Below are 144,179 nucleotides of genomic sequence, written 5' to 3'. Positions count from 1 at the left end.
CAAAGGGTTAATTAACTAGGGTCCCAGTGCACGAATTCATGCACTTTGAAAGGAACTGTGGGCTGCGAGGCTGCAGTGGGCACAGGGGCGGGTCTCGGCCCACCCTCCGCACCCCTTCCCGGCCCCTCCCACCACGGCCCCTGGTCCCCTGTCTACTGGCAGCCCTGCTCCCGCTGCTGCTCCCACACACTGATGGCGTGGGCCCCGCTCACACCCACTGATGGTGCAGAATGATTGGGGCCGGTGCTGTCAGCAGGTGCGAGTGGGGCCAGCGCCAGCAGCAGATGCGAACACCAGGTGGAACCGTGGTGTGTGGGAGCAAAGAATTTTCAGTAATCACCAGTGGCTCGCCCTGATGACATTGACCAGTGCCCTGCCTTGGTCTGGAGCCCCCGCTCACCTGCTCCACCATCCCACCACAGCCAATGCCCGCCATGTTCTGCACACAGTCCCTGGTGGTCAGTGCACATCATAGTGACCGGTTGTTCAGTTGTTCGATTGTTCGGGTTGTTCCACCGTTCAGTCTATTTGCATATTAGTCTTTTATTATATAGGATGAGAACAATATGAATATGTTTCTGAGACATTACAGCCCAGCTTCAGTCTCTAAAGGAATGTCTATGAGGCCCTCCCATCACCACTGCAAATTCCTTTCCCCATGCTCCAACTCCCACCTTCCCCCAATCAAGTATTCTACGTCAGCCTCCTTGGCTACAGGACAGGGAGATATAGCAATATCCAGTGTGGTTAATGTTTCGATCCTTAACTTTTCATTAATCTATGTATTGGTCACAAACACGTTGTTTAGAGATCTTGCAATTTGCATTTTAAAACCTATGTCTGCATATAAACCAGTTTAACTTAATGGAGAGTATTATTATTGCTTTTATTATTGTTGTTATTATTATTATCATATTTTTTTATGGAGAAAAGAGGAATACAGTTTTGAGTGGCTTTAATATAAGGGCACTGATAGAAATATTTGTGGATTGATTGCTTGTCAAATTAGAGATCTGACTAAATGTTTCACGTGGCATCCAACAGGACATGCTATAGACCAGGAGACTTCAGATAAAGGACATTATTGTGTAAAAGGTCAGAATAGTGAAGAAAAAAATAGTGGTGGTGAAGAAAATGTTCATGAAGGAAACAATTCTGTGTGAGGTAGAGAGACATAAATAGGACACTAAGGGAGTTCCATAAACATAGAAGCCTGCCTTTCATAATGGAAAGGTAATAGAATGGGATCCATGACAGCTACTCAAGGGTCACTGACAGGACAGGAGGAAGGCCACTTCCCTTGGCCCATCCCTGGTCTGAGGGAAATAGATTTGGATAGGCAGAGAAATGGAGTCAAGATAGTAGTAGAGTTAGAGATAGAGATAGAGATGTGAGAGGAGAGAGAGAGAGAGAGAGAATGGTAGATGAAGCTTTCTAGAGAGAGATCGCTAAATTCACTGAGCTCTTGCTATGGGCACTGTCAGTTACACGATGCAGGCTACTTGCACTTTAAGATAAGGCACAAAAAGGTTATGTAATTTGGCCAAAACCCTACTGAGCTGAAATTCTGAAATTCTAATAAGCTAGGCAATCTGGCTCCAGAGACTGCATACTTAACTGCTCTAGTTTAGAGCTAAAGCTAAAAAAAAAAAAAAAAAAAAAAAAAAAAAAAAAAAAGATGGCTCACAAAGTAGAATGCCCTATTTTATATGCATCTTATTGTACCGCAGCCATCAAATTCATAATCATACCTAGGGAACAAATAAATGGAGACAGTTTAAAAGTAGAGATAGCCCTGGCTGATGTGGCTCAGTTGTGCATTGTCCTGTGCACCAAAAGGTTGCCAGTTCAATTTCTAGTCAGGGCACAAGCCCGGGTTTCTGGCTCGATCCCCAGTAGGGGGTGTGCAGGAGGCAGCTGATGGATGTTCCACTCTCATATTGATGTTCTCTCTCTCTCTCTCTCTCTCTCTCTCTCTCTCTCTCTCTCTCTCTCTCTCTCTCCTTCTCTCTAAAATATAAAAATCACTATGAAAGTCTTTAAAATAATTTTTTAAAATAGAGATAGACTAGTTTGTAAATGTGCAGATTGGAGGAATCTGGCAGCTATTAATTCAACAAAACAAAATAAAACATGACCAAAAGGCTGCTTACCACATCCTAATAAATTGATCATGAGGGAACAGATATCAAAACCTGAAGTGACAATGCTTTGTTTACCCAGCCATCTACAAGAGAGTTAAAACTGGCACTGATCTATTTATGAGTGTTTGCTAATTAATTTTACAATAAATGGATGCTAACAGAACTTGCTCTTTCACTCTAAATAAGTTATTCACGGGTGTTGATTTATGTTATTTTTTTCCCTTAACATTTCATTATAGAAGTTTTCAAACAGACAGCAAATCTGAAGGAATTTTCCAGTGAAACTTCGGTATACTCAGCACCTAGATTTTTCATGCCCTTTACAGCATATTCTTTAGGAACAGCTTTCTTGATTGATCTCAGCTTCGTCTCTGAGTCATCTCACAGTGCCCAGCATGATGTTTGCTATTAGTTGAGTCATTTGGATGAGTACTGATCATTCACTGTGCCTCAGGCAGGAATAAGTGATGAACAACTAATCAAGAGCAGAATCCAAAGAAGCAAAACAAAGAGGCCTTTCATGTTGTGCGTGTTATTACTGGTAAACTCTCTGTGCAAACTTATGATCAACAGTCACCTGGTGATAAAAGTTTTGAAAAAATATCAAAGCTATAACATTTGCATTTTAAGCTAAAATTTCTGAGAGTTCTTTTTGTCCCTTATTTTCACTCTTTCTCTTGCTTTTCACCCATAGTGGATAATGAAATGATATGGAACTCACATGGTGCATAAAGGGACATTTACTCTCACATGCACTGGCCAAATAATACTAAGTGCACTTGAACTTCTTTTCCAACAATACTCAACCCTGCAGCAGCCATTTGAACATGAAGGCCACACTTACAGACATCTTAACCTTTCTCTCTTTAGAAAACAAGTATCATCAACTGAGATCACTGGAAATACTGCAAGGACGACACACACTTAAATAAATCACAGCTGTGAGAGCCATTGTCTACCTTTCAATGTGATTATTGGCTGGGTATAGCTAAGGGTAGTTATGAGTTGAATTGTTTCCCACTGAAAAGATGTGTTGAAATCCTCACCCTCAGAATCTCAGAATGTGTCTTATTTGGAAATAGGGTCTCTGCGAATTTAAACACATTATGATGAGGGCATTAGAGTGAGCCTTATAAATTCGATGTGACGTGTCCTTATTTAAAAAAAAAAAAGGAAAATTTGTACATAAAGACAGACACACACACAGGGAGAACAGCATGTGGAGATGAAGGTAGAAGCTAGGAGAGAGGCATGGAACAAATTCTCTCTCACAGTCCTCAGATAGAACCAACCCTTTAATCTCATACTTTTAACCTCCAGAACTCTGAGACAATAAATTTCTCTTTTTTAAACCACCCAATTTGTAGTATTTTTTTTATTGCAGCCCTAGCAAATTAATACAAGGGTGTTGGCAGGAGCTCAGAGACCATGGCTTTGAAAATACAACAAACAAATAAATAAATAAAATGAAAATGAAAATGTATGCAAGGCTGAAAGCAGTGATGAGGAAACTCCATACAATTTCCCACAGTGGCTGCACCAAAATGCATTTCTACAAACAGTGCATGAGGGTTCCCTTTTCTTCACATCCTCCCCAACACTTGTTTTTTGTTGATTTATTGATGATAGCCATTTTGACAGGTATGAGGTGATATTTCATTGTGTTTTAATTTGCATTTCTCTGATGACTAGTGACACTCAGCATCTTTTCATATGTCCATTGGCCATTTGTATGTCCTCTAAGGAGAAGTGTCTATTCAGGTCTTTTGTCTATTTTTTTAATTGGATTGTTTGGTGGGTTGTTTTTGTTTTTTGTGGGGAGGGTTTGGTATAGTCACATTATTGCAAAACTTCCTGGTGTAGGACTGGCTTTGAGGCATGTACTCGCCAATCCCCTTCTCTCTCTCTGTCTCTCTCTCTCTCTCTCTCTCTCTCTCTCCTCTCTCTCTCTCTCACACACACACACACACACACACACACACACACACACACACGCACACACACAATCTGTGACAACAACTCTGGCTTCTATGCAAAGGCTACAGGTTATCCTGCACTGGAGTTGTATGGGTGTGAGTAGTGGGAGAGAAACAAGTTTCACATATAAAGACTGGATTATCATCCCATTCTTTATAGAAAATATTATAAAATCGTTATCTTTTGTAGAAGCGATTGAAGACTATGCAGCCAACAATTATTGGGAAAAGAATATTATAGAAGTGTGTCAAGCTAATAAAAACACTGTGTTGTTCTTATGGATTTTGTAATACATATGACATTTGCCAGCTTTTTAAGATTTATAATTCTTATTATTTTTTTCTCATTATAGATATTCACCTTTATACCTAGCTTGGTATTTCTTATTTGTATATTTTTCTTAAATAAGACCTATGCCAGTTGTATAAGCACTCAAAATTCTTGCAAAGAAACTAAGTATTTTAACTCCTAGTCTGACAATCCTTGCAGCCTCTCAGATCTACCCAGCCCATTGATGTCGTGTCAGAATCAAAAGTTACCATGGAGAATCTGACCAGTAGTAATTTCCACTAAGAGTAGGTCTTTTTTGTCTAATGACTTATCCATGTTGAGCGTTTTGATGCCAAGAAAAAAATTGAGCAATTCACCTTTCCCCACCCCAAACCTCTACCCCAGTAGTTTTCCTTTACACATGCACCTCTTCATTTCCTGATTCTGGTCTGGGCTTGAAGCAAAGGTGTCTGAATCCTGGCAGAAAAGCTGTTATTACAATAGTTTTGATTTAACAGGAGCAGGAAATACCAACAACCTTATGTGAGCTATTCCCCAATGAAGATCCAACCTGAATGCATAAATGTGGGGCCCTTGCATAATTCAGGTGAGGCTCAGATGAGACAGGAACATCTGGAAACACCTTTCCTCCTAATCTTTAGAGGCCACTGCGTAGATATGGATTCTGCAACATGAAATGCTGAAATAAGGAACTGGAATAACAGTTTTTAATGCAAGCCCCTGATAAATAACAAATAACATTTCTATTGGGAATATTATTTCAAATACTAACTTTAATTGTCAAACAGAGAAAAAAATATGTAAGATTACCAACAAAAACAGAAGATTTAGTCTGTTGAGAAAAAGGATTATTAGATTCACTGCCCAGTCCTTGCAAAATTAAGCATTTTTATTTTAATACTCCAGGGTAAAACAAAATAAGAGTTCCTTTCCCCAGGACATTATATGGAAGAAATAAAGAAGAGAGAGAGAGAGAGAGAGAGAGAGAGAGAGAGAGAGAGAGAGATGCAAACTGCCCGATCCTCCCACAAAGCCCATAAGCCAATTCAGAAAACCCATAAAGCACATATGTTTCAAAACATTATGCATCTTTCTTTCAATGAAACTTGTTACTAACAAAGGGATGTTATCAATATCTACACTGTAAAGTTTGAAACTTCATCCTACTCTTCAATATTACCTTAAATCCTTGTCTTGGGTGTTTATGATAATTTTCTCTTCCTTCACCTTGGACACTTTTGCCATTTTCTTTTAGTTTGCAGTATTTACATAATTGTTTTGTAGTCTTGTTTACTATGCTAGTAATAGCATTCAAATGGAACACACATTTTAGAATTGGGTTGGCCTTGTTGTGACCTGCCTGATGAATCACTCTTGGTCTACCGGCCTGTGGTTTCCCAGCACTGACACAACACTATTTTTCCCCATTAATTGGAGAAGCCTGTTTATGCAGATTCAAATACATGTCTGGGCTGGGCTGTTTGAACTACTTTGGGAAAGAGCACTAACAAAAGGCATCTGGGTAGCTAGCTAGCTCTCTCCGTGAAGTCTAGATGGGAGGGAAGCATGTGGCATGAGATTTTCAAAACAATTCCCTCTGCAGGAGGGTTGAGTTTTTTTTCTTGTATGGTTGGTTCTAAGCATAATTCCATGACTTTTATTTGCTTAGCTCCCCAATATTTTGTTGTGGATGCATCTACTATGAGGATGGTCACAAAACAGAAACAGCGCACTGGGCAGAAGGATGCTTGGAGGCTCTAAGAGACCACGCTATTTTACATCTCCCACAAAGTCCTTCACTCAGAGTAAGAACTCGGTTCTGTGTCTGTCCACAGACGGTTAAATGAATGCACACACGAAGAAAGGAGCAGAAATAGGACATGTAGCTAAACTTTATGGGGAATGAGGCCCTGCCAATCTCAGAGACTTACTTAGACAAGAACCTGCTAATCTTAGTGGCATCTTGGCTTGTTGTGTGTCCTGGCACTGATGGAGCCCCACCAAGCAACCCAGGTCATGCTCATTCTTCATTGTATTACTGCTAAATTAATATGGATATTTCTGACCATTTATTCTCCTGAAATCTCTATTATCTATTTTATAGATGATTCTTGTACCTGGCCACTGTTGCTCCCCCTCACCCACTACCTACCTTTTATCCTAAATTAAAAGGATTAGGGAGGAGCCTTAAAACCAGTTTTTCTCTTCATGAGAAATGATTATGAAAATGAGACCAGGAAATGAGGGCAGGGAAATGGGAAAGAGAAGAGGTTGAAAAGCAAATATGATGTGGCTGTGGCTTTCAGGTTGTCATAGAGCGACTTCTCTCTAGAAGCCAGGTTAATGGAAAATACAAGAGATAAAGTATATACAAGTCATTTACCTTCTTCACTAAACCTAAAATTTACCTATCAGTCCAGCTCAACTTCACCATAATCCCAATCCTACTATAACTAACACTCCAAAGCTAGTGATAGAGGATAGGGGGAAAATGGAATACAAGCAATAACAAATGAACCTCTGTATTATAAATGAATAACAAAATCACACTGCAAGTGGTGGAAAAGAAATTAGTTAACTCAAATAACTTTTAAAAATAGTATTTGCTCTATATACCAAAATGCAATAGACAATAAGAACTGTACACAAATATATACTCAAATAAACCGTGTCTCTCATGGGTATGGGTTAACAATTCTGAAACTATTATATGTGTACTAGAAGCCCGGTGCACGAAATTCGTGCACGGCGGGGGGTTGTCCCTCAGCCCAGCCTGTACCCTCTCCAATCTGGGACTCCTGGAGGGATGTCCGACTGCCCGTTTAGGCCCGATTCTGGTGGGATCGGGCCTAAACGGGCAGTCGGACACCCCTCTAACAATCCAGGACTGCTGGCTCCCAACTGCTTGCCTACCTGCCTTCCTGATTGCCCCTAACCACTTCTGCCTGCCAGCCTGATCACCCCCTAACCACTCCGTTGCCAGCCTGGTTGATGCTTAACTGCTCCCCTGCCAGCCTGTTTGCCCCCAACTTCCCTCCTCTGCCAGCCTGGTCACCCCTAACTGCCCTCTTCTGCAGGGTTGATCACCTCCAACTGCCCTCCCTTGCAAGCCTGGTACCTCTCAACTGCCCTCCTTTGCAGGGCTGGTCCCTCACAACTGCCCTCCCTTGCAGGCCGGGTGCCTCCCAACTGCCCTCTCCTGCTGGCCATCTTGTAGTGGCCATCTTGTGTCCACATGGGGGCAGGATCTTTGACCACATAGGGGCAGACATATTGTGTGTTGCAGTGATGATCAATCTGTATATTACTCTTTTATTAGATAGGATAGAGGCCTGGTGCACGGGTGGGGGCCAGCTGGTTTGCCCTGAAGGGTGTCCCGGATCAGGTTGGGGTTCCCTTAGGGTGTGGGGCAGCCTGAGCGAGGGGCCTGTGGTGGTTTGCAGGCCGGCCACGCCCCCTGGCAACCCAAGCAGAGGACCTGGTATCTGGAATTTATTTTCCTTCTACAATTGAAACTTTGTAGCCTGGAGCGGAGCCAAGCCTGCTGCTCCCTCCGGGGCGGCAGCCATTTCTGTGGCAGTTAATTCACCTTCTACAATTGAAACTTTGTAGCCTTAAGCGGGTGAGCCCAGCCAGGGTGTGCGGAAAGCTTTGTTTCCCCTGTTGCCGCCGGCAACCCTGGCCTGCTCTCTCAAGCTCCATTCTGCCACCATTTGTTTGAATTTTTTTACCTTCTATAATTGAAACTTTGTAGCTTGACTGGAGGCTTAGGCCTGCAACGGCTATGGAAAGCTTGGCTTTCTCTGTTACCTGGGAAACCTTGCTCTCTGTGGCTGTAGCCATCTTGGATGGGGTTAATTTGCATACTCACCCTGATTGGCTGGTGGGCGTGGCTTGTCTGGTAGGTGTGGCTTATGTGGCAGAGTGATGGTTAATTTGCATATTACCATTTTATTAGAGAAGATATTAGGATTGAGCAAGAAATAAATCTACTATGGATAATGAAAGCAAGATTTCTCAGTACCAAAAAGAAAAAAAAGGAGTTACACACTAGGAAAGGGAAAGGCTAGGTAAAATGTATCGTATGGTATTGGCCCAGAAACAGAGGTATCAGTATGAACTCATGGATTTGAATATGTGTGTGTGTGTGTGTGTGTGTGTGTGTGCGTGCGCGCACTACTTTTAGAAGTGATGACCTAGAGCCTGCCCCCCTCTCACCCCCTCTGTTTTGAAGTGCTGATCTGGGGTCCTTAGAGAAAGAGGGAAGATATATTTTGTCAGTGTTTGTAAGGGAAGTAGATATTAGACTTACACTGAGATACCAGGTTCACTATGTTATTCCAAATGGGGCCAGTGAGGACATTACTGACCCAAAGCACAGAATTGGAGCTGAGCTGCATAATGGGGGAGGGAAGTAAGAAAATGCCAGTTATACCTACGGACCTCTGTTTCCAAGATGTCTCAATACAGGAACCATGTTCTAGGTACTGCAAACTCCATTTCCTCCATTTCAACTCTCATAAAATAGTCACAAATCCAGAGACTACTGTTTAATTTTGGAATATACTCTTGATCTATTAAATTTGTTTAAAGGCAGAAGTTCTGTTTAAAATTTGTGGAAGAGCAAACCTAAACTTGTAGATCATTTTTAAGCCATTTTTTAATTAACAACGTATGATCAAAATGGAAAGCACAACAATTCAAAAGCAGCTCTGAGGGATTCTTCACACAGACTCAAGAAACTGACAAACAACCAAGTTACTTTCTCCAGAGAACTTTCCCATCGATTAGTCACTTGCACGACTTCTACTAGACATTAGTCAAAGAGAGTGGATGCCACATAGAATGAATCACTCCCCACTGAGGGAAGTCTCTGAGGGGTACTGACAAGCAATCCACTTCTGTTTCCAAGGAAGGATTTCTTTATGCTTGAGTTTAAGGAGAGAGGATGACCATAACACTTCACTTCAAAACAAGACTTGAATCAGATCAGCAGGTACCCGAAGGCTTGTGTTGATAGAGAGTGGGAAAGCAGCTGCTGTCTATCATGTGAGCCCTGTGATGTTTCTGACATAGGATTTTCCTGTTTCTCTTTTACCACTGACTGTGTTGTCTTACCACTGTCTGTGAAAATCTCATGCCCTACGGAATCTCCCTGTCCTATAACCTCTCTTTATCTGACCACCAGTCCCAAGAGATCAAAAAGGTTTAAATCAGACTTCAGTGTGTTTGCTTCCTTTGCCTGATTAAGCTGAAAAGTTTACAAGAGCAAAATAATGGAAATTCAAAACATGTAATTATCCATAAACTATAGAGTCAAAGGCCTAGCCAGGAGCTAAAATGATTGTGCATAGCCCTGCTTTCCATCTCAAAGGTATGGGCCTAGGAAGGGCATCACTACTACTGTCCCTTCAGTGCAGATGGGAATTCAGGTTTTTAAAATGTATTGAATAATTTATCTTAATTTAATAAACTGACATTAACTGAATATTGGATAATTGCTAAACCTAAACTCTAGGATTTATTTATCCAACAAATCATCCACAGTGATTGTTTAATATGCATGAGGGAAATCGAGACAAGTAATAAGGTACATAACCTTAAGAATGGAAAGAGAACATGTAAACAAAATGAACAAATAATCTCACATCACAAAGTGTGAGAAGGGTGCGGAAATAGCTTAAAGAAGAGAGCTTTTAACCCTGGGGGTGTCAGATTCCTAAAGAGAAGGTCTTGCAGAAACTGACATCTGAGGGGATTCTGAAGGAGAAATCGGAGGTCACCAGACAGCCTTTCGAGTAAGGGAAAGTGGAGGGGGTTGAGGGGACTAGGGCTTTCTTGGAAGCAAAGGATACAGCTGGTACAAATGGAGGCACGAAATAGTATGTTATCCTATAAAACGTAGTCAGTATTATCAGAGAAGTAGATGGGCAAGATGATAGGAGGCAAGCAGGTGCCTGGCACAACGGGAACAGATACCACTGGAGGTCATCAGCTGCCCAGGCCACCTGTATTATACCTACTGTCACAAAAGCCATGGTCAAAATTGCATTTTTGGGTAGATGTCTCTGGGTGCAAACAAAATGAGAGAAACTATAGTGACAGCATGAAGTTTATACAGTCTGGTTAGAAATGTTTCTCCCCGATATTGTTTTAATCAATTAAATCATATTTAAGAGCACTAACCTTTCTTTTCTTCTGATCCTTCAATCCCCATGCCAACTGTCAATAATGTCAGCAGCAATGGCATGGAATATGTGTGGGGGGAGGGGTGGGGGAGGTGGTTAAGACTGTCACCACCATCCTTTTTCACCTGCTCCTTCAGCTAGTCCATTGCATCTAAGGCATTGTGTTTGCTCTAAATGGCAGCTTCAAGACAAGACGAAGTGCCCCATTCCAGCTTCCTGCAGCTCTTAGAAGCCCCTCCAATATGCAAATTCTATAGCACCCACTGAATATCAGCAAAGGATTCACAGATGATCCTTGGTGTTCTTTTCCAGGCTTTAGAGGTCTCCCAATGCCTTCTTGTGTAAGGCTCTAAGGGAAACCTCTGTCAGCGCCCCACTGGTGTACAAATGGTGGGGAGAGGCCTCTGCAGGTGAGGCCTGGGGAGAGTCTCCATTTCTCACTGATTAGTACCATTGCTCCTGGAATTGACAACAGATGGTTTGCCATTGGCTAAATCCTCAGCTGAATTTCCCAAGAGTCTTTTCAAGCCTGAGCTACCATAAATTATATTCTATCTGAAAAGGCAAAAGCCTGGAACTGCTCCATAAACATAAACAGTGTTGATGATCATCCACAAAACCAATGAATTTCCTATAGTACTTTCAAAACATAAAACTAATAGCTACTCATAAATACCTTCTGTTGTTTTATACATTTTAAATAACTTTGGTTAGGTGTAATATGATTACTTCAGTTAACATTTTTGATACTATAAATACCATGTGCCTATTTTTCTCTTCTTTCCTTTTTTTTTCACTTTTTTTTTTTCACTTAGCTGTTACCAAGTGGTAGATTATTCATAAGAAATTAAAACTAATGTTTTATTTTTGAAAAAATTATTATCAATTAGTCAGGGTAGACAGATCCTCTTCCTTTTTCTCACCATACTCATAGGGTTGCCAGATTTACCAAATAGAAATAACAAAGACCAAGTTAAATTAGAATTTTAGATAAACTACAAATAATATTCCAGTATAAATATATTCCATGTAATATTTGGGACATACTTATATTAAGAGTATTTTTGTTATTTATCTGAAATTCAAGTTTAACTGGGAATTCTGCATTTTATTTGGCAAGCCATTCAAGAAGACTTGTGTTTTATTTCATTATATTTGGGTTAGAATAGCTAGCCTGGAAAAACAAATAACTAAGACCAGAAAAAATATAATAAGCTGCCCTCCTCATTATTTTGGGGAATATGTGTGATTTCTAAAATCTTATCCTTGCATTTTCTGTATTTTACATAGGAATATACATTGCTTTTCAAATCAAACAATAATATAATTTAAATAGAAAAAATATATATTCAATTTGTTAGTGTCCTTGTTGCTTACTCACATGGCACATCGCAAAGCTAATTTTTGCTGGTTGTTACTCCAAGTTTTAACCCACCCAGGTCTTCACTGGGCTGATATCAGTCTCTCTCTTTTAAATTAAGGGCCCCTTTGTAACCAACTGACTAATTCAATCCCATGATCTAAGTGGTCACCACACATTACAAAGTTCTCTGAAATAAGACCTGCTGTAGAAGATGAAATAGGAAGTGTATCTGCCAATGAATGAATGAATTAATGAATTAATGAATGAAGTTCCATTGGTTTTTTGTAGGCATTCCTTTAGATGGAGCAATGTTGGCTTCATAGCCAGCAAGAAGAAGTACAAGCAACTTTTTAAAAATATATTTTTATTGATTTCAGAGAGGAAGAGAGAGGGAGAGAGAGAAATAGAAACATCAATGATGAGAAAGAATCATTGATCGGCTGCCTCCTGCAGGCCCCACACTGGGGATAGAGCCACAACCTGGGCATGTGCCCTGACCAGGAATGGAACCATGACCTCCTGGTTCAAAAGCTGACATTCAACCACTGAGCCATGCTGGCTGGGCAAAAAATACAAGCAACTTAAACATGCCTCTAAGTCATTCCTCAACATGCTCTGAAGAATCAGTCCCTTTTGAGAACTATGGACTCTTCCAAGGTGAGGTAACTATATTGGTGTTGGCACTCTGAGGGAGAGGTTTTGTCAGCCATATACATATCAGAAAGAGAGCCTCAGAAGGGTGTGGGGCAGGCTCCAACTGAACCATGAACTGAGATAGTTCCAATGGCTCTTATGTCATCACTAATAAGAAATTTGCTTTTACAGGAAACTGTCACTAGCACAACATAAGCTCTGGCTTTTACTTTAAAGAAAAGATGCCAGCTTCTAAGCTCATCCTTTAATTGCCTTGTACATAATAGAAGAGGTTATTAGTGTAGTGAACAAGCCAGAACAGGGATGTGGAAGCCAACGGTTCTCTATTCCGACCATGGAAAGTTCACTGAGAGCTGTGGTCTGAAGCCAAGCAGAGGGTAGGAGATTGGAGATTTTCCTTTTCCTTTGGCCCACAGCAAAGTATATTGCCTTCTTTCTTTTGCAAAGCAACCACCAGGTACTTCTCAGAGAAATGCTACCAAGATGCTTTAGCCTGGGACAAGAGTGAGTCATGGCTTGTACAACTCGATGGTGCTGCCAACCGCCTCTGCTCTCCCTCACAGTTTTTGTTTTCTTGGTATGATAATTAGTTGTTGGCATTATGAATGTGTCTTCTGAGGAAAAAGAAATGTGGGCACCTGTTATTTCTGGAATGAGTGTTCTATGCATCCCATTGAGGTAAACTATTCAGAGTGCAAGTACTGGCCAACATGAAGTTACCTAATCCAGAGCTTCACTGCCCTCATGCTGTTTTTACCTGGGAATGTAAATTCTAGCTACTATCTTCTGCCTTCTGCTGACTTACACAGGAAGCAAACTCTCTTCCGAGAAAGCATGAGTTCTACAGTTTCCAAAACCTTGAAAGTTATCATCTAGTGGTTCTCAATCTCAGCTGTTCATTTGAATCACCTTAGGAGCTTTAAAAGAAAAAGGAAAACAAAACAAACAAACAAGCAAACAAAAACAGTGCCAGGGCCCTACCCCAGAGCGGGTTAGATAGAATCTTTGAGAGTGGGGCCACCCAAGGCATTCGTGTTCTTTCAAAGCCCCCCAAAATGTTTCTAATGGATGGCCAAGGTTGAGAATCACTGATCTCATTTATCAAAACTCTTCTCAATGAAACTGAGACCCAGAGAGGATGACAGACTGTCCCAAGGTCCCATAGCTTTTTAGTTAGAGCGCCCTAATCTGTTTGTCTTCTTCTAGACTATGAAACCCTTGAGCACCTCAACCATGATGCTGACATTTAAATCCACATTTCCTACTACAATGAATAGTTGATAATGAGAGAAATCCAGGAAGAAAAGGGAAGACCAGAACCTGTTCTTCCCTTTGTCTCAGTCTCTTATTAAGAAAAATTGTCATTAAGATAAACAACTAAGAACTTTTTAGCTCTAAAAATTGAGTTATTAAATATCAGATTTCCAAATCTTATGACCCATTTATTGCTGGAAAAATTCTGAGTCATATTGCCCCCCAAATCCCAAACCGAATGACTTTACCCTAATTAACCCAGCTGTTTGAAGCTAAGTGTTTGACCTTGTTCAATACCCGTGCCTGACTAAATTCCAATTTTGTAGAGTCTCATTTATTTCCCCAGTTAAACTTGACATTCTTGAATTACTAGGCCCCTCAAAATAGCATGTTTTCCTTCAGTATCAAGACTCCAGAGTGAAGAAAAGAATTATGGGAAGTCTGTGCTGTGATTAAGGAGATATGGGCCTAGGGCCATAGGCCTAGGAGTTGCTGAGGCCTCAGCATAGAGTTCCAGAGTGATCTGTGGCTTTGCAGGTTCTATCCATTGCCAGCTATACATCCTCCACCTGCCAGCCAGGTGGAGATCCAATCAATGTGGTGTGGTGTAAGGGCTCAGAATTGGGGCACAGATGTTAGGGGCCCTAGAACAGTGCAGCAGATATTGTGGTGTGGGTCCAGGTCCTCACCCTCGAACTTCAGTGCACACTGACCAGCCTTCCAAATGCCCGCATCTCCACACGGCATTCCTTTACCTGGGGGCATTTTCTGAACCCAAAACCCACCTGCCCACCTGTGCAGCTGATTGAAAGTGCCAGAGAATGAACAACACCTCACTGTGGCCTTCAACCCAAAACTGACAGGAAGTGGGGTTTTCAGCTCCCATCCCCTCAGGTGCAGTGACTAAAGCATGTATTGAGCTTTTCTTAGGGACGGACTAAGGACTGGTTGCCCAACTGTTACCTGCCTTGCCAATGTACCTTTTAATAGTTACCTTCCCTTCTTGCACCTTTTCCCACTTCCTTGCTGGTGTTTCCTCAGCTTATCCCTCAAATAATGAAATCCTTGTGTCAAGGTCTGATTCTGGGGGAACCCAAAGAGGACACAGTGGCCTTGTCAATGTATTGTCATCTGCTTTTGGAAAACCATTCATCCTCCCTGTGGGTCACCCTCCTCAAATGTAAAATAATGAAAGGAATGTGAAGCCCCACTTGGTCACAGCAGCAGGCAACGAGCTGCTTCATGAAGCTGCCAAAGCCCTTGGATCCTGCCCCAGTCTCCTACCAGTCTCCTACCCACCTTACCCCCTCATCTCCAAGTGCTCTTCTGACCCATGCTCCTCTCTGGCCATAGGAATTTCCTTTGCAACTCTTACTCATTGCTGTCCCTCTGCCTGGAACACTCTTCTTCCTTCTGTTTGTTCAACTCACTCCTCTGCATCCTCAACCTCTCAGCTGAAATGTCACTTCCTATAGGGAAGCCTTTTCTGACACCCAGTCTAGGATCATGTTCTTGTTATGTGCTGCCAGATACAGTGCTTCGTAGTACTTCCTATGTACTTCCCCAAGTCCACCTCACTCCCCAACCACCAGCAGCACTGGCCGTTATGCTCCTTCAGGACAGAAACCCAATTTATCTTGCTCCCCATTGCATCCCTATTACCCAGCCCAATGCCTGAACATAGTAGGTACTTACTAAGTCATTGTTAAATACAATGCATACTTGTTTACTAAATACAGAGTTGAAGAATTAGAGGATTTTGGAATAGATGTGAAAATAAAGCCTTCCAACCAGACTCTTGGTTCCACCTCAAATGGTTTCCACCCAAGATATGGCTTTTCCCCTCCACCTTTGTCCTTGAAGCCTTCAGAGAAGAGTGTGTATAGGTTCAATTTCTCTTCAGCTGAGAGCAGCTTTATCTTTTCATCTTAGTGTGGGCTGCCATCCTTTTAGCATGAAAATTATAAAAAATCGTAAAGCACCGTGTTAAAAAAAAAAAAAAAAATCCAGCCCAGTACTTATAAAAACTTGGAGATGAAACTTGAAAAAAAAATGTTTGGTAGCAAGCATTGTACGTGAGCAATGTTTGGAAAGCACACTATTTATCAGCTGTTAAAATCAATGCATACTTCCTAGGTGTGGGCCTTTCCGACATTTCCTTTGCACTTGGTGGCCTTATGAGTTTTATCGCAAAAATTCCTAGATCCTCTAGGGATGGGGCCAAGCGAAGGAAGCCATTTCCAATCTTTCCAACCAACACCTGTCCTAAAGTAAAGCCCAAATTTCTTAGCTTGAGTTCCAACTTTGCCTACCTTTCTCTCCAGGCTCATCTTTCCCCATTTTCTGCCTCTTGCTTTCCTTGTACATTTATTTGCAGGCATAGTATTGTTTCACATCTCTTTGCTGTGACCCCTGCCACCACCCAACCACAGACTCCTCCCTCTCTCCCCCACCCTTCCGTCAATTTTGCTTGAGGCTCCCATTCATCTTCTGAGACTGGACTCAGGCCTCAGGGCAGTCTTCTCAGAACTTTCGGACTGGAAGTTCCACTTTTGGCTTCCGTGGCCCAGCTGAGTTTTCTCCCAGCACATTTACGTATTAAATATTGGTTTGCTGTGCCCCACCCACCTATTCCACCCCCAACCATTTCACAAGCTTTGTCTCCTCAATGCCAAGCACAGTGCCTGTTACTGAGCAGGCATTCAATAAATGTTTGCTTGAATATACTTGTTGAGGTAAGAAATGTGCAAGCCTGTAGAGAATCTGCCTGAGTTTACTTGAGCCAAAACTGATGACTACTGTTGGGAAGCAAGATCTCATGTGATCTGAAGACTAACAGTTTTGCAGTTTCTTTTATGAATTTGAGATTAAGGGGGGGAAGTAGGAAGAGAAAATGAAAATGGGAGGAAGCGTTAGATTACAGTATAGTTAACAAGACTGTGTGATCTCTTGGGGGTGATCATTCTTCCTTCAAAGCTGTGTTAACTAGATGCACAAGAAAAACAGACAGGACTTGCTTAAGGCAAAGATAAACCTTTTACTAAAAAGTTATATGCCTGGGGTATGACTACCATGACCTGCCCAGTTAGGAACTTATGAACAGATTGCCCTGTGAGGTTACTGTCTACAGAGCCCCTTTTTTGTCCACATGCTAAACATATGATGATTTTGTGTGCAATCTAGCCCTTGTCTGACCAATAATAAGTTAAATAAAATGCTGGTAACTGATTTACTACCAAATTATAATAAAAAAAGTTTTTTCCATGTGCAGTTATTTACATATTATTCAATAAATTTGCACAGATTGGAAAAAGGCAACGACTTGGCTTTAAAAAAAAAAAAGTTCCTATAATGTGCACAAGTCTCTCGTTTTTTAGCTCCATGATCACAGACAACAGTCCTGGTGTGGAACTTCAGGGGCAGGGCAAGTAGTCCAGGCACTGACTGCAAATAGTAACTCGCTAGTCCTCAGGCTTCTCCCATATGCGAATGTGTGGCACATATGACTGCACATTGATAATTGCTAGGAAGTCCGTTTTCTATTTTAATCAAACTGAATAGGAGTAGTCCTTTGTTAAAGATGAATGAAATCTGCGGTTAAGCATTGCAATTCATTTCCGAGGGCGGGGTTGTCCAAGAAGCCTTGCTCGGTTCCGCCCTGGCGCCTGCCGCCTAGGCCAGTGTCCTCGCCAGGCCAGGAAAGGGCGGAGTCCCCAGCACTGGAGCCAGCGCAGGATGCACAGCCCCTGGGGACAGGAGACTGCCACACCACTGCCCTTGTGCCAGACTTCCAGCACAGCTGAGGTCTCCCAAGGTTGGGTTCTTGGGGCTCAGGCTTGTTCGGATCTCTGGCACACTCCTCACATCGCCTACAAACCACAATAGTGCTATTTATTGAGCTGTTGTCCTGTAATGTGCTGCATATTTGCATAATACATGCCCTCCTCGCCCCGTGGAGTAACTGCTATAATTTTAATATGAATTCCCCATACCTGGTGAGTAGCAGTTTGGGGTTAACCCCTGAGGGTAGGGATGTTGAAGATTGTCTGCACTCATGATCATCAATCTATTAAAACTGTGATAATATTTAGAGAATCTACGTTTTTCATATATATTGGTTCATTTTATCTCCTTTTAAGAAAAAGATATCCTTTTACTGATGAGAAATTGAGACAGAGAGATTAAGTGAAGGATGAAGAAATGCACCTCCAGTAACTATGCAGTGGTGGTGGGGAAAAACCCATTTCCCGTCTTCTGAACTCTGCCCATTTACTTACACACACACACACACACACACAGAGAGAGAGAGAAACACTTTACTTTTGAAAAAAAAGATATATGAGGAAAGAGCTCGTGAGGAGTCAGATGTGTAATTTAATGACATCAGTTCTTTATAAACATTCCAGGCGCCGTGAGAAATAAATTATATGATCACTCACTGATAATTTAACTACAAACTAGGAGGTCTGGTAGGTCCCAAAATTGGCTCACAGGAAGGAAACTGAGTTCTGCCCTGGTGTCTAGCCTACATTGTTCTCATATATAGATTCCAATTATGAAAAGACAAATGTCTTTGCAATTTTTGCTCCACAAATAAAAGCATTCAAACAAAACTCTCTGCTAGTACCAGGAATGTTGCTTCAAATGAAGACGATTGTTTCTTGCTCTGAGGTATGATATGTTGTCTCTAGATATCTGAAGATCTCAAATGTCCACTTAGCCTGAAGGCCCGGCTATTATTGCATTCTATTAGCAGGAGTGAGGCTGAGAAAGGTTTTGAAGATAGCCCTTGCAAAAGGTCTCATGAGACTTGACAAGGGGGTAAAGTGCATAAGGATGAATAAACTCTGCAATCAAAAGTGTCACCTTAACAAGGCTAGTTCATACCACTTGCCCTAGGGTGATAGCTATTCTTCCTGGATTACTGTCACATTGATTAATGATGCCAGTTAAAAGCCAAACATACTGAGTATTGACCTCCATGAAAGATTGCAAAACTATGCAAATCTAATAGGGGGAATTGGGAAGAGGGCATGACACTGACAAGAGTTTCCTTGTTACTCTGGTAGTTAAGGGTTTGCATTAGAATGAGGTCAGGTCATGACAATTTCTGTTTTAATTTATCAATAGGCAATCACAAATGACTGCCATCATTACCAACTTCCTAGGAGCCAGTATTAGAGAAACTGCCAATCCTACTGGAATGATTTAGATTTTCCCCAAACAAGAATATAATATTATGTAGAAAAATTAGTCAATATTTAGCTTAAGCATTTTCTGACAGTAGATAATTTATATCCACATAGAGTGAAATATAAATTTGCTTTGACCAAAAGATTCATCATGTGTCATTTGCTGTTATAAATCTACTAGAGTCATTGAAAATCTGAAAATTTCAGTTTGTTGCCTACACAATAGCCTTCATGTACCATAAACTAGCTCAGGGCCTTTGCCTCTGATTCCCCTCTGGAATACTTCCCCAAGTTATCCCTTCACGGGCTCCTTCTGTCATTCACTCAGTCACCTTCTCAGAGAGGCCTTCCCTGACCACTTTTTTAAAATTGAAGCCTTGACAAAGTGATCCAAACCATGTACAAAGGGTACCCATGGTGGGTGATAAAATACTTCCCAGGAATTGGTCTCCTAATTGATGCTGCTTTCCAATATAAAGGATTCTTCTATTTTTTTTTTTTTTTTTTTTTGGAGATCAAAGCAATTTGAATATGATCCTAAGGCAAAGAACATTACCAGAGTGATGAAAACCAATACTTGGTTTCAATTTAAAGAACCATTAAGCTCATCATCTGATTTCAATACCAGTGAGGAAAAACTACATTCAGGAGGAGTGGAAATGTTTTATCATAAGAATTCAAATTTGCTTATTTTCAGTATTGTTCATGCTCTGAAAGAAATCTACAGTTATTAATAAATTCATAGAATTAAAGTTTTAAAAAAAATAAGCCTTCTCTCTACCAACCCTGGAATTCCCATGACCCTTTCTCATTTTTTTTTCCATAATTTATTTTATTTTACACCAATTTATTTTGTTTCTTGCCTATCTGCCCCCACTAAAATATAAGCACCATGAGATGGGGGAGTTTTCTTTTCCCCCCACTGCTAAAATCTTTGCTCTTAGATGAATCCCTAGTATATAGTAGTCATTTAGTAAATGTGTGGATGGATGAATGGATGGATGGATGGATGGATGGATGGATGGATGGATGGATGGATTGAATAGATAGATGAACAGATAGGTAGATGTATGGATAATCATTGAACTCATGAATTTTTTCAGTTGGCTGGAATCTGACCCAGAGAATACAGGTCCAGAAGTAAATAAAGGACAAGCTGACTTCTCAGCTCTTCTCTTTATGCTTGTGGCAGTTTTTAAATCTGCTTTACAAGCCAACACTACCATTTCAATCCTGAAATCCTGTGTTGATAATAACACTACCTGTTAATTTTCTTTACTTATTCAGGATAGCCATGTGGTATTAATCTTTAGAAGCAATCCTAAAAGAATGCTGTTTTATGATTTGGTTAAAAGAAGAGATTAAAGGAATTAGTAAAGATGTGTATCTAAGTGGGGGAGGAGGGTGTCTCAAGTCTTTATGTGTGGTTGAACATAGTATCTGCCTAATGGGGCAGACTCTGTATGTAGGTTAACAGCCCAATTGTCAGTGGCATTTTTTATGAACTTAAGAATTATCCAATTTACCTGTGCTAAATGGACTAGAGGCTAGTTCCTATATCTGTTCTTTTCTATATGTATCAGGGTCACTGTGGCCACCAATGTCCTCACTCAAAGGGGGATTCCTGATTGGTCCTGTTGGGTCCTACTTTGATCTCAGGGTCCTGCTTGATACTCTTCCTTCTCATAAGATGTCCATGCCCCCTCACCTCTGTTGGGGGTGAGGTATAAAATGGAGCTACAGGAGTTTAGCACCTGAAGATGGTAGGTAATTCACAGGCAATGAGCAGGAGGGAAAATATCAGGCCATCATTCAAAGGCTCTGTGGAGTCCTCATTAGATGATAACCTGCACCAAATCTGCTTCTTCTCAGCTCCCTGACTGTAGAGGTTGAAGGTTCTTCTTTTGCTCCCTGCCCCATTCCTTCTCTTCGCTCTCCAGTTTCAAAGATTCATCAGCGCTCTTCTCTCTTTTCTCCAGATCCAGTTTTATTAAAAGAGTGAGATAAAACTCTGTTCCATGTACCCTAAAAGACTCCGGCCTAGGATGAAGTGTTCTATTAGCCTTTGTTTTTGCTTCACTGTAGTTGGAAGAGAAAGAAATTACCACAGGGAAGAATACATCTAGAAAATTCACAAATTAATATTTCAAGATGTAACCCTTTAACGTGCTGAATGAAATCCTCCACATCTTTTACTCTAAGACCCACTTCTTCTTTGAGACCTTCTCACTCTACTATAATAGGTACAGGTAATTCTAACAGTGGTGATTCTAATAGGTGATTCCTCAGAATCACTCTGTCTACACCACTCATTTGTCTCTCTTGATCACACTCAGCCTTAGTATAATTTTTGTTTTGTTGTATTTTAATAAATTTTTAATTTAGTTTTGTTTAGTTTTTCTAACATATTATCAGCTCCTTCAAAGCAAGGAAAGTTTCTAAAGATATTTTACAAGCTACTGTGCCTTACACCAATATATATTCACCAATAATCTGCTGATGCATTGATTAAGTCCCAGTCTGGAAGCATCTATGAGGTACACATGGCTAAGAGAGGAGGGAAATTAGTGGTATTCCAAAGCTCTGAGATAGGGGAACCCTCCTATCCTGAGTATTGTCACTAGAGGTCATGACCCAAAATACAAGATAAGAATTACACTATCTAAAGGAACAAAGTGACAAAAGGGACATTTACATTGACAGTGGTGATGATGACAATGATAATGGTGGTAAATATTTGACTATTAACTATGCCCCAGATACTGTTCTATGTCCTTTACATGTATAAACTAACTTAATCCTTACAACAAATAGTCTACGTGTTCTATATTCCTGTAGAAAACATTTGTGTATGATACAAAAGAATGGGTTCCAAGTGAAAGAGCAAAATAGAAAGTGAAAAAGATAAAGTTTCCAGTTAGTGTCATTTCCCATTAAAAGTCTTAATACTCACCCCAGGGGAAACAGCACATTGTGTAATATTAAAAGGGCATTTGCATTTTGTAGTGCTCTAAAGCTCTCCGTTGCCAAGGAAGAGGATTTCCACTCAATTAGATGAAGCAGAGGATAATGCAGTTTGAGTCCCAAGATGTACAAGATTCGAAGAAACTGTGTGTAGGGAAAAACTAATTGAAGACAAGCAGGACTGTACTGTGATATATGTTAGCACTGGAATAGTGTCTGTTACAAGTAGTCAAGGTATTTCTCTTCCTTTGTTCCTTCATATGGCTGTCTTGAATGGTATAACTCATTTATAGTAGAAATGAATTACGCATCCTCAAATTGGAAGTGGCTAGCTAAGTCTAGAGGGTTTGATTATTGAGTCATGCATGGTCTACTGTCAGCACTGTGTTTACTTAGAATGTAAATTAAATTCCTGATCTGGGACAAGCCAGTGGAGAGGTAGTAGGATGAATTTGTTGTGGTAGGGGAAAATAAAACAGTGTATCCTCAAAAAACATATTAAAGATGTAAATTTGCACAGAAAAAATGCTATCATTATTGTTGACTAGGGGCCCAGTACATGAATTTGTGCACCTTGAAAGGAACTGTGAGCCACAAGGCTGAGGTAGGCACAGGGGCAGGTCTCAGCCCATCCTCCACATCCCCACCTGGCCCCTCCCACCACAGCCCCCTGTCCCCTGTCTGCCATCAGACCTGCTCCCGCCGCCACTGCTCCCACACGCTGATGGCCTGGCCCAGCTTGTACCCTCTGAAAATGCAGAGTGATTGGGGCAGGCGCCACCAGTGGGTATGAGCAGCAGCTGCTGCCCTGATTGCCCCTCAGGAGCAGGGAGAAGTGGAGAAGCCCTCAGGGTCAATCAGGGCCAGCAGCTGCTGCTCGTATCTGCTGATGGTGCTGAGCCATCGGGACCAGTGCCAGGTACTAGCAATGGGTGCGAGCTGTGGCTCCAGTGCCAGTAGTGGGTGAGAGCAGGGCCATTGCCGGCAGCAGGTGTGAGAGGCAGCTGCCAGCCCTGATCTCCCCTCAGGAGCAGGGGGAGGTAGAGAAGCCCTCAGGGGCGACAAGGGCCGGCAGACACCACTCACACCCGCTAAAGACGCCAAGTGATTGGGACCAACGCTGGGCGTCTGCAGTGGGTGCAATCAGTGGCTCCGGTGATGGCAGCGGGTGCAAGTGGGGCTGGCCTGGCAGCAGGTGCGAGCACTGGGCGGGACTGTTTTTGCACAGGAGAAAGAACTTTCAGTAACCACCAGAAGCTCGCCCCGATGACAGCGACCAGTGTCCCACCTTGGTCTGGCGCCCCACTTACCTACTTTACCATCCTATTGCTCCGACGCCCACCATGTTCTGCGCACGTCCCCTGGTGGTCAGTGCACATCATAGCAACCGGTTGTTTGGTTGTTACGCGGTTCGGTTTATTTGCATATTAGCCTTTTATTATATAAGATTACTAAATGTTTTTATTTAATCTGATTATTTTCATGGCAATTCTAATTTAAGGAGTTATAGGACTCAATCAAATGAGAAAAAACTAAAGGAAGTATTATAAAATTCTCAACCTGGTTTGGTTGTTGATTTCTTTTTAGAGCCAGGGTAAATATAATTACCTCTAGGTAGTTCATTTTATTCTCTACTTGAAACATAGTAATAAAATTATGGTCAGTTTTGGTGTTTAGTTTTCTGAAGAGGTCTTGCTAACTGGATCATTTGACAAAGCCATGGACTCAGTAGGAGAAAGTCAGTGTGCCCAAATCCACATGAGCCCCTGTGCCTTCACTGTCACTCATTATACCTTCACATAGTCACACTGCTTGTCATGGGAAAACCAGATGAAGGAGCATGAAGAGAGCAGCATGCAGTTGATGCTCAATAAATAGTTATAGAATGAATGTTGGTTGAAATTACAGACTTGAATGTTACTTTTGGCAGCAGTTATCATAAATGTCATCCCTTTTAAGCTAAATTTGGTTCTTCCATATTGCAAAATATATCTGAGGATGAAAAGATAGGAGTCTGAATGGTACTAAAACTAGTCATTTACACATGTAACATATGAATTGCTCCCTGACACTTAATTATAATAAATATCACCATCGTGGGACATTCAATAACATAACCAGCCACACACCCCCAACCCCCCCCCCCCACACACACACACACACACTCTGTTGGGGGTGAGGTAGAAAATGGACCTACAGGAGTAGGGTGCCAAATCCAGGGAGCACCCCAGCCTGCACTGCTCAGGGACCCAGACCTGAGAAAACCACAGCCTGTTTGAAATTGACTCCCCAGAGCCCAGCAACTTTTTTCTTCCTCCCTCTTTGTTGTGCAGAACTTGAAAGAAAATGCCATTATATATCCCCTGAGGCAACAGAGAACTTAAAAAGAGTCTCAAAAGGCTAAATCCAGCCTACGGACAACTTTTTTGACTCACAGAGAGTTTTGGTTTTGCAGCTTCTCTAAAATGTCAGAAGCTCTAGCATCACTGGACTGACATTTCCGTGTGGCAATAATTGGTTGGAGCTGAGTAGCAGCCGCCCTTTTCAGAAGGCCCCATTCAACTCAGTCCCTGGCAGTGCCCAACTCTCCAGTCATTTCCTTTACCCCCTTGGCCCTTAACAAGTTTTAAGTTTTGGCCCAAACACAGGAGGTGAGAGTGTGAAGCTTATAATAGTGAGAGAAACCTCAAAAATACCAATTAATGCATCAATATGATTGTAGCATCAGCTTCTTGCATATTTGCACTCATAACTTCCTTCTTTCTACTTTCCATAGCAACAAGCAAATAATTGCATAGAACTCAGGGGTCAGGCACTATTTCACAATTTATATATTACCTCATATCAATCCGCACAACAGCCCTATGAGGCAAGTATTATTTTGATTTCTGTTTCCAGATGGGGAAACTAAGGGTTGGAGGTTAAGTAAATTGCCCAAGATCACTTTGCTAGTAAGCAGTGGAGCGAGAAACTGAAACCAAGTAGTCTGACTCCAGTGTGCTTCCATGCTCTGCTTCTACTCAGTTAAAAATGTTATTCTTCACAACATCTGTCTATTAAAGGCACTTAGATTCCCAAAGTTGGACTGGTTTTGCTGATGGGTTTCCAGATACCCTATGCCTGTGGTCAGCAAACTGCGGCTCGCGAGCCACATGCGGCTCGCGAGCCACATGCGGCTCTTTGGCCCCTTGAGTGTGGCTCTTCCACAAAATACCACGGCCTGGGCGAGTCTATTTTGAAGAAGTGGCATTAGAAGAAGTTTAAGTTTAAAAAATTTGGCTCTCAAAAGAAATTTCAATCGTTGTACTGTTGATATTTGGCTCTGTTGACTAATGAGTTTGCCGACCACTGCCCTATGCTTCTTAACACTCATCCAACAGCCCTGAAATTGACTGTCAACCTTTCTGCAAAACAAGGAGAGTATCCTTTTCACCATTATGAGGTACATTAGCATTTAACCCGTGTTTGTTGAATAAGATAATAAAATATATGCTTTTTAAACTTTGTATTGTTACCCTCTTGAACTAAATTATCGTCAGTCAAAATCTGGCCAATTACCTCCTACTAAATGATCACAGTGCCTCTGGACTCCCATCTTTCCAATGCAATGTTCTCCTCTGCAAACGCAGAAAGAATCGTTTTTGCTCAGAGATATTGTGAGTAGTTAATGAGTTATTTATACAGTGCCTACCCCAGTGTCTGGCATGTAGAAAGCACTCACAACATAGTGCCTACTGTTGTAAATGGTACTAGAGTATTTCATTCAGCATCTTTTTTTAAAGTTACCTCCAGACACAAATCTGAAATTCCTACCTCCAACCTGCATGCGACTCCTTTCTCAGCTTTCCCTTGTGTTTCTCCATCTGGCATAAAGTACAGAGTGCCAGAAGCCACAGAATAAGTAGGTCTCAGCCCCAAGAGCAGAAACTGTATTTGAAGGCTTGGAGTGTGAGGTGAAGGGGGCACATTGCTCTTATATTAACAACTACCAGCATATATTATGGAATTTAACTCAAAATTTTCATGAATTTTTCAAAAAAGAAAACACAATTATTTAAGAAAATTGTTACATGCAGGTGGCTGTTTTGGGTTAATACCCTAAGACCCCTTTGGAAACTAGGTCCACTGCCCTCTGAAAGTACTAACACTGGGCAGGACATTCAAAACTCTTCCCGCCTTCCACACTCTGCGTGCTCTTTCACAGTCACTGGATTCCAGGAGAACCTTCTCTATGAATGTTTTCAGGTAGCAATAACAATAGCCAACCTTTACTTCTATCCTGGAGTGTGCCACGCACCCTGTTAAATAATTTAATTTACACATAGAATGATTTCTCATTATTCTAAGAACTCAGAGACATAGGTACAACTATTGTCACCTCTTTAAATATGGGAAACAAACTTGGCTTACATAATGTGTCTCAGGTCACATAGCCAGAAAGTGGTGGACACATTCAAACCCAGACATCATCATTCTTGACCTTTAGACCACACTGCTTCTAATGCAGTAACCCGCTGTTCTATTAGTACTCTGGTATTGGTTTAAATACGCATATTGAATCCTTGAGATGAAGAGGTGAAACTCATGTCCTTTATTTAGATTGTCTCTCCTTTTTCATCCAAACAGTAGTAATAAACACCTAGTCAATTAAATAAACACAGCTTAGCACATAGACTCTTACAAATAGAGGGGAAGTTTTACTTTAGATCCTTTCTTTTTCCTTAAGATTTCATGTTTGTTTATTATATAGTGTATCTTCAATAAGGCATTAATTTATATTACATTTTAAAAACCTTTCAATGGTCCACTTCATTATAAAAATAGCACATACTGGGTAAAAATAAGAGCATTCTACTTTAAGTACACCTTCAGCCCTTCCAGAAGAGCTAAAATACTGGTACTCTGTTAAACCAGAGCTGAGAAGGAATTCTAGGCAGAGCTATCTAGTAAAACCCTATATTAAAAATTAAAAATAGAAATAAAAAACGATAGGCTAGATAAGGACTAAGTATTTTTACATTTAAATAAACAGGAGAATTTTAGAAGAACATACTGGTCTTCCCCTATCGTGTTCAACAGCTTCCATCCAAAATGTCAAGTCTGTACTTCAGTGACAAGATAGTGTGCAAGGAAAAGCCAAATTGAATGAGAAACACATTCACTAAAATGTGTTTAATCACTTACAATGTCTGCCTTTTCACAATTCAAATCACTTTGGTTGCACATAACTTTCCAAAGTAGCCAGCTTCTCTTCAGAATGTTATTCTATTTTTAACTAAAAATTATGTTTTCCAACTCATCTGGAAATGCCTAAACTTTTCATCCAACTCCTTACAGATAGGTCTCTTTATTTTAGGAAATGATGGAAAGGTTAATGTAAATCTAATGACTCAAATTCAATCAAATTCTTCATCTCTACCAGAATCAGGTCTGGATGAGTTTATCTCTTTTGATTATGAAGCTTACTTATAAAGAGAGGCTATTTGACTGATTTTGTAACTAATAATGGGGACAATCATCAAAATGAGCAGCTGTAACTCCTCATGCAAATTTGTTACATAGGCGTTATAAAAATAAGCTTTTCATTTCATGGTGTACATAGAGATAAAGCCAAAGGTCATGCTTATAGAAAACAAGACTCTGGTACCTGCTACCAATTTCCCTCTAACGTCTTCTCAATCAATAGTAATCACAATAGCCTGTTCCAACATGTGCACAGCCTGGTGACATGGTGACAGGAGCAGCTCTCCCACACCACAGTTCATTTTGCTGTACATAGAAAAGTAGTTAATGAACATCTTATGGACAAGTCAAGTTAAAAATGTGATCTTCTGGCCCCACTTAAGGAATTATATTGAACCTGATCTGAAAGGTTGAGTGTTGAAAAAAAAAAGACAGAGAAATCAGTAAAAATACCAAAAAAATGCATTTTATAAAAAGACTATAAAATTCATTACCACCTAGTTTCTTCTTCATTTCTCAAATTCATTCAGAAGGCAATCCAGTTCATCCTATATAATAAAAGGCTAACATACAAATTGTCCCCTCGACCAGGCCCCACCCCCAATTGACCTCCCCCACCCTGATCAGGGGCAGGGTGGGCCAGCCAACCTCCCATCCTCCCCCCCCCACCCCCCTGGCCTGCCAGGCGCAATTTGTGCACAAATTCATGCACCAGGCCTCTAGTAAATAATAATGGCCTTTGTATCCCGGCCTGTGTGGCTCAATGGTTGAGCATCAACCTATAAACCTGGAGGTCATGGTTAAATTCCTGGTCAGGTCACACGCCTGTGTTGCAGGCTTGATCCCCAGTGTGAGGTGTGCAGGAGGCAACCAATCAATGATTCTTTCTCATCATTGATGTTTCTATCTCTCTCTCCTTCCTCTCTGTAATCAATAATAAAAAAATGACTTTTGTACAATGCTCTGCTGACCTGCTCTCTTCATTCCCAGTGACGGCGTACATGTGTGATTGTGTATGGAATTGTGTATCTCTATGTTTGTCAGGTCTCCATCAAGGAGATTATATAATGTCAAAATATTGCTACAACATTGGAAATACCCAGACTGAAGAGATAAAATATCGGTATAATAAGGACAGTCAGTTCAAAAAAGAGCTCAAAAGAATATATTTTCTTCAAAGTAACCTATCTTTGCAGCTTCTAAATCCTTTGTGTGATTTAAACAAGAGAATGGAAATGAATGCATAAGTATGAAATCTGGGAAAGCTGTAAAATTCACTGTTTATGTTGAATGGATTATCACTAATATTCAAATGAGCAATTACTAACAAATTGATTTGTCCCCTTGGGCTACATGTTGTCACATTGCCACAAGAAAGAGGATTTCTTTGTGTCTTTGTGTCAAAAGAGACCATGTCATAAATATGTTCTGTAACATTTTATAATATAGAACCAATGAGACAAAAGACAAAGAGAGAAAGGTATGTATGTGGGTTCCAGTGTGGGTAAGTAGGCCCAGGTAAAAAGCAAGTAGCAGAAATACAAGTAGGCAGGATGAATTTTTAATCAGCTGTTACAGCTTCTCTTGAACTGAGGAGCTAAATTTTGTAATTCTATATAAAACTAGAGGCCCAGTGCATGAATTTGTGCACCATTGGGGTCTGGCCAGCCTGCCCCTGGTCAAACTCCTGGTCGAGGAGACAATTTGCATATTAGCTTTTTATTATATAGGATATTTTAGGTAATAGAGATAAATAAAATTCCAGTTTATTTGGTAATCTGGCTAAAATCATAGCCTAGAATAAAGATGAATGTCTTAAATATGAATTAAATGCTACTATCAAATTGGATTTGCCAAGACAAATGCAGGGCTTTTAATTGGTTTGTTATCTTTCTTGTTAGTGTGATGACTAGCATATACTTGACATTCAATAAACAGTGTGAAGTCAGTTAACACTGGAAATATTTATTTTTTTTGCCTTTTGCCAGTTAGGAGATAATTGTTAAATACTGACTCTATAAGGAAGCTGTATATTTATAAAATGAAAGGTTATTTTTTAACATAGTGAGAATGAAAACAAATTACCAATGTGTAGCATTTACTTAGTCTAACCCACAAAAGGGAAGACATACCATTGCTACTTGCATCTTTTCTGAAAAATGTCATGAATCCATTCCGGTATTGATTCTTTTTATTTGTACATAATTCTTTCTTTGAAAAAAAATATGATGAATTGATATTTTAGGTTTGGTTTTTCTTTTGTAACTTTTCTTGATATATACATGAATTAAATCTAATTTGGTTAAACCAAAGGATTAAAACAAATTTTTTCAGATGTATAAAAAGAAACTCAACCCTGGCCTGCTCTCTCAAGCTCCAAAAAAAAAAAAAAAAAAAAAAAAAAAAAAGAAACTCAGGATCCCCAATGAGCTTTCCTAATTCCTAATTACATCCATCACTCCCACTGTGGCTGGGTTTTTTTAAGCATATGATCAAGTCACAGTCATCCAGGCTAAAGAGGAACATAAAACATTTCTTATGATGTGGTCTATTTGTGTCCCTTTTTCCTTAGGGACATTTGCCACTAGACAGATATTTTATTTTTTATTATCTCGAATGTTTTCCAGGTTGCAAGAAAAAAAAGCTTATATTCCACTCAACAACTAAATGTAAAAACACTTTAGTCTAAGGAAAGATAAACTTTCTATAAAAGTATTGTATATGTCTTGTTTTCATAAAACCAAAATGTAAAGTTATTCATTGCTTCACAAAGCTTTTTCATGTATAACCTGGTACTGACAATTGCCTTATGAGGTAGATGGGATGCATTTCATTATTATTTTACTGATGAAAAAACTGAGGCTCAGTAAACTGAAGGAACTTGTTCAAGGTCACATAATTAGAAAAGGGAGTTTCATGACCAGATCTTCTAAATCAATTTAGCACTCTCTCAGTCCTACCTAGCTACTTTATTTTTCTCTTTGTGTTAAAGTTTAAACAATATCGTTGGGAGATAAAGTGAATATACTACAAAAAAAATAAAATAAAAAATCAAGGGATTATTTTTAACAGAGTTTTCCATAAAAACAATGTATCCTCCCAGGGTAGCAATGTCATTGAAGACTAAAGAAGAAATGTTAAGGATTGAGGGTCAGTTGCTCTTACTAGAGCTCAGCACATTGGTTATGATGGAAGTTGACTTGACTGTTTAAAATTATCAAAGATATTTAATGATTTCTACCAATGGTCTGGTGCCAGGTCTATGTAGCTCTACATAGTTTTTTATTCAATTGATTTGAAAAGCATTCATTGAGCACCTAGCATGGCCCCGGCACTCCACTGCATGCTGGGGCTGCAAAAATGAGTAAGGGTGTTTAATGAGAAAAAAAAAGTAAGTCAATAAATTAATTAAATTAAAACAAGTTCAATGGGCAAATAGGATGTTGTCAGAGTCCAGGGGTAATTTTCTTTTTTGCCATCAGCAGTAGTCTGTGTTTCTTTGTAAGTATTAACAAACCTGGTAACGGAGGCACTGAGTGAATAGTAGTCACCCTGGGCCTATGTGCAGGCAGCTTTATTTATGAAAATGGAGGTAAGAGTGAGATGAGAGATGCCTGTTTTCCCTGAGTAGCCAACACACTGTACTTAACACATTTCTCTGTGAATGCAATGACCAAAATATAGTCCAAAATAAGAGGCTACCTGATTTGGTCAGAGCCCCTGCCCTATGCTTCTTCTTCATCTGCCAACCTCTGACCTCTACCTCCATGGGCCTCCCCATCCACTCTAAGCCACCTTGCCACCCCCCTGAACTAAGATAGGGTTAATGCTTATACATCTCTCTCTCTCTCTCTCTCTCTCTCTCTCTCTCTCTCTCTCTCTCACACACACACACACACACACACACACACACACACACACACACACACTTTATTCTTATTCCAGTATGTTTCTTCTCTAGACTGTGACTTTCTTAGTGACAAAAACTACCGATGTTTACATTCACAGGATCTTCCATAGGACTTAGCATAGAATAGGTGACAGTGGCAGCATTTCCAAGGAGTGGCATATAGTGAGGAGGAGGAATATAATTTAATTATAACCTCCTCCCTCATAGTTTCTATTAACCATCCCTTCCTCACCCCGAATGAACATGCAGTACTTAAAACCAGTATGCTTGCTAGGTCCATGTGGAATCAGGACAAGGCCCTAGCACCGGCTTCCTACCAGATGCTTAAAGAGCCACTCCTACCAATCATTCAAGCTCAATAAATCTTAAAGGCAACATGTGGAACTGGAAAGAATTTGAATGGCCCTGATTTTTTTTTAAAATCAGGTTTATTGAACTATAATTTACATACAAAAAAATTCTTTTTTTTGTATGAAGTTTGATGACTTCTGACAAATGGATAGTTTATATAACCTCCACCATATTTGTTATGGAGAACATTTCTATTATCCTCAAAAATTCTCAATTTAGCTATCAGAATTTTAAGTGAATTCTTTAGAAAAACCACAAAACCTTTCAATGTTGCAGATTAACAGACCCTTGCATCTTGGACAACTTAACATATTTCTCCAAAATGAATAGTTTCTCTTCCCTTAGTCATAATGCCATCATTTGGTTGTATTGTACTTTTCTTTTGGAAACCTCAAAGCATTTAGCAAATAAGAATTCACTGCTGTTTTTAAAAAAAAAAAAAAACTACATGAAATACCTGGTTCAACTATAGATATTTATATTCCAATTTAATGAAATCAATACATCTCTTCCCCAGTTAACCTGTAGGTTTCTCTTCTTACCAGAGACTGTTGTATAAATATTTTAACAATGTTAGGTAGCTTGTTTTTAATGAGCTGGCTGTTGTTTTTATCAAGTAGGCATTGTGCTTTCCCTTTATTTATTGATTATATTCCATTGTGGTGACTGTGAAAAGGCTGTACATCCTGGGAACACTTGCTACATTTGGATTGGATTGGATGGACAAATGGAATGACACAGCAAACGAGTGAATGACTAAATGAATGAATGAGTCAATGAAGGAATGAATGAGTGGTTGCCTCCATTTTATGGATGAGGCACTTCTGAGAGACAGTGAGGTCAGGTGACTGGCAGAAAGCCACACACTGATGTCCTGGGGGCAGTGCCAGATCAGATGCCAAGTTTGTTTTCTTTGCTCTCTCCATTTAGCTATCAACGTTAATTTTTAAATGTCCCCATAAAATATCAACATTAAAAAAGAAAAATGGAAAAATAGGATAGGCACAAATGAAGTAGCTTTTCAAAAAATGAATTTAGTGTGCAAATATAACACACGTAAGGATTTTAGGGGCAGATTTTCACGTGATAAGAAGAATGCTTTACTCTCTTATTCACCAGTCCTCCTTTAAATGGACTCAGTACACTTTGGGGTGATGCTCTTTGTGTTTCTTCATAAGACAGTTTTGTATATGTCTATCGTGTTCTTGTTTTAACTGGCTTCCTTAGTGAAAAGGACACAGTTGCCTTTACTGATGCTACTATTCTGACAAGTAGGGAGAGGGTGCTCGAAGAGGCTCCACATAGAGAGAGAGCGTCCATTGTCATGCCTGTGCTTGCACTTTCATTTTTCTCCATGTGCGGACAGGTCAGGAATAAATGGGATGAAATTTCCATCAAGAGGCTTTTCTCCAGGAGTAGGTATCAAAAGAATTTGAATGAGCACGAAATAAAAAGCGATCTGCATTTTATATGAAATTCTGATGTCAATGGTTCCTTACCACAACAAGAGAAAAAGCTATTAAAGTAGCCCTCCCGCCCGTGGGGAGTCAAGTGCTTTTCAGCGCGTCCTGAGCTGCTGCCCTCTCTCCATCCGCTCCTCAGACATTCATGAATCACTGTGTCTTCCAGCATCGCTTTCTCTCTCCCTGTGCCTTTCTGGCGCGGTTCTCCCTCCCTCCCTCCCTCTGGCATCTGCTTTTTCTTACTCCTTCTCTCAGCTGCTTAACTACAGCTCCCAGTGGAACTTGCACAATTAAAAAACAGCTCTCCTCCCGAGCAGCATCCAGAAGCGCATCACCTGGAGCAGGGCGACTGGCTCCCTGCACCCGCCCGCAGAGCCACCAGGTAGCTGGGGGCGCGGCAGGGGCGGGGGGTCCCTCTCCCGCTCTCTGCAGCAGCAACCGCATCCCCTCGGAATCCGCTGCCTGCCAGGGTCCCGCAGCAATGATGCGTGTGTTTCGTAACAATGATGGGAAGAGAGAAGCCTGGGCCGGTGGCCATTGAGAGCGGGGAGAGGGTGCTGCGGTCGCCGCTGCTGTAGAATGTGTGAGTGACAACCTGCGCCCCGCTGGAGTCTCCATCCCGCTCCGTCTCCATTCGCGGTCTCCAGGAGGGAACTCGGGAACCAGATGCACTAACCCGGCGAGTGCCACCCTGGATCTGGAACTGTGAACTTCCCACTGTGGAAAATGGTAAACAAAGACATGAATGGATTCCCGGTCAAGAAATGCTCAGCCTTCCAATTTTTTAAGAAGCGGGTAAGGACAGGTCTTGCTTGTTTCTTTTGTGTTCTGCTCTTCTCTCAAACGCCTTTGGTTGCTTGCCTGCGGTAAGCCTAAGGTTTTGGTGCCCGGCCCTGAAGGAAAGCCCCGCTTCTGGTGGCAGTGGTCCAGCGGGGACTTACACCTGCCTTGACGCAAATTTGGGGGAGTCAGGTGGGATGCCCTGAAAGAGTTGCTTTGGGGAGATGGGGTTGGACTGGGATGTCTTAAGGAAGATTCAAATTGGGAATGGGAATTTCTCAATCAGAGCCCCAAGATTACAGGCAGCTTCAAAGTGACTTGGCCTGGATACGGGTATGGCTAGTAATTTAGTCAGGCACTAATCCAGCAGCTCTCTCTCTCTTATCTTTGACGGGTTCAACTTTTTCCACCCCTTTCATTCACTCAGTCTCAAGTGCTGCAGTATCTTCATGGTCAGAAGCAGCAGCTTCTGGCTTCCCAAATCCATTCAGCCAGGAACTCGCTGAGGGTATCCACGGTAAAAATAACGGGACTGGAATGACCTTTTACAGAAAGGCTGGGATCCAGCATTTAAAAACCTCTACCTCAAGTTGCCTTAATGTTGTTTAGTATGACTGCCTAGCTCAGAGAGAGCAGTGGGCGGTCTGAATTGAAGGGGTGATATCAGGTTATGCTGCTGTATGCATTTATGTCTTAAATTCCTTGTTCGTCCATTCATAGCATTACTGTTACATTGGTTATACAGGAGAAAAGAAAGATTTTTCACAATAAACTCAGTTCATTGTCACGGTCCCACTGGCGCTCTGCATACATCTACCAATGTATACACTAGTGGGAGGTACGAGACGGATAACTGTTAATGGACTGATGAGTGACACTCTTATGGAGAGTTTCTTAAGCAACAGAAGCTTCCTTCAGCCCCCAGCTGCCCGGCCTCTTTGATACCCAGGGCAATTCCATCCAAATGACTCTCTCCATTCATTGGTACTTCATTCAGGTTCTTTCTAGGCTGCTCTGACACAGTCCTTCCCTTAACCCACCAGCAGAACCCAGTGCATTACGGACTGGGCTGGACTACCTCCCTGCACTCCATGGGCACAGGCTGGAAACAGCAGGTCAGGCCCGGCCAGAGGGCCAGCACAGGCTCCCACATGCCTTTGACTGAGCTCTGCTCAGTAAATCAAAATCTTCCTTCAGGTCCATGGCCAAAACGTATGTGTCAAAACCAAAGCAAACACCACCCTGTCCCGGCTGCTGTGCTCAGGGACGGGAGCCTGAGTGCCAGGAGAGGTCGGCCTCTCTGGTGCTGACAGCAAGCCGAATCAAAGCAAGGCAGTGCAACTTCGCAGAGCTCCGGTGCTTCTTGGTTTTCCCTGTAGCCCAAATAGTTCTTCCCAAGGAAAGGGCCCTTTGTGAAAAGCAAGTTCCAACGGCAAACAGATGTTTTGCTGATAAAAACTGTCATAGCCCATACTTCAGTACTTAAACTCTTTACTCGTTTAATTAATGAATGTATTTGGTGGTATTGGGGGAGAGGGGATGTGTGATAATTTAAAACTCCTCAGTAGGGATCTTTAATTGACCAAGTGTTTGTCAAGTAGATTTTCTTTAAATTTGATTTATGGATTTATTGGTTTCTTCTTCTATGTGCCCTGACTGGGCATTGAACCCACAACCTTGGCAAATCAAGACAATGCTTTTACCAACTGAGCTACCTGGCCAGGGCTGTCAAGTAGATTTTTAAAAGTTGTCTCTTTTTTTCCTATTAAAATGTTCTAATTGATATACTAATTTACCATTGCCCCCCTCCCCCTTAAAAGCATAATTTTACCAATAGCCTTCAGTTGGTGCCTCTGTAGACCTTGAATTTTGCTAAGAACTAGCCAGGGTACCGATGTCTTATCTGAGTACATGAGAAAGAAGTTTACAGCAAGATCTGACAGGCAGCTTCGTCTGCCTTGAACCTGTGTCTATCGTTTGCTAGAGATAGGATCAGGAATCCCTCCCCCTGCTTTTCTCACTCCTCAAGGATGGCAAACTAAGCAAAATATACTTTGTGTCCAGTCATGACAATCCCAGGGATAAATTCCTCGATTTTTGTCAGTTTGAGCCATTACTTTGTTTTTGGCTTTGCTATTTTGTTTGTTTGCTTTGGTTTTTAATTATGCAAATAATATGTAAATAGCTGTTAAGACAATACTAATCTTCCTCCCAATCTTTCTTCCTTCCCCAGAGGTAACTGCTGTTACCATGTTGGTGCCTTGCTTTCCAGACCTTGTCTGTGAACTTACATACTCACCTTCTAGGATGCCTTTGTTCTCAGCTTAGAAGAATCCATTTTTCCTACATTTTATTGTTAAAGTTACACACATGTCTGCATATTTTATTTTTAACCTAGCTGGACAGTCTTACAGAATGAACCCTTTGTTCAGTGCCCACATAAAACCGTGAATGGATCTTGGGGGTGGGGGAGGGGGAAACCATAGCTTTTTTAGGACTTGCTAAAAAGACTGAGGTTTGAACCTAAATTTTGATTACAGAAAGCTTAGGTAGTGCTTCCTATGCCTCTGAGACATTCCAGAGGGAACATCAGAAGCTCACCAAAAGAGAATATGGATTATCTGCCCCTGTCATTCATTTAGGAGAGTAAGTGAAGCTACCATTCATTTACTGAGTGGTTATTATGTTTTAGACATCATGGGCCAAGTGTTTTGCATGTATTATTTATTTAATCTTCACAGTAACCCTATGAAGTAGGAAAAAAAATATTAAATGTGAAGAGTGTGGCTTAGTAACTTTAAACAACCAGAGCAAGATCATGTAGCTAAAAAGTAGCAGAGCTAACATTTATTTTTTATATATAAATTATATTTATTTTTAATGTATTTTTAATTGTTATAGTATTGAAGATATCTCCCATTTATTCCCCCCTCCCCCCCTCCTCCCAGCCCTACCCAGCCTCAGGTCTTCACTACCCTATTGCCGTGTCCATGGGCTATGCATATAAGTATATAAGTTCTTTGGTTTATCTCTTCTCGTCCCCTCAACTCCACATCGAGGTTTGTCAGTCTGTTCCATGCCTCCCTGCTTTGGATCTTATTTTATTGGTCAATTCATTTTGTTCATTAGATTCCACAAATAAGTGAGATCATGTAAGGTGAGGATGTGGAGAAAAAGGAACACTAGTTCATTGCTGGTGGGAATGCAGATTGGTGCAGCCACTATGGAAAATAGTATGGAGTCTCCTCAAAAAATTAAAAATGGAACTTATAGAAATATATCTTTAAAAAAAACAAAACACCAATCAGAAAGAATATATGTACACCTATGTTCATAGCAGCATTATTTACAATAGCTAAGATTTGGAAACAGCCCAAGTGCCCATCAGTAGATGAATGGATAAAAAAAGCTATGGAATACTATGCAGCTGTAAAAAAAGAGAGATCTCTTACCCTTTGGGACAGCATGGATGGGCCTGGAAAATATTATGCTAAGTGAAATAAGACAAACTGAGAAAGAACTAACATTTAAACCTTGTTTAACATTTAAATCTTGTTTTTCCCCTAATTAAAATTCTTGTGCCACTACCTGGCTTATCAGACCTGTGAAGGCAGACAAGCCTCTGGACACTCCTTTGCAGCCCTAGTAGTGACAGAGACAATGACCATGGCCAGGCAGCTCTGGGGAACCTGGCATACAGGGACACAGTCTGAAGAAATGCAGTCCTGGTACTTGTTCCCCCAAAGCCTTGTGCTTTCCACCTTCCTGTCTTAAAAGCTCAACTAAATCATCTTGTTTTCATATAGTAAGAATTGCTAAACTAAAGTCAATAAGTTCTACTTTCATTCTCTAATGCATTAATAAGTTAGCACTGGATACCTATGGATTATGTTTTATTCCTAGAGTCTTTAAAAAATCATTTCAGATGAATGGGAAATGTCCTTAACAATTTTAGTCTCATAATCCAAGCACTTTAAAAGTTATCAGTTGTGCTACAAATAATTTATTTTCATGGGTTTAAAGATTTGTTTGTGATTCTGATTCTTGCATTGTGACTCAGAAAAGACAAACAAATGACATTATCTTCAACTTGATCATCCATTTTGTAAACACAGTAGGTAAAAAAGACTTCTATAGCCATAAATACATTAGCTTTTGTAAAATGTCAAAGGGCATCTAGCCACATAGAATTTTGGATTTGGAATGAACCTTAGAAATCCTCTCATTGGACCTCCCTTCCAGATCTGGTGTGCTTTGCTCTTCATTCTGCTCTCAAAAAACGCCTCATGCATTTTTTTTTTTAACAAAAAGAAGGAAGAAAGTACAGTTCTTGTTTTCATAGAGCTAATTGCATAGTGACCACAACTTTGGCAAGACAATTCTGTCTTGAGGTGGTATTTTATGATTTTGTGAACAATTCTTTGTATTATTCTTTAATAACAATAAATTTTATAATAATAACAATCACTTATATAGCACTAATATTCCTAGGCACTGTTCTAAGAGGCTTTAGTATATTATATATTTAAATTCTCACAAACAAAACAAAACAAAACCTACAAAGGTAGATATTATTGCTGTCCTGATTTCACAGATGTATCAGGTGGAGGAACTAGCCCTAATTCACACAGCTAGTTAGTGGCAGAGTTGGGGTTTGAATCAAAGCACCCAGCTCCAGAGTCCATGTTCTTAACCACTGTCTATCCTGCCTGTTGACGTTACACAATCCCGTCTGGTCAGGGGGAAGTGAAAAGGTATGACTGCCTCCCGCTTCCTCCTTCCTCTAAACATGATGGGGAAGCAAGCAAAGGTTTTCAGCCTGGTTATGACGTTCACTCTAACAGAGCTGAGAAATGAAATAAAGTTCTTTGAAGGGCTTATTTTCCATGACTGTTCCATGAACAGTAGCATGCCTTTGCATTTTATTTTTCCTTTCTGTTCTATCATCTCTGCTTAAAGCATCTATCTGAATTGGAATGATAACAAAGGTCCTTTACTTATGTGAAATCCTCCATGTCTTTTCAGAGGCTCTAGAATTTACTGAGTGTTTACTGAGGGTCAGTCACTGTTCAGAGCACTTTACTAGTGTAACCCTCATAATCGCTGCATTATGCCCATCTTACAGCCAAGGGAACTGAGGATCAGAGAGGTTAAGTAACTGATCCAAGATCATAGTGCTAGGGAGAGCCAGAATTCATAGAGCCAGAATTCAAGCTCAGGCGGTCAGCTTTGGCACCACCAACCTTCACATTTGCATTATGGGAGTGAACGTCTATGATGCTAACACAGGAGCAGGGTTGGCTCTCTCCACTGGAAACCACCTGTGAAGATGATCCAGAGGGGATTGAGGGTGGAGGTGACTGGTAGCTACAGCTATGGAGAGATACATTTCCCAAGGCACTCCTGAGGGCAGTAACAATGCTTCCCAACAAATCAGAAGTCTGTCTTGGAGTTCTCCAAGATATAGTTGATCATACTTTCTGGAACCATGGTGGCCACTTCAATAGCTTCTACTGTGCTTTCTTCAAAAGTAGCTAAAACCTGAGCTGAGTCCCTCCTGTATGTGCTCCAACAGCACAGCACACCTGTGGGAGCTACAGGTGAGTCAACAGTCCTGAGATTGCAGTGCAGTGTGACTGGGCCTTGTGCTTGCTGCTGGAGTCCTTAAGGACAGAGATCCCCTGTTCCCCTGTTCACTGTATCCCATACATGTCAAACCCCATTTGTTAAATGAAAGTATGAATTAAGTGAATGAATGAATTATTGTATTAATTTGTCCCTAAGTCATTGTCTTGTCTTCCTTCTTGAAACAAATAAATGGCTTAGGAATCTAATGCATTTTAGTTCTATGTTTGGATGTGGATTATATATAAAGAAAGACTTTGAAAAATAAAATAAATCTGGTTCAAAGACAAATGTCACTACCCTTAATAGCTGGCAGGTAGTTAGGGGACCTTGACCTTAGCTTGTTTGCTCATCCAACGCCCATACCACAACTTTACTATAATGTGTTTCCTGTTAGGCCAAACGAGACAGACATAATATTGATTCATTCATCTCTTTTTGTTTTATATTAATACAAATCATTGACTTCAATACTATACAGCTCTGCATTATGTATTCTAGCTAGAGTTCTAAAAACAACTTTCCAATGATTATTTTCCCTCATTTTCAACATGGTCTTAGGAGCCACCGAGTGTGAAGAGAGTTTGAACTCCAGATGCTTTTTCCACTTCCACCACTAAGCCTCGGAGGGTTTGGCTGGGCAGAGCAGGGTGACCTTGTCTGGCTAGGGTTGGCTTTGCTGGGGAACACTGGTGAGAAGCCATTCTCAGGTAGTAGATATTCTGTCACCTATGCAGTTCTCAAGAAAGCTCTCTGAGTTAGACTCTCATTCTGCTGTAGTACCTGGGAAATGTTTTGAATGAAAATTGTAGCAGAGTTCTTTGAAAGTCCTATGTTGTTGTTTTTTAAGAACTGGTGTTGAAGTATTGGTTCCATATATAACACAGGAGTAAGAAATAGCCTGAGCTCACCCATATTTGATGCTCTGTCAATGCTTACTAAAACAAAGCAAATCTAAAATGGAGGAAGGTGGGGAGAGCCATTGAAATACATGTCCCCAACTGGAGATTTCTGATTAGAAAAGCATAAGTGTTAGAATTGTAATTAGACATGGGTCAATAGAAAAGTTTAATTAGAAATTTAGGTCAAGCTACAGACAGATGTGAAGGCATATTTTAAAGTATGGTATTTTCTTTAAATGCAGACCAGTTACTTTTTTTAGAAGCAAGCTCAAAAAGTTAAATAGTAAATATCAGCATTCTTAACACCGGCAGATCAGGCCAGAACTCCAGACTTACCAGTGGAATGCTGTTTCCTGCCTGACTACAGACTCGGTTCCTAGCTTGTCAGCTTGTCTGAGTGTGGAATTGCTGGCTCCACACCAACACGGGGATGAGGACTATTATTCCTTCCATGGGGATTAAGAAAGTTAAGTTCACAGGGCAAAAGGAATAAGCACTTGGATCTCTCTAAGTCCTTCCTATTGGGAAGGCAAACTGCTCTGGCCCTTAGCCTTAGGGCACCCTCCTGGCCCCAAAATTAGAAGGGCATTTGTAGCTGCCTACTCTTGCCCTTGGTCTAAGAGCAGGCATACCCAGCAAGTGGCCAGGCTTCTTTGGCAGACTGACCACACAGTGCAGCGGGCAAAGTTTAGAAGATTATGTGTAGAAGGAAGAGGAGAAGGAGGCAGGAGGAGGACAAAAGCAAACAGCCAGTCACATTGGGGACCACGTTGGCTTCCTCGTGCAACTGCTCCAACATTTGGAGAAAGGATTACTGTTAGAGTTTGTTTGCTTTCACACCTATTTATTCACAACATTCTATAACAATTTCATAAGTATTTACAGTAGAAAAAAATAAAAATCAAGGCTGTAACTAGGGCAGTAGGAGAATCTTCCCCTTGGTAGTGCAGGATGCCAAAATTCCTCTGTTTGCTTTCCAGAGCCTGCTGTGACAGTTTCCTGGGAAGAGTCCACTTGGCTATTTTTAGAGCATTGGGGTCACCTTGGTTTCTTTTCCCTTCCTAGGTCAGGCCATTCACCCAAAATGCCATTTGCTTGGGGAATGACTGATCATATGGTCCTTTCCTTTTTCTCTTCCTCTCTTCTTTTTAATATCTCCCCTCCCCATTCTCTGTCTCTCTCTCTGTCTCTCTATCTCTCTCTCTCTCGACCCCCCACCCCCACCCCCACCCCATCTCTGGAGGATAAGCTCACATTAAGGCAAAGAGAGAAAATCCTGAAGTGAAATACTCCTAGACTCATACTCCTTAGAAAACAGAGAGCTTGTGTTTTTCTAACCCAGTGGCTTCAGGAACATCTTACCACCTGAGTCTGTTAGAGTGAAATCACCCAATATAGAACACCTTGGCCATTCAAAGATTTTTGTTTCTAGGAATAGCAAGGTGAAAAGGTTCCCAAAACTGTTAAAACATTTTAAGACTCAAGTCTTTATAGGAGCAACATTAAAATATGCCAAGAGGGAGGGGAGGATGTTCATTGGCTAAAAATATTTTTTCAATGTTTATTAGTCACAAATATAATCTTTCCTGAAAAAGACCATATTTCCTTTGAACCTGGAATCTTTTTGGACCAGTACTAATTTTGTTTATATATAGAAAAAAAAAATCATAGGAAAGAAAACTGTGAGTATTGCTCAGGCGATGTGGTTCAGTGGTTGTATGTTGACCTATGAACCGAGAGGTCAGGCTACATGCCTGGGTTGTGGGCTCGGTCTCCAATAGGGAGGATGAAGGAGGCAGCTGATCGATGGTTCTCTGTCATCATTGATGTTTCTTCCCACCCCACCCCCTTCCTCCTCTGAAATAAATAAAAAGATATTTTTTAAAAATAAAAATAATTTAAAAAATAAAGTTTGGGGGGAAGGGGTCAAAAGTTATACTCAGATTTTTTACCCTGCCTTCCTTGTTCAAGGGTCAAATGCATATAAATTTGGGGGTGGACACAATTTAACTATTAACAGAGGTTTATCCTTGCCATTGAAGCCTCTGAAATGGGGCATCCCCACGAGAATGGGCTCTAGGTAGTATTTTTTACTTTGTTAAAAATTTCAAAGTTCTGGGAAACATTATTGCAGAAAATCTGTAACACTGCAGAATATCAGGTAAGACAAGCAAGGAAATGTTAAAAATGGTAATGTGGTTCAAGTGGAAATGAATAGTAATTGGGGAAAAATTGCTGCTCAATGTTATATAATGAAGCTTTAGGAGCTACATTGATGAGATGTCTAATGTAGCACTTAAAAGCTTGCAACTAACTAATAACAATCTGTAAATGAAGTTCTTTAAAGAGCATCAATAGAGAACATCCAACAAAAATTTGCTTTATCCTTTAACTACTTGACCTCAAAGATTAACTGTTACATAGTAAGAAGTAGGAGCCGGCACTTATTGTATTCAGGCCTTAGTTATCAGTTTTGATGAAGTAGTCATATCTTATTTGTCTATTAGGCTGCTTTTACGGTAAAAGGGCCCACACCTTAAATCAGGCAGTCAAGAGTAACCCTTGAGACCTGACCTCATTCAGATGGAATTTCAGAATGTGTAATTTTTTTCATCTGATATCTTGACAGTTCTTGTGTGATACACTTTATTCTTTTCCAAAAGATAGAGCAATGAAAATTTATAACAGTGCCTTCCTTCCTCAAGTCATTAACTTTTAAATAGCAGGCTCAGAATTAGTGTTGAAACCCCACCCCTTCCCTTTTTTTTTTTTTTTTTGTAGCCTGAACAGCCAACATGAATTGAACACCTACATGTGACAGGCATTATGATAGGAATGGGGGTATGAGAAATTACATTTTTCTTTATTCTCCCCAGCTACCTCATCCCTAAGAACTTGGATCACATCTCCTTGTTATACACTCTTTATAGGTCCTTGTACTTTTTTTTTTTTTTATGGCACCAGTCAATCTATAATCACATATTGCTATAGGCCTTTAATTAATGTCTTTAACATTAATCAATACCCTTTTAAACTATAATCTCTTTGAGAACAGGAGCTTTTCTGTACATTTACACCCCAGGGTCAAGCTCCTGAAGGTCATCAATAAATTCTTGTTGAAACAAATAAAAAGAGGAAATTATGAAAATCTGATCTAAGAGGGAGAGTGAAAGGGAGTTGATCTAAAATCCCACATAAAAATTAAAAATCCTTTAAATTTTGTTCTGTTTTGTTTTAAACAGGGGCATCTGCTCAGACTCCCTGTAGGAAGAACCTTTGTATTCTAAATGAGAATGAGACCTCTATTGAAGCCATTGTTTTCTATCATTTACTGTCCCTCATGAAAAGATCCACATAATAAATTCCTCTTTTCTTTTCTGAAGGAAATTACATTTAGCGTGATATAATCCCACACATCTGTCTCAGGTGCCAGGAAACTCAAAGCTAAATTTAAAGGGACATTTAGTGAACGAATTAGACACATCATTAGAAATAACTCTCAGTTGCTGAATTTGGCTTTAATCTTGTGTTAGTAACTCTGTTGTTAATGTGTATCTCATTGTAAACTGCTTCTGATGTTTTTAAAAATAATGTAAAAGGCATTTAGTTAAAAAAGCAAAGAGCAACTATGAAGGTCTAGTTGCAAATATTAAAAGTAGTTCATCATTATACTAAGGCATTACTATGACTATGAACAGTACACATAAAGAAAAAAGTAATTCTAAAATACGAAGGGCTTCTCTACTAACTTTTCTTCTTGAAAATGCTTATTTCAGACCAAATGAAATTTACTGCAGCAGAGCTAACTTTTAAAGTATAGACTTATTATCTCAGATATACAACATAAGCCACTTGGACTCAAAGTAAAAAGTATAGGAATGCTTTCCATTTGTCCCACCAAAATCTAGTAGATTTTTCCAAATTGTATCAACTGTACTAAATTTATGTTATCTATTGTTTCATGACAAAATACTCAAAACTTAGTGGTGAAAAATCCACTCCCCCCCCCCCCCTCAGGATTCCCTTTTTTTGCGTGCCTCCCTGGGGGCCACTCCCATCATGGAAACTCAGTGTGGTTTCTGGGGCACAAGACTCCAGGCTCTCCCACCTCCGGGCTATTGGATAGTTTCCTTTCAGGCTTCTGCTCTATCCTGCCTCCAAAATGGGAGTGTCTGAGGCTCAACCCCTGGCTAATGAGCCCCATTCCCCCACCATCTCTTTCTCCCTTTTTCCTCTTACTCTGGCTCTCCACCTTTCTCACTTTCCCAGACACTCTGCCTCCTCTCCTGCAACACACAAGCTCATTCATTCCCACACTTTAAATACAATCCATACAACTTCCATAAATTCATCAGTTCTCTGGATGCCAGATGCCTATTCCCAGTTGTCTACTTAATTTTCCCTTTCTGATGTCTCACAGACACCTTGAACCCATCACGTCCAAAATTGAGCACTGTTCTTCCTCCCTACCTAGCATTGTTCTTTCTCCAGCTTCCTCCAGCTCAATAAATAAAATGGAGCCAGAAACCTACAAATATCTTTCTTTCTTTTCTTCCAACATCAATGCAATCCATTGACCCATCTTACTGAGTTTATCCCTAAAACAGTTTAAATATATATCCCCTTCTATTGATCTCCAGGGCCTTAGTGCAAGCCATCATTGTCTTTTTATTTATATTTTTTAATTGATTTTAGAGAGGAAGGGAGAGGGAGAGAGACAGAGAAACATCAATGCTGACAGAGAATCATTGGTCAGCTGCCTCCTGCACACCCCACACTGGGTATCAAGCCCGCAACCTGGGCATGTGCCCTGACCGGGAATTGAACTGGGACCTCTTGGTTCATAGGTCGATGCTCAACTATTGAGCCACACCAGCTGGGCCCATCATTGTCTTTTGACTGAACTTTTTATTATTGAGCCACACCAGCTGGGCCCCTCATTGTCTTTTGACTGAATTTTTTATTATAGAGCCTCTTTACTCTTCTCTGCACATCTACGCTTTCCTGCCTTTCACCTCCTTGACTTGCCCACGAAAAAATCACAGCACTTAGCCAGATGGACAAGTTCCCCACAGTAGGAGGGTTTCCTGTGAAAGCAGGCAGTGAGAGTGGAAGGGGCCTCATCGAGAGAAGTGGCAAACTTGACTCCGAGGCCAGGTTCCTTCTTTGTGGCAGTGAACTTGTTTACTGTCTCCAAGAGCTACTATTTTGTGGCTATCTGGCCTCCTTGGCCTTCTTTTTTTTTTTTTTTTTTTTTTTAATACATTTGATTGATTTTTTACAGAGAGGAAGGGAGAGGGATAGAGAGTTAGAAACATCGACGAGAGAGAAACATCGATCAGCTGCCTCCTGCACACCCCCTACCGGGGATGTGCCCGCAACCAAGGCACATGCCCTTGACCGGAATCGAACCCGGGACCCTTGAGTCCACAGGATGACGCTCTATCCAACGAGCCAAACCAGCCAGGGCTCCTTGACCTTCTTGATATATTTTCTTTTCCTGAATAAAAGAAACATTTGGTTTTGTGAAGAATTGAGATATTGAGACCTTCTTGAGAATAGCTAATATTATGCTTTCATTTAAATTATATTGTTCATCCCCACCTACCTCAGGGGAGGGGAAAAAAGAAAGTCACAGAGATTGGAAAAGCTACCAGAGGCTCTAAAACCCTGTCAGAAGGAAGTAGCCTATTTCTTTCTTTGCACCAAAGTAATCAGACATGTCCAAACATTGACTATTCCAGATTGAAAATCTTTTTTTCCATTGGGACATTTGCCTCCCTCGGTGGCTTCCTAAGCCAGAATATAATAATGTTAGGGACCATACTTTGTATACGTTTTACTTTATGCCAATTGACCACTTTGAATAGTTTTCAAAGCCTTCCCCATTCTGGACACATCCAGCATACTTTATCTTCTCCCCTACACTCTTTGGCACAACTCCCCACCTGGGCCTCCATCTCTTCACTCTACCCATCTTCTGCCTGAAAAGTCCTCCTTTTGTTCACCTCTCACCCTGACCCCACACTGACCCCACACTGAACTAAATTTTACATATTTTCCAGAGCCAGCTGTACTTCCATGTGATCCACGATGCTTACCCAGCTACTATGAATTGCTCAGACTGCTTTCTTCAAATACCTCTTCACCTTTTAGTAAATGCTGACTTACAGTAGTAATTACCCCTTATTTGATTATAATCTGCTAGCACAAGTGGCATTTTCATAGCACTTCATTTAGAAAATGTTTGATGATTTTTTTTTCTCCCTTGTGTCACAACTCAGGAATGCAAGTGTCCTTAACCTTACTTTACTAACAGGGGTACTGGGTATCAGAAAGATTAAGCCACTTCCCCATGGCCACACAGATAGAAAGGCCCACGTCAATTAATGACATGTGAGATTCTCTTTCCATTACATCACATCACTTCTCTGGCAACTATTGTGGTTTTCACCATGCATTCAATGCTCACAATATTGTAGGAACTTCAGAGACTTGAAATGGAGTTCTTCGGTTTCATGCTAGCATTGTCAGAGTCTCGGGTTTAAAAGTAGAAGGGAATCTGCTTTTAACTCTTACTTCCATTTACTTACTAACGGTCTGCATTGTCATTTCCTAGCTCAGTAGACCTTTATCCTTCCCTGGAGATGTGCCTCCACCTCCTAACTGGCCTCCTGATGCCAGTCTTGCCCCATGGAATCCTCCAAACTGCAGTGTAGAAGAGCTTCCTAAACTATAACTTGGAGCTTGGTAGGCACGGAACATAGAACAAAATAATACAGACAGAAATACCTGCCCTAGATGTTTATATTCTCAAGAAGTGAGCTAGTCAATAAACAAAATGTAAAGCACTCCTGCACTTATAACACTTCAATGGTGCATCACAATCTCAAAATAAAGTCCTAACTCCTTAGCATTGCATATAAAGCTTACTAATACGTAGTCCTTGCAGTCCTCCAATCCTCTCTCAGCCCCCTCATCCCTTTCCCTGCCTGCTTCTTCTCCTTCTTCACCCACTGAATTCCATTCTCCAGATGTGCTGAATAGTTTACCTTTCCCCATCTGTGCCATCCTGCCACCAGTTGAGGGGCTAAACCTGGGGTTTACAGACCCTTTACAGACTTGGATGAGAAAAATGGACCTGTGTTTTTTATCACTAATAGAAATAACAGATATTTTCATTCACATGACAGTTGTTGAAGGTATCACAATATATTGTGGATACTTGTCATTACTGAGATGTTTTTGTAGTTATTAGCTCTCATATAAACCTTGTTATCTGATGCATTAACAAAGAATCACTTATATTACTAAGAGTATTTATGTAATACTAAAAATATTTTTTTTTACATTTTTACTGCCTGGCTGGCATGGCTCAGTGGTTGAGCATCGAGCTATGGTTGAGCATCGACCTGTGAATCAGGAGGTCATAGTTCCATTCCCAGTCAAGGCACTTGCTCAGGTTGCAGGCTCCATCCCAGGTGTGGGGTATATAGGAGGCAGTAACCAATGATTCTCTCTCATCATTGATGTTTCTATCTCTCTCTCCTTCTCCCTTCCTCTCTGAAATCAATGAAAATATTTTTAAAAAATATTTTGCTAACTGTATTTTAATATAATTGATTGCCTTTATCACCCTATGATTTTACTTTATTTATTAAAAGCTTGTTCTAAGAAGAGATCCTTAAGTTTCACCAATCTGTCAGAAGGAGTCAAGGCTCCAAAACGTCCTTAAAATGTTCTTCTGACCTCAAATCCATACTCTTGACCTGGCCCATATCCACTCATTCTTCAGGGCTTGGTTAAGCACACCATTAAGAGTCCTATTGTTTGATCTTCCAAGACTGAAAACACTTTCTTTGTTTCTTTAGCAGTGAACTTTCCTCCAGTATGACACTGATATCACTATGGTATGGCTACCTTTCCTTCATTGGACTCTATTACAGACACAAGCTCCTTGAGGCCAGTCCTGTGGCTTATCCTTGCAGTATCCACAGTGCCCAACACATAGTGAGTGCTCTGCGAACCTCTGTTCAATGTGGACTGTTCTCACCCCATTGTAGTGTTGTGGCTCCTCCTGAACTATTCATCCATACAAATATTTATCGAGACTCTACTAAGTCCCATGGACTTTCTAGGCACGGAACATAGAACAAAATAATACAGACAGAAATACCTGCCCTAGATGTTTATATTCTCAAGAAGTGAGCTAGTCAATAAACAAAATGTAAAGCACTCCAATCACAAAAGAACAAGCACTGTATGATTCCACTTATATGAGGTACATAGAGTAGTCACATTCATGAAGACAAAAAGTAGAAAGGTGGTTGCCAGGGGCTGGAGGGAGTGGGAGATGAGGAGTTAGAGTTTAATGGGTACAAAGTTTCAGTTTGGGGAGATGAGAGTTCTGGAGATGGATGTTGGCATGGCTGACCAACAATGTGAATGTACAAAACTACCCACTTAAAAATGGTTAAAATGATAAATTTGATGTTGTATATTTCACCACAATTTCTTTTTTAAAAAAGCAAAACACATAGGTGGGAAATGTGCTGCAGAAAAATAAAGATGGGAAGGGAGGAGAGCAAGGGCTGAGAGGAAGGAGGCTAGGCTGGCCTCGGTGCTACAAAGATTTCTTGCTCAGGACCTGAGCTACATGCACAACCATGTGTATGGAAGAAGATTCAGAAAGACCCCAACCTTCCGTCTGATTATCAGTGGGTACAAAAGTACAGCTTTTGATATGTCCTGTGCATTGCTAAATCCCCGAGTACTGATGCCTTTCATTCTCCCTGGCACTTCCTTGAAAATCAGTCAATGAGTGAAATCCTCAAGAGAAACATTGCATCTCACACTGTTACTCAGACCTACCATTTATCTTTCCTTGTCCACATTTTGGTTTGACATAAGCACTTCTCTGCTGTGCGTCATCAAAGAATTATGAGACCATTTGAGGAGGTGAAGATGACGAGTTTTTGAAAATCAGATAATTATACCTGATTTATATCTCTAATGGCTCCATAAATCACCTTAATATCCATGCTTCCCTGAGCCTGGTTTTACACTATTTACTTTTCTTAACTCATAAAATGTAATCAATATGGATTCCAAGTCTAATTATAATCCTTTAGTAAGTGGCCTGACTTCTGTTTTGCCAACATTTTAAATACAAGTTTTTATTAAAGCAAATGTTATCAAATCTCAAGATTTAAAGTTTGATCTACATGATATCAAAACAACTGGTTATAAAGTAAAACTTCTATTCAATCAACGCTGTTTTGGATTTACATTGTCAACTGTACAGCCTAGCTGAATTTTTTTTTTAAGTGGAGTATGAGCAATAAGTAAACATAGATCTAATGCTCTTATTTGCCTCTTACCTAAGGTTCCACCATTTAGGGACACTATAACCAGCAAAGCCTCATGAAATATTAAGTCTAATGCTCCTTTGTAATCTTATCTTAGTTAACTGTCACTTTTTATATATATGTACATAGATAGATAGATAGATGACAGATATTGATTTCAGAGAAGAAGGGAGAAAGAGATAAAAACATCAATGATGAGAGAATCATTGATCAACTGGGGATCGAACCCGAAACCCAGGCATATGCCCTGACTGGGAATCAAACCATGACCTCCTGGTTCATAGGTCAATACTCAACCACTGAGCCACTCCGGCCGGGCATTCAATGTAACTTTTTAAGATTTTTTAAATTTACAAATACTTCTCAATTAAATTTTAAGGCTTTTATAACTTACTAAAAACCAGCAAATTATAAAACATCTTACATTGTCTAGATCTTAAAGTATAGATTTCTGCAGCCTAATTATTCAAAAATGAAAATATGCTCTTCTTCCCACCTTATTCTGAGACAGACAAAAAAACTGGAATTTACCTGAGATCACAGCCTAGAAACAAGGGAGTCACTAATTATGCAAACAACATATGACTAAGAAGCTTCTTAATCATGGTGCTACCATTCCATTTCCCTCTTTTGGTCCTTTTTAAAAAAATTCTGTCCGATGGGAACCCTTTGACATTTCTGTCATTGTAAAGATGTATTGGTATTTTAAAAAAAGGAAATATTTAAGTGGCTGCTAAATCAGAACCCTTGACCAAATACTAGGTGACGTGCTTCTGGTTTTAAGGTTGGTTATGTCTAGCATTGAACACTTTTTAAAGCCATTTATTTCATTTTGGATTCCTTTCATCTTTTTTCCCACTTGCATGTGTTTACTACTTAATATGTTTGTAAAATGATCCCTTTTTCTATAACATGGGACCTACTCCTGGGCTTCATTTTCATAATGAAATCCATTGTGCAGAGCAATGAACTCTTTAAGGTTTAATTTTTTTTAAGTAACTTAGTTTATCTGAGTCTCACTTTCCTCATCTGTAAAATGGCAGAAGTTATTTTCTAAGTACAATTTCTGTGAAATGATATGCTCCCCTGCTGTAATTTGTAAGCAATGCATATACCCACCACTCTCCTACAGTAAGGACCCGATACATTCTCATCAGCTCCAAAAAGCCCCTAACAGAGCAGGCACCACCTACCTCTCCTCACTCCAAACCATCTCCCACAGGCTGAGCCGCAGATAAACATTTAATATGCAGTGACAGATGTGCAACTGGCCTGTTCACAGAATTCATTACAAACCCTTAAGCTGGAGTCCGTGGCCATAGCAACAGGACCTCAGTCAGGACCTTTCCCACCTTCTCATCTTTTTTTTCCCTGCATGTTCCCTGCAACCATTCATGTGCCCATTCAAATATATTTACTGAGGACTGACCATATGCTGAGCACTGTGAGGTATGCTAGAAGCAATGATGCGCCAAACCCCATTAAGTCCCAGGGAAGGAACTTCTTGTGACTCAGGAGGGAAGAAGGTAGTTTATGAGAGGTGGCACATAAGACCACAGGACTCAAGAGAGACTGAACACAGGGGACAAGTTTAGAGAGTAAAGTAGAAAAATTCAACAGGAACTTATAGACCTCCTTAAAAAGTTCTGTCATTGGCTTAAGCACAATGAGAACACACATTTATTGAAAGAAACTGCAATACCGTTTACTGTATTAATTTTTCTCCCCCCAAGTTGTTGCTTCTACAGTTCCTTCAACGTGAGCTACACTCTTCATCTTTCCAACTTATAGCCAGTGTTTAGAACACCAACTTCAAATGCCTTCTCTGCCATGGAACATCTCCTCACCCTAAACCAAGTGAAGCTTTTACTGTAGTCATTTATATCCTCAGTTCTTTTAAGTACTAGATATAGAGGGCCCGATATGGAAGCCACTAGCTCTGTGTGGCTATGAGCACACAACATGTGTGAAATTATTGACTGAAGTGTGGCTAGTCTGAATTGAGATGTGCTATATGTGTACCAAAGTTTAAGGACTTAGTATAAAAAAAATAAATACAAAAAAACTCATTGATAATTTTATATTGATTACATTTTGAAATGAAAATGTTTTAGATACATTTGGGTTAAACAAATTGTATTATTAAAATTAATTTCCTCTTTATTTCATGTGCCTAGTAGAACATTTAAAATTACGAATGTGGTTCACATTATAATTCTATTGGAAACACTCTTTAGACTATACACTTCCTGAATAGTGAGTGTTTATTCAATTATGCATGTTTATCCCCCTAAGGAACACACTAACTTGTCCATAGTAAAGACTCAGTAAATAATGTTTAAATTTATTGCTGTTCTCTCGAGGTTTTTGAAAAAGTACTTTACAATTTTAGTACACTACTTTCTAACTGAAATGTGTAGCCAGAACGCCACAGTGAAGACAATGGGTGGGGGAGGGGCACACATTTTCCGTCGGCCCTAAGAAGGTTCATGTATGGAACATGTGGTGTGGCCACGGCAAACACAGGGGCTCTGACTGCTGATTCAGGGGGTTTCTCTGTTTCCAAAACATGAACTTTTACTGCAGTCTGTGGAAGGAACATTCGCACAGGAGGATCCTTGTGGTTTCTCGCTGTATCTGTGGAAAAAATCTGAGATTAGGTTTAAATTAAACTGACATTGAAAGAGCCTTTGTAGTTACTGTGTGTGTTTTAACATCTGTTGCTATAGCTAAACTGACACTGATTATTACAAATTATGGTTCATGAGTGATTGAATAAAATGTGGTTTCCCGCTAATGGACGTTTTCTAGTGTTGACTTGGTCCTCTTTAATGATGAGAGAGACATAGACCAAGGAAAAATTATTAAATGTACAGAAAGCATAACACAGAGGAAAAATTATGGGATACCAAGCATTTCTGGTATGAGAAAAAAAGCATTTAGGACTTCCCAGTATCACATCTGTAATTTTATGGATTATTTTGTTTTGGCTGACTTCTCTGTGGGGTTCATGGAGGCTCCCCCATGGTGACCCTTCATACACCTTCTCCTTTATGTTAAGGGGCCTCTGAGGATGAACAGACATGTTTCTAATCATGAGATGGTTGGGACAACTCATTGCCAATTAGCAAACCTTATTCTGAGGATAATACGTTTTATACCTAGAAAAGATGTTTAGTTTTAAACTTTTCTCCAGACTTATTTTCTGTTACTCTCACAGAAGAGCCTTTTGCTTCAAACAAACCTGTCTCCTCATTGACTATTGAAATGCCTGCTGCTTATCTATGTTCATCTGTACCTTCACCCTGCTACTGACCGAGAGTTCTCTCTGAAAGTCTCACAGTCAGACTCCCCACAAAATGTTGTCAGATTGCTACTGAAGATTAAGTATGGAAAGGATTCTCACACTAGTCCCTCTCAGAGGGCAACTAGTCCCTCTCAGACAGGAGGCTGCTCCCATGCTGGGCGCCTAGTTTTGGTACAATTGTTTGTGGCCAAAATGACATAGTCATGTTATTGTTTTTTCCTCACAAAGAGAAGATGGGGTGGCAGACACCCAGAACTAATAAGTTCCTCTCTATTATCCCAAGTGTCATACCTATTTATGTGAGTGCTGTTTCTGTTCATTCCTAAACTCAAAAAACTTTTTAAAATAAATGATTTATTTAATTACATCCATCACACTGTATATGATGGGAGCTAGGATTGAAATGGATTTGCCAATTTGTTGTTGAGATCCAGCACATTCTTTGGAGAGGCAACAGGAGGTAGTAGATAGGACTCTGAAGGGAGTCAGAGCTAGATTTTGCATCTCACTTGCTATGTAACTTTAGGCAAGTCAAGCAACTTCTCTGAGCATCAGTATTTTTCATCTATAAAATGGTGATGATGTTGGCTTTGTGGTGTATTCAGCATAGGAGGTGATAATTGCACAGTGTCCTGGTCACAGCAGACCTTCAAAAATAGAAAGCTGTTTTTAATGCATCGGGACGTTATTGTTGGCTACAATGGTAGAAATTTGATTTCATTTTTACTTAAATAAGAGTTCTTATTTTATTGAGTACTGAACATTTATGAATCTAGTATGGAGTAGAAACATCAAGCTCTGGTTCTATAAATCTCAGAAATTATATCATTCAGAAATGTATGACATTGTACATGGTCATTGATTATATATGGCATCAAGCAGCCAAAGAAAAAACAAAACAACTTCCTAGTCAATTATTTGGATTTTAGTGTATTTGGTAGCCAACAGGACAACCTTGTGGCAAATCAATGTAGCCTTTAATAATAATGTACATTTGTGTAAATCTTTACAGTTTACAAAGTGTTTCCACAAACATTATTTTAATTAATCCTCACAAGAACTTTCTGTTGGGAGATAGTTGTCTAATGATGATAATGATCATAATGACAATTATTAGGGGGAAAAATAGTAATATCACCTGGTAGAGGAGAGATTGCATATATAAGAACGCACAAACCAAGGAGGCCAGAGTTCTTGATTCTAATCCTCAATAGGGATAAAAGGAGGGAAGTAAGAAGCTAATATCAAGGTGCAAAGTAACTGTCACACATTTTATCTCATTCTTGCAATAGCCCTGTCAGTTACACAATATTTCCATTTAGTAAATAAGGACCTTGATGCTCACTCAGGAAGTTTAGTAACATGACTAAGGTTACAGCAAGTGTTCCAGCCAGAATTCAAATCCTATCCTTCCAAATGCCAACAATCATGTGTTTTGTTTTGTTTTGTTTTGTTTTCACTATAACCATATATTTTTTTATGCTTCTACAAACTCCTAACAAGTAATATGCTTTAAGAATGCATGAGCATATAAACAAAAGGATTTGCATTGATAATACAACACAGTGTCCCAGATAAACCCCAAATGGAAATCTTTATCTATGGAATTGGGAGAGGGTTGCTCAATAAGTATTCAAAATGACATGCATGTGCCCTTTTGATTTTTAATTGAAGGAAAAAGGAGGTACTGCAAAGGAATAAGAAGGGAATTGGGAGGAGGGGGTATAGGCCCTTGAGAATGGAGAGGGTGAAGAGATGGAAGAGAATTCCAGCATCTGTTTCCCTGTCCACACCAAGGGATTGACTGTGCAAAGGTGGAGGAGGGATGTCAGGACGAGACACTGAAGCGTAGTGCTCTCCACGGGCTTTGAAACTCTGCTCGCGAATTGTGCCACTTGGGTTCTGGTGATGACCAAATGAGACAGAGAGCTGGGCAGAGGGGTGTTTTCCACCCCCAACTATCTGACCACAGCATTGCCCCTTTATGCCAGCATTGACACTGAGCAGCGAAGACATCACAAGGATGCCAGATAGTCACCAGCAAAGGTGGCTGTGAGAAGCCAAGAACCATAAGCAGGGCTGGAGGCACGGATGAGGTTAAAGAACACACAGACACACACTGAATTTATGTCTGGGAACACTCTGAAGGGAGACTTGTGACTAAGAGACATAAATTGGCTGTTACCTTGAAACTGACCTTGTTTGCACCAACAGGCTCCTGAGAGCTGAGACATAGTCAAATGAATCAGATTAGTAAATAGTCACTTTGGAAAATACTGGCAACTTTGCCTGTGGGGTAGAAAGAGTATCTTTCATTGTGAGGAAAGAGAGGAAACCAGGGCTACAAAAACCCCTCCTTGACTTGAGGGAAGAGGAGGAGAGACGGTGAGCAGGAAAAGCAAGAACTCTGCAAGGCCCAGAGCAGTGGCTTTAAAGTTGGGGTCCCTGGAATAGCCGCATCAGCTTCACCTGGGAACTCAGAGTAATGCAAAGCCTGGTCCCCACCGTAGATCTACTGGAGATAGGGGTGCAGAAATCCGTGCCTTAACAAGCTCTGCGTGTGATTTGTTGCAGGCTTAAGTTTGCAAACCACTAGCCTAGAGGAAGTTGAGAACAGGGGGAGGGGTGGGGCGAGGCGGGGGGGGGGGGGGGGGGGGGAGGGGCGGGGATCTGTGATGTTGAAGGGAGCCCTGGCCTTGGTATTGCCCTTAGGACTGGGGAATTAGGGGCCCCTCTGAACCCAGGTTCTGTAATGCCTGCTTGGTTGGCCTTGTCTGCCAGTGGGGAGCAGAGTGCTTGCAGCCCAGGCCCACACCCACCAAAGCACTAACCCCCTGCTGATCATGTTCCAGGATCCACCTGGCATTTCCTCTGCCAATGACCTCAAGCCCTCTTCCAGATCCCACCCTCCTAAGGTTGACCTCTGGGTGATGTTTGGGGGCAGAGGTGGGGTTGGAGCTGGGGCCCCTCGCCGAGAGTGGAGGTAGATGTCCTGACTTGGGGTCTCAGGCAGCCCCAGGCATTATCACTGACATCTAAGAAGTGTCCAGGACTAATCGTTTATTCACAGTTTTATTTAGAGGCAACCTAGGTGATCCCAGTTCAAATTATTAATTTGTTCAGAAGAAATAAGACTTTTTTTTTCTCTTAGAAATCTCCTAGTCTTGGAGAGGAAAGTAAGAAATTCTATGATCATTGACTTCTATATAATTTTAGTTAGTATATTTCTGGTTGCCTATTTATATGTTGTAAGTTGAATTGATCACTTAATTGATATTCTAAAATATGCTTTCTTTTTAAGAAGCCACTATATGTAGAATTATGCAATAGTTCTAAAAACTTGGGTTAGCTAAAAAATTAATATCAATTGAACTTTAATCTCAGAATAACTTTAGGGATTTTAAATATATTTGTTAAAAATTTCTTCATTTCCAGGAAAATGAGAAATATCAAATAATTAAGAGCACCTTGGAGATTTTAGGAAAGTACTGAAAATGTATTCGATTATAAGGTTTATTGTTTCTTTACAGATTGATATGAAATAATACCTTTCCCCTTTTAAAAATTTATTTTTAAAATATCAAAGTCTACATCCTATCGAACTCATATAATTCCATATAATTTAATGAAATAAAAGAAAGCAGAAACAAGATTATGTTAACCAGTATTAGAACACATACAAAATCCTTCAAGGTAACTAGACACAGGGACTTAAAACAGGTATAATTTTCATCTAAGAACTAATGATTAGATTTAAAAGGTGTCTCATTTTAAATGAGAAAATCCATTATATTCATCTCCAGTGGCAAGGGATGATTATTATATTGTAATTATATTTTATATTGGCTCTATATTTCAGCCAAAGTTGCTGAAGAGTTGGAAAAATAATTATAGCAAGCAATTGCATGAAGTGTACCTTGGGGAAGGTAAAATTTAAGAAAGAAGCCCTCCATGAGTATGTGCTTGCATGATGGCACCCAGAATTGGGTGTATAAGGCACTCTTAAAGTATATATTTCAAAGGCATAGTTGGCTGATTTCTAAAGTCACCTGCCAGCTTTGAAGTCATTTTCATAAGATTTACTCAGTAGTTTTGAAAGACGTAGACAGTAGCATTAGGCACTACAACATAATGCCATTTGTTCATTTCAAAGATAGACTTTTTAAAAATTCAGTTCTAGATTCTATGCATACCTAGCCTTGAATTTATTTATTTATTTTGCCACAATCTCCCCAAAAATTACATCACTAAAGCCATTGGACTCAGAGATGCCAACTAATAGGTATAAAGAAAGACTCCAAGATCCAGATCTGTAAGAACAATTTGAGTTCAAGCAATGTGACAGGTTTTTTAAATAGCCATGTGCAATCTATATAACACAGTCTTCTCTGTCATTTCCACAAAAACAGCCCCAATTCCATCTCTTCTTTCCCCAAATCAGATGTTTAGTTGGTATGCATAGTAAGCCATAATGGTTTTAAAATATTGAAATATTTCCATATAACCATTATGGAATGGTTAATAAATAGCTATTGTCTAGAACCCTCTAAGTGCCCCCTGCCCCCAACCAACTCAGCTGTTTCTGTCAGTCCCAAAGGACTCTTCAAAAACCCCACACTCCAGCAAGCAAAGGGGTAATGCTTGGCACCACAGGGACCCTAAGGGACAACCCCATCCCCACCCCAAGTCAACATCTGTGCTGTGCTATTCAGCCTGAAAAATATTTTGAATTAGTATATCTATCTAAAAGAAACTTTATCTTTCCTGTGTAATTTCATTCTTTGCATCCAACTGCACTTTGGTCCACACTTACAAATACACATTCTGGAATCTGGGTTTAATATGTCTCTGCCTCTCACTTCTGCTTCTCAGTAGGTGGAACTGACGTCTCAGGCTCTTCCACATGAAAAGAGATGTGCTGCTGGTGGTACACCTCTAGAGCTTGCAATCCTGAGTGAGAGAGAGAGAGAGAGAGAGAGAGAGAGAGAGAGAGAGAGCACTCTACCTCCAGCTTCAAAATAAATTTAAAAAAATCACAGAGAAGGATTCTGTTTGGCCCCATTTGGGTCACATGCCAACCTTTGAACCAATCCCCATAGCCAGAAGCATGGGGTTCTATAATTGACTTGTCTGAATCATACACCTATCCTGTTAGGTATCCATGGACTGTCCTTGGCAGGTCACCAAGATCATTGTATTTGGAATGAGTAGTTCCCAAATGAGAAAGTAGAGGTGGGATGGGAGTGGGGCTGCTTTTACCATAAGAGGAAAGGGTGCCAGGATGACAAGCAATGAATGTACCCAACACTAGACTTTCTAAGCAAGGCTGAGTGTTTACATTCTTGCTTACAAGATTGCAGAGAACTTACTGAACATCTGTTGATTCCAAATTTGTATGTGAGCTCAATACCTGACTTGTCTTATAGTAAAAGATTGGCACAGCATGCTGATCCGAAGTTTCTACAAACCACCTTTTCATTCACAATGTTGTATATAAAGCTCTCCTCATAAAGCTGAAGGGTCTGCTATTTCCTTTTGGGGTTTAATGAGGACCATGTTAATGTAATGCAATAAATGCATATTTCTAAACTGTATACCCCATTCCCATTGTTTTTTTCTTTCACAAGTCAGCCCATGAGGCACAATATTGATATCCATTGGCAGGTCACACCATATCTGGAGGGGGTGAGGTCACGAGGGATAATGTTGCCAGGACCTTTCTTTGATTCTGACCCTGTAGCTTTAATATTATTATTATTATTTTGCACATTACAAAAATGCATCTGTCCTGAAAAGTATCTTCTTGCCTTCTCTGCTTACACAGACTCACAGTAACAATCATTTTTCTCTATCCCAATTGTCCAGAGGTCACAGTGAGTTTTCCAATCTCAGCAATTTCTGTGGGCTCTTCAAACATCTGCAATTCATTCTCAATATATTCTCCCATCTTCCACATTTTTAGAACCTCACACAATTCTTGGACACAGTAGGTACTTAGTAAATAGCTGTTCATTCGCTTTGACTCTCTTCTTGTTTTCAGGGAACAATTAAGTCTTGCCATTTTCTTTTATAAAATATGAAGTGAGAAAAAAATAGAATCCCAAAATAGAAACCTAAATTACCAAGGCAGCACGGGCATCATTTGGAGGAAAATTGGTTTTGCATAAAATTGAAGCGGAGTGTGCTGTGCAGCCTCCTGTATAAGAGGACTCAGCGGAGAAGCAGAAACAGCAGGGACTAGTAATAAGCCCCCAATTTGGATGTTAATCATCTTCCATTTCATTTAACACTTTCAATTTAATTAAGTAATGAACACAGTTCAAATAATAAGACTTGCATTCAGTTTTTTTTCACTGCAACTTAAATGGATTTTCTAACCACTGTCCTTAACACCATAAAATTATTTTAACGGCCTTGTGGGTTTTGGGATTTGTTTTTTTTTCCAGTTTACCTAACAGAAGTGACACGAAGTTATGGAAGTATGTGTCTGGGTAAAGCAAATGCTATCGGTCACTTGTTCATTCAATAAACCTGGGCTGAGTGCTGCACACTGTGGAAGTAGGAGCATCCAAATCGTAGTCACAGAACTCCAGTGAATAAATAGCCTTGAATTTGTGACATAGCCACAAAGGACTGCAGAGCTCACCGGCTCCCAGCCCTTCACTTCTCCGATAAGGGCTCTGAGGTTCAAATGGGTTAAGTGCCTTGCCCCAGGTGGTGGCAAAGCTAGAACCAGAATTCAATTCTCTTAACCCAGTTCATTTTCATTCTGTAGAAAATTATGTTTATATCTTAAATAGTTTTTTGTTCGGTAAATTGTGAGGAAATCCAAATCTTAACCTCAGAATAACACAGAAACAATATTATACTTGTATCTTAGTAATCTAAAATATGCCTAGATTACGACAGTATAGAAATTAACAGCTGCATGAAATAATAAAGCCATGACCCTATATTAGATTTGGGGGGGAGGGGGAGAATGGAAAAAGGAAGGAGATGGTCTCTGAAGGACAGTGCTCCAACAAGGAGTGTGGAATAACACTTCAACTCTGTATTATATACAGAGATAACCCCTTCTTCGTGCCCTCTCCTGGGCCTGCCAGGGATCGCCTACTCGTCCTCCTGGCTCCCCAGACTCCAAGACCCTGATTATTTTATGCTCCATTCAACCTTCCTTGGCCTTCATCTGGGTCACATAGAGCTTGAAAGCAAAATTTAAAAAAAAAAAAATTTAAAGCCTCTGGTAAACCTTCACATTTTGCAAGCTCCTCTGGGTTTAGAAATGCATGAGAAGATGGGCATTCTTAAATCCCCCTTTGTACACAGTGCTCATTCCTATATTCTAGGTTCCCTTTCCCCTGGATCTGCTGTAATTCATCCAGAGTACAGCAAATCTGTTCAGACAACTCTCAAGTTTAAAATTCTTAAGGGTTCCCCTCCTATGAGTTAAGGATAACATTTCAAACATTCAAGCACTCCAGTCCCTTTTCTATCTGACCTCCTTGCCTCTTTGGCTTTCTGTCTTGCCATACAAGCTTAACCCCAAGGTTGGCTCCACTCAAGCCCTCTCTATGAGCATGCCTTTAAACATGCTATCTCCTGTCACCAAAACCTTCCCATCCCAGCCCGATTCTACTTGTCCCCAAAGATGAATTCATACTAGCTTTAACACTGTTTTACCATTGTTGATTTCCTTATTGCTTCTTAAGGGCGATTGCTTCTTATTTTTTATTCCTTGTGTCTTGCATAGTCCCTGGTTTTAAACCAATCAACAAAATTGTCTTCACCACTTACTATATTCTGGGGGCTGTGCTAAGCAATGGGTAAGAGTGAGCTTCTGTCCTTGGGAACTGCAACTCCAAGTGAGGCAGACAGGACATGGAGAGAGGATAGGTTATAAAGAGAAAACACACAGAAGAAACTTTGTAAATGTCCCATTAATGACAGAAAATAGTGTCTTTGTCTTTGTGACACTCACATTCTACTAGAGGATACAGACAAGTAAAGCAGAGCGAATGTGTGTTTTCATTTAAATAAATACCACAAAAAGGTCAAGAGGTGGTGAGACAATGGAAGACTGTCCCAAGTGTGTGATTCTTAGCAGGAGTTCCAGATGGACAAGTGGCTCAGAGGGAAAAGTCTGTACACAATCAAGGATGTAGGAGAGCAGTCTTTAAGACAATGACAATTAAATTATTTTGTAGAGGATTTGGATGCACTGCGGACATAATGGGAGATGAGACTTCAAATCCTAGAAGACTTGGTATCCCCAGACCAAGGAATTTAGGTTTTACCACTTAGAGAGGTTTGTCAATGTGTGTAGCACCCATTAGTGGTGAAATCAAGTCAGTGGGTTGCCATCAGCAATTTAAAGGAATAGACTAGAATAGAAAATGTCAGTGCATTTCATGTAGAAAGGGTAAATTTTGGGATGGAACCAGTTGTTTGATGGAACCTTTATACTTATTATAAATGCGTATGTGCACAGGTAATTCTTACAGGATGTCAGTCCTGATCAAAAAGTTTTGAAAGCCACTGCCACTGGTGATAAGAAATCACTAAAGAGCTGGGACTTTTGCATTTAGAAAGATGTCATGATTTCAGTAAGAACAGAGTAAAGGGCAAAGCCATTTCAAGGATGGCTTTAGGAATCCAGATGAAAGAAGGTAAAATAGTGATACTTGGACAGAGAAAAGGATGTAGACTGGAGAGCTAAATGATCAATAGACTTGATGATTCATCGCTTCTTTTCATTCTCACTACTACTATTCTTGCTTGGCCCTTACCATCTTACCTAATAATAGACAAACATATAAATTGACCATACCTCTACTACACACACAGCCAATCAGAGTGAGTATGCAAATTAACCCAACAAAGATGGTGGGTTAATTTGCATATGCAGGCACGGAGCAGCCGGGAGGGGCGGGACACCTGCTATGAAGGGGATGGGGGGTGATGGATGGAGCTACAGGAGCGATGCTCCAGACAGAAGCAAGGACTTGCAGGCTCCTGGGCGGCTGGGAGTGAAGCCAGGGGAAGGAAGGCCTATTCTTGCACGAACATCATGCAACGGGCCTATAGTTTATTTTATAATCAACTAGAGGCCCAATGCAAGAAATTTGTGCAAGGGGCTCAGCCCTCATAGCTGGGGCAGCTTGCCTCAGCCCTTGCAGCACCAACTTCATCCGGAAGGTCATCCGGAAGGTCATTTGGCTGTCTGGTCTAATTAGCATATTATGCTTTTATTATTATAGATTCCTGAGTTAGCCAGCTAGCTGTGTTCTTGACCATCTTAAATTTGTCCTTCATTCTGCATTGAAAGACACATCTGACAATCTCTCCTACATACACTTCACTGACCACTAACTGCCTCAGGACCCAACCTTTCTGTGGAGTTTCAGTTCTCGCCTCTCTTCGTTTAGCTCGTTTTCTTCAAATCTCATTCAGACTATATATATATATTAGGAGTCATGCTATGAAGTAGCCCCAGGCACCAGTGAGAGAGGAATTTGCTTCCAGGTGCCTTCTCCTGAATTACATTAATGTTATCACCAACCTGCTGACAGGTACCCTCTGAAAAGGAGTAGCTGTGGCGGTCCCTGTTTATAATCAATTGAATTAGCCAAATAATTTCACTGGAAAACTTGCTTGACTATATCCAAATTGAAAGTTACTGTGGCATCGTATAAACTAAGTCAGTGTTCTGCAATAAATATGCCCCTTTGGAAACTGCAGAAGTTGTGTCCAACATCTAGTTGGATTTTAGGGCAAAGACAGCTAGGTTTCCACTCCCGGAAAACAAAAGGGATGATGAGACTAGCAGGCGCTGCCTTAAGAGTTCACAAATAAGTACCTGAACACTCTAGAATTGTTCTGCATCAGTTGATATCATTATCAGCGAACCCATTTTAAATCAAGGAGAATATCTGTTTACTATTACAAAGTAGGAAAAAAAAAAAAAAACGCACTTGAAAAATCCCCAGGAGCTGGCCTATCTCTTTAATCACATCTGGCTATTTTGTAGTCTGAGGGAGCATTGCTTTGAGCTATCTTTTTTTTTTTTTTTCAAATAAATTAATAAAATCAGAGCCAACTGGGTTTAGCAGAGAAATTAGATGAATATTTTGCATGCACTGTTCAGTAAGAGTAGCTGTATGGTTGACAGAGGGCCTTGCTTTCTCACCCCAGTGTCTAGAGAGGTAGTTGCTTCTAGTCTGGCTCAGGAGACCAGGCTCCTATAGAGCCAGGGTGAAGGAATTTTTTATTTGTTCCAGGTAAGGAGGATGTCTCGCCCCAGTCTGTTTGTATACAATGCTCTCCACCATGGTTGTCTAGCTCTGAACAAAGCCATGGCCCAGGTGGCCAAGGAGCCAGGCCGTGGCTTGTATCCGGGCATTCATGTTGCTCACACACACAGCTGCTACAGCTTTCTGAGAGCCACTGTGACTTGTCTCTGAGGGACGCCGAAGGCACTCACAGTCAGTTACTCCCTCCAGCAGAGCAATTCTCCGCCTGAAGGAACACAATAGGCCAGTTGTAGCTTGAATTCCCTCAGGGGCAGAGAGCGGCTCCCCACTCAGCAGTTTTGGAGGTCACCCGGCCTGACTAAGGCCAGAGGAGAGCCCGGTGAGTTTACTGACAACCAGCCTCTCTCAAGATCAAGTAAACATCATAAACCCTTCATTCACCGGCCTGTAAAAACCACTTGGGAGGCTACAAAGCCAGCGAAATGTGTGAAGGGGTAGCAGGGAACGGACACACTGAAGCCAGTATGAGGCCAAAACAGATAAAACATTTCAAGACAAAGCATGCAATTAATGCCAGCAACAGTGCTGTTACAGAATGTATGACTATTTTTGTAACACCTTTCTCCCTGATGCTTCTGGAGAAATGGAGTATTTCTACACTTCCCCTGCCACATTCTCTGTGGAAAGAAAGGGAACATCATCTTCCAATATTCAAAAGGCTCAGAATGGGTTTATTCATTGAAGGTCATTCAAATCTTGGGCCTTTCTAATAAAAGATTGTCTTGCCCACCCACACCTTGCCCCCAGTGGAATGTGGTAGGGAAACAAAACACATACCACTCTTTGAAGGCTTGAGTTAAATGCATATTGCAGTAAGTTTAAGTGAAATATAGATTATAATAGAAATATGAGCTTAATACCTAGACATATACTTCACAAGTAGATCCAGGCAAGCCATTTTTTAAATTTGTTTTGTTTGTTTTTCCCCTGGGAGATTTAAGTAGAATATAGCTATTTGTTTCAAGTCTCCAATTCATATTTGCAGCTTGAATCTTTCCCCTGAAATCCAGACTTGATGATCCAGTTGCCTACTGGCTAGCTCACTTAGATGTCTTATAGACTTATCACTGCTTAGGTCTTTACTGAAAAGCCACCTTCTCAGGAAGAACTTCCTTTCTTATCCAATTAAAATTGCACCTTCCCACCCCAAATGATACTGATCACTTGTCTCTGCTTTGTTTTCTTCCTTACATATTATAGTTTACTTATTTTATTAAATAAATAATGTATTCTCTTAATAAATAAACGTACTCTCTTAGCTCTAAGTCAAGCTCCATGTGGGATGTTTTGTTAACTGTTGTATTGTAGATGCCTAGATTATGCCTGACACATAGTTGGTCTTCCAAAATGAATGGTGAATGAATGAATAAAAGTTAAAATGTTGAAAACATTAGATTGTTTTTTGTTGTGCCTTTGTTTTTAGTTAGAAGATATCAAATCATTTTATGTCTACTTCATAGAATTATACTTCATACTTGTTCTACTTAATAGAATAAGTTTTTGACAGTGACCCATGAAGGTGTGGGGTAAATTTGACTAGGGTTTTGTTTGGCCAACATTGTTTGTTTGCTTGGGGTTTTCATTTGTTTGTTTTGTTTTATAATTTAAATTTAAATGTTCTTAGCAAACTGGGACATTTGCTACAGTCCTCACCACTCCCTATTTTTATACCCTGGTCATAGGGCTTTATGAACTTTCTGTTCCTGCCAGCATCTGAAAGCATTCAGTTTGACAATTATACCCTAGTAGAAATTAATTCAATGTTTGCTTTAACCAAGAGGTGTAGTTTTGACCACATAATTTACAGTGTGACTTTGGGCAACTTACTAACATCTTTGGGTCTCTTCTGACTCTAAAATTGTAGTAAAACAAATCAGTTGGTTGGTTGATAGCTTTGCTCAAGGTCATATAAACTATTTTGGGAATTCTTAGCTGGATACCAAATAAAATGGCAATTCCTATGTGATTCTTTTTTTTTTTTAAATTTTTTTATTAAGGTATTATACGTGTACATATCTTACCATTGCCCACCCCACCCCACTCCCATATATGCCCTCACCCCCCAGAGTTTTGCATCCATTGGTTATGCTTATATGCATGCATACAAGTCCTTTGATTGATCTCTTATCTCCCCACCTCTCCCTATGTGATTCTTAATCCCTCTGATTTCGAATATCCAACAGATCATTTAAATTTATTGATCATTTGTATACTTTGAAGTGGGATATAATGTACATAATTCCTGTCTTTTGATAAAACCACTCTATAACCTAATGAAGGTTAGATTCAGTCATGTAAACATTATTCCATTAAAATGAATAATTATAAAATGATATTGTATGAGATTTACTTAAAATATAGTGGTCCCGGCCAGCCAGCATGGCTCAGTAGTTGAGCATCGACCTATGAACCAGGATGTCAGGGTTCAATTCCTGGTCAGGGCATATGCCCTGGTTTCGGGCTGGTGTTCCAGTGTGAGGCTTGCAGGAGGCAGCCAATCAATGATTCTCTCTCATCATTGAAGTTTCTATCTCTCCCTCTCCTTTCCTCTCTGAAATCAATAAAAATATTATATATATAGTGGGCCATAAATATAAGATTTACATTTCAATATACCTAGACTCTTAATCAGTAAGGTCATAGAAATTTGTTTGAAGATAAATCTGTTTAAAGTTCTATTCATAGTAACCCCAAAGTTAAATCTATTTGACAAAAGAGACATTTAAAATAAGCCAGAATAAAAGATTGTTTTTAAAATACAATGTTAGCAACTAATCAGGAACAATTACCAAACATTAAGCACAAAACCTTCTAAATAAAAATAATAAAAACATTTTAATCGCTAATAAAATTTAGCACTTTTTAGATTGATCAAAAACATAATTGATACTAACAACAGAAAGAGATTCTACTGTAGTCTCAAACTTTTAGATTTTCATTTAGACTTTTATTAATGAATCAAATAAATACTTTGACTACGCTTATTAACATGCTTATGGTGCCCTAGAGTGCAAGAAATACTGATGAAACCTCTCAAAAAGCAACTTCTTTTATAATAAAATTTTTGCAATAATGAAATATAGGTTAACTCATTTAGCAGCAATTATATCTTACGCTACACAGTTAGTACTTTCTCTAGTTAGAATAACTACTATAATCTACCTTAGAGATTTATGAACTCCCATTTTATCAGTCTAATTATAACAGTGAGAGTCAAAGTAAAATAGCCATCATCTACTGAACACTATGCACCAGACAAAACACTTGGGCGTTTGATAACATCATAAAATCTTCACAACCACCAGGAAGAAAACACTGTTTCCCCAGTCTTACAGATGGGGAGACAGACTCAGCGAGATAAAACAACCAGCCAAAAAACATACACTCCTGGAAAGTCATTGGTCAGCCTGATAGAGAAGTTGTGAGCCTGAATTCTCCTTTCATGAATACCCATGCACGGTATTTCCCACTGAAGCCCAATTAAACATCAAAGGAGGTCAAGTGCCTTTGTTTATTCTTCTCTTTTGCACACTGTAGGTACGAAGATGGATCAAAAGTCCAATGGTCAGTGTGGACAAGCATCAGAGTCCCAGCCTGAAGTACACAGGCCCCTCCGTGGTGCACACCCCCCACGGGGAGCCCGACTTTGAGCCTTCCTTGTGTCAGATGTGCCTAGGAGACCCTGCTTTCCAAAGAGGCGTTCTCCCTCAGGAGAAGGAGTCGTGTTCATGGGAAACTCAACCCAGGTGTGAAGTAAGTTTATTTTTGCTCTGGATTCATTCTCCTAAAAGAATTCTAGGCCTTTGTTTTGAGCTATTTTGGGGGGTGGGGGGGTGGGGGGGGAGGAGGTGTTGTTATTGTTGTTGTTGTTGTTATTGTTTGTATCTATGCTGTAGTATGCCAAAAGAAAATTTTTTAAGGTACATTCAGCTTCAGAGAATATAGAATTTAGCTTTTTTTTTTTTTTTTTAGCCCATTGTACTATTTTTTTTAATATGTTGTATTTTTTTAGAGCAGTTTTAGGTCCACAGCAAAGTAAGATGGAGATTTCCTGTACATCTCTGCTTCCATACATGCAAAGGCTCCCCGTCTATTAACAGCCCCCACTAGAGTGGAGTATTTGTTACAATTGATGAACCGTTAGCACTTATGTTTACATCATCACTCAAAGTCTTTAGTTTGCTCTAGGGTTCACTTTTAGTGTTGTATGTTCTCTGGTTTTGAACCAATTTATAATGGCATGTCTCTATTATCAAAGTATCAGAGTATAGTTTCACTACCCTAAAAATCCTCTGTGCTCCACCTACTTAGCCCTCTCTCACCAGAACCCCTGGAAATAACTGATTCTTTTTATTGTTTTCATAGTTTTGCCTTTTCCAATTGCCATATAGTTGGAATCATATAGTATCTGGTACTATTTTATGTCATTATAAGACTGATACAGCAATGTTTTGGTCCATTAAAAAGTCTCATTAGTTGTTTGCTCACACAGAGACCAATGCTTGTATGGTGTGAGAAATATATCATAACAGTCATCTACAGGTGTGTAGCTTCCATGGAAATATTTAGCTCAAAATAATTTGACCCATAACAAAGCACTGCATCATATGTTCATGTTTTCATATATACTCATATTTTTACTAAAATTTATTTTACTCTGCTACTCCAAGAATTTTTTTGTCTTAATATTGCTAATCCAAGAAGGTCAGATTACTGACTTAACTTAAAAGTTCTAAAATTTTGAAAATTTACAGTTATATTTTTAACTTGTAACTCAATTAGTCTCAAATTTATTTTGACTTTTTAAATTATTATATCAAATGTTTAATTTATGTTATTCCCACCTTATTGACATAAAAACACATTAATAAGACAAAACATGTTATTATAAAGTAGAATTAATTGTAAGTGATCTTCCAATATGTAATTTTAAATCAGTGCATCATAAGATGATAAATATTAATAGCTCTGTCTCCTTTTTAAAAATGGTGTTTTCCAGAGATAAATCATGTTAGCTGCTAAACAAAAAAACAAAAAAAGATCATGAACTCTGGAATCTGAGATACGCACTGAGATATGCACTGTCTCAGAACGCACTGTTCTTTTCTGAAAAAGTGACACCTGAGATACGCACTGTCTTTTGACCCTGAGATACGCACTGTCTCAGAATCTGTTCTTTTCTGAAAAAGTGACACCTGCCTGTCTATTTCTAGGGTTATTGGAAAGATCAAATGAGATAATGCATATGAAATAGCTCATAATCTATAAAGTGCCACACTAATATGAACCATTAGTACTATGTTTGCTGATTTATATATTAGCTAAGTCTGTGAATCTGTAACACTAAATTAGACTTCCACAACTAGGTGAGCACTTCGCTGATTGATGAACATTTGTCATGTGCATTTATTGTTCAGCTATTCTCTGGCTTAATGCCAGGTTGGCCATAAAAGGCCATAAGTAGATTCTAAAGGCAAGGCTTACCAAACTTTTTCTGTAAAGGGCCAGATAGTATATATTTTAGGCTTTGCAGACCATACAGTCTCTGTCACTTACATTCAGCTCTGTTCTTGTAGGAAAAGCAGCCATAGGTAATACACAAATGAATGGGCCTGGTTGTGTTCTAATAAAACTTTTATTTACAAAAACATGTGCCTGGCCCACCAGCAATAGTTTGCAGACTCTTAGACTCTCAGAGTTGAAAAAAGTTTGCCAACTCTTTAGATTCTAAAGAACTATTCATGACAGATACAGAGAGAGGGCTCTGCAGATCATATAGAGCAGAAATGCCTAGGATTAAATGTTTACTTAAGGGCTTGCTACATGCCCCCTTTGTTAGGGGCTGGGGATAAATGAATGAATAAATGGAATTCCACACAAGAGGAAACAATAAACAAAGAGCTGGAAAGAATTTAAAGCAACACTGTGATTCATTCTTTTACTTTATCTGGGATAACAGGTGAATCATTCTCCAATTTACAATGGATTACCTGGTTCTGGCTTTGCTGGACATTTTTTTTTTCTTAAAGTCACCACAAATCAAGAAGATAGTTCTATTCCAACAGTTTGAAAATGAATCTATATTTTGTGTGAGTGTAGGGATTAAACCATGAAATATTTCCTTGAGAATGTACCTCTCCCCTTTTAGGAAGTGGAGTTGTGTGATGAGATGTTAGATGCAGAGGCCTGATAATAAGAACGCCAACCTGTTCCCTTGACAACTCCTGATGTGGATTATTTTAAGAAAGTCATTAATTCATCCTTCCCTCTCAATGTTCCCTCCTATGAAAACATGTTATTCATGCTGCCATCAAGTTTTTTTCCAGGAGGTTTTTTTTTGTTTTTGTTTTTGTTTGGCAATTTGCAGATGAGATGGGATTTTTAAAATCTCTTCTAATGTAAACATATGTGTAAATAGTGCTAGACTCAGGCAACATCTGGGGCCAGCTCAACCTCAAGGTCAATATATGAACTTGGGAAAGTCACAAAACCTTTCAAATATCAGATGATAGGCCTAACCTAATTAACTTTTTAAATCTGAAATCCTACAGTTTGAATTTGATAACCTAAGTGACAATGAACTCTGTATTGGATGTGTCAAGATAAAACATTGAAAATGAAGTGAGAATAATTTAAATAATGAAGAAAGCAAATAAAATGCTAGTCTTTTATAAGTAATTGTGGAATCTTTTTTCCTGACTCTATAAATAGTACATTCTAAATGCTACCTTTCATGGCCAACAATCTCTGAGTTACATTGCAGTTAGCTTGTCCAGGCCTTGCCAATGGTCTAGTTAGTGGCCTTTAAATGTGTTTCACCCATGGGAGAAAGTAGAATACACGTATTGCCAACACAATACCCAGAAGAATAGTGATATTGCAATGTTACTAGTTGTTACTAAAGAGGACTATTTGTGAATTAAGCAGACCTTTCTGGAAATAAAACTGAAAATACATGCTAGTGGAATTCAAGTTGTAGCATTTCAGTCTGAAATCAACATTTAGGCCATAAAGAGATGGAAACCAAGCTAGTTTTTCAATGGGTGCATGCCAACTAAACACATTCACAAACTGTTCTGCACCATATCTCTCACAGCACTTACAATATCCAGATCAACAAAGATGGAAGGGGAGGAAAGGAATGTTGTAGAGTAGGAGTGGGGAAGGAAATCTGTCAGGCAAAGCATAGGATTGGATCAAAGTGTCAGCCTGAACATACAATGTCATCTCTCCTTCCTGCCTTAAATGACAGAAAATACACCACACACACACACACACACACACACACACACACACACACACACACCCCGTATTTTAATTTATAACAGTGCTAGAAGAAAAAGTATGCTCTTGTATGGATAAGTAATAATTAAGACTTTTGATAGGATTATGAGATTGATGAGGAAACCACAGTCCAAAATGATCACATCAAGGAACTGCTGCAGCAGATGGGGACATTGCAAGCTTAAGTATTCAAAAGGACCTTGAAATTGGAAAATAAAGATGTTCCTGGGAGGCCTAATAAAAAGGAAAGTAGTTTTAGCAATATAAATTTCAGACAATGTGCCATGTAAGACAAAACATTTTTAAAGGAACAAAGACGAATATTTAACATTGATAAAAGATATCTACTAAGAAGATAAAACACTCACAAACCTTTATGCACTTAACAGCATAACATGGAAATCTTTAAAGCAGCAGCTTATAGAAAATACAAAGAGAAATTGGCAAATTCATATCACAGAGGGACATTTTTATCATAATTCTCCCAGAAATTGTCAGTTCAAAAGTGAAAATATGTAAGGGTAGAGGGTTTTAATAAAACAATTGACTAACTATGATTTATGTAGAGATTTGTTTCTAATAAATAAAGAATACACATTACTTTAAGCATGCATGGAACAGTTACAAAAACTGACCAAGAATTAGATCACAAAGAATATCTCATCAAATTCCAAAATACAGAAATCACACAGACCATACACACTAGCTGATTACAATTTGATAAAATTAGAAACTAACAACAATATAAGGGCCAATCATCATCCCCAGACAATCCATCCACCTGGAATCCATGAACACCCTTCCTGGCAACTCTGGACTTACATAGAAAATAAAAGAGGAGTTTAAAAACTAATTTAAGTGCTTACATCACCACCAGGAAAATGCAAATTGAAACAATGAAATCCCACTTGTTTTTAATCCATCAGATTGTCAAAGGTTGTATTGGTAAAAGTATGGGCCAAAACACTGTTGGTGAAGAAGTTTTTTTTGGCAATGTTCCTCTATTTAAAATTTTCAAATCTCATACCTTGCAATTTAGCAAATCTAGTTATCTGTACTTATTTATGTGATAATGAGGATGGGTACACTGATATCCATTGCAATATTGGAAATGCTAAAAAAAAAAAAAAAGGTAACATCCATGGGTAACATAACTGTAACTCATAGGGAATTATTAATTATGGCATATTCATATATGAAATACTATGGAATTATAGCATATTCATACTAATTCATACTATATGGCTAACAAAATCATAAACTCATAGGGAATTATTAACTATGATATAGTCATATGATGGAATATCATTAAAAATGAAATCCTGCCCTAGCTGGTTTGAATAGAATGTTGGCCTGTGGACTGAAGGGTCCAGGGTTCAATTCTAGTCAAGGGCACATGCCCAGGTTGTGGGCTCGATCCCCAGCAAGGGGTGTGCAGGAGGCAGCCGATCAATGATTCTCTCTCATCATTGATGTTTCTATCTCTTTCTCCCTCTCCCTTCCTTTCTGAAATCAATAAAATATATTTTTTAAAAATGAAATCCTTACGTACTGACATATCCCAAAGGCATATTAAGTCAGGAAAGCAGTTAAGAATGAATATATATCTAGCATTATCATAGTTATATTTTTAAGACTTTATATTTCTCTCTCCATGTCTGTATTGAATGCTTGTGTGTATGTAAATGCAAATACTAAAAAGATCTAGAAGTATGTACATCAAACTGAAGTGGTGCTTACCATTGTCAAGACATTACATTGAGAGGTGATGAGGTGGGAGAGAGTAGTCAAGGACTTTAGCTTTGTCTATATTGGTTGAAATTTTCAAGATCATATTAATGTACTACCTATGGGTTTGGAGAAAGTCCATCAGTAGACTCACTTGTAGAAAATGAGTATTTACAGCTCAATCCTATTGGTAGAAAGTCAGGCACCATCATAAAGATGGTTTCACAGCATGAAACCATTCCATCACCACAGCACAAGGCTCCTACAAGAAAATGGAAAACACACAATATTTATGCTCTCAGAGCACCTTGCTTATACTTCTTTTTGTCAATTATTTTGCCCTGCCCTGTGTCCATTTATTCTCTAAGCTCCCAGCACTCATTAAATGTAACATGTTTGCCCTGGCCAGTGTGGCTCAGTTGGTTGGTCGTGATCCCGTGCACCGAAAGGTTCCAGGTTCCCAGTCAGGGCACATGCCCAGGTTGCGGGCTTGATCCTCCATAGAAGACATGCAGGAGGCAGCCAATCAATATCTTACTCTCACATCAATGTTTCTTTCTCTCCCTCTCCCTTCCTCTCTTTCTACAAATCAATTTTTTTTTTAAATTTTAATCTATCTTTTAAAAGGAACAACTAATGTGTTTATTTTCCTATCTACTCCCAGGGCCTTACATACATGTTATAGAATTATGTGTCCTATTTTTCTCTTTGCCTTTGTTAGCTCAAATTGAAATTTTCTTCATGCAAATTTTTTCTTAACATGAAAAGGAGAGAGTGAGGGAACTCTGCAGCCCATGCTGGCTGTAAATCTTATGCATTCCAGAGGCACGCCTGATTTTCATTAAGATGGCCCTCTCATATGGAATAGATTTGGCTGAGTGAGGATTTCCTCAGACTGCTCTGTCTTTCAATTCAAGACAGCTCAAAAGGTGCTGAGTCAGCAGCCAACGGCTGAAGCCAGGGTAGCGTGTGCTTTTTTTTAAGGCTTAGTGAAGCTGGGCCTCTGGAAGGAGCCGTCACACTTGGAGAAGTTATTACCATGTTCCTACTAATAGCAAGATTAACATGCCGTCTTTGACATGATTAAATATAAGGTTGCTTCCTTTCCTTCCTCTTCAACAAATCACCAAAGACAATAATAGAAGGCTCTTTTAACTGAATGACTTCACACCATTCTGGGAGGGAGTGTGCCTCCCATCGCTTGTTGTGTTTCAGATGCCACACCTCCATCCGTTAGCTCCCACAGTCCATGGAGGTGTGCCGTGACCTTTGATTTCATCTCAAAATTGAGCTGTGCCTTTGAAGCCCAGGAAGCTCGTGGTGAAATGGTCAGCTGAGGAATAGTTTCCATACTGACTTACTTTCATATTGCCTTGAGTTTATCTGATCTTTCTTAAGAAGAGGCTGTAAAATATATACTTAAATCAGGCTTTATAGATTTCTGGTTTCTTTCCATTTACATAGTGAAAATGTTTTGTTGGTTTTTTTAAAAAAGAAAAAGGCTACAGGGAATAAAATAATATTGCTTCAAATAGCCCTCTTCCCCATTTTCTGCTCTTGACATGATGTATTAGGGTCTCTGGGGGATGTCTGCTGATTTCTAAGCTTATCACCCACAATCGTCCTTATTCTGCACTAAATTTTAAGTCATGTAATCATTGAGGAAGCACTCACTGCATAAAATGAAAGATTAGACTACTAAAAAGAAAGATTAGACTACTAAAATGAAAGATTAGACTACTAAGAAAATGCCCTTTTCTTTTGTTCTGCATACTTAGAATGTGATGGAGGGGAGGACATGCTACCCAGGACAAAGACTGGGTTCTGCACCCAGGTCAGCACTGGTGGGTCATGTGACCTTACACTTGTTACTTGATCTCCTGGGGCTCACCTGCATATTGTGTCGAGTAGCACAATGCTGCCCATCTCACTTGGCTGATGAGAGAGGATGGGGATCAAAGGAGAGAGATCATGTGAAAGCTCTTAAAAATAATAACTATAAGTAGCATTTGAAATATTATTAGTTTGGCAAATACACCTAAGAGTACTAAAATCTGAAAAGACTTAAAGCAAGTAAATCAGCCTTAAGCAAATCATTCACTACATGTCCCAGCTTTCTTAATTACAATACTACTAATAATAATCTATAATAATAAAAGCGTAATATGCAGATCAACCAAATGACCGAACAGCAGACTGTCTGACAACCTTCCGGACGACCACACTATGACACCCCCTGGTGCCAGGCCAGCCAAGGCGGGTGCGATGCAAATGATCGGGGCCTGGCCATTGCCCCATGATAGCCCTGCAGAGGGAGGCCCAGGCTACCCAGTGGCAGCGCTGCGGCGAGTGGCCGGGGCCTACCTCTTTGGGGCAACCGATTGTAGGGCTCCCAGACTGTGAGAGGGCACAGGCCAGGCTGAGGGGCCCTCCCACCCCCTAGTTCATGAATTTCGTGCACTGGGTCTCTAGTAATAATAACAATAATACTATCTGGAAAATATGTCTTAGGAAATATTAAAATGACTTAGTAAGTTGCCCTTTTAGGATAGTGAAAATCCCTATAATTACTCTTTCCATTATTTATCTGAATATTATCATTCTAATACTGAGGCAGAATTAGAAGGAAAAAAAAAGATAGTTTTACCCAGAAAAACTTAGAATTCTTTTCCCTCGAAAGGCAGCATTTAAAAAGATGTTTGTTTCAGGTAGGGGTATATAAAGTAGAGGAAACTTTTCTGGTTTCTCCTTGCAGTTTTCAATATGTTTTCCTTTATTCTATAGTGATTTGAAATGTCCTAAATAACTTTCAATTCAAGCAATTCTTCTTGGCTAAGAGGTGGAATTATTATAATGGCATTACTGTATTGAGATGTTTAAAAACAATTTTGTTTTCTTTCCATACCAACTGGTTTTATTTTTTTGGAGCCTTTTTGCTTTTCCCTACATTCACTTCTTTTATACATGATTATTGTCATAGTGTATATATATATGATATTGAAGCTACCTTTTTTTCACTTAACATTTATTGGAAACATTTGTATGTTGTAACATATATTTAATTATCATTATGGTTGACATTGCATTAAATTGATATCATTTTATGCAACCACATACCTACTGTTAGCATTTTCATTTTATTATTTTTTTCTCTTTTTGATAAGTCTGCAAGTGATTTTTCTCTCTCAATTTGAATAACCTCAGGATAAATTGAACCTTAGTATAAATTCCCAGTAGTGGAGTACAGTTTAAAGATAATTATGGACTTTGCCAAAATATTTTTGAGACTAATTTAGAGTCAACTCAATAAAAAATACCACCAGCATTATCTAAATAAATCTACTGCACTAGCACTTCATCCTTTGAAGGTTGGGGAATGTTTTTTGTGAGTTTAATTAAATGATGAGATATGCATTTCTTTGATTACCAAAAATGTTTAGAAATTTATCCATTTTTTAATTTGCTACTTGTAATTTCTAATGGGAATTGTTTCATTCTATTCTTGCCTCTTTATCTGTTGGAATTTTGCATTTATTTTGTCAATTTAAATGAATTCTTTCAATGTAGATTTAAATTTTCTTTTAATCCTATCTGTGGCAGATTTTTTTTTTCCTAATCAGAGTTCTTGGTTATTACACACTCAAAAATGAACCAGGTCTGCTTTCTGTACTGTTAGAGAGGGAATGTCAATGTTAGCTTAAAGCTGAAATCAGCACACTCTCTTTCCCAAAAAAGGTCCTATTGCCAAAAGAAAGGTTGCATGTGAAAGAATGCCAGGTCCTGGGTGGTTATGGCTTTCTGTCTGTGCCACATGCACATTTGATCTGGCCAGACAGCTTGATAACCAGGAAGCTGGCTCCTCTTCCAGGAGTATTTCCATGTTTCCCGTCTGTTTCCAGGCCTCATAGTGCCAGGAGGGCCCCTCTCTCTGATTCAATGCTGCCTTCTCCTCCAGAGGAAAGAAAGGGCCTAGAATCAGGAGGGGAGCTCTGCCAGGATGCAGGGCACAGGAGGGGGGAGCATGGACTCCAAGTCACTCTCTCCCCTGTAGGCACTAACCAAAGGATTGCTTTATCCACATCTTGGCAAACACTTCTGCTGTCTTTAAAGACATGATTCAAATCACAAAGATTAAATTTTGGCGTCAGGACTTTAGGGTAAAACAAGTTTGTGTCTGCACTCATAGTTTGCTTCATTTTTTATTACCTAAGCTCTCCTATGAGTTATATCCCACCATATGCCTCTTTCCCAGGTGATGACTGTAGAAGGAGATAAGGGACTCCATCCAGGCTATTTAGGACATAAAATATTCCAAGAAAGTTGCTCCCTGTCCTCTCCTGGAAATCTCTAACCCTTGGTTACACTTACCCTTGGGTTGGAGCATATTGTGTTGGCTCTTGTTGTATGTAACCAAATCTTTCCTGCTTCTAATTAAACTTATTCCTTTTAGTATAGTGTTTCCCAGAAACCATATGGCTATTTTCCACTAAAATATCCCTTCTTAGTAGTTTTGAGACTTTGAAATTTTTAAAAGAAGAATTTTTACAAACTACTAAAAATTTACAAGCAAGAACAGAATTTAAGGAATAAAATGAAGTTTAATTGTATGTCATTTGACTTTTGGGCATTATTTCTCGTTTTCTCAAAGTTTACAATTATATGTATTTCCTTGGATTGCTTATTGAAATGATAGAATTTATTCTATTAAGTAGCATCCCTATGGTGTAAACTACTCTCTAAAGAACACAGTAAACAAAAACATAAAGAATTTCAGAAAAATATTTATGATTATTTCTTAAAACAGTATAACTTAATTCTAAAATTTGCTTTTGGGGGCCTGAAAAGACTCTTCTTATAAAATTCTCTTAAGAAAAAGGAGTAAAAATGATTACTATCACTTTGATATCTCCTAGTCACATGGAGTAAATTGCTTCTTGTTCATTCTGCTTACAGAGAGCACCTTGGGAAAACACCTAAATGTGCCAAGATACACATTTGTCCATGGTGTTCAGGATAAATAAATCATTCTATTTCCACTTGTCACTGATGTTAGATCCCCTTGTCCTTGTGAGCTAGTAAATCAATCAATTTAGTTCTAGGCAAGATTCTAACAAAGCTCAAACATTATCTCTTGAGAGACTCATCATGGCCAGCAAAAGTCCACCAATACCATGTGACTCAGCTGTCATTTCATCAGAGGCTTAAACTCTTCTTGTTGACCCTGAACAGCAGACATTGGTAATATATATATATATATATATATATATATATATATATATATATATATATATATATATATATGAAAACTCTCTTTGAAGTCAAGCCAAACTCCACAGCTTGCTATCTATAATTTTGTTTTATTTTTCCTATGTCCATCAGTCTTGTTAACTATAAACACACAATTCTATTCTCAATTCCCTCTTCCCTTTTACCCTGGTAGGTTGTTTTCCTGTTGAATTTATCTTAAAATGACCATTTCACTTAAATCAATATCTCTCTCTCTCTCTCTCTCTCTCTCTCTCTCTCTCTCAAATCAATAAATCCAAAATAAATTTTTAAAGAAATATGTATAGTTTTAAAAAATAAAATAAAATGACCATTTCAAAAGATTCACCTAGATTTCTACGGGGGGTGGGAGTGGGGGGAAAGGAGGAATGCAAGAATTCAACACCTCTGGCCAAGTTAGATAAGAAGCAGACAGGTGACTCCCTTGTTATGTAACACAGGATGAAGGGGTTATGAGTCTTTGTAGTTAGAAAATGTTTAGTGCATTAACTTGGTGGTACTATAAAAAGAAAAGAAAAAAAAAGAATTTCATGTATCAGCAACACTGAGATATTTTTAAAACAATCTGATATCAGCATGAAGGCAGACCTTCCAGGTAGTAACCACCTATACAAAATGGTGATGGGGCATCAGATTGCCAAATCCCTTCCCAGCCCACCATGGAGCCTGGGTTTGTTCTCTCAGCTAGTTTCTATGGCTGTAGGTATCCCATTCAGTACTTCCAAGAGACAGGAAATACTGATAAGGAACCAGGCAATTATGATACTTGATACATGCTACCACAGGGGAAACTATAACTACACTTAAGAGGGGTCCATATTTTGGGGTTAATGAAGGCTTCGGCAGAATAGAGAAACTAAACTAAGATGTGAAGGGTGAAACTGACAAACATAATAGGGCCAGAGTTATGGATGCATGGAACAGAATAACAGGTCTCAATGGGGGAAGGGAGGGCAAGAAGAGATTAACCAAAGAACATATATGCATATATGGACACAGACAATAGTATGGGAAAGGCCTGGGGGAGGGGGTAGAGAGGGGCAAAAAGGGAGAAAATGGAAGACATCTGTAATACTGTCAACAATAAAAAAAAATAGTATTTTTTTTAAGTGAAGGATGAGTAAATTAGTGAAGTAGGGAAAGGTGGGGAAGAGAGGCCCAGACAGATGGGACAAATAATCAAAAGTCTGAAGACTGAAGTGACAGTAAATTTGAAGGAAGGAAAGCAATGCCAAATTGAGGAACCAGTGTTCAGATCATTAAGGTTTATGCAAGGCATTTAAGTAATTTATATGCTGTCCTCAGGAAACAAAGATCCATTGAAATGTTTTGGTCACAACAGTGTTATCATTAGGCATAAGGAATGGATAGGAAAGGGCCAAGTTCCAGAAATTCTTCCATTGGAGATTTATGGCTTTGGCTTTTGGTTTATGGCTCTGACTCTGTTAATAAATGAATATGCTTCAGATTTAATGCAATAAGCTTAATTCTTGTTTTGCAAAGAGAAACAAGGATTCTAAATTTCAGAAAGGGTAACATTAACTGAAGAGCTCGCGTTACTGAGATGGGGGAAAAACGTTATTCAAAAGAGAAGTCTGAAACCATAAGTAAACTGTGTCATTTGCCAAGTTCATCATCATTTATGAGTGAAGAGAAAGGTTAAAATTAAAATGTAGAAGAATTGAAGAGCTTTAAAGAAGGTAGTGGTTGGGAGGGAGATGAGAACAAGGGGAAGAGGGAAGAAACACTTTGGGTGGGATACAAAAGTGATTACAGGCTAAGTGTCTCAGAGGGGCAATGCCCACCTGAGTCAGAGCCAGGGAGTTCTCCCTGCTAGGATTGAGTATATGAGTAAGCACACAGCTGTGAAAGTGGAGGAGAGCAGGTGTTTCTTACATGCCTCTACATGGCTGTCATGAGTCTTTGTATGGGAAGGTGACATTACTGACCATGCATGCTAAGTGTATTTCTTAGCATTAAAGACTGAATTTTTACTTCTCTGTTTATACTCTCTTGACCAATCTCATGGAAGACTAACAGAACGAGTTTTCAATAGACTTGGAGGGTTAATCTAACTGACCTTCCCTGGACTTGAACAAGAAGCCTTAGCATTTTAGCACAATGCTCTAATCAACTATGCTAATCAGACTCATGCTTTGCCATACATACGAAGAAAAGTAATAACAGAATTTGAAGAAGTGTTTTTCTTAAGTGATTTTTTAGCCACCAAAGAATCAAAAGTTCCAATTTTCTTCATAATTGAAATCATAGCAGCTGCAAGAACTCAACTGTTTATCAAGACACAAGCAGAAGTCGTAGGCTTTATTTCATGGATTAAGTCTAAAGGCTGTATGTACTTTAACAAGGTCTCATAATGGATTGGTAATGCTTATTGTGGGTGATAATATTTATTTAGGCCAGTCAGAACTACCAAGTACAAAAGATGTTTAAAGCAAAAATGGCATAGGCTATTTTGCAAATGCACAGGCTGAAATTATCTATAATTTCAGTGAATGGCATAAATTGTATGACACAGAGTTGGCTCTGGCTTTCATTTTCATGGCAAAGACAGCTTGCAAATCAGGGACGTGACTCATGGGTCGCAGGCATGGTGCATCAATCTAGCACCTGCTTTCCCAATCAGTCAGGTTACACTCATATCCAGACACAAATGCCCATATTATTAACCTTAGCCACTGCAATTATTGAGAGGATGTGCAAATTTAAGCTAGTAGGGTTCATTTCCTCCTCATGGCACATACATGCACTTAATTCATAAAAGCAGTGCTATTTCTTTCTGTTGAGTATCTCAGAAATGAATGACATTTGGGGTTTTATGTTTGTGGCTTTGTGTGGACCATAGACAGGTAAATTTTACAGAAGGCCACAGCAGATGTGACTTTGAACTGAGGCCATGTGACTAGCTACAGCATGCTACCCTAACCTCATGTTGGGGAAATCCAAGCTTCGAAATTACCACAACGGATGTTTCATCAAAAGAGGGATTTTCCCCTCTGCTCTGGAACACATTACTTACTTCCCCTTCCTCTACTTTACAGTTCAAAAATATCTCAAAACAGTTAATAATTTATCCTGTCATGGGTGACTATATGAGGAAGAGAGGAAGGATAGGGGATGAGGGCGAGTTTGAGCACTGGGCTACGAAGGGGCAGTAAGAACAAGACCTCCAGAACACTCTGGTCAGCCCATCTTGTCTCTGAGCACGCTACTTGCTAAAAACCAATAGTGATATCTGGCCCACAATGTATCAAGCATGGCTTTTGTGTCAGCTCTCAGTTTGAAGCACAGCTCTGACACTTACCAGCTATATCCATGAGTTTCCTCATCTATAAAACTGATAATAATACAAATTAAAAGGGTTGTTGTGAGGTTCAAACAAGAGAGTGTATGGACATTTACTTCATTTGTCTCTGCTTCCATCTGCCCTCAAACCCAAGCCTAAAAGAAATCAAAGAGGCCTACACAATGAAAATTATATGGTGATTCTGAACCGTGTGTAATGTAGCCAGTCTACTACTTCTCTTTGCCTTGTAATTTGAGTCCATCGGATACAACACATTAATCATAAGCCTATGTTCTGTGTCTCTGTTCAGCAGAGGAACTAGAGATTGCAAAGCAAGTACATTATTAAATGAGTTTGTGACAGTATACCTTGCAGGACAAGTGAGCTTTTTACTAGTCAAGGTATTTGTCAACTTGTTTCTAGTCTCAGTTGTTATGTCTCATTTCTGAATCTCCCAAGCTAAACCAGTGGGAAAATTGGAAGGAAGGCTCTAGGGCAAAATTTTTAAGATTCTCATCCCTAATTCTAAAGGTTAGATCTTTTTGGAATATCTACTATTGACAAAACCACACAGATTATTTACCCAACCCTCACTGTGACCTAGAATATTCTTGCCAAAAAAGAATTCCATTGGGCCCTAGCTGGTTTGGCTCCGTGGATAGAGCATCAGCCTATGGACTGAAGGGTCCCAGATTCGATTTCAAGGGCGCATGCCTGGGTTGTGGGCTCGATCCTCAATGTGGGGCGTACAGGAGGCAGCCAATCAATGATTCTCTCTCATCATTGATGTTTCTATCTCTCTCTCCCTCTCCCTTTCCTCTGAAATCAATAAATATATATATACTAGAGGACCGTTGCACGATATTCATGCAAGAATAGGCCTTCCTTCCCCTGGCTTCACTCCCAGCTGCCCGGGAGCTGGCAAGTCCTTGCTTCTGTCCGGAGCACCGCTCCTGTAGCTCCCTCCGCTGCCCCCCTCCCCCTCATAGCAGGCGTCCTGCCCCTCCCAGCCTGCATATGCAAATCAACCTCCATCTTTGTTGGGATAATTTGCATACTCACTCTGATTGGCTGTGGGTGTAGCGGAGTGATGGTTAATTTGCATGTTTCTCTTTTATTAGGTAAGATTTTTTAAAATTCCATTGGCATTTTGCCCCATCCCTGCACTCCCCACATCCACACACATGCCACATGCCCCCCTGCCCTCTAGAAGGACAGATTCTCTATATAATCTCCTATCTTTAATTCTGGGAGATAATTACTGACTAGAAGACTAAACTATGGGGATCTAAAGCCATACTCCTAGAATTTTTATTGTTGTTCAGAGTTTTCTCAAAGTCCATTTTATTATTTTAAACTTTAATCTCATCAATACTTGATTATCCTTCATCTATAAAGATAAAAATGCAATAGAGTTTTAAAAATATAAATAACAATTATTTTTGTATGAATGACCAGCATCTTGAGCTTTCTGAATGTAGGCAAGATAATATATAGATCAGAAAATCACTAGCAATTTAATTTCTTTGAAGATTTTACTTTTAAAACTGTAAATTACAATAAAAATAACAAAGCTATAACTTTATATATAATGAATTATTTCAGTTATACTTGTATAGTTTACTTTTAATATGCCTCCATTCAGGTAATTTAGAAATAAAACAATCATTAGTACATTGAAGCTAGCATAATATTCTCTATTATTCACGTTAATCCATAATTCTGTATTTTCTATACCAGAAGGCAAAAGCTAAATAGGGAAACCTATCAATGACAACACTTTTAAGTGTTTTATTTAGAAGCATGAGAATCTTTTTAAGGTTTTTTAATCACTAGTTCAAATACCCATTCAGACTGTCACTGTATAACCCAGTTCCCACTCAAGAACATATTCATGTTTTGAAGATTTTAAAAGTTTCTAAATGTTTGAAGAGTTATAAAGCAACATTGGATACATTTCTCATGGTGACATTGGTCAAAATAGCTTCCCTGGTGGCCCAAACCACCTATCTCCCTCACTCTTTCTTCTTTCAAAGTTCTATTTCAACACTGATTAAAATGGACAGACATCTGGACCAACAGTGCATCCCACAGCCACCATGTTCCTCAAACTGCTCTTCTTCTTCAATTCTGATTCCTCAGTACCATTCCCATGGCAATCACTTCAGCTCCTTCCATCCCTCTCACAGTTTTAATCCCACTCATCTTTGGGTCTATCCTTTTTCTCACTCAGCAACACCATTAATTCCCTTGCTTCCCCTTTATACAACACCCTCTGGGACTTCTGTCAGTAAACCATTAAGTCATTAAATTTTCCTCAAAACCCTCCCTCTGCCCTCTCACTTTGTTATACAAGATCATAACATGTGCCATATATTAAATAGAGCTTGTTGGCCAAGTATGCTTTGAAAATGCCAGGTTATTTAGACTTCTCAGAGCCTTCACTTGGGTAATGTGCTCTGTGAATCCCCAAGAAGACAGAGCCTGAGCTGGTTCCCAGATACATTGGACCAAAAAGCTCTTTTAAAAGAACATCTCCAGGAAAGTGCTGCCTTCGTTGATATTCGGGTTTCTACTAGTGTGACATCTTCTGCCACACGCTCAAGCAGAAATGGCTGGAGGCCAAGAGCTTGGCAGGTACTCTCTAACTTAGCCTTTGAGAACTTCACCACTTTTACTCAACCACAGCCTTTTTTTAAATTTTATGTTTTATTTCTTTTGTTATTAAATTTAATATGATATCATTGGTCAACATGAACATATAGGTTTCAGGTGTGGGTTTCTGTGTTACAAGATCTATATATTGCATGATGTACCCACCACCCAAAGTCAAATCTTCTGTCACCAAATATTAGGACTCCCTTCTCTCTCCACCCCCTTCCCTCTGCCAATAACCACACTGCTGTTTGTGTTCATGAGTTTCAGTTTTATATCGCACATATGAGTAAAGTCATATAGTTCTTAGCTTTTTCTGACTTATTTCACTTAGCAAAATGTTCTCGAGGTCTATCCATGTTGCTGCAAACGGTCCTATTTTATCCTTTCAAACTAAAAAAAGTTTCTGCACAGCAAGAGAAACTGACAACAAAACAAAGAGGCAGCTAACCAGATAGGAGATGACATTTGCAAACAGTAGTTCTGACAAAGGTTAAGTTCCAAATATATAAAGAACTCATAAAACTCAACACCAAACAAACAAACAAACCAATCAAAAAGTGGACAGAGGACCTGAAAATACTACAGCTTTTATTATCATCTACCAACCTCCATTCAAGACACTTCTTCCTACCTTTTAATCACTGGCACCTGATGCTATAATTTTCCTTTCTATTCTTTCACAAGCAATCATTATGGGCAAATTCAATATTTACATTCATAATTCAGCTAACACTAACAATAATTGTAGTAGTAATGATATCATGTGTAATGTCTGCTGTGCACCAATAAGTATCTTTAATGCTTGACATGCATTATCTCTTTAATCTCCACAACCACTGTAAGAAAGAGATATCCTTGCTTCCAATTTGCTGATGAAGAAAACAGTGTTTAGTGAGTCCAAGGATATACAGGACATTAAGTGGTAGAACCAAGATTCAGAGCCATATTTAAATGATCCAAAATATCTTTCCCTACTTTATAGTTATTCGAACTCTTTAGCTCCTCCATATCTCTCTAGCTTCACTTTATCATCAACTTACAGGGCACCGTCATTTGTTGGGTCTTCTAATTATTGTAAACTTCTCTTTCTCCAAGATTTTAAACTTTGCAGTTAGTTCTTGACTAAAGTTTTCTGCCCTTTGATCTCACTCACAGCCACCGTCTGCCCTTCTCCTTCATCATGCCCTCCAGTCATTATCCTTGTATTCCTGCTCTTCAGCATGTAAGATGCCACTATTATCTGTTGAAGCTGTAAGTCCTCTCTTCATCCACTGGCAGTTCCTGCAGCGTGTTTAATGTGCAGCAGACCCCACAAACTCTGAATAGTTTGCAAATAGCCTAGAGCAAAGACGACGCCCACTTAATTTGCTGGCAGGATTATAAAACTCATTTATAATCATTTGAGAGGTCATCTTTGAGCACAGCTTTCCTCTCCAATGATCTGATGCCATCCATTAAACATGATCTCCCAGAAGCAGCTTCAAATCCCTTGTTCCTCAGTAGTCCTTTCTCTTGGTGCCCAGCATATATTCTGTAAAATCCCAAACTTGTGGGATATTAGGATTAGAAGGGGCCACAAAATTTATATAGGCTCACCCCTTCATTTTACAAATAAAAAACTGCGGCCTGGAGGAGCCTATAAACAGAAATTGCTGGAAGATTAGGTAAAAGTCATAGAACTTGCCTATGTCCTTTTAAACAGGAATTTATTTCAAGAATATATTCCTGACTATTTCTTCTCTGCCAGGTTGTAGATTCAAGTCTGTTAGTGAACACTCTGTACGCATATATTTCTCTTGATCACTCATTAGTTGAGGAACTTGTGTGTTATCAGAGGGAAGTAGGGCCGACTGCTTTTCATAGCAGCACAATGAGGTCCTTTCTGTTGGGTGGGACGCTTTGTCCAGATTTCCTTTGCACCAGATGGTTGTCCCCCAAAGGCCCTAAAGCTCCTGGGATCATTAAGATTCCAGATGTGTCTGCTACTGTCGATCTGGGGTAATGTGACTGCAGCTCTCTTCTTGCCAAGTATGTGTTCAGCTGTGAGATGGTACTCAGATATGTTGTTTGGCTTGCTTCTAATATATTTGCTAATTTTCCATTTTAATTTCTGAACCGCAAAATAGGCATTATGCAGTATTTAAAGGTACTTAGAGATTAAGTAGTTAAAAACATTCCGCCTGACTTGTGGGTTCTAGAAATGTATTGGGGAACATCTAAGACAGTCCAATTCCCAGGTCCCAGAGTTCCAAGGCGTCTCCTTTCTTAATACATTGAACTTGTTCTGAATCCAATTATACTGTTTCCATTTTGCAAAATAACTCATTTTGTGTGTTCGTCAGTAGGATGTGCTTTGATATTAGAAAAAAAAATGTTTTTACTTTAATGTGCTCCAGATTTGGAGACCCTTATTAAGGCCTGTCTGCCTTATTTCCCAGTTGTACTAATTAAAAGTACTAATTATTTCCATGCTAGTATACCAGGACCATCTTTTGATGCATGAAAGTTTTGAGGGAATTTTTTTAAAAAACGACTTTGGGAATCAAGTGAAAATATTAATATTCTGAAGTCCTAATTAAAAACAAACAAGTTTTTAGGTCAGTGCATTTGACTTCCAACCCTACTTCTTTGGTCTCAGGTCTGTTCTGGATTTCTGCCATGTGGGAAGTTAGTTGCCAGAATCCCCCTACTTTATATAGCAGTTAGTGTAATTAATGCTGAAAAGGGACTTACCTCACTTCTGATGCTAATAGGCTTATGAGAAGCAGGGTTTGTTTGTTTTCTTTTAATCTAACTTTTGTCATGTATGAAGAAGTTAAACCGGATTTCCAAGATCCTTCCCCCGTCTACAGTCCATGATTCTCTAAGACCTACAGTCGGTCACTATCCTAATTCATAAATCAACCCATTTCTCACTCTCATGAGAAACAATCCAGGTGTGCTTAGGCAGGAAGTCGGTTATTTACTTTTCTATGCAAAAGGTGGGAGAATGGAAGAAAGATTATCTTTCCAGCTGGAAAGCAGTCCTTTCCCAGAGATACAGATAAGCACTTTTTAAAAAATTTCTGGACTCCAGAAAAATCCTACTCTTAAAAAATTATAAAGTCACATAAACTGAGGGAGCCATCATAGTGGAGAGTGAGATTTTTATTCACACTTTTATTTGTATAAAATGTTGTGAATTATGTGAATATTTTACAGTGTATTATTCTCAATGGCAAGTTTATTCTCATTTAGATCCTCTGGAATTACAAACACATAACTCATTTACTCCCTTCAGTATACCTTTGCTTGAGAGAGGAGAATATTTTGGTGGCAAGCTATTTCAGTGGAGTCAGACTATGCAATAGAACAAAAACAAAAAACAAAAAAAGCTAGTAGAAAACAAAACTTGAAAAACACCTAACAAAAAGTATATATAAATGAAATTGAGTTTATTTTATGAAAATAAGGCCAATGAAAATGAATTCCACCAGTGGAATGAATTCACTCAACAGTGAAGTTATTTATAAATAAACTAATAACAGTGTTGGATGCTTGCTGTGAGTGCTTTGTTGTTCAGCTGTAATGTTGGTGGAGAGTGTAGGGAAGCTGAAAATAGCAGCAGTGGCTTCTAACTCAGTCCCATTAGCACTTGGGAGTTAATAGCCTCCTGATTTTTGAAAAGGGGAGAATTGGAACTCTACTGGTAGAGAACCATTTTATTCTGCAATTAATATAATTATCTAAAAATCTAACATTCAATACTTGGAATAAGGGTATTTCAGATATTTGAGTTGCTGGCCCCAAGTAGTCATTTGTTAATGACTATTTCAAGTCACTTATCTAGGGCTATTGATAGAAACAAAAAACTTTAAGGATAAAGCAATAGAAGCAATTATAGGAAGTGAAAGTACCCAATAGTATGTAAAATGTGTTGGAACTGAGTCATATGTAATTTTTTAAAACTACTTCACTATTAAACTCTAGTTCCTGGAATCTTTCTAACTCACAATCTATTTTGGGACAAACCTGCCAGTACTATGACCCTTTCACTATACATTAAAATGTATACAGAAAAGTTGGAGGCTAATGGAATAATCAGATAAGACTGACTGAGGAGCCGCACACATGTGTGGCCCTGTGCTAACACTGAGCATAGGGCCTCCAAGTGGAGGCTGACCTAAACTCTCCCTGTTTCAAAGTTGTTTCCTAATGCTGTGTTTGGAAAGATGAGTTGATTAGAAATACCTACATAGTTTGTAGTTTAAAACTTGATTTTGTTTTTTATTTAAAATACCTATTTTTCTACTTCCTTCCTGTCAATACTTGTCTAAATGTTTTTTATAATGAATTTTATTTTAAGTAATTCCTTTATTGTCTTTTTTTTTATTCCTTTACTAGAGGCCCGGTGCACGAAATTCGTGCACGGGGGGGGGGGGGGCAGCGGGGAATGTGTCCCTCAGCCTGGCCTGCACCCTCTCCAATCTGGGACCCCTCATGGGATTACCAGCAGTTGGACATCCCTCTCACAATTCAGAACTGCTGGCTCCTAACCGCTCACCTGCCTGCCTGATTGCCCCTAACTGCTTCTGCCTACCAGCCTGATTGTCCCTAACTGCTCCCCTGCTGGCTTGATTGCCCCTAACTACCTCTGCCTCGGCCCACACCTGGTACCCAGGATTCCCTCCTCCAGCTGACCACAGGCACCCAGGATCCGGGCTTCCTTCCCTCTGGTCAGCCATAGGCGCCCAGGCTGGCTGCAGCCTCAGGGGATGGTGGACAGGGGGCTTCGCCTGTGCTGCAGCTGCAAGTGCTGGTGCCCAGGACCGCAGGGTGGGCGGCTTCTTTGTCTCCCAGGCCACAGCCAGCCGCAGGTACTGGTGCCCAGGCCCGCAGGGTGGGCGGCTTCTCTGTCTCCCAGGCCACAGCCAGCCACAGGTACTGGTGCCCAGGACTGCAGGGTGGGCGGATTCTCCATCTACCATGCTGTAGCCAGCTGCAGGTGCTGGCACCTGGACTGCAGGGTGGGCGGCTTCTCTGTCTCCCAAGCCACAGCCAGCTGCAGTTACTGGTGCCCAGGACCGCAGGGTGAGCGGCTTCTCCATCTCCCGGGCTGCAGCCAGCCTCAGGTACTGGGGCCCGGTTTCTCCATCTCCCCCAGGACGTGGGGTGGGTGGACATGGGGTGGGCAGCTTCTCCAGCTGGCTGTAGCCTGGGATCATAGGGCAAGCAGCTTCTTCGTCTCCCAGATCGCATCCACCCTCAGGTGCTGGCACCCGGTTTCTTGTCTCCCCCAGGACGTGGGGAGGGCGGACCTGAGGCTTCTGAGGCTGGCTGCAGCCTGGGATCATGGGGCAGGCGGCTTCTTGGTCTCCGTGGCTGCAGCCAGCCTCAGGCGCTGGGGCCCAGTTTCTCCGTCTCCCCAGGACGTTGGGCAGGCGGACCTGAGGCTTCTGAGGCTGGCTGCAGCCTGGGATCATGGGGCAGGCGGCTTCTTGGTCTCTGTGGCTGCAGCCAGCCTCAGGCGCTGCCGCCTGACTTCTCCAACTCCCAGAGACCTGGAGAGGCTGGGGGGCGGGGCTGCCGCCATGTTTTCAGTTTAATTGCATACTCACTCAGATTAGATGGTGGGCGTGGCTGGGGCGTGGCTGGTGGGCGTGGCTTGTGAGTGTAGCGGAGTGATGATTTGCATATTACTCTATTATTAGATAGACTATTATTAGATAGATGAGCAAGTCCCTTTCAAAAGGAGGTTCTCCATCTTGGTTTCTGAATATGACAGCAACCTCGGTTACACGGGGAGACTTATATCTACCTGGGTCACTGTTACGATCATATTTAATCGCCATAGTTACCTCTGTGGGAGCTATACCTTTTGCTGCTGCTTCAGATTGGGCTTCCTTTTCTACCTTATGTAGCATCTTGTACGATTTTGTTAATTCATTTATTTCATGCATGAGGTTATTGATGTTGATCATGAGTCTTTCTGAGCAGTCCTGGTTTTCTGGCATTGCTAATCGTTTACTGGTAGCTTCGGCTGTATCCAAAATATAGAGTTGAGCAAACTTCCGAGAAACACCATCTGAAGGATGTAAAGTTCCAGTACGGTGATAAACTTGTCCGTGTATTCTAAAACAGTATGGCCCATACCCTGATGGCGATGCAATATTTGCACCCATGGAAGCAAAAGCAAAAGAACTATTTATGGAACGAATATTTTCCATGAAATTTTTACTGTCAGAATCTTCGTTTGTCATTAATCTTTTTAAATATGCTGGGTATTCTGGAAAATCTATGTCATTTGGACAGACTTTACCTTTGCTACAACATCGAGTAAATTTTCCATCAGATGGTTTTTCATCAGAGAAATTTAGTGATAGGCAAAATTGGCATCTAATAGTCATTGCACCACAACTATGTTCTAGAATTGCATCCTCATGTACTCCATTTTTTATGAGAAGGCAGATCCTACCAGTATTGGCAGTACTTGTTAATGACTGTTCTTTGCACATATTCTGTCTACACTGCCGCCTTCTTTCAAGTTCAGAGGCACGTTGATCTTTAGACATTTTTTGTCGATGACGCCGGCTTCTTTCAGCTTCAGAGTGACGTTTTGCCAATAGCTGCTCTTCAGATACATTCTGTCGCAGTTGCCGCCTTCTTTTAAGATCAGAAGCACGTTGGTCTTCAGACATTTTCTGTCGATAACGACGGCTTCTTTCGGCTGCAGAGCTACCTTGTTTCAATAGTAGATGTTTAGACATAGTCCCACCTCCCTGCTGTCAGGTGAATGCGAGTCCTGGCTGTCAGGTGGCAGGGAGCTATCTGACCAACGGTCAATTCTCTAAGGGTGGGACTTCCTCCTCCCTGCTGTCAGATGGCTGTCAGGCCACTGAGATCTGTCTGACCAATGGGTGATTCTGGCTGAATCGGTGGGGGTGGGACTTCCTCCTCCCTGCTGTCAGAGTCTGGGCCAGCACAAAGTGGGACACAGCATCAAGTCCCCCTGCACCAGAAGACCCAGAGTCAACTCCCCGCCCACTTGTGTGTCCCCTGAAAGTAACATCCAGCTTCATGGAGGGGCTAACAGGCCCAGACATGCCAGAGGCTGGGGAGCAATGAGGCTGGATCTGCCACTGGAGTAGGTGGATCCAGCCTGTCCACTTGGTCCCCACGACCCCTGGCCTGGCCCATAGGCCCAAACATTCCAGCCTCCCTGCTTAGCCCCAGACACTACAGAGGTCACAGAGCAGCCATGCTCGATCTGCTACTCCAGTGGGCGCATCCCACATGACCCCTGGCCAGACACCTCAGGCGCCTCCCAGCTGCACAACCCAGTCACAGGCCGCTGGCGGGCGGCTGCGGCGAGGACCGGCCTGTGCGTGGGGCTGGATCTTTGACAGCCGCACGCCGGCTGCACACCCCGGCCGATGGCGGGCGGCGGCGGCGGTGAGGACCGGCCTGTGCATGGGGCTGGATCTTAGCCAGCCGCACGCCGGCCGAACACCCCGGCCGGTGGCGGGCGGCGAGGACCGGCCTGTGCGTGGGGCTGGATCTTTGACAGCTGCACGCTGGCCGCACACCCCGGCTGATGGCGGGCGGCGGCGGCGGCGTGGACCGGCCTGTGCGTGGGGCTGGATCTTTGACAGCCGCACGCCGGCCGCACACCCCGGCCGATGGCGGGCGGCGGCAGCGGCGGCGGCGAGGACCGGCCTGTGCGTGGGGCTGGATCATTGCCAGCCGCATGCTGGCCGCACACCCCGGCCGATGGTGGGCGGCGGCGGCGGCGTGGACCGGCCTGTGCGTGGGGCTGGATCTTAGCCAGCCGCACGCCGGCCGCACACCCCGGCTGATGGCGGGCGGCGGCGGCAAGGACCGGCCTGTGCGTGGGGCTGGATCTTTGCCAGCTGCACACTGGCCGCACACCCCGGTCGATGGCGGGAGGCGGCGGCGAGGACCCGCCGGTGCGTGGGGCTGGATCTTAGCCAGCCGCACGCCGGCTGCACACCCCGGCTGATGGCGGGCGGCGGCAAGGACCGGCCTGTGCGTGGGGCTGGATCTTTGCCAGCTGCACACTGGCCGCACACCCCGGTCGATGGCGGGAGGCGGCGGCGAGGACCCGCCGGTGCGTGGGGCTGGATCTTAGCCAGCCGCACGCCGGCTGCACACCCCGGCCGATGGCGGGCGGCGGCGGCGGCAGCGAGGACCGGCCTGTGCGTGGGGCTGGATCTTAGCCAGCCGCACGCCGGCCGCACACCCCGGCCGATGGCGGGCGGCGAGACCGGCCTGTGCATGGGGCTGGATCTTAGCCAGCCGCACGCTGGCCGCACACCCCGGCCGATGGCGGGCGGCGAGACCGGCCTGTGCATGGGGCTGGATCTTAGCCAGCCGCACGCCGGCCGCACACCCCGGCCGATGGCGGGCGGCGAGGACCGGCCTGTGCGTGGGGCTGGATCATTGCCAGCCGCATGCTGGCCGCACACCCCGGCCGATGGCGGGCGGCGGCGGCGGCGGCGGCGGCGAGGACCGGCCTGTGCGTGGGGCTGGATCTTTGACAGCTGCACGCCGGCTGCACACCCCGGCCGATGGCGGGCGGCGGCGGCGGTGAGGACCGGCCTCTGCATGGGGCTGGATCTTAGCCAGCCGCACGCCGGCCGCACACCCCGGCCGATGGCGGGCGGCGGCGGCGGTGAGGACCGGCCTGTGCATGGGGCTGGATCTTAGCCAGCCGCACGCTGGCCGCACACCCCGGCCGATGGCGGGCGGCGGCGGCGGCGGTGAGGACCGGCCTGTGCGTGGGGCTGGATCTTAGCCAGCCGCACGCCGGCCGCACACCCCGGCCGATGGCAGGCGGCGGCGGCGAGGACCGGCCTGTGTGTGGGGCTGGATCTTAGCCAGCGGCACGCCGGCCGCACAGCCCGGCCGATGGCGGGCGGCGGCGGCGGCGAGGACCGGCCTGTGCGTGGGGCTGGATCTTTGCCAGCCGCACTCTGGCCGCACACCCCGGCCGATGGCGGGCGGCGAGGACCGGCCGGTACGTGGGGCTTGATCATTTGCATAGGAGCGCGAGTGCCTCCCAGCCGGACTGGGGGACTCTGGCGGGGCTGAGAGCACTGGGCGCCGCCATTTTGTGGCTATGGGCGCCGCCATTTTTGTAGCGGAGTGACGTCTAATTTGCATATTACCCTTTTATTATATAGGATTTTACAAAAAAGGGCCTGAGGCTATCATTTCACCTTGATCTTAATTGCTTTCTCTCTTTTGTTTACTGGGTTCAGCTAACTTGGTTGCAGAGTTTACATTAAGACCCTTACTCCAAGATTTCCTACAGGGACCTTAATCTTACACCTAGAAGAAATATGAAAGTTTACATTGCACATCCCTCACCTTTAAACAGAGACACCTAAAGAGGATGCCACACAAAGGTTATTTTTCATGGCTCTAGAAAAAGTTGCACAACCTCAACCTGCATCTCATTTTGACATTTAAATGCTACTGCTCTGTCTCTAACCAAAGCCTTCATACTCCAAGCGTGTTCTGTTTCCCTTGTTTTATACTCAATGCAGATAGCCAACCATTTCCTTATAAAAAAAACTCTCCATATACTCAAAAAAAATGTATTCAATAACCATCTAGCCTTCCCTTCAAGAAAATGAATATCAGACCCGTTTACCTCTCCTCATCAGTCTTATTTTCCAACACTTGAATCATTTTGCCATCTTTGTGGTTTCCTTCTAAATAATTTCCAAGTTCTCCAACCAGCCTTTAAACATGGAATTCAGGAGTTCACATTTCAGAATAATACTAAATTGATATTACCTAATAGTTCCTTCATATCATACTCTCATTCTATATTTATTTATTTTTACATTGGTCTTTTTAAGTGTCCAAGTATTAAAAACAATTTTTTGTCTAGATATGGATTTTTTTATGTAACTGATTAGTTTTGGATAATGGTGTCTGTCTATACAGAGCTGACATTTTAATGCAACACTGATACATACCTAAGTTTTCTTTAAGAAGCATTTATAGAAATTAGAATTGTAGCTAAAATAGTTTTATTATTTCTTCATTTAATATTTTGTCTAATATCTTTCCTCTATTTAATCTTGGATGAATTTTCCAGCAAGTTTCTGGCCAAAAAAAGAAAAAAAGAATCAGAAACTAGCTGCATAATACTAATACAATAACTATGCCAATTTAGTTTGGCATCAGTGTGATTATGAACAAATTTAGAGTGTTAGGAATGTTTTGGACTATTTCTGCATCCAGGTTTATTGTTTTCCTTTTTCTTTTCTTTTTGTTGTTGTTTTTTTTTTTTTTTTTGAAAGCAGGCTGAAAATAATTACAACATATGGAAGTATGTAACTTGTAGTTTATTGATTTCATGAACCCCTCTGAAGATTCAGGCCTTCAGAAAGGATAACCCTATCTGGCATTCCAGTAGTGGTCTTGGGAAGTTCAACAAAGTGCTGCCCCGGCATGTGGATTTTTATTTACCTTGGGAAAGAACCAGGTCCATGGGGAAACTGGGCAATAGAAACAATGATTAAGTCCCATAAGACGTAAAGGAAAATATTCACAGGGGAATTTTGACACTCCCTGTTCCCCTTTTCCCAGTGCCATATAATGAACCTGTCATGAACTCTTACTAGAGAGCCTTATCTTTGCACAGTCCGGAGAAACTTGAGAACACCAAACTAGAAGACTGAAGGGAAGGAATGCATGCATTCAAGTTCATCAATAATTCTATGCTGAAAGAATATGAGACTACAGCCACCAAATGCCTATCATTTATTTTTTTATAGTAACACTTTATATCAGAAAATTTCCCAATCATTAGGACATTCATCCCTCCACTCCACTCCATTTCTTAGATTTGGGCAAATCTGTTCTGTTTGCAAAAGAGATAGATGATAGGTAGATAGATAGGTAAATAGATAGATAGATAGATAGATAGATAGATAGATAGATATGCTAGATAATTTTCAAATTATGACAATAATATAAAAATATTATTAAAATTTAAAAAGTAGGAAACAAAAGAAAAGCATCCATATTATCACTACAGTGGAACAATAAACATTGCTTCATGCATTGACTTGTCTGTCCTTCTATACACAATTGAAATACAATTTTATATTGTGATTTATTTTATTTAACATAATATAGATAACATTTTTCTTACTACTAAAAATACTTAAGGGACACCATGTGAATAGTGGCTATGCCATTGTTTATCCAATCATTTCCCCACTAAATGTTAGGTCGCTTCCAGTGTTTTGTCATTTTGATTAATGTCAAGACAACTTCTGTGCATTTAGATTTATGAATTATTTATGTGGGATAAATTATCTAAAATAAGATAAATGGGATAAAACTATTGAGCATCTTAAAATATACTACAATTGCTTTCAGAAAATGTTTCCAAAATTAAAATATAGTGATCAATCTATGAGACTACGTGTTTTACTAAACCCTTGCCAGCACTGAATATGGCCATTTAAAAATTAGTTCCATATGTTATGATAAATACTAGAGGCCCAGTGCATGAATTCGTGCATGGGTAGGGTCTGCCAGCCGGGCCCCAATTGGGGCAGATCAGGGCTGGGCCTGTCAGGAGGAGGAGATGGCGGGAGGTGGGCTGGCCCGCCTGCCCTGATCAGGGCCCAATCAGGGCCAGGTCGGCTGGGGGAGGGGCTGTGGGTGATTGGCTGGTGGGCCCCGCCCCCAATTGGGGCTGGGGGGCCGATTGGGGGAGGTGCTGTGGGCAGTGGGCCGGCTGGCCCCTACCCCAAATGAGGTTGGGGGTGCAGATGGGGGGGGGGGAGGGGGTAGCCAGCAGCCTGGGGGAGAGGCCATGGGTGGTTGGCCCACCGGCCCCACCCCCTATTGGGGTGGGGAGTGTGATCAGGGGCAGGGCTGGCCAAGGGGAGGGGCTGTGGGCTTACCGAGGTGGGGTGGGCTGATTGGGGGCAGGGCTGGCCAGGGAGAAGAGCCGGGGATGGGGGTCATTTGGCTGGCTGGCTCCACCCTTGATTGGGATGGGAGAGTCCCATCAGGGGTGGGCCAGCCAGGGGGAGGGCCGCAGGAGGTTGGCCGGCCGACCCCACCCCCTTATTGGCCCATTCACTGGCCACAGTGGGCATCCTAGCGACCAGTCATTCCGGTTGTTACAGCATTATGATCTCTGGCTTTTTATATATATAGATAATTTTCTTTTTAAGCATGAATATCCTAACAAAGTATCATCATTGCTAACTCTATTTTTCCATATGGGGAAAAAGTCAAATATGTATCATTTAAAATATACGTACAAAGCACTTTCCACTTAGGTTTTTCACAGGCAGCTTGGCTTATTTGAGGAGTGTGGTGATAAGCCAGTGCACGGTCTTCAGTTATGATCTGCCACAATAATCTCTGAGGCCGATTTTCCGTAGCATTAACCGTTAGTCTGTGTCATCTTGAGGAGCTACATAAACTGTTGTGTTCTGAGCTGCTAATCTTCCAGCCCCACTCAGCAGCTATATTGCAAGGTCATCCTGTTCATTAGCATCACAAACTCTTATGCCCTGAACTAAATGTCATTTTGCATTAGAATTTTTAGTGGCTTTAATTGGGAAACAAGGTGTTGACAAAAGAAGTGATGAGCTCAAGAAAGAAATTAGAAAGATCCTAAGTAAGCCTTTTCCTTTCTTTTTACCTAGTTCCCTATTCCTGACCCTGAGGGTTCATTCTTGTGATCCTCTGCAGAGGATAAAACCCAGAGATGTATGCGTAAGCCAGTGCATGTGTACACACACACACAAGAAATTATTGTAGATATATACAGTATTTGTGTATATATGCATGAGTATTTTCCGGAAGAACCACAAAAAAATGTTGTTGATTACTAGGGTGTGGGACTGGGGACAGATCTTCTCTACTCCAGGCACTTCATCAGATAATCAGAAATTACCTTTCCCCTCAGTCATCAGTTTAGTTAAATGATATAATAAATGTACCTGGCCCATTATAAACACTCCATAAAAATATTATTAGTAATTATTATGCTGAAATTCGATGTGCTTAAATGCTTGAGATTTTAGGTCTAGGACAAACTTTAATACCAGATTACAATAGTATTTATTCCTTTTTAAAAACTACTAAGGCTTCTCTAGCCAGTTTGGCTAATAGATAGAGTGTTGGCCCAAGGACTGAAGGGTCCCAGGTTCGATTCCGGTCAAGAGCATGTAGCTTGGTTGCAGTGTTTCTCTCACATTGATGTTTTTCTCTCTCTCTCTTTTCTCTCTCTCTGTCTCTCCACCTCCCTTCCACTCTCTCTAAAACTCAATGGAAGAAATATCCTTGGAAAAAAGAAAAAGAAAAACTATCCTCAGGTGAGGATTAACAACAACAAAAATAAAATAAAATAATAAAATAAAATAAAAACCGCTAAAGGTAGAATCATTCATTCCTCAGTAGCAGTTTCTTGCCTTTAAAAATCTAGAATGTTTGTTTAACCCTTGGCCAAACTGTGGATTTACAATTATATTTCATAAACATTGTAGGATCTCTATAAAAAATAAGATACAAACTCAATTTATGTTAGAACTTTCTAAAGCCCACTGAAAAATAAATAGAAAAGAAAATATAGGCAGGAAAAAACGGTGAAAGTAAAAACCACATGTGGAAAATGCTTGCAAAGGCAAACAACTAATGCAGGATCTTCTGGAACACTCACAGCCTCACACTGTTATTCTGCTTACTTCCCAGAAGTTAAGAGCTCAAGTGATCTGGCTGGGATCAGAACCTGCACCTCTGGAAGTTGAAATTCAGTACTTAGTAAAAGTATTCACTTCTCCACATGTTGTATAGATGTGTTTTTTTTTATTCCCTGGACATTCTCCCACTTATTTCTCCATGGGTCTAATGACCTACCCACTGAATACCAAAGAGATGTTGGATAAGGAATCATTGTCAAGACATATGATTAACTTGGCTAAATGCTAACACAGTTTCGCAATGAAAACCTCCCATCTCTGCCATTCAAAACTTTGTAAAAGATGTATTCATGGTGTTTTTGCTTATGCAAAAAATACATTTCATAATGGCCAGGTATTGTTTTCAACATGTGTTTCATATCAGATACAAGGAAGGTCAAATGAAATCTAAAAAAAAAATGTTGGCCAGATCTGCTAGGAGTGTCTTCCAGCACATCTGGGAACCTCTGTAAAAAAGTTAACTCAACATTCTGGACTCTTGGGATGGCCAGATTATTAACTGGTTTTGCAGAAGCACTCTGTGCAAGCCAAGGCATATAAGAAATATTTTTAGACCTGTAGACCATTAAATACTGTACAGTTAGCCTACTGCATGAGACAAACAGCAGGTATTTAAATGGAGATGTCTAGTTCTATTTGCCGAAGAAAAAAGAAACTATGCATTTTTTGGCAATTGCACTTGGCTAAAGTGTTATTGGAAGATTGAGTATCAGACATTTTTATTAAAAGAAAACTAAACATCAAGAATTATAGCAGAGAGTAAATTATAATCACATTGGCCTTGAATCTCACATAGCTTCTGTGTAAGGAAACTGTGGGACATTTCTCCTAGAACCTCACATAAAATTCAGATTCAAACTTCTATTTTTTTTTTCTCCTCTTGTCAAATACCCTTTTGGAGGTAAGCTTAAGGAGAAAAATACTAAGGAATATTTTGTTCTGTGCAATGAGAGATATTTAAACATTTCTCTTTCCCCCATAAAACCAACGAGTGGGTGTTTGTTGATCGTCAAACTTAGGTCTGGGAATCATTTCTTATATTACCCTTACATGGTACAATGACCATAAAATAGCTACATTTCTTTTTTTCCCTGTAGCCAGTGGATAAATACCACTTAATCCATATTACTTCTGTTTGGCAGAAGCTGGTTTAAGCAAGAGATCCCTGAGGGCCTTAAGATTGTACTGATACTCAGGCCCCTCTCCCCTCTCCTGGCTCTTGTGTTTCAGTTCCTCCTTGTAATGTGTGGCCATGATTGAGAACCACTGGAAAGCAATGCATCTTAGATCTAGGCATGGACTAGTCATGTATAAATCCAAATGATTTATTGAATTGAGCCTGAATCTAAGCAAAGAGTTTTAAAGATTATTTTTTTCCAGCCACATATTGGGAGACAATAATCTGAAAGATGAAATTGGCCAATCATTAATAATTTTTTCTACTGAATATATTTGGTAGCAGAGTATAGCTTAAACAATGTTCTACATCTTCATGCAAAAAACAAAAACAAAAACAAAAAACAAAAAAACGTTGGAAGGGGGATTGAATGGCAATGTCAGGAGCTTAACAGCAGGCCAGGCACCAGCTTTACTGGTAAGTTGGGCAGTAGTTTCTTCCACTCCCAATCATTTATGGAGGTATTAACTACTCTGAGTTAATCCCACTCTAAATCACTAACACCAAGAAATCAGGAGGGTTAAAACATAAAAGGAAGAGAAGACATGTATGTGTCACACCACAACATTTTGGCCTATGACTATCTCCTTTACTTTTAATAGTTTAAATTAAGTAGGACTTATAATCTTTATTTTTAATTATTTAGGGATTAATAATGCAATTGTTCAGCAAATGTTTATTGAATGCTTACTATATGGAAAGCACCCCTTTAGAATTCATGAAATTTACAGGAGACCATAAGAAAATGAATAAGACAATTATATACAAAGGGGTGTTAAGTGCCATGGAGAGACATAAAGCAGGAAGGGGTGGAGAATTTCCATTTTAAGTAGAATATCAGGGAAGGATTCACTGAGAAGGTGACATTTGAGCAGATACCTGAAGGAGATGAGAGTTATGAGCTATCTGAGCAAAGAAAGTTCTGGCCCGAGTGCTCAGTAAGCACTATGCCTGGAAAGAAGTCTTTTTTACTTTTGTCAGTCTTATTTGCATACGGTAATTCCATTAACAGAGCAAACTTTTTCTTTTAAAAAAAAAATACTTTTTATTGATTGAGAGGAAGGGAGAGGGAGAGAGAGAGAGAAACATCAATGATGAGAGAGAATCATTGATCGGCTGCCTCCTACAAGCCCCCTACTGGGGATCGAGCCTGCAACCCATGTATGTGCCCTTGACTGAAACCAAACCCAGGACCCTTCAGGCCACAGGCTGACACTCTATCCACTGAACCAAACCAGCTAGGTGGAGAGCAAACTTTTTCTATCAAAAGATTATATCTCTTCTAGCCTCCATTTTAAGTCATTATACTTCTATTAACATTTTTTATTTTATGACCAGAGATAATAAATAACTCATCAATTATTGACCCCTGAAGGGTCTAACCTTAACCCTAACTCCAATTTTGCCAATTTTTCCAATAAAGAGACTAAGGCTAAAAAAAAAAAAAAAGATTACTATGTAACTTGCCCAGGACCGAATAGAAGTGTAGGTCTGCCATATTATTATATTGCAGGTCTGTCTGACTCCAAAGCTATGCTCTAACGAGATATCTAATTATTTCCATCAACTTTGCTCTAAAAGAAATGTAAGAAAGCATCTCTTGCCGAAACCGGTTTGGCTCAGTGGATAGAGCGTCAGCCTGTGGACTGAAGGGTCCCAGGTTCAATTCCAGTCAAGGGCATGTACCTTGGTTGCGGGCACATCCCCAGTAGGGGGTGAGCAAGAGGCAGCTGATCGATGTTTCTCTCTCATCGATGTTTCTAACTCTCTATCCCTCTCTCTCTTCCTCTCTGTAAAAAATCAATAAAATATATTTAAAAAAAAGAAAGCATCTCTTAACTACAGTTGATGTACTATAAACAGCACAAGTCATTTCTGACTATCTTTGTGGGCTTCTGAAAGTCATTTCACCTCCTTCAGAATTCGTTTTCCTATTTATTAAACAAGGAGGCTGAACTAAATCATCTGTTAAATTCGTTCTACCCACAAAATACTATTCTTCTGTGCTATATTAACTTTGGCCACTTTAATCTTTTGAGTTATATCAAAGCAATGATATAGCCAATAAATGTGTACTGATTACCTTTTCTGAGCCATGCACCATCTAAAACTACCATGTCACAAAACAATTTTTAAGAATTTAATTCTAAGGCCACGTGCCCCTGGGTCCGGATGAAGCCGTGCCCCTGGGTCCGGCCGAGACCCAACCAGAGGGAATCGAACCTGCATTACCACCATTTGTCCACCATCCAGAGCTGAGGGGTCAGTGCCGACATGTACACATAAGGAACTGGTGGACATTGATATTGGGTATCAAAAGAACTGTTGGTCCAGAAAGAAACTCACTACAGACTGATTCATTTGCCTGTCAGCATAACTATTATTGCTCATCTCACATTCAGTTCATATAAGTATATCTCTAGTGACACATGATCTCGCTCATCTAGGGGAAATGATGAACAACATAGACTGATGAACAAGAACAGAACCAGAAACAAGGAGGCATCGATCGGACTATCGGGCCTCAGAGGGAGGATAGGGGAGGGGGGGGAGGGGGAAGAGATCAACCAAAGGACTTGTGTGCATGCATATGAGCCTAACCAATGGTTAAGTTCAACAGGGGTTGGGGCATCCGTGGGGAGGGGTGTGGGATGGGAATGGGGGGATGAGGACAAATATGTGACACCTTAATCAATAAAGAAATTTTAAAAAAAAGAATTTAATTCTATGCTTTGATATAGAATCATACCTAATAAAATGGTAATATGCAAATTACCATCACTCCGCTACGCCCACAATTGGGCCGGCTGGAGGCGCGGAGACGGGGACTCGCCAGTCCCCGACCCCCGCCACCAGCCGGCGCTGCAGAAGACGCTGGTGGCGGAACTCGGGTGGCTGATTGCGTGGCTGCTGGCACCAGTTTTCCGCCAGCAGCAGTTTTCCTCTGGCCACCCGCCCGATCGGAGCGCCTCCCGATCTATCGGAGTTCCTCTCGGGGTGGCCGATCGTGCTGGCAGGAGGCGCTCTGATCAGCGGGTGGTCAGAGGAAAACTGCTGCTGGTGGATAACTGGTGCCAGCAGCCAGGTGAAGGAAAAGTCTATTGCACGAAACTTCGTGCAACGGGCTCCTAGTATACTATAATCGTTTGACCTGAATTCCAGGCAAACTAACTCTGTGTGCCTAATTTGCTTTGTGTTTTAACTTTCATGTGCAGACATGTGATCACTGATTCTGGTGATATTATTGAATATGTAAGAAGATGGATTCCCTTACAACATCTAAAATGACCATCCATCACCTCACTGCCTACTCATGTCACTATTTACTGCCTCCATAGCACTCATCTCACCGCCAGCATTAGAAATAAGTTCTGTAAGGGCAGGGACCATCCATCTGGTTCTCCTCTATGCCTGCGGCTTCTAGCACTGTGCCCACTATACAACAGGTTACCCACAAATATTTTTTAATGAAATGTATAACTGAATCAATTTCAAAATTGAGAAAAATTCCAGGTTTTAAGAAACCAGTACCATTTTCAACTGGCATCTTGAAATACAACAGTTGAACTTAGATTCTGACCTTCATTCCATCACTAACAAGGTATCTTGCCCTCTAGTCTTCAGCGGAGAGCTGAGAAAAGATCTTTGTCAGCTCCCCAATTGCTGTTTCTCTGAACTATACTACTGAGGTAGAATACAGAAAACATTTGCTTTGATAAAGTTTAACCTGGATATCTTGACTTTATGTAGGCCAGAGGTTGAAACTGAAACACTTGCTGGGCCAGGCAGGAATCAGAAATAAGTAAAGTGGGTTGGGTGGCAAATTGCCTTAAGCAATTCATAGTCACAAGGACCAAACTGAAAAATATCAAGAACCAGTAAGAGTGCAAGTGAAATAAAGCCGCAAAACGAAGAACATTTGCCTAGTGGCTGAGGATCGCAGTCTCCTCAGGGGCCAGGAATGGTTCCTATGCTCCATGTTATATGGATGTAATTCATGTTAAGCAACTAAATGAGGATAAATCATTAGCTCGCAGGGACCAAAACTTAAGACCTATGATCTCCGATGAGATTCCTTCCCTAACCCACCAGACTCCTGCTGTCCTGTTTAAACAGTCAGCTTTATGAGGGTGGAGGTTAGTGATGCCAGATACACAGACTGGGGAATGTTTGCTGTAGTGGAATAGTGTGGATGGAGTCTCACCCTGCCATGCATGAAGGGCAGATTGTAGCCCAGAGGTAGGGGCTAGAGACCCCTACATGCCCATGACTGTGAGTGAAGCCACACCACTAAGCACCCAAAGGTGATACGGCCTGGGGAGGTCAGCGATGCAGCCAGCGCTCCCAGAAGGACTGCAGGCCCAGAACATGAAAAGGGGCCCACATGTGCACGACAGGCCTGCTGTGCTAACCTAGGTACAGTTCAGGGTGGTTCCTTTAGCTGCCAGAGACTATGGACAGCTGTGGCCGCATTTGACCATCCTCCTAGTCACCCAGTTCCAAAGCTCAGAGATTTTGGGACTCCTCCATCCTCCTTCATTTTCAGTCATTCGTTAAATCTTACCAAATCATTCCAGCTATCCTTCCCACCATCCCTTTCATTCCATTTTCACAGTCCCACCATGCTCTCAACAATTTTCCCCTGATGGTACAAGTAGCCTCCTAATCTCTTCAGCTTTGTTATTTTTTGACTGGTCTTTCACAGAAACTGCTAAATTCCCCCAAAGTAAAGGATGCATTGACATTCAAAGCCTTCCACCACCTGGCTACTACCTAGTTTCTTTCTTTTTTTCTTTTTTTTTTAATATATTTTTATTGATTTCAGAGAGGAAAGGAGAGGGAGAAATAGCTAAAAACATCAATGATGAGAGACAATCATTGATCGGCTGCCTCCTGCACACTCTCCACTGGGAATTGAGCCCAAAACCTGGGCATGTGCCCTTGACCAGAATTGAACCTGGGACCCTTCAGTCCACAGGCCAATGCTCTATCCACTGAACCAAACCAGCTAGAGCTGGCTTCTACCTAGTTTCTAATCATTTTTCCCATGAGCCTCCTATTCCCAGGAAATTATTCAATCAGCAGTTGCTTAAACATGCCTTTTAAGTTTTGCTTCCAGACCTTTGTTTGCATTGTCCCTCCCACCTTGGATACCTCTTTGCTGCCTGCATACCAATCCAAATACTGTTAAGAGTTTTAAAAACTGATTCAAGTCCTCCCTCTACTTTGAAACCTTGCTCAATGACTTTGCCCACAGTATTGATTCCTCCTTTCAATGCTGACAATATTTAACAGCTATACTTCTATTCTTCATACTAGGTTTAGAGTTACTTAATATCAGGTTCCACATTGCTTTCTATATGTCAATGTCTTGCTCCCAAATCAGAATGTAAAGTCCCAGCAATCAACAAGTTTCCCTTGTGTCCTTATAATAACCAGGGCAACATTTGGGAAGTAAACAAATGCTCCTGAAATACTTGTTGGAGCCATCCAAGACAAACAATCAAGGAGGACTTTTCTTTCTCCTGAATACACAGAGCTGAATTCAAATTAGTATTTGCAGGATCACTTTACATCCTGTAATAGTGTTCAGGGGACATTTTCTAAAGCCTCATTAAAGCAGTTTGAGAAGCAAAATTACATTTTCCTACATATAAAGAGTTTTTGCTTGCTTTTGAACATCAGGTAATCTGAGATGGGAGGGAACCAACTGCCTGGACTAATAAGAGACAAGCATTTTGAGTATTTCTGTTTGTATTTTAAGAAGGACTAATGATTTTAGCATTTACTGCTAAAATGATTTATGGAAAGTCATATACAAATTATTATCATTAACTCAAAAGTAAATCAGGAAGAAGTCCATATGTTCTGACTTATTTTCCTATATCAGCATTTAAATGTGGATAGGCATCTATATTTATTGATTTTGGATCAATGTTCTTTAAATCAGGGTAAGAGGTAACAGAGAAAGATGGTCATAACTGTTTCCTTTCTAGCAATCTTACCAATATTGCAACTTGCCATTAATTATAGGCATTTTGTAGAATTAATACTTTGGTTCATTTCTCATATCAATGGAGCTCGTAATGATTTACTCCCAGAGCTTATCCAAAATTTCTGGATATCTCACATCTCCCTACATGTGCTATTCTGATATACCCTCCTTTAATATTATAATCCTTCTCTCCTTATTCAATTGCCCCTATCTTTCTAATGACTTAATGTTATAATAATTTATGAAAGCACTTCTGGATTTCAAAACTATAGGGATTAAGCAATCAGCAATGACCCTCCAGAGATGACCCTTTTCCTTTCAACTTCACACTCCAACACTTTCAGTTCTACCAAGCAAGGAAATTTTATCTTTTTTATTCATTAGTTTCAAATAGTTCTGTATTCAAAACAGTGAAAGTACTTATTTTCTTTTTCAGACTGCACATGCTGTTATTTATTAAATAAATAAACTTTAATGACCCTCATTAAACTTTAATAAATCTAATTATTGTTGAAGTTGTTAGTTGTAATAATGGCATGATGGTTATGCCAAAAAAAATATCTTCTGTTACAAATACATTCCTAAAGAAATAACAGATGAAATGTCATGATTCTGGAATTTGCTTTAAAATGTTCCAGTCTATAAAAGAGAGGAAAGATGAAATAAGATTGAAAAATGTTGATAGTTGTTAAAACTAGATGATAGCTACATAGAGATATATTATATTGTTTACTTTTGTGTATGCTTAAATGTTTCATATAATGAAATGTTTGAACACTCCATAATGTTCTACTGTTCTTGTTATATTATTACCTTTTCACCCCTCTCTATCACACTTCCAAGGTGTATATCCTACTGTATATCCTTCCCTAGGGAAAGAAGGAAAGAACCAAAGAGCCCACTGTGGATTCAGCCAGGGATCAAAGGTCAAATTCAAGATGCTAGTCACTTCTTCAGCCACAGGGGTCTGTGAAGACTGAGCAGGATTGACATCTGATAATGAATTTTCTCACTTATGTGAAGCACCTAAAACTACAGGAGTCAGTTTTAGGGCATTGTTCATAAGTTGTTGCAGTATATACAGTAATTAATGGGTTTATATAAATTTGTGCTGAAAATTCACTATGTGTACTTTATAGATAATTTGCTGTGGGTACTTTGGAGCTTGGGGATCATGGAGAATTGTGTATTCTATCTATATATATAAAACCCTAATATGCAAATAGACTGAACAGTGGAACAACCAAACAACCAGTTGCTATGATGTGCACTGACCACCAGGGGGTGCGTATAGAACATGGTGGGAGTTGGCAGCAGGTGGCAGAGCACGGAACATGGTGGGCATTGGCCATGGTGGGATAGTGGAGCAGGTGAGTGGGGGCATCAGACCAAGGCAGGGCACCAGTCACTATCATCGAGGCGAGCCTCTGGTGGTTACTGAAAATTCTTTGCTCCTGTATGCTGCATTCTCGCCCGGCACTCACACCCGCTGCCGACACTAGAGCCACCGCTCGCACCCTCTGCCAGCACCTGGCATCTGCCCCAGTCACTCAGCACCATCAGTAGGTGTGAGCGGCGGCTGGCGGCCTCGATCTCCCCTCAGGGCTTCTCCACCTCTCCCTGCTCCTGAGGGGCGATCGGGGCAGCAGCCACCGCTTGCACCCACTGATGGCACCGACCCCGCTTGCACCCACTGCTGGTGCCGGCCCCAGTCGTACCGCACCGTCAGCGCATGGGAGCGGCGGTGATGGGAGTGGGGCTGCCGGCAGACAGGGAACCGGGGCCACAGCAGGAGGGGCCTGGCAGGGGCATGGAGGATGAGCCAAGACCCATCCCTGTGCCCACTGCAGCCTCACAGCCTATAGTTCCTTTTAAGGTGCACAAATTCGTGCACTGGGCCCCTAGTTGTACAATAAAAACCCAAAGAGCAAGAATAAATTCTTGATGGCCTTGAATTTAACAGAAGCAGCTTCAACCTGTAGAAAATATTTCAAACAAATAGTGATAAAGAATCATTCATAAGTAAATGAGATTTGGAAGAATGACATCTGTTTGATACGAGGACACAAGGTAATTAGAGCTCAATGCAGAAAAAAATGCTTATATGTAGCAGTTTTCCTAAATAAGTCTATAGTTATAAAATCAATTAGGACTTTTTGGATAAAAAATATTAAAAAGTAGCTACATAATAGAGAATTATTTATAATTCTTAGAAAACTTTTAATTATTCACATCTGGAAATAATGCTTATACTATTCCCCAAGAGTTGTCTCTTGAAACCAATTTCTTATTTTACTGGCTGTTATCTTGCCTTTGCCTGGGAACTCCAAGGGGATTAGCTCACATGCCAGAGAGGATAACTTCTGGGGCAGAGTGATCTCAGTAACAAGACAAAATCATTTCATAAGGAACAGCAAAAGGGCAAAGGGCTGCTAACCTGGGAATGGAAGACTAAGGTGACACAGAATAGCTACTTTCAAATATTTGTGATATCCTATATAAGAAAAGCCTAATATGCAAATTGAATGGTGGAACAAATGGAGGAATGACCGGTCGCTATGATGTGCACTGACCACCAGGGGACAGACGCTCAATTCAGGAGCTGCCCCCTGGTGGTCAGTGCGCTCCTACAGGGGTAGCACCGCTCAGCCAGAAGCCGGGCTCATGGCTGGTGAGCACAGTGGGAGTGGCGGGAGCCTCTCCTGCCTCCGTGGCAGTGCTAAGGAGCAGCAAGCTGAGCGGTAAGGAATAGTGAGCAGGCGGGTGGTAAGAACTGAGGGTTCCTGGACTGCAAGAGGGATGTCTGCCTGCTGACTTAGGCCCGCTCCTGCAGGTGGACATCCTCCGAGGGGTCCCAGACTGCAAGAGGGCACAGCACAGGCTGGGCTGAAAGACCTCCTACACCCCCAGTGCACAAAATTTCATGCACTGGGCCTCTAGGTCTGTTCTATGCAGAATCAGTTTGTTTTTCTATGTCAGAATGCAGGAAGTTTCAAGGATCCAGATTTCAGTTAAACTAACAAAGAGCTTTCTAACAATATGGAGTAACAACTTAGTAGAATACATACATACTTTAAAGAAATTTATACTTAGGCTACTTAGTGAAGTTGGAGAAATATTTTGCAGCTTGCTCAAAATGTCCTCTATAGAATGGTGTTAGTCCACACATGAATTTTTTCTTTTTCTTGAGATTTACATTTTGATGATATTTTTCACCACAGTTTTACTTCTGAAATTATGTTTTCTATAAATTAATAATATTTTACATTACCATAAAATTCCACTAATAATCCCACACATTTTTATGCACGAAATACTTTATGTGCATATCTAACATTTTAGCAGAGATAGATTTTTAAAATTGTAAGAACACTTAACATGAAATCTATCCTCTTACCAAATTTGCAAGTGGACAATGCAAATTTAACAGTGTTAACTATATGCACAATGTTGTTCAGCAGATTTCTAGAACTTAATCATCTTGTATAACTGAAACTTTATGCTTATTGACTAGCAACTCCTCACTTCCTCCTCCCAATCCCTGCTTCTCTGAGTTTAACTACTTTAGACACCGTTTATAAGCAGTATCTGTCCTTCTGTGACTGGCTTATTTCACTTAGCAAAATGTCCTCAGGTTTCATCCATGTGGATGTGGATGATAGAGTTTCCTTTTTTAAGGCAGAATAATATTTCATTGCATGTATCTACTATATTACTTTTATCCATTCATGTGTCCATGGACATTTAAGTTTTTTCTTCACTTTAGCTATTGTGAATAATGCTGCAGTGGACCTGGGAGTGCAAATAACTCTTCGATATTCTAATTTCCACACATTCTTTGACATCAGTTCACAACAAGAGAAAGGGTTTGTGCCAAATTATAAACCGATGCACTGCTTCCCTCAACAATAAAGACTTGTTATGGAAAAACAAGTCAATGGAACTGAACAATATATATAGTGACATTTTTTAGTCCTTTGCAATGGAAGGAATTTATCCAATAAATAATAAATACTAGAGACTTCAACAGTAATCAAATTATCTCACTATAAAGTAGATTTAAATGGAATGTCCTTTTGAAGAGTAAGACTTATATTTCCCTGATTGAGAATATGTTTGAAAAACCACACATCACAATAGTAGAAAGTTGACAAAGAAAGGATAATTGCTGCTCCCTGGAACTTACTGTAAGAAATCTATTAGTTGGATGTGCACTAGGCAGACCTTTATAAATAAATAATACGTATTACATATACACATGTGCTACTATTTAAAAATATAGATTCTGGCCTTAGCCAGTTTGGATCAGTGGAAAGAGCATCAGCCTACGGACTGAAGGGTCCCGAGTTTGATTCTGGTCAAGGGCATGTACCTCTGTTGCAGGCTCAATCCCCGGCCCTCATCAGGGCATGTGGGAAGGCAATCAATCGATGTGTCTCTCTCACATTGATGTTTCTCTCTCTGTCTCTGTCTCTCTCCCTCTCCCTTCCACTCTCTCTAAAACTCAATGGGAAAATATCCTCAGGTGAGGATTAAAATTCTATCTAATAAAAGAGTAACATGCAAATTGACCGAACCTCTGCTACACCCATAAGCCACGCCGACCAGCCAATCAGTAGCGAGTATGCAAATTAACTCAACCAAGATGGCTACGGCCACGGAGCAAGCAGGAGGCTTGGGTTTCCTTGGCGATGGAGGAAGGCAAGCTTTCTGCCCACCCTGGCTGGCACTGGCCTCTGTTCAAGGCTACAAAGTTTCAATTATAGAAGATAAATAAATCCCAGATACCAGGGCCTCCGCTTGGGTCGCTGGGGGGCATGGCCAGCCTGCAAACCACCACAGGCCCCTTGCCCAGGCCACCCCATGCCCCAAGGGAACCCCCACCCTGATCTGGGACACCCTTCAGGGCAAACCAGCTGGCCCCCATCTGTGCACTAGGCCTCTATTCTATCTAATAAAAGAGTAATATGCAAATTTACCATCACTCCAACACACAAGATGGCTGCCCCCATGTGGACACAAGATGGCCACCACAAGATGGTCAGCAGGGGAGGGCAGTTGGGAGGGACCAGGCCAGCAGAGGAGGGAAGTTGGGGGTGACCGGGCCTGCAGGGAAGGGCAGTTTGGGGCAATCAGGCTGGCAGGGGAGCAGTTAGGCATCAATCAGGCTGGCAGGGGAGTGGTTAAGGGGTGATCAGGCTGGCAGGCAGAAGCAGTTAGGGGCAATCAGGAAGGCAGGCAGGCGAGCAGTTGGGAGCCAGCAGTCCTGGATTGTGAGAGGGACGTCCAACTGCCCGTTTAGGCCCGATCCTACTGGGATCGGGCCTAAACAGGCAGTTGGACATCCCTCGAGGGGTCCCAGATTGGAGAGGGTGCAAGCTGGGCTGAGGGACACCCTCCCCAAGCCCCATGCATGAATTTCGTGCACCGGGCCTCTAAAATATATATATATATATATATATATATATATATGATGTTATGATTATAAAAGAAGAATTTATTTTAAAGTGCTACTGAATTAAAATTAGTTCTTCCTTAATATATATTTTTCCAAGCATATAGACTAAAAGTACCATTTTTGTTAGGTAGAAATCCAAAACACTTTTTTGTATGTGATGAGTGTTCTTACACTAATAAGTTTGTTAATTATTCAGGGCCTCTGCATACAGCAGATTGCACAAAGCACAGGGGTAGAAGGGTGTGCGTTGGGACTGAACCCCAGCCCCATGTGCTTACCCAGCCATGAGCCCTGGCAGTGAAACTGCGTCAGGCCTAGGGTGACCAACCATCCCGGTAGTGCCCAGGACTAAAAACCCTATATCCTGGGAAACACGTCAGTCCTGGTCAACCTGGGGTGGTTGGTCACCTATTTGGGGTAGAGATGAGCCATGTGTGTGCCTGTGGAACTGTACTCCCAACACAGCAGAAATCGTGAAGCCATTTTTACATTACTTCTTTTCTCCTTATGTTTTCAAGGTAAAAGAGCCATGTACTCACGCCAACATCCTGACCAAGCCTGATCCAAGAACCTTCTGGACTAACGATGACTCAGGTATTATTGGGAAAATGCTCTCTGGTCCTTCGATGCCCAGAAACTGTTCTGTAGTAAAGTGTTGCATGAAGACAAGGCTTAAGGGCAATTTTTGGTTTTGCTTGTTTATACCTAGTCCATCACTTGAATATACTTCACAGTTAATTTTTTTTAATGATACAGGACCCTTTATGACATCTTTTTCAGTAGCTAAAGCATATATACCATCAGGTGCAGCTTTCTGGATTTTGAAGTATATTCAAGTGTTGGGGGGAGAGGACAGAGAAATGAGTTTGGCCCTAAGTGGTTTGGCTCAGTGGATAGAGTATCGGCTTGTGGACTGAAAGGTCCAAGGTTTGATTCCAGTCAAGGGCATGTACCTTGGTTGTGGGCACATCTCCAGTAGGAGGTGTGCAGGAGGCGGCTGATCAATGTTTCTCTCTCATTGATGTTTCTGACTCTCTGTCCCTCTCCCTTCCTCTCTGTAAAAAAATCAATAAAATATATTTTTAAGAAAAGAAAAGAAATTAGTTTGTTTCCTGGAGTGGGTGACAGAGGAACAGGATAAGGAGGGCAAGTAAACCCATCCCAGTTTGTCTTCCAGGGAAAGGAAGGGATTAAAATTCCTAAGGTAAGTCACACTTCAGAATGCTTCGTGTAGGGCAGGTATGACTTATTCTATCAATCCAGGTGTATAAATCTAATCAGAATCAGAGGAATGCCACTTTCTAAGATCAGAGAATACGCTTCAGGTTATATAATCATACTCCGATAAAGGGTAGGATATGTTCTTATAGGAAATAGACGATATCTTTTCATTTCTTTTCACAAACACATTGAGCCACAGGCCTAATTACACCAAGTAAAGACATTGAACATGAAGAGGGGAGGTTGAGCAAAAAGATCTAAAATAATTGAGATCTAGTGCTTTCACCTTTTCTAATTAAATGGAGAGCCAGTGCTGACACCTATTATTTGTAGTAAGACTCCTAGCTTTACAAAGTACATTCACAAAAAACCTAATTTAGTGTTTATGGCAGGCCCGTGAGAGAGGAGAGCAGCCTGTCCTTCCTCTCCCTGAGTGAGAGATGAGATCAGAAGCTGAAAGGGGTTAGCCGACTTCTTTAAAGCTCATAACCAGAAAATAGAGGCTGAGGAGTGAGACTAAGAGCCTGCGTGCCCAGTTCTTTATTTCACTTCCTAGGAAGAAGCAGCTCTCTTGTGAGAAGCAGCGTGGGCTAAATCTGTGCTTTAATCTTTTCTTCATAAAAGAGAGTCAGAAGAGAACATGCTTATTAGCAGAAGTGAGAGGGGTTCAGGAGAGGAGTAAAAAACTCTCTGATGCCTTCTTTTCAAAGACCAGGCTTATGGTCTAAAGTTATTATCAATTTCGTCTGTCAACAGAATTGTTCTGTCTTGTTTTATGTCTTTTGAAGAAAGATGAATAAACATGAAAGTGAATCGGCCTATTCAATGCCATCATTTTGGTCCATTAGTGGAACAACCACAAAATCAATAAGCCATCCACTGGCTAAGACTGCTATTAAGAGCCACAGCACAAATATTGTGAAGAAGCTGTGGAGAATAAAACGTTACAATTAAAAAATAAATGATTCTCGAAGTTCCATAACAGAAAAAGAATGGGAGGGGAATCTATACAGGACAGGTCCAGAAAAATGATGCTCAGTCACTTCTCAGAGCTGGAGAAATGGTTACAAGAAACCTAGTGCAGAACATGAAGAGAAATGGAAATAGGAATACTCATCTAAAAAACTTTTTAAAAATTATTTTTGTGTCATCAATGGGGTTATATAGTGTCCCTTCTACAGCAGCTCATCTAATGAAGAGCCTCCTAGACTAGGATCTATGCCTAATGACTCTTTTAGTGAGGGTAGGAGCTAGTGTGGTTCAATGAATTACTAAGACAGGAGTATTAAAATCTCTACTTTTGGTGGTAGAATTATCTTTTGTTTTTTTTTAATTCAGTCAATTTTTGCTTCATATATTTTGAAGTTCTGATATTAAGCACATATATACTTCTATAATTGCCATGATTTGTCCCTCTTTATCTTAGTACAAGTCTTTGTTTGAAGTCTACTTTTTCTGATATTAATATAGCCAAGCCAGTCTTCTTATGCCTACTCTTCGCATGATATCTTTTCTATCCATTTATTTCAACCTGTGTCTTGTAAAGTGCTTCTCTTACAGACCTCATACACTTAGGTTTTCCTTTAAATTCTGACAATCTCTGTTTGTTTGTTTTTATTTGGAATGTTTAGACCACTTATACTTAATGTGATAGTTGACCTCATTAGATAAAAACTATGCCATCATGTTATTTATTTTCCTCATATCCCTTCTCTTCTTTATTTGCTTGTTCTTCCTTTCCTGACTTCTCTAAGATTACTTGAATATTTTTAAGAAATCAATATTAATTTATCTATTGACTTAGTGGTGGCTCTAGGGATTACAATTAATAACTTTTTAAGTTGTCAAAGGCTACTGTAGAAATAAGATTCAGCATAGGTCCCTTTCCTCACTCCCCCTCCCACCCTTTACATTATGGTTTTCAAAAATGTTGCTTCTACATATGAAATAAAGCCTATAGTACAATGTGTTTCAAGAAAAACAAGAGGAAAAACGTATTTTATATTTACTCTGATGTTTACCACTTATGATGCTTTTCATTTTTTTCTTGAAGATCCAAGTTTCCCAAAGGGATAATTTTCTTTTAGTGTGGAAAAACTTCATTTAGCATTTCTTATAATGCAATGATTCTCTGGCAATGTTTATATCTTAGTTCTCTTTTCTCTTAATGATATGCATTTGTAAATAAAATATATCTTTCTTTCTTGAAAGATATGTTTTCTAGATCTGAAATTCTGAATATTCTTTTTTTCTTTCATGCTCTTCTGATCCCTATAGTTTCTAAGGAGAAGTCAGTGATTATTTAAATTATTGTTACCCTGAATGTAATGTGTTGTCATTCATTGGATGTTTTAATTTTTTTCAATCTTGTGGTTTTTAATCAGTTTGACTGTAATGTGTTTAGACTAAGATCTATGATTTTAAGATATATACCCTTCAGGTTTAAGAAGTTAAAACATTCTTCTAATCTATTAGTAGTTTTCTTAAGAATTTGAATCTGAGGGATGCAATTGTTTCTGCTGTGGTTTCTACACAGCAGTGTGCCCTTTCTTCTTCAGCATATCAGCACGCTAACTAAAACTTTTCCTAAATGCCTTCCATTCTGTTCAGTTCAAACACAAGCTAAAGCAACTCCACAGCCATCCTTCTGCAACGTGCAAATTTATGAGCCTGTAAATGCATTCGTTACAAAGGCAATATTCTAGTCACAGTATGAATTTTACTATGGTAACCTTTTTAATTCCTGAACTAATTGTGATAAAATGATTCCATAATTTTCCATGGAAAATACATTTCAGTGAATGGAATATTTCCAGTCAAAGCCAACATCATCAGAAAGCATTTTACTTATTTAACCTAATATTATGGTCTCTTGATACATAGCTTAAGGAGATTAAATATTAGAGGTAACTTGTCCACTTTGCTTATTTAAAAATAGAATTTAAATTTTAAAAATATTTTTGTTTTAATATTTTTATTTCAGGGTGAGTTTTAGCTCACCCTGAAATCTGGTGAGATTGCCTAGATTTTCATACTCACTCTCTTTTTGCATCAACTACCAGGGAACAGGCCTGGCATGCTCAGTAGCCATATGCAGATATTGATAGTTGGAGAAACAAAAGTAATATTTAAAAAGCTTTTTCAAAACATAATATAAAAGTAGCATATGTTTATCATAGGAAATAAATGGAAAGTAGAAAAAAAAGAAAAGTAATCACCCATAATCCTACCACCCATACTTTTTTCATTGGACTTGAGTCTCTCATGCATTCCCAGCATTTGTTCTGAGAAACGCAAACAGGCTGCACAAGTTTAGCTATTATCTTTGTTTTTAGGCTTTAAAATTTGAGTTGTTTTTGCACGCCTTTTTTTTTTTTTTTTCCTATGCTGGTCCTACAGTGGCCTGTAACATCCTCTTAATTTAGAATTTCAAGGTAGGATGGGTTTCCCCATACTTTCAGAATGTGTGTTTTTCCCAGTACTATTATTGGTGACACAGATCATATTCTTTGCTTAGCGGAAGTCAGGTAATGAAATGGTTAAGCAATAAGGTTTCTTTTGCACTCATTTTGCCTGGTGAAAATGTAAGTCCCTGATGTCCTCCCTGGGCTTTTACGTGAAGTCTCCTTTTAACAAGAACATGCAGTTGTAGCACTGTGATGCTCAAAATGTCCAGATTTCTTTCAAGAAAGAAAAGTGAACAGAATGAATCATTCTTGTGCAAAATTTTTCCCAGAGATAAAATAGTTTTCGCTTATATTTTCAAGATTATGCATTATTTCTTGATATTTTCTAATGATTCACCATATTTTAAAATTCAGCCCAAATTTCTGGAGATGCAGAAATCATTACAAAGTGGTATATTCATATTTATTCAGGAGCAGTAATAGTTTACGTACCAAATGGAGAAATAAAATGATTTGGTTTGAAAACAGATGGGCCACAGAAGTATTTGATTATTTCAGAAAATATAAAATTAGAACATTGAATTAATATAAAAAAAGGAAGGACTTCATTATGTAGATTTTTTAAGTGAAGAAACATAGTTTCTATTTTATTTTCAATAAAGCAAAAACACTCTCATATTTACACCTAGTAAGCAGTTGCTTTATCCCTCAAAGTATGGCATTATCTAACCAAAAAGAAAAATATGATAAATGGTAAACATAATCTGTTTACATGGAAACTTTCCATCTGATATATGGTGGCCTGTGTAGATTCTGTCACTTGCTATTAGAGATAAATCACTTAGTTAAACATCTATGGATATATGAAAATCTTTTAAGCAGACTGACCTCATTTACTAAGGTCCTAACTACTAAAAAAGTTGGCTATCTCAGTTGGCCATGCTTCCCAGTGAGCCCTGGGTGGAGCAGCAGGACCTGCTCAACAGTTTGCCATCTGCTGTGATCAGTGCTATCAACTTCAATGCTTGCTACCTGTGTGTGTGTCTTTGGACACATGATTTCACCCTTCTGTGCTTCCATTTCTTTCACCTGCAACAGTAGAATATTAGTAATAGATCCTAGAGGTTTGTGAGGGTTAAAGAAGATAATGCTGGGAAAGGTACTTAGAACTATATGTAGCATATAGTTTACTGGTCAATTTATGTTAGCGCTTCTTACTTGGAGAAAGAATTATGTCATTTATACAAACCTGAACGGATCCCCTGCTCTATTATAGGGACTACAAACTGTGGGTTGAAAGAATAATATGTTTTCTTTTGCCATTACTGTTACTATTTTGTAGTTTGCTAGATCTATACCTTGTTTTTTTCTCCCTGAACCACAGAGCTCATCATTCACTGTCTTCTGTTGTCTCAGGCCCCAGACTGATAAGCTTCCTGAAAATAGACATATGGCTGGACATAATATCCTCAAACTAGAGAGAACCTCAGATATCACTTAGTCCTTCAGATAAAATATTGCTTTCATAAGCAAAGATCTGTCAAGTTTTGCGTGACTTGAACCATTACAATGATTTAGAGGGTTCTAAGTTCATGGACTGGTATTTATTCCAGTGAGTAGCAAAATGTCATTTCAAAACCCCTCTGTTTAAAGATGCTGAGTCATGCTCATATAGCATTTAAGTATGTTCGATAGCAAAGTTCGACAAATCCGATACTCGTGATTGTCCTACTGCCAAGCGTGTGAACGTGTGACTAACTTACTCAGGTTAGCTCAGCAGACACGCCCCCTGCTTTATTCCCTTGGATTGTGTACATTTAAAGTGTAGTTTTCTGAAGCTTTACAGTGAGAGCAAACTCTGTTTCTGCCTTTGTTGAACTCTCAATTTTCTCTTCCTCTTTGTTATGACCAAAATTACTGTTATTTCTGCTGTTTTACTTAAGGCTAAACTAACAGTGTTTCACAATGACTGAGCTTTCTGATTCCCCAGGGCTCTTTTAAAATATTTTCACACAGTATTTCCTTTTCCCCTTTTATCCAAATCATTCATTTCATGTCTGAGATCTTTAATTTCCAGAGTACATATTATTATGGTTACAGTGGTACCAGTGAGCCAGGCCAGTAAGCCAGGACAAGCAGAATAGGGAAACTGAGACCTTTAAACAGCAGTTTGCAGCCATCCAGTAAATCCTCTCTTTCATAAACCAGGGACACTTAAGAGTGAATGGTTTGTACTTCTCTCTAACCAGAGGGTAAGCAGCTTAAATCATCCCAGTTAGAAAGATAGATAGCAGACATCCAATTAGTGCCATTTGCCAACCACACCCAAGGACAGATGAAGAGAATAAACCTTATGTTGGTGCATCAGCAAAAAGCTGATGAATATTCTATTGAGATCCCCTCCTAAGACTAACCCTAAACTCCCAGCCTTTAAAACCCCTCTCAAAACAAAGATCCCACTGCTCACTCTCCCTCCCTTGAGCATACTCTCCCCTCTCCCCACCTTCTTCCCCCACAGGCATGCATCTCCTAAACCTAAGGGACCCCACAAGGCTTGCAACCAGGACAGTAATGGGCAATGATAGTTTGTCCCAGACAAACTCCCCAAACCTGCCCCCAAGGCCCCTTTTCTCTAACTTCTTAGTGAGCCAAAGCAGCCCAGCCTCAGCTCACTTCCCCAGCCCTTCCTTGTTTCACTATCTCCAGCTTTAATAAATAATAAACCTCTAAAATTCATCTGGGCTTGTATTGTGAAATTTTTCCTACATGACGTCAAGAACCCCACACTTGGCCCTAGGCAGACCTGTTCAGGGCCAGGTCCCCTTTCTGGTAACACTAGGAACATTTCTCACTTAAAAAATGCAAGGAGCCTGGCCAGCGTGGCTCAGTGGTTGAGCATCGACCTATGAACCAGGAGGTCATGGTTCGATTCCCAGGCACATGACCGGGTTGCAGGTTTGACTCTCCATTGTGGGGCATGCAGGAGGCAGCCATCAATGAATCTTTCTCATCATTGATGTTTCTATCTTCCTCTCCCTTCCTCTCTGAAATCAATAAAAATTTTAAAAATAAAACTAAAAAATTCAAGAAAAGTAGATTAAATGCAAATTCATACTTTTAGCAGTTATTTTTCCCATATTTTAATAAACCTTTTCTCCTTTTATTAGTTTGCATCAGACTATTAATAGCAGATTTTTAAAATATAGTGAGTTTTAGTTGCTGCTAATGTTAAAATGTCCTAATGTGTTTTATTTTAAATGTGCTGAAGGATATGCAGCCTTTAACAGCTTTCTTTTTGCCTAAAAAGAGTGTCCCATGATACATAGTACATAAGACAATATTTCAGTTTATACGTCTATCATAGGAAAAATAAATAAATCCAAAAAATAATTAACATTTGGATTTTTGCTCTTAATAACTGAAGCATTTTACTTAGTCATATATGAACAGTTTTCAAACTCTGAAGAAAAATTGTTTTATATCTTTAAAATTATCCGTAACAAGAATAGGCCAATGACAAGTAATAAAAACAGGCTATCCCGGGAATGAAGTGGCCCACAGAGGAGGGCAGGGGCAGGATGAAGAGTGAGGGGTTGAGCATGGAGGTGTGGGATGGATGGGGCAGGAGAAACACAGGGAAATAGAGTTAGTGTGAACCTGGGAGGCTCCAAGATGGGAACAGAATTAGAATTTAGGGCCGGGAGCCCCTCATAAAACTCATTTATAAAATAAATGTTGAAGCCAATCAACTCTAAGGTTCTTATTCTGAAATTCCTTTATACTATGAAGTAGACATTGACTTTAAAAAGAAAATTAGAAGGATTTGGGGGGAAAAAATGGTTCAGGGTGGGCTAGGGCCCTTGAAATAGACTTCAATGAGCAATGTTGCTCTGTGATTCTGTGACCCTCTCTTCTCAGAAATACAAGGCAATCAACTCTTTTCCACTGATTAAAATTTCCACTCTTAGAGAAAAAATTTTATATTAATAATTTAGCTGCACTGCTCTTATAGGTATTTAATCACATAACAGACAGTTTTCAAATTATTCTTCTATCTCTAATCTCATCTCATCTTTCCAAATGCCCTGTGGGTTTTGGATTAGCAAAATGGTTGTTAAACCTCAGGATACTTGAAGATTTTAAGTGATCTGCCCAAAGCTACTTATTGAGTTACAAAATCTAAGACAGAACTGAAGTCAGATTTCCTGGAAACTCCTCCAGTTCTCTTTCTACAGCTTCAGAAAGGTACAGGGAAGCTTTGCAGTGAAAGTAGCTTTAATGTGGGCACCATTGTTTGGGGAAAGAGCAATGTTTTAAATTTAATTTAAAGGGTAAGATTTAAACTGAGATGTGATCTTGCCTTTAGGTGGGGAGTTGGGAAAAGGAGAACATTAAGGCAAATGCAGGGTTTGTTTTACAAGAGTGAGAAATAACATGTCCTTTTCTGTTCAGTGCTCTGCTAGGTTCTATAGAAGAGATAATTGAAAACTCAGGGAGCTAAACCAGCCAGACACAGGTAGACTAACTGTGAATAAAACAGTGTAAGCATAAGTTAAAATAATGACAGCTGCCTACAGATTCATGAGAGATTTTCATTTGGAACAGGGAGGGAGGCAGATTATTTTGCTGGTTAAAAGCAGAACTTTTGGTGACAGAAAAACCTAGATTTGCATTCTGGTTTTGCCATTACAAGTTAGGTTGTGTCACAAAACGGTTTACCTCTTTAAGCCTCATAAGAATGTATAAGGGGACTATTATCAGGGAGATGACCAGACCTCGGGTCTTGTTTTCTTGAGGGGAAGATTTTAATTAAGAGACAAAGTGTAGAAAAGCAAGCGAGAACTTATTGATGGCAGCAAAACTATACTTAGGAGAGTGAAACACTGAAGGGCATAGAAGCAACAGGAGAGCCTAGGCTGAGCTGCCTTAGCTCACTGGGAAGTCAGAGAATAGGGGCCTTGGAAGACAGGTTGGGGGTTAGCCTGGGACGGACCAGCTGCCACTGCCCATTGCTTCCCTGGTTGCAAGCATCAGGGGGCGGGAGATGGGGAGAAGGGAATGGCATGGGCCTGTGTGCTGGGACTTTCACTTTCAGGGTTTTAAAGGCTGGGCTTTTAGGGGAAGTCTTAGGGACAGATCAGTAGAATATTCATTTAAATTTGTCTGTCTTTGGGTGTGGTTGGCAAATGGCATTTAATTGGATTTCTGTTATCTGTCTCCCAGAGTAGGGTGATTTAAGCTATTTACCCTCTGGTTGGGGAAGAGAGGTACAAACCATTTACTCTTGAGTGCCCTTGATTTAGGGAAGATAGGACTTACTAGGTGGCTGCAAATTGCTGTTTAACTTAGTTTTTCTATTCTGCTTGTCCTGGAATTTTCCTACCTTCTTACTATTCTATAACAGGGACAGTTGCAGTTTTTATAAGGTCATTATGAGGATTAAATGAGACATTGCATAAAAAGCACTAAAGCATAGTGTCTGCCACTTAATATAATAATTGAGTGTTAGCTATTATAATAGATGCACTAAATTGTGGCACTTACAGAGAGGAGTATGTTCATTTCTGCTTATCAGTATTGAAACCAGATAATCAATGGGTATTGAGTCAATTAAGCAGAGACAGGGTTGAACCATATATGAGCATTTATTTCAATACTACCAGCGGTATGGGAGAGCAGCAGGCCATCCACAAAAATCTCTAGCTCCCCATAAGCCAGCTGCTTATATTGGGAAGGACAAAGATTACATGGAGAAGCAGGAATCACAAACATGCGAAGTAGGCAACAAGAACTCTGAAGCAGGACTCCATTCTTTGGGCAACAAGGTTGTTAATCTTTCCACGATATTAGGTAGTTCTTGACTAGGGATGGACTGCATTCCAAGGTTGACTCCCAGGGGCAAGGTTGACTCCCAGGGCCCCAGGGCATACAACTCCCAGCCAGGTTAGAATGTGCTTTCTCTAATCAGAACAAAACAATCACAGTGAACAGAGCATTATTAGTATTTATTTTATTTCTTGTAACTCATAGTTAGTCCCCAATTTTCTATTTCTGCCCCTAACAACTGATGCTAGTTGACAATGATAGAGATTGCCTTGGAAGTGCATGTGATTTTAGTGGAAAAAAAAAAATCAAGAGAGCTCAAATGTTTATCAGGAATATTCATAGTTCCTAAGGTCCTATTGTTACCAGACAGGAACCTGCCCAGAGTGGGTCTGCCTTCGGTTAGTGGTATTGTGTGGGTTGTTGACTTCATGCAGAAAAAGAATTCATAACATGAGTCCAGGTGATTTTGAGAGTACATTTATTAAAGCTGGAGACAGTGAAAACAGGAAAACTTCGCACAGAAGAAGCAACAGGAGAGAGCCTAGGCTGGGCTGCCTGGCTCACTGAGAAGTCAGAGAAAATAGAGTTCAGGGGGTAGCATGGGACAGCTGCTGTTGTTGCTCAGTGCTCCCCTGGTTGCGAGTTTCATGGGGCCCCTTAGAGCTAAGGAGATGCACACCTGTGGGGAAGAAGAGGGAGAAGGGAAAGGCGCTGGTGTGCTCCTGGGAAGAAGCACACACACTGGGGACTTCATTTTGAAGGTTTTAAGGCTGGGATCTTAGGGGAGGATCTTAATAGAATATTCATCAGCTTTTCCAGGTGTGTGCTTTCAGGGTCCTGGTCTCCACTGATTGGTCAGCGCCAGGGCCGGGTGTCATTAGTCATTGTAGCTTGTCCTGGTTTTGCTGCTTCTCTGGGCCTGGAGCTGAAATTCAACTGAGGCCTCCATGTTAAATCAAGGGAGGAAAGGTCAGGAGATCTGAACTGTATGATCGGCGATATGGAAGGTCAGGGGGTCTAACCACATGATCAGCGATATGCCAGGAAAAGCAAGGCCACTCTGGGGGTGAAGTCCAGTGCCCGTTTTGCTCATTGCTGGGTACCTGGTGCTTTCTGCCCTGGTGACCTTCTATATTTAGCTATAAATTGCTCAGCCAATTTGTTCAGCTATCTGCCTCAGTTTCCCTATTCCACCTGGCAAGGGATTTTCCTACCTTTTTCCTATACTGCCTCATTTTTAACACTAATAGAATCCGTTGACAATTCTATGAAAAGTATGAAGTGAGGCTGGCGGTGCTATTTGAATAAAAAAAAACCCACAACTTTCCTGTATATGCAATAGTTTAAAACTTTAAAACAGAGAAAACAGGCATTTGGTGTGCTGGCTACCAACTGAACTGTCTTCATACACATGAGTATATGAATACAATAGAGCTAAGGTGTAGGGTGGTTCGGTTATTGTTAGAAATGTCAGTGAGTCCACAATTATCCAATCACATGCCTTCACCCAGTCTCTTTGTGAGACAAATTATCAAAAAGCCGCCTGTGAAAATCAGAAAGGATTGCTCTGTAAGGAAAAATAATTGGTTCATATGTGGAAGATGAGATGTTAGATCCAGCAGCACCATGTTCTGACAAGGCTACCTGTGCTTGACACTACTCCTAGAAGTGGTCTAGTTATGATTCCTTTAAGTAAATGTGCTTTCTAATATTTTTAAAACATTAATATTTAAATGTGTAATATACAGTGCATGCTGTATATAATGTGAATATATGCATAATATAATGTGTGTGATATGAATTCTAATTCTCTGTAACTGTTTTTTAAAAAAAGATATAGCAGTCCTGGGAAGCCCTATAAGATCCCTGTCAACTGTAAAAAAACCCATAATCCTAAAGAGAATTTCCCACAAAAGTTGTCTAGTGCTAAGACAATGCCTTCCATTCATTTTTACTCAACATTTTCACATATATTAAATGGATGGTCAGGTAGTGTGGTTAAGGCATCACAGAAATCTTTCTTTAAATTTTTGCTTGATAAACTGATGCAGTGCCCAGTTTTCTTAGGGTTGCAAACAATATTGCAAATTACTAGCTAAAAAGAGAGTGGGAAGGCAAGGAAAAGCAACAAAACCTAAATATCAAAGCTAGCCAGGAATGTTTTAAAAATAGTAAAATGTACCCAAATCTACTAAGCACTAGGAAAGAAGTAAATGGAGATGTAGAATACTCAGGAAATAAAACTCCAAGTGTTTAGTGTCATGCCAGTGGGTTATTGCATTTTCATGCCTCTGTGTGAGATGAAGTTTGTGTGTCATGCCCTTTGCTGTGGGTGACACCAGCAAGTCACATATAATTACAGCTGCAATACTATAGCCCCTTCCTGAAACATAGCTGAGGGGTAGTGGGAAGGCATATTCTCTCAGTGGGATGAACTTGAGAGCAGTTCACATGCTTGTTCATTTTGCTTGGAAGGAGAAGTGGCCAGACACGTGATTACATACCAGTTCATGGGCTGCAGCCAGTGGTTTGGCTGGATGGTCAGGCAATTGGAAGTGGAAAGAACATGATTAGAAATTGGGGGACAATGAAGTCTGGGGAAGAGGTATGTGGATAAACCTCTCTGAATGGACAAGAAATGGAAGGATATGTGTCCCATGGGAATGCTTGTCAAAGAGCGACCTCAGCAGAGGAAGGTTTTAGTGATCAAGTGGATAGGATGACCCACCCCATCAGCGCTGAATGGGCTAATGAATGCAGTGGCAATGGTGGCAATGATGGGTGTTATGCATGGGCTCAGAAACACGCACTTCTAGTAACCGTGGCTGGTCTGGAGAAGTCCACTGCTTAGTGCCCAGTCTGCCAGCAGCAGAGACCAACATTGAGCCCCTAATATCACACCGTTCCCAGAGTGATCAGCCAACAGGTTAATTACATTCAACCCTCCTGTCATGGAAGGGGCAGCTTTTTATTTTTAATCTGGGTACAGATTTGCCTTCCTTGTGTGCAATGCTTTTGCCAAAACAACTCGTTCATGGATTTCTAGAATGCCTGATCCACCACCACGATATTCCATGCAGCATTGCTTCTGATCAAGGAACTAACTTCACAGTGAATGAAGTAAGGCCATGGGCCCCATGCTACTATTCTGAAGCAACTTGGCTTGATACAATAGTGGAATGGCCTTTCAAAGACTCAGTTGCAGTGCCAGCTAGGTGACAATATATCTTGCAGGGCTGGGGCAAGGTTTTCCATTAAGTTGATTATACTCTAAATTAGCATCCATATTTGGTGCTGTTTCTCCCATAGCTGGGATTTACAGGTCCAAAAGTCAAGGTGTAGAAATAGGAGTGGCACCACTCACTATTAGCGCTCGTGACCTATAAGCAACATTTTTGCTTCCTGTCTCTCCCATCTTATGCTCTGCTGGGCTAGAGGTCTTAGTTTAAAGGAAGGAATTTTTCCACTGGGAGACTCAACAATGATTCCACTGAGCTAGAAATTACTCCAGCTTTGGGCTCTCTGTGATCCTTAAATCAACAGACAAAGAAGGGAGGGAGTGTGCTGGCTGGGATGATTGATCCTGGCTACCCATAACTTGGATTGCCACTCCACAATGTAGGTAAGGAAAAGTATGTTTGGAATACAAGAGACCTCTTAGGGTGTCTCTTAATATTACCATGTCTGTGAATAAAGTCAATGGAAAGCTACAACCACCCAACCCAGACAGGACTATTAATTCTGCTGGAATGAAGGCTTGGGTCACTCCATTAGGTAAAGAACCATGACTGTTGAGGTGCTTGCTGAGGACAAATAGATAGTGGAAGAAGACAGTTAAAAATATCAGCTACATGACTAATTAGAGAATCAAGGATTATAATTATCATGAATCTTTCTTCCTTACTTGTTATGAATATGTTTGTGTATATGAAGTAAATGTCTTTATTTTCTTCCCTCTCTTATCCTCTTGTCATGTAACATAAAGTATATTAACTTTATATCACAGTATAAAGATATAAAGAATTAAGAATTAGGAACTTTACAGCATAGTATTTAAGTTACAGGATATCAAGGAGAAGAGTAAACATCCCTCAAGGACTCTGCATCCTCTTCTGGGATAAAGGTTAATAGGTTTTCAACCTAATAGTCATTCTGCTATGGGTTTAAAACTGCACACCAGGCACTGCACAATAGGGGCCCTTTAATCAATGTCTTACCATTGTGCAGAGAAGGATATTTACAAAATAAATAAAGTAGAAGGGTTTTGTATCAAATGTTCATTCAGGCTTTCTGACAATGTGAAAGTTATGGAAGAACTTTACAATTTCAAGATTGAAATAAAACACTGTGATGTGGCCATGTTAATGCCGTGTCCTCAGGCTAGATGAGAAGTTCGTGGGGAAAGCTGGTTGAAGAACAGAAGTCAAACAGGTTATGGTAGCATTCTTTTCTATTAAACTCAGATGGTATCATTAACAAAGAGGGTTTTCCCTCCCTTTATTCCTATGTATCTGCAAATACAGTGTGACATTTTGCTGTCATCACCTGCCGAGGATACATGTGCTTCTACAGCTATGCAGGATAATCCTAGAAAGCTGGGAGGGGACCTGGCAGAGCACCAGGCTGCCTCCCTGACAGAGCTAGAACACTCTTGGGAGGATAGCTTGCTATCACTTTCTTTAAACTCTAAAAAAGGCAATTCTTCTTGGTCAACTGCCAATGTCTCATAAATATGATCATCCCACACCTGCAAAACTGAGGAGGTTCCTAAACAGAATAGGCCAGAGGGCCTTCAGCTAAAAACAGAAGTAAGGAATCATGGTACCCAATGGGCTTCTCATTTTAAAAATTTATCTTTATAGATAGCAAAGAATTGGGGGCAAAGGAGAATGTAAAAAGGGAGAGGAAAAGAGGATATGTCTTTTTGACTCATTGGAAGATTATTTGTGGACCTTGAAACAAGAGGCTAACCTGACATTTTAAGCAAGCTGGATGAATGAAAGCCTTGATGACCACCCTTCCAATGGTTTGATTCTCTGAACCTGACAAAGTATCCATTCAGTGGTATCTGTGAAAAATATCAGCATCTACTTTAATTTTCTTGAAAAATTGTTATTCAATATGATAGTTTAATGATCCTTTTGGACCAAAAGAATAGTCTTAATTTAAAATCTTCACTGTATATCATAAAATCTTGTCCCTCAGATTTCTGAAGCAATTGATAGCATAATATGTAATAAAATAACTAAAATCCAAGGGTTTTTTGTTTGCTTTGACTTTGTTTTGCTTTTTAAAAATAATGTATTTATTGATTTCAGAGAGGAAGGGAGAGGGAGAGAGAGATAGAAATCAATGATGAGAGAGAATCATTGATCAGCTGCCTCTTGCACACCCCACACTGGGGATTGAGCTCTAAAGCTGGGCATGTGCCATGACCGGGATCAAATTATGACCTCCTGGTTCATAGGTTGATGTTCAACCACTGAACAACACTGGCCAGGCTGTTCTTCTTTTTATAGTGAGTTATAAAATGACTGCTAGGGAAATGTGCCCTTGATTATGTGAAGTAAGGAAAACTAAAGTTGATTGAGAAGCAGTAATGTGCCCAGAAATACATATATAGGGGATATCATTAAATCATTTTACTTATTAAGCACTTCTTATTGTCCACTCTTCTGGGCATAGGAATGCTATGGAGAATAAGACAGATCCCATCCCTAGAGACTACTTTCTAGTTTGGGGAGACAAACAGTAAACCCAAGAAGCATGTCAGATAATAGGACTATTATGCAGAGGATTGAAATAGGGTGAATGACAAAGGACAGCCAGCTGCTAACACTAGGTTCCACTGTGTAAGCGGTGTTTCTTTGAGATCTGAATGGCAGGTAGGATCCAACCATGTGAGTATCAGGAGGAAAGCATTCCAGGTGGAGTCACACCACAGACAACGTCCCCAAGGCAGACACAAGCTTGTGCTGCTAAAGGAACAGAGTCAGGATGGCACCAGCCTGGAGGACAAAGGGGAGAGGGAAAAGAGCGGGAGTGGAGAGGGATGTGGTTGGAGGATGTTGGGTAGGTGAGAAACATGAATTGTACTGTCCAGTATTTAGGAACTCAAGGTCCAGAGAAGCACCTGAGATTTAAATAACAAAGAGCACAAAATCTCTGCCTAAAGCTACAGTGAGGGGAGGCAGAGTGGGATCCAGAGGATTAGCTGGGTGTGGAGCATGATGACAGGAAGCCATGGGATGTGGTTCTGAGTTACCAGAAGTTCCTTTTAGATTTCTCTTTTCCCTGACATCACAGAACTGCACACCATTAGAGCTGCAAGAGAACTTCCAGCTCATTCCTCACTTGAAAAAGTGAATATTCTAAATGGTTAAACATGCCTAAGCTTGCATGTTAATGGCATGAAAGCACAACAGCCTTAGGAAAAGTAGAACTTTCTGTAAGCTTACCTTTTGGGAAAGCGCTGTTCAATTTAACCGAATAAATATAGACCATGCCCGAGTGTGGCAATACTGATTATCTTAGGCATTCTTGTTAGGTCCAAGCCTTAGTACAGCACCTGGCACAAAGGAGGTGCTCCATAGAAGACTGAATGATTAAAAGTAATGGGCCATGACCCACGGGAACTTGTTTCTCTTTCCATAACTGAAGGATAAGCTGAGTGACCTAGAAAAGGCATCTTCTGTGTTAGTTGGCCTTCTCTGACCTTCTTCCAATAAGTTTACCCTCTCTGTCTGTCCATATTTACACCTACTATTTCCCATCCATCATGAGCAATTGAAAATCCTTTTGGGTTAGCTTTTGGCTCCCTCTCTGCTTTTCCATCCAACATTTAAGCCTCTACTTCAAACACCTGGTAAGCAAGTGTTTATTCTGTTGTCATAGCATTTAGTTCTTTGATCTAGCCCTTTCTGGAGCATTGTCTGTGGGGAGACCAAGGGAGGAGTGGGAAGTCTGGAAAACAAAGTGGGTTATCTTTTCAGGCCTTAATGGAATTCCCATCATTCAGGACTATCCGAGGCCCATCCTTGGCCCAGCAGAGTCAGGGGTGTTTATGTGCTTTAAACACAGCACATACCATTGTTATTTTGACTTGCTGATGTGTTCTGTTGTAGTGGCATGTGTAGGGTGAGTTGAGGGTAAGGAGCATAGGCATATCTTCTCTGTGAGATTCCAGTTTGAGCATGTTACTTACCAGATTCTTTTTTCCCCCTAAATTCTTTATTTCAACTATTTTTCACAATTTATACTAAGTAGTAGATTAAAAGATTAAGGTTTAGAGAATATCTTGTCTAGACTCACAGGTAATGAGCCTCAGTTGTAGCCAACCAAAGTGTACCTTCAGCCTATTACAGACACTCCTGAACTTGCCGTGGGAGGTGACTTAAACATTTATGTAGCTTACGTTCAGGGTTGAAATCAAAAGGAAGCTCCCTAAACTGCTTTACATTAAAATGATGCCAATCAACCTGCTGCCAGCCATCTCACTGCTTTCCCTACTGCTGACTACTGTTACATTTATCTTATTTTGTTGCTGTAATTTGTAGGCAGGGTTTTCTGGAAACAGACCTTAGGAGACACCTGAGCTTCTCTTGCAAGATTGATTATAGGGTCAGAAATGAGAGAGATTTGGGGGGAGATTTATACTGAGCCGATTAAAGCTGTTAGGTTTCACTTTAGTTTGGTTACAGATGTCTGCCAGAAGTCCAGGCTCCTGATTTTCTATTATTGGCACTTTGTGAATAAAGTGGGGGTGAAAGAGGGCCCTTTATACTGTCTTTGTGTAGGCTGCAACTTTCATATGTGTGTCCCAAGGATTCAGCAAAGAAATGCCAAGCCCTGTGCTGCCTGACTGCCAAGGCTGGGCCGCTGGACTAGCAGGAGAAATAAGTGGGCGTGTGGGTTGGCCCTGGACAGTGAAGGGAGGGGCTTCTCAGCCCAAAGCTCTCTGCCTTTCTTTGCCATAATCTGACATTTTATCATTACAAAGTAATTTTCCAAAAATTTATCTTTATTGTTGAAAGTATTATAGATGTCCCCTTTGTTTTTCCCATTGACCCCTTCCACCCCACACCCCCGCCCCCTTCCAGGCCTTCACCAGACGCAAGGTAATTTTTTTGAATTGAAAGGAAAGGTATTTTAAAATGCAAATGCCTAACAATAAATAAATGCCTAACAACAAATGCCTAACACTAAAGCTATGTTGATAATATATAAGGCTTTTAGTAAGGCCATCGTCCTCTTGTGTTTAGAAAGTCAGAGATAATATTGAATTTTTGACTTTAACATTTTTTCCACTTGCTCTTGTATTATTTTTCATAATCATGTGGAAAGTTCCCTGGGTGTCATTTTCCAGGTCAATCCCGAGAGCCAAATATAAAGCTGTCAAACATGTGTGATTCTTTGCCCTTCATGTTATGTTCTAGTTGACAGTTATGATTTTTATTTATTGTTCATGGGATTATGCCACATCAGACATTACAACATTCCAAAGATAGAGATAAGGCGAGTCGTCAGCCCACTGATTTATTGCTAGCTAGATTCCCATTCTTCCTAAGTCAAGAGCAACCACTGGCCTCCCTTCTTCAATTTGTGCTCTGACTGAAATAAAACATTTACTACAAACCATGTCCCCATCCTCCCACCCACTTTCCTGTGGCCTGACTTTCTAGAAAGAATGGGTACAGACCATTGGTGCTATTACTGCGAAAAGATTGCTAATCTCTGCGCTAGGCCTTGACTATGCTTGTCTAAGCTTTCATTCATTTTCCAACCACATAAATTTCCCCGCTCCAACTTTCAACACTCCCTTATATGTCTGTGTATGTAAATTTGCTCATTTTTAATGAGATAGGAGGTTTTTTTAAAAAGCAAATAGCCTTAGTAGGAGGAGTAATAGTTGAGTTATCAACTACATTTTGGTTTGAATTAACGCTCTGCAACACATCGCTAGGTGTCACTTTAAAAGTGTTGGCGGAGGGATTTCCTTGGTTTTTAGACACTACGGCTCAATCTCACCTTGTAGGCAAATTCCCCACCTGCCCGTCACCCTGTGAGCTCATGTTTACCATGTGTCTCCTGCATGTTGTACAGTGTCTGGTGCACAGTTCTAGAAGAATCTGGTGATAAATGGATGAATAAACTCCAACCATGACTAGAGCTGTATCGGGTGTCTATGCAGGCTAAAAATCGGCAGTGCTTTTTAATTTCACTTGAAAGTGCTATGTTTCCTACTTCACTAGTAGTGGCCACATACATTTTGCTTGTGTGTAAGGTCTGGGTAAGGACCATATTTCCAAATTATTCCCGAGCTGCTGCACAGCACCTTAGAGTTTGGTACTCAGACTATTGCTTCTGCTTAGAACAACGTTCCTCTTTTGTACCAAGCTGGGCTTTCCAGGACCAGCCCGAATATCTTTCCTTTGTGGAGACTTTCCTCAACAATTCCATGCCTGCTGCTTCAACCCAGTAGAAAATTCCTCTGTTCTACTCTGGCCGGCTCAGACGTCTGTGTTTAACACTCATAATGTCTCGTTAGAATGAGAGCTTCTGTAGAGTCAGATAACTGGATTGCTGACATTTGTGTCCCTTGATCTTCATATTTGTACTTAATAAGTGCTTGTTAAATGCTTGCATGAATGAGCGGAAGGGAGACAAGGAGAGAAGGAGGGAGGCAGGGAGGAAGAAAGAAGGATCCAGTAAACATCTCCCATGGCAATTAGCAGAGAGCAGGGCTCTGAGGCAGTTGGCATTAGTGAGAAAGAGGGTGAGAGGCAACAGTTCAGAGTTTGGGGGACCATATAGTGTGCCTGTGCTATGTGCGGGTTGTGGGAGAAGCATCAGAGTCAACTAAAGTGACAAAAAAAGGGGTACAGAAAGAAGTTAAATTTGGTCCTAAGAGCAAGTTTTGCTAGTTAACAATTTTGCCTGTCATTTGCCCAACTCAGAAAAAAATAACAATAATTGCATAATCCTTAATTGTTAAAAAAAATGCTATTAGGGAAAACGACATAAGGCTTCCATGCTAAACAGCTACATGTACATTATTTAACAAAACCATTTCCAAGGTTCTTATGTGTATAGTCCTGTCTATTCAAAATCACTGTTTTGGAAAAAATAAGACCTATGTAGAGGTGCCTATTCAGGCTAATAGAAAGCATGTAGTTTTGTGGGTTTAAATAATTCTTAACTCTATTATTCTAGATAATGTGTTCTTCACTTAGTTACCTACATTCTTATCTCCTCTATGCATGTCAATTTTGACAATTATGATTACAGAAGGTAATAATCACTATAGAACCTGTGTTCTATAAATAGACATTTAATTACCATTGCTAGTTACTTATCTATACTAGCTATCCTGAATAAATCCATTTGTCATCATTTTCTGTTTGATGAATACTGTAAAAAGATGTACTTAGTGGCAACCTTCAACAAAAACCAGTCCATTTAGTTGCTCTCTAGAGTAATAATTATGTTTTCTGACACTCTATGTGCTTTCTTTGGTGATGCTCCAGGGAAAGCATTTTATAAGCATCAACTAATGAACCAATAAGCATAAGAACCTAAACTACACAGGATTGTTCTAGAATGTATGGCACTTTGAGCCATACAAAACAATTGTATGCCCTGTTATCAACGGAAGACATTGTATCTAGGAAGAAGACTAATACAGCTGACACATTTAGGCAGTCCAATACTTAAGTCCTTATAAAAATATTTTTTTAAAAAAAATTTTCCTCTAATATATTAAGAAATATCAGTAATTTGTGTTCTAAGCTTTTAAATTAAATAGAAAGGCCCACATCTTTTTTTGTTTATAAGAGAACATTTATTTGGTTAATCACAGATGTATAAAAAGTAGTTCCTAGAAGAAATGGGTTTAGGAAACAAGTAATAGAGGTAAAGAAAGGGCCTTAGGAGCTTGGGAGTGAGAGGGGGGAAGGGAGAAGGGAAAGGCACAGGCGCGCTTTCGGGAGGCAGAGCACATTGGGTCCTCTATTCTACGTGTTCTAAGGATGAAGCTTTTTAGGGGCGGTCCCAGGAGAAGATCTCAATAGAATATTCAGCAGTTTTCCAGGTGTGTCCTTTCAGGGTTGTGGTCTCCACGGATTGGTTGGCACCAGGGCAGGGTCATTATTCAATGGAGCTGGTCCTGAGGTCAGCCATGGGGGTCACTGGCTTGGTTTTGCTGCTTTTCTGTACCTGGAGCTTCCCATCCTGACTGGCAAAGTCAGGGTGTGGGGTGCAGCTGAATGCTGGGGCCGGCTGCCAGTCATCCTCCGGCAGCGGTTGGCTTCCACCGTGCTGCAGCATCTGAGGGCCTCGGGCCTCCTCGTCGGAGCCCCCACTCGCCACGCTCCCCATCAGGAGGAACAGCCACTGCCTGAGCCTGGCCTGGGGCTGTGGCCCACCTCTGCAGCTGAGTGAGGGTGTGGCTGTGCACCTCACGCCATGAAGGTCTGCATGGACATGGCCTGCAAGCCCAAGAAGGAACTCATGAAGTACCAGCATCGGAAAGGGCCACATCTTAATAGAGTTTCCGTTTTTTTTATTTTATAGTCCATCAAGAAACATAAAGTAGAAGAGCCGAAACGATTTTCTGAAGTATTCAAGTACATATGCATGAGAAAATGTCTTGGTAAATCATTTCCAATTGAGAGTTTTGACTGCAGTTTGCCCAGGGTGAGGCCTAAATGTGAGCGGACTGGCAGAGGGGAGTGGGCAGGTAATTAGCCGATCTCCTATCAAGTCCTCTATATCTTCTATGACTGCACTAGGTGTTGTAAAGACATTTTTCTGGGACTGATTAAACCTCAGGAGAGAAAGAAGTGGGTTTGTTTTGGAAAGCCTGCATTTCGGAGCGGTCCTCCCAGAGGACACGATCGCCCTCTAGGCTGCATTTACCAGCTGAGTTTTGTGACGCAGCCCTGGCCACCTCGCCACCGGGGAGTAAGAGGGAAAGGGGCCGGATTCCTCCCCGGTGGGAGGACTCTCTGGACCAAAGAAAGAAGCTGGCGACGGGAAGGAAGAAACTGATCCAGCGCTTCAATAGCGGCCACGGGGCGGCCGAAAGCCTGCGCCGTTCGCAGGCGCCTCGCAGTTCCCTCGCCTCCCGCCCCCCCTGCTCCGCACGCCCGCCGCCCGTGTGTCACCTTCCTGTTCGGAAGTCTTAGTAGGTTGCCGGGACAGAACAGGGGGCGCCTGCTCCACCCGTCAGGTATCCGGTTGGAAGAAAAACCAGTCTCAACAACTTGATTCTCTCCCTTAAATGATAAGTTTAGCAGACCATCCGTCTCCAACGGCTGAACATTAGGGTGGGGGGGGGGGGGGGGGGGAGACACTTCAGACGTCCCTGTTCTGTTCCAGCCACAAATCATATGGTGGTGCCTGTTGTCCATTCCACTTCAGAGTCCTCTGACTTACATTCCATGTTCTTCCTGGAATGCATGCTGGAGCGCCAGGGCTTCTTTGAGAAAATGAACCCTATGCATACGTTTTGATTTTCTGGACTGATTTGTGATGATAATCAGTCAAGTTACATTTTTGTGTCTGTGTGTGTCTTGCTGAGGGTGTAATAAACCCGGGACGCTGAAGACTGTAATTTTCTGAGTGATGTTGCAATGGAGGGAATAAATGGCCCTGTGTTGAACTTTGCAGCTTGCTCCTTTCCTGTATGTAAATTGCCTTTATATAAAGTGGGGCTGATAACACAGCAGGGACGGGCGCCTCTGGCTCCTCGTGCTCCCCTGTCATCTGCAGCCTCCAGCCTTATCAGGCACATTGCAGGAGGCTGCTCCAGCCCTAACTGAGCGCGACCTACCTCCAGCCCCCAGAAAGTAACCTCCAGCCTTCATAGCCTAGGCAACCTGAAGAATGAAATAGGAGACTGTAAAATCCCCTTTGAAAGGTTTGTCTGCTTTTGTTACTGTAATCTGGACGGAGTGAATCTGAAAACAAAGATGCTACAGAGGATTTGGAGTTACTTGGCTTGGGGGAGGCCCAGAAGGTGGTACTTAGGGGAGAGTCTCTGAAGGAAGGTTTCTTAATTTTAATTTTTTTTTTAAGCAAGCAAGCAAAATCTTTGTGCAGGCTGCTGTTTCTAGGCAGTCTTTGCAAAATTTGCATCTCAAAGGGGGAAGGAATGGTGTGGGATCGGGGCTGGGTTGAGCTAGGGCTAGGCTAATTGAAGTGGTACTTGGGGGGGTATTGGCAGTAACAAATCATACTATATGAAGGATGCATGCCAGATGAAGCAGTAATGGCTCGGTGACTGTGATTTGGAGTTTCCTAAACCTGGCTTTAGATTGGAGCATCAATTTCAAGCAATAGTGCTTTTTTTAAGAGTGGATGCTGAGCCAAATTCCTCAGCCCGTCTCCAGGAGAAAGGATGTGTGTCCCCTTCTCCCAGTGCAGGGCTGTGGTAACTGAGCAAACCAAGAAGCAGTTGAGGCCACAGATCATATTAGGGTAAATGAGGTGGTTGTGCTGCCTGCAAAGCGAAGCCCTACCCAAGACCAAAGAAAACCCTCTCCCATGCTATTCTTGGTTTGACAGCTGGTGTTTCGGAGTGTCTGACCTAGCAAGCAGGCAACTCTGAAATGGCAGGGCCCTTGGCAGCAAGGGGTCATGGCAGGGCAGCCACCGCAGACAGCACCAGCAGAGCACCAGGTACTGGGCCCTGCAAATCTTGGTAACTTGCAGAGCCTCCTCTTCGCTCCGGGCCAGGTGGCGGCCCTGGCGGCGCCCCAGCCGACTCTGGCGCGACTGCTCGCGCCGGCGGTCAGACTGCAGGTCCAGGTACCTCCCTGCGGCGGGGTTACAGGAAGGCACCGCGCAGCTGCAGCGCAGAGCTTCCCTCTCTCCTGTGCTCTCTGGAGCCGAGGCTCCCGGCTAGTCTTTCAGGAGCTAACGGTTCCCAGTTTATCTGGGACTCGAGAGAAAGAGCCAGGTGGTACAACTGAGAACACCATGCGCCAGCGCTTGAAGTAAACTGGGGGAGAAGGGGAGAAGAGGACCAGCTCAGGGAACTTACGACAATGGGATGTGACCTTGCCTAGTTTTCAGGTGCGAGAGCGGGAGAGCCGGGCGAGCCCACGATGCCCCAGCGTGTCCATCCCGCGCCGCCCTCGCTGTCCCGGGGTCACGCCAGGCCGGTGCCCTGCGCGGAGCCGCGGCCCCCTAACTTGCCACTTCCTCACGTGTCCTGGGCATGGCGGGGATTAAACATGCAAGGGGGAAAATTACATGCGGAACGGACAGAATGTTCTCAGAGATTCCTTTAGGGGGGAAAAAGTGAAATGCCGATTGTACTTTTTTTTTTTTCCTTTTAGTGCAGAGACGAGTTTTATTTCCGCCCCCCTCCCCTGCACATTCCTGACCTCTCCCTCCCCCTTCCCGCTTTCTTTCCTTCCTTCCTCCTCGTCCAAGTTCTGGGATTTTTCAGCCTTGCTTGGCTTGGGCCAAAAGCACAAAAAAGGCGTTTTCGGAAGCGGCCCGGCCGTGCACAAGGGCCATTTGTTTGTTTTGGGACTGGGGCAGGAAATCTTGCCGGGCCTGAGTCACGGCGGCTCCTTCAAGGAAACGTCAGTGTTCTCCGGTCGCCCTCGCCGGCTGCGCGCCCGGCCGCCGCTTTCCATGGGGGAGATGCAGGGCGCGCTGGCCCGGGCCCGTCTCGAGTCCCTGCTCCGGCCCCGCCACAAAAAGCGGGCCGAGGCGCAGAAAAGGAGCGAGTCCTTCCTCCTGACCGGACTGGGTAAGCGCCGCCGCGGCCCGCGGGGACCGGTCCCTCCCCGACTAGTTTGCTTGAGCTCCAGCGCGCGGGGCTGCTGTCGGTGATGCTGTGGGTGCGGGTGGAGGGATGGGGACGGCGGGAGCGGGGAGAACCAGCCGGGCGCCTGGCCCCACGCCGATCCCCAAGATAAGGGCGCGCGGGGCCGCCCGCCCCCGGCGCGGCCACCCTGTGCCCGAGAGATAACCCTGCTGCTGGCGTGCGGCCGCCGGGAGAGGGCGAACGAGGCTGCCGCGTGAGTCTGGGGAGGGGGTCGGCGCCTGGGCCGGGGTGAATCCGAAATGAGGGTCTGACAAGCCAGAGCGGGCACAAAGCCACCCGGGGGCCGCGCACCGGGCGGAAAGCGCCTGGGAGCCGCGGCTGATGTTCTGGCTGGCGGAGTCAGGGAGGGTGGAAAATTACCCCGGGCGCTCCCCCTGCTCCCCCCTCCCCCCCCTCCTGCGCCGGCGGTTTCCCTCTCTCGGGCCCTGGAGCGAAAGAGGTAGATAACCGCCTCGCGCCGGGCCCTCCCCCGACGGCCCCGGAGGCCCCGGCGGCCGGCGCCCTGCACCCCCGACCCGGCTCGCCCTCCCGCCAGGGCGGAACCGCTCGCCGCCTGGCCGCCTGGCCGCCTGCAGAGCCGCGGGGCCGCCGGGGGCGGGGCGGGGCCGGGGGCGGGGCCTGGCGGCGAGACCGCCTCCCTGTGGCGCGGGCCCCGCCCCCCGCGGAGGCGCAGTGCTTATAAGAGCGGCGGCTGGGCCGGAGCGAGCTGTCGGTTCTGCCGGTCCCTTCGCCACCGCTTCTCTGCGCCGCCTCGGTGTATTCTGTCCCCACTTTGCGGCGATGACAGTGAAAACCGAGGCTGCTAGGGGCACCCTCACTTACTCCAGAATGAGGGGAATGGTAGCGATTCTCATCGGTGAGTGCCGGAATCCCTGAATTTCTCATCTAGGATATGCCAAGTGGAAATTTTTTGAAGATCCCGCATCAGATTAGTGCTCTTGGCGTCGGATGTTACCAAGCCATCTAAACGTTTATTTCTCTTTAATTTGCAGCTTTCATGAAGCAGAGGAGGATGGGCCTGAACGACTTTATTCAGAAGATTGCCAATAACTCCTATGCATGCAAACAGTAAGTTGGGGGAATTTGGGGCACACAAAAATTAGTATAGTTTCAGTTCACCAGCACTAAGACATTCTCATCACTGTGTTGATCAGGAAGCCTAAGACTTCCCCGGGGATGTTTCAAGTTCTAATTTAGTTATAACATTTTAAACATTAATTTGTGGATTTGGCTTGTTCTAAAGCTGTAAGATAAAATTTTCGTGTTTGCCTAATTCACCGCTGTCTCCATGAAGAACAACCCTCATCTCTTTATTTAACTGGGTTTATTATTTTCTTTGGCTAATTTCTTTAACTGAGTAATTTATTTGGGTGTCTAGTTTAAACACTGAATTCTCCGGGAAAGTTTGAGCCAGAAACTCACTATTTGTGCTGGTGCGCCCCTTTGTGGTGAGTTAGGAGGTTCTAAATTGTTCTCTTTTTTTTTTTTTTTTGTAGCCCTGAAGTTCAGTCCATTTTGAAAATCTCCCAACCTCAGGAGCCTGAGCTTCTGAATGCCAACCCTTCTCCTCCAGTAAGTATTCTCCGTTTGTAACGTCTGTGAAGGAATCTTGTAAATGAGTCAGCATTCCTACATTGATGAATTAAAATGGCATTTCTAGAAATTAGTATTAAGGCAGGAATGCCTCTTTAGTTCACGCATAACAAGTGACATAAGCACTTAAGAACTGAGTCAGTGGAGTATTTTAAATGGCATATTTCATAAAAGATTTATCTGCTGACAATAATAACATTGTGTAATTTCCATACTCTAGTTTGAGAAATTAACATGAATGGAAAGTAGTTTTGAGTGTTTGTAGATGTACGGGGACTTGCTTTGGTCATTCGCAGATGTAACATCTTTGACAGTGCCTATGCTTTATTAGCGATGTCTTCCTTTGAAACCAAGATATTAAAAGAAAGCATTTTATTTTTCAGCCAAGTCCTTCTCAGCAAATCAACCTTGGTCCATCATCCAATCCTCATGCTAAACCATCTGACTTCCACTTCTTGAAAGTGATCGGAAAGGGCAGTTTTGGAAAGGTAATTTCAAATCCGACGCCCCCGTTACCTAGCTAGCCGTCCCTGCACTGATTTTACGTTCTCCCTGGATGCAGATGGCAAAATGATTTTTTAATTGACATTTCAGGTTCTTCTAGCAAGACACAAAGCAGAAGAAGCATTCTACGCAGTCAAAGTTTTACAGAAGAAGGCCATCCTGAAAAAGAAGGAGGTACGCGAAGGGCTTGATGGGTTGCGCGGTTGGAGGTAGACTGTCATTGAGCCGTTTCACCTTGGAATGTCGGTGCCACATTGAAATTTGCCACTAACTCTTGATTGCCCTTTTCCTAGGAAAAGCATATTATGTCGGAGCGGAATGTTCTACTGAAGAATGTGAAGCACCCTTTCCTGGTGGGCCTTCACTTCTCTTTCCAGACTGCTGACAAATTGTACTTTGTCCTCGACTACATTAACGGTGGAGAGGTGAGCGGAGGGAAGATGAGCTAACTTGTCTGTGCACAATTTTTTGAAAGATGCGTAGGGGAGGAAAGTTACCAGAATTAGCATTTCCTTGAACCATCCAGGTTTCAAATAGTTAATAAATAGACTATTTAGGGCCACTTCCTGCAATTGTTCTCTTCAGCTATATATGTCGAGACTAATTAAATGCATTGTTACCAGGCTTTGGCAAGCGCAGGCTGACTTTGTTCTGTCTCCCGCAGTTGTTCTACCATCTCCAGAGGGAGCGCTGCTTCCTGGAACCGCGGGCCCGTTTCTATGCTGCTGAAATAGCCAGTGCCTTGGGCTACCTGCACTCTATGAACATCGTTTATAGGTGAGCCCAAGTTCTCTGAAGGCCGCCTTCGTGGCTAGAAAGGAGACACAGAAGGCCTAGCCTTGGACAGGGCCTTAAAATAATGTGTTTATGTACAACTTGGTCACCTAAAACCAGATCTCCCCCAGCATGTGAGCTGTCTTGACTCCGGGCCACTAGGGAATTAGCCAACTAGGATTGGACCTAATCCAGGATAGATTAGCCGAACAAGGACTCCCTTTTTTTATTCATGATACAACTGCAGTGAATGTAAAATGCCTTCATACCCCTAACAATCCGCTTTACTGAGGATTTCTTATGAAGTGAAATTAACTTGTGCCACTACTTTTCTGTTCATTTCTTTCCAGAGACTTAAAACCAGAGAATATTCTGCTGGACTCCCAGGGACACATTGTCCTTACTGACTTTGGGCTCTGCAAGGAGAACATCGAACACAATGGCACGACATCCACCTTCTGTGGCACACCTGAGGTAGGAGCATCCTCGATTTGCTGCCTGGCCCGCCCGCTCCTTCCCAGAGAGAAAGTGCAGTAATGCTTCTAACCACAGAAAGAGTCAACTGTTCTCTGAGATTTCTTAGTCCAATTCAGTGCAAGTAAAATACACTTGCTATTTGCAGCAGCATGAGATGTTCCAAGACCATATGCTGCTTTAATGAAAACTAGATGTTTGCAAGATCCATGTCAAAAAAAAGATTTCTAAATCCCCGAGTAAGATACTGTTGGGTGGCCAGTCAGCTTTAAAGTCCAGTAGTTTTATCAGGAAGCCATCTAAAGAAATGTATTCTCCAAGTGGATCCAGGGTCTCTCAGCTCTTTCAAAGCGCATGCCTGGCCTTGGGACTGCCTGGTTTCACTGGCTCTAAACTCTCTGCTCCTGGTCTGTCTTTCAGTATCTCGCACCCGAGGTGCTTCATAAGCAGCCATACGACAGGACTGTGGACTGGTGGTGCCTGGGGGCCGTCTTATATGAGATGCTCTATGGCCTGGTGAGTAGCACATTGAGAATCATGGAATATTGCCCCGATGGATAATGCTCCCTAGAGTGTAGTCTTCTTACAATCCAGACTCTTCTGGGCACATAGGCCCCATTGCAGACCTGCTCATTGTGTCTTGCCCTTTATCAGTAAGCTTATCAAATGCCGGTAAGAGGCATATTGGTTATTTTATAAGTGTTTGAGGGTGAACTCTTACCTAGTAGATTTTTCTTTTGTAAATTCACATTTTAGTAGATATGACCACACTTAACCTAATGTGAGAGTGGCAAACATGACTTTATCAGCGTCTATCCCCTGGTACGAGTTGCCAAAGAGACACTTAAGAATCCAAGGCCAACAAATATCAAGAAAAAGACATTGTCCAATCCAAGTTCATATATATTGCAGCTTAAAAATCTTTTCCCTCTATTTGCTAATATGTGCTGTACAAAGCTTCCAGGGAAATATATTAAGTGATTGTCTCCCTTCTCTCAGCCTCCTTTTTACAGCCGAAACACAGCGGAGATGTACGACAACATTCTGAACAAGCCCCTCCAGCTGAAGCCAAATATCACAAATTCTGCAAGACACCTCCTGGAGGGCCTCCTGCAGAAGGACCGGACAAAGCGGCTGGGTGCCAAGGACGACTTTGTGAGTGCTGCTTCCTGTTCTGCTGGCTGGCTGGGAAGTGCCCTTCTCGAAAGCCACCTGTTTAAATTAACCCGGTGTTTCTTCTCAACAGATGGAGATTAAGAACCATGTCTTCTTCTCTGTAATTAACTGGGATGATCTCATTAATAAGAAGGTTACTCCTCCTTTTAACCCAAATGTGGTGAGTATCTGTCTTCTAAATATAGGGGGGGGGCCCCAAAGGTCATTTCTGTAAAGTCAGATTTGGTGGTGGTGGTAGAGAGGGAGGGCCCTCAAGGAATAAATTGGCAGATATTTTATTCATGGACCATTCTTTTACCTTCAGAAAAAGTAGAATATTTGTCCCAACAAAGCTCACGGGATTTTTTTCCACACACTTATCAATTAAAGTACCCAAAAAAAGGGTAACGTTATCCTCATCATTTAAACTCTGCGTGGCCTCTGGGGGTTGTACTTGAAATGCCTGATTATTATGGGAGTTTCCGTATTGTGCCCTAAAGACTTGAGCACCAGAATTTGAAGCCTAAATCAGGATTTCCCAGCCCTGTAATCCAGTGTGAATTCATAACACTGAATGTGGTTTTTCCCTTCCTGCTGCAGAGTGGACCCAGCGACCTGCGGCACTTCGACCCCGAGTTTACTGAAGAGCCCGTCCCCAACTCCATCGGCCGGTCCCCCGACAGCATCCTCCTCACCGCCAGCGTCAAGGAGGCCGCCGAGGCCTTCCTCGGCTTTTCCTATGCACCTCCCGTGGACTCCTTCCTCTGAACAGTCGGAGGGTGGGTTGTGAAGGGTTTGCTGTGGGTTTTGCAATGTTTTCGGTAGCCTCTTGGCGGAGCCGCCGACTGGCAGGACCTCTTCAAAGAGAATTTGCACATCTCCGGGAGCTTGTGCACCTTGGCAATCTTACTGCACACGGTTTGCTGGAAGCTTTTCGAAGAGCACATCCTCTCCTCCCAGTGAGCTCACGAGGTTTTCATTCTTATTCTTCCTTCCAACGTGGTGCTATCTGAAATTCGCGCTCGCGTGCCGCCACAGCCGGGCGCAGCGGTCCTGTCAGAAGGACGCTGCCCTAAGGAGGGTCTCCTGTGAGGGTCTGTCTGGGCTGTGACAACGCATCTTACGACATGTGCCTTTTCTGATGAGATTGTGTTCGCTCCAAAGCTTTCCCTAGCGCAGCGTTTCAGTTCTTTCTTCTTCCTCGTGGATTGCTGTGCGGAACAGTGGTCTAAGTGTGGTATGCCTGAGCACAGATGGATTTAGTTATAAGCATCAATGTGACACTTGCAGGACACTACAATGTGGGACATTGTTTGTTTCTTCCATATTTGGAAGATGAATTTATGCGTAGACTGTTGTTTTTTTTTGTAAGATATAGTTAATTAAAATTTATTGAAATGGTCTTGCAATGACTTGTATCCAGATGCTTAAGGAAAGCATTGCTGCTACAAATATTTCTATTTTTAGAAAGGGTTTTTATGGACCAGTGCCCCAGTTGTCGGTCAAGCCTGGTGTTTTCATTGTTTAAAATGTCACCTGAAAATGGGCATTATTTATGGGGTATTTTTTTTTTTTTTGCATTCCTGGTAATTGTATGTATTGTATAAAGTCTGTACATTGGGTTATAACACTAGTATATTTAAACTTACAGGCTTATTTGTAATGTAAACCACCATTTTAATGTACTGTAATTAACATGGTTATAATATGTACAATTCTTCCCCCCTTCCCATCACACAACTTTTGTGTGTGTGTGATAAACCAGTTTTGGTTTGCAATAAAACCTTAAAAAGTATTTACATAAATTGTGTCATGCGTGTTCTTTTAATATAGTATTTTGGTCGGGCGGGGGTGGAGGAGCGGGCGGGGAGGGTTAGAGGACAATAGTGGGTTCATTTAAAATCTAAAACCAGGGAAATGCTACTGTAATTGCTTTCAATAGCAGTAGCTACTGACCCCGGGGGAGTAGAGGGTGGTCTTAAATCCAATTTATATTCCAGGTCTTAGCATTTTATGAAGTCAGTTATTCATAAATCCGTCCAAACAAATCCCTTTCCAGTTACCAGCCTCACAAGGACAGCCATGATGTAATGTTCCCTATATTTATTGCGTGCCCTATGACGTTGACAGCTGTTTACTCGGACATTTAGCTTGTCTGAAGTAACAGGTAATGCTTTCAACAAATATTTGCGCGCCTACTCTGGGCCAAAGCTCTGTTCTGAGTGCTGCGGATATAGCAGTGAGCAAAGCAAACCAATCCCTGCCTTGATAGAAAAGGCAGACTTTTTCAGTGGCACAGTTTATGGAAAGGGGGGGTCAATAGCATAGTCTGCACGGGTAGGAGAATGCCACCGAAGAGGGTGAGGATGTTTGTCATGAACGGAGATGTTCCCCAAAAGTCGAGCTGGCAGGACTTGTAGTTTAGAGAGTACCCAGAGCGGAACCGAGCCCAGTGCTGGCTCAGAGAACCATCCCCAAGGAGCAGCACATTCCTGGCATGGACCAGAAGCCTTGAGCACTGCACGGACCCAGCATACTCTGGGGCTGGCGTACAGAGGTCCCTCCTAGAGCTCCTCCCGCTGGGATATTTAGAGTGGGAGAGGGGAAAGCAGCACGATACTAGATCATCCTCTTGTGTCCAAATTGTTTGGGCTTTATACTTCTTTAGGCCTTTTCACACAAATTCCTAGCGATCAGGGAGTTAGCCCCCCAACAGTTGATCTTGCTGCTGCTTTCGCCTCTAAGCCTACTGCACCCCCTCTACCCTGACCTCTCAGTCTGCAGAGGTATTTCCCCATGCAAAGTTGTCATCGTTTTCCCTTTGATTGTGCCTCTTCTATCTCAATCCCACCCCCACCCCCACCCCCAAGGCTTCTCAGGGCTGAACAGGTGTTTGGAGATTACTTAGTCCTTGTCCCTCATAATCCATTGAAGCAATGGGATCAAAGTGACTCAGCGACTTCTTGCAGAAAGTGGCTTCCAGTCAAAGGTCCGAATTTTATTTGCTGCTCTACCTACCATCAGTAGCTACATATGAAATCCCCAGCAACCACAAATGCCAAAATCAACTACAGCAACAGAGGATCTAAAACCTGCATTCTCCTAGTCAAGACTGATGTTAACTCTGACAGGGAGATTATTTGCATGTCTCCCCCTCATTCTCATTATAAATAACAGTTATGAATTCCTCCTTGAACAAAAAGTACTTAAATCATATTTTAATTTGAACACAGTTCTTGCTGGCTGGGAATCCATAATCTGATTATAAATAACTCAAAGGGGCCAGTCATGCATTATGAAGCTTATTGATCTTTATAAGGGTAGGAATTTGGTTTATTGGGTTACAGTCAATCACTATATAAGATCTGAATCTCATTGTTCGAGAACCGAAAGGAGCCAGAGGAATCCCAAGTGTTGTCACACAAGTGGGAGGAGATTAGATCAAACAAGTGGGTGATACGGGAACCAGGCAAGAACAGGGAAGTCGAAAAAGGACAAGAGATCAATAAAAAGAGGGCAAATATTTACTATGCACTGATGTCAAATGATTCAAGTAACGTCAAAAAGCATTCGCACAGAGGTTTCTTTCACCTAGAGGAGTGGTGCACATTCTTGCCAGCATTCTAAACTACATTTGAGCATGATGGTTGCAAAAGGGGGCAAATTCTCTCCAAAACTCTCCAGCTTTGGGTCTGTTCAGATGTGGGTGTGGGGGAAATCACTGAGCTCAGATTCCCACAAGTTAAAATGGGACTCGAAACCACTGCTTCCATGAAAAATAAGTCAAACACGGTGCTTAGAGAAGTTGCCATCTACCTGGGGAGACATAGCACCGACCCATGGAATATAACAAGTGGTGAGTGAGGGCTTTAGAGGACTTCAGAAGTCCAAGGTTCTCTGTGGGGTTGGCCCATTGGAGCTGGCTTCACAGAAGGATGCCAAAGATTCTTTTAACCAATTCTACTTCTAGGGAGTTCAATGGGATTCAGGCCCTGAGAATTAGACATAAGTAACAACCTATACTATTGAACTTTTACAATGCCAGACATTGTCCCAAGTATTTTATACTCTCTTGAATCTTCAGAACAACCCTGCGATGTCAATAGTGAAGGAACCAGCACAGAAAGGTGATTGGCTGGTTAGTAGTGGTGCGATTAGGAGTCAAATCCTGACAGTCTGGCCCCAAAGTCTAGGCTCGTAACCATTATGTTATTCTGCCTGACAGGTGACAACAGAATATAG

General features: G+C 41.2%; 2 protein-coding genes across 3 annotated transcripts; both read left to right on the top strand.

Annotated features, from left to right (window-relative positions):
* The first annotated feature begins 33,809 nt into the window (after positions 1-33,809).
* LOC307105254 (uncharacterized protein) lies at positions 33,810-132,315 on the top strand. Its single transcript, XM_079780921.1, has 4 exons — positions 33,810-34,009; positions 67,044-67,259; positions 110,660-110,735; positions 132,167-132,315. Exons 1-4 carry the CDS (start codon positions 33,941-33,943, stop codon positions 132,181-132,183), a joined length of 378 nt encoding a protein of 125 aa, XP_079637047.1. The 5' UTR covers positions 33,810-33,940; the 3' UTR covers positions 132,184-132,315.
* Positions 132,316-135,091: 2,776 nt separating this feature from the next.
* Positions 135,092-141,732, top strand: SGK1 (serum/glucocorticoid regulated kinase 1). 2 transcript variants are annotated; one of them, XM_079780919.1, is made up of 12 exons: positions 135,092-135,359; positions 136,430-136,505; positions 136,934-137,009; positions 137,414-137,518; positions 137,625-137,708; positions 137,828-137,959; positions 138,199-138,311; positions 138,659-138,782; positions 139,203-139,298; positions 139,782-139,937; positions 140,029-140,118; positions 140,538-141,732. In XM_079780919.1, the coding sequence occupies exons 1-12, from the start codon at positions 135,242-135,244 to the stop codon at positions 140,703-140,705; spliced, it is 1,338 nt and encodes a 445-aa protein (XP_079637045.1). In that variant the 5' UTR covers positions 135,092-135,241; the 3' UTR covers positions 140,706-141,732. The 2 variants fall into 2 exon arrangements, with proteins under 2 accessions (XP_079637045.1, XP_079637046.1); XM_079780920.1 differs by lacking the exon at positions 135,092-135,359 and adding an exon at positions 136,134-136,293.
* The last annotated feature ends 2,447 nt before the right edge of the window (positions 141,733-144,179 follow it).

The sequence above is a fragment of the Cnephaeus nilssonii genome, assembly GCF_951640355.1.
Source record: "Cnephaeus nilssonii genome assembly, chromosome: 9".
Classification (NCBI taxonomy): Eukaryota; Metazoa; Chordata; class Mammalia; order Chiroptera; family Vespertilionidae; genus Cnephaeus; species Cnephaeus nilssonii.
Note: the sequence above shows the minus strand (reverse complement) of the source record. Positions and strands in the feature narration are given on the sequence as shown.

Coding starts and splice junctions, on each gene's coding strand:
- LOC307105254 (XM_079780921.1), top strand. CDS start 33,941: ATGGTAAACAAAGACATGAATGGATTCCCGGTCAAGAAATGCTCAGCC. Junction 34,010..67,043: donor TCCAATTTTTTAAGAAGCGG/GTAAGGACAGGT, acceptor TGCACACTGTAG/GTACGAAGATGGATCAAAAG. Junction 67,260..110,659: donor AAACTCAACCCAGGTGTGAA/GTAAGTTTATTT, acceptor TATGTTTTCAAG/GTAAAAGAGCCATGTACTCA.
- SGK1 (XM_079780919.1), top strand. CDS start 135,242: ATGGGGGAGATGCAGGGCGCGCTGGCCCGGGCCCGTCTCGAGTCCCTG. Junction 139,938..140,028: donor TGGGTGCCAAGGACGACTTT/GTGAGTGCTGCT, acceptor TCTTCTCAACAG/ATGGAGATTAAGAACCATGT. Junction 140,119..140,537: donor CTCCTTTTAACCCAAATGTG/GTGAGTATCTGT, acceptor TTCCTGCTGCAG/AGTGGACCCAGCGACCTGCG.